Raw genomic sequence first — 144,179 nt, forward strand, 5'->3', positions numbered from 1 at the left:
TGAAAACAACTACAAAGTGCATAATAATACATCTATAGAAATTTATTTCTGAAAAATTTACTAGAAATTTTCTCAGATAAATTTATTAGAAATTTCTATTTGCCTATCTCTAAATATAAGTGCATTATATTATACTTTATAAAGTATATCGTAATGTTAATTATCGACAATAATAAAACAAATTACATAAAATCAAAATTTTATTACAATCAAATCATTGTTGATAAAAAATTTTAGATTTTTGGTTTGCGTGCAATTATACTGTATGTACACTACAGTACATATCATCATAAAAATTTCAAACAAATAGTGAAATTTGACAAATTTAATTGGTTTTGAAATCATTTTTTAAATGAAAAAATTATTTTTAAATGTAAACTCAATTATTAAAAATGGTTTATCAATCTAATTGTTTTCGATTAACTTTATATACATTTAGTGTTTTATCACTTATTATAACAATTATGACAACTTCTCTATTAGTAATAAGTCTAAGATATGAACATTTCATTATTCATATGTATAGCAGATCTTATTTTGTAAGTTTTGTGTATATGTGTCATAATTTTGCTACTTTTAATACAACAGTATATTTTAAGTATTCATTTAATTTAAMAAATTTATTAATACATTTTATATTTATTATTATTTTCTGAAAAATAATTTTCTAGTGTTTAACATAAATTATTAATTAAATATTGAAACAGGAGAAATATCAAACGGGAACTCTAGTAATTGGTATTGACTTTTCAGTGATGATATTATTGGGCATTTGGTGTATTTATCATCAGTCAGTTGGCGGAACAGTTGGTTATAGTATACTAATTATATTGGCCGGACTGGTCTGTTTGATTGCCGGTTTTATATTTCATTGGTTAATAATAATAATAGCTGTACTGTATATTATTTCGGGATCATTAGCAGCAGTTTATATCCGAGAACTAATAATTTTAAACAAACTAAATAATTATCAAATTTCAATACATGACCTGGGTCAACATAACATTGCAAACCAATCTGACATACAGTCTTTACCAATGGTGCCAATTAATCATCCAATTAGTCAAATAAGTACACCAACATCTGTAACATTAATAAATCCTACCTATGATTCATATCCGACACAATTATCTGTAAGGAATGTTAGTAATGGGACGGCTTATTGTAATCAAATATATGCCAATCCAACTGAACAAACCCAACAACAATTGACTCAACCATTTATAAGACCCACACCGACAATAACAACGACATAATTCACATCTAATGCTAAAATAATTGAATTTTATCAATAATTTTACTTTATATTATTATTTTGTTGTTATTTAGATGTGGTATGATTATATATATATATATATATATAATTGACTAAAGTGTACATTTTTTATTCAATTATTTAAGTTTCTAACTTCTAAAATATGAGTACAATTTTTAAAGATTTTTAAATTTTATTAATATATTGCTAGTATACCTAATTATGCTACTAAAATTAAATTATCTAAATGAAAATAATCTAAGTTTATTGAAATAAAATATTAATGATAATAAAAAGTATACACGTGTTTTATACYGGTATATAATTAATTTTATTTGCTKTAATAATTAGTACATAAATGTTTTTTTAACAGTAATTGAAATATTGTTTACTTTAACAATTTATAACAATTAAATTTGATAAAATTTATTTTATTTAAGTCGATATATACGCAAGTAATATACAATGTTGTCATCTATTATACAAACTCTTCAAAAACAAACTCATCTATTTATATACGATATCTTAAAATCATCCCCACATCAGACTCTCGATTAGTGATTTATATTGAATATCTAGTAAACCATATTTCATAGATTAAAATGATAAATAATGGCAAAGTTATAGACAATTTTATGCACAATATATTTAAAATTTGTCATTTTTTAGTTACTTGTATAATTGATAACTTGATAATTGCAACCTCTTTTAAGTGGTTGGATGCAATTATTTGATTAACATTATAATTAAATAAAAAATAAATCAAATATAAAATAATACAGTATAAAATTGTATATAACATTGCCATTATTGGTCAGTTTTATATGTAAAATATGGTTTACTAGATATACAAATAAATGATGAGTCGAGAGACTAATGCGGGTCTGATATTAAGATAAACCTCTATTTATAATCTTTAAAGACTTTAGAGACTCATTATATTGTATTTAACAATTTAATCAAATGCTAATACAATATAAATATTATATTTTTGAACTCAGATATAAAAACAATGCATTGCAAAATTTTTATGTTTTATTTAAATATATCAAATCATTAGCAAAATATCTTATATTTATAATATATAAAATTTTAATTAAATATTTTAAATCATAAAAGTTTAATTAAAAAATTATTTTTATTATTAAATTGGATTAATTATATATAATTAGAAATTAAAAACATTATAAAATATTAATTTATACCAAAAAAAAGATTAATTAATTTATTGATAATCATCTGGTGGTTGTTCTTCATAATCATCGAGTGGTTCGTCAACTATTTGTTGTGTGACAACAACCGGTTCAACATTTTGTTTGACCACAGGTCTGGTCAATAGCACCGGACTGTCTCTGTTAACCAGAAATTGCTTTTGCGGTGCTTTTGTAGTAAATATCGTCACTTTTAGCGGCAATGGTTTGGGTGGAGGACTCTTATTGTTTGGCAAATCATTATCTTCTTCTTCATCATTAACCGTATCTTCATTATCATCGGTCGTGTCATTTGTTTTAACATTTTGTTTATATAAATTAGAGTTAAGAGAATAATACTTTCGTGAATCACTGCATGTTGTGTTATACCTAATGAATCAATTAAGTGATTAATGATTATACTATAAAATATGTTATAAATACTGTATATTACCACCAATTGCAAGTAAACAGCTTCTGGTTAAAGATGGTTCCGTTGCCGCACATGAACGATGTCTTCATGTTGTTTACGCACAGATGAAACACTTGACACTCGGTCTCCATATCGGCGTAAAATCCTTTCAAGAGATCAATTTGTTAAGCTTTAGTGCAAATATTAAGAGCAATTGTTTTTATCAAACCAGACAACTGTCCACTGCATGTAAACGATGTCCTGGGAATCGAGCTATAGATGGGATAATCTTTGCCTCCAATGCCACGAATGTTATCCCTATCGGTGTCCATAAACTCACTTTCAACTGATTTTGGTGGCCATTGTTGAGTAGATTTACTTGGATTTTGACAAATTGTTATATCAATTAACATTACACTTACTAAAAGTATAAGTTTTAATATTAATATATAGAGATAATGATAACTCATTTTGTTTGTCAAAAATGTGTTACCTTTTACTTCACTTTCATTCAAATAGTTATTTTCAACTAAAAATGTAAATATTTTATAAGTCTATTAAATAGACTGTATTTACAAAAGTCATGATGAGATGATTGTGCGACACATTATTTAACCGATTGTTTCCTGTATTTAATAAATTAATTTCATAAAAAATTGTCCACTATTTGTAACCTTTTTATTGTTTTATTGATGAGTTTGCATTTTAATAAAATAGTTTATTTTTACAGATATTTTTATAAATAGATATATTGTAATATTGTAAATAATATATAATAATACTATATGTTGAAATTAAGTATTAATATAATTTTTTTAAATCCTAATTTTCTTAATAAAATTAATACAATATTTTAAATAATTCTAATATYTTAATATATAATTTTTTTATGAATATTATACATATTATYATTAGATATTAAAGCATTACAAAACAAATTATAAATATGTTATAGTTTTTTAATTATTATAAGCGCTCGCCAAATGATAATTTTAAATATTAATGGAAATATATTCATTTATTTCTATTAATTTCAGATGACAATGAATTCAGTTAACTTTTACCACATTTATCTCTTAGTATCACTACTAGTGAAAGACAAAGCGGTGGTCCGTCGGAAATATGGCCACAATTTTGGTTATAATTATTARTTTYATAGTTTTACATAATTATTATGAGTATTGTTCTGTTTGTATTAATGATATAATAATCTTTTTTATAGTATTTAGTTATAAGTTTTTCAACCTAAAACTAATAATAATTAGTATATTATTACTGAAAATTAAGCAAAACTAAAGYATAAAATAAAATYCTTAATAACCAAATACTAATATATACTATAATTATATAAACAGATTTATACTCATAATAATTATGTGAAACTATGAAACTAAATATTGTCGTAAATTYTGGCCATATTTCCGTGTGACCACCKCTTTGTCTTTCACTAATATTRAGTGTCAGTACAGATAGAAATRAGTGTCAATTATTTGKATTCAACGATACTTATGAAGGCATTGGTGTTTACAGAGATATCGACAATAATCAGCTAATTATGTATAACAAGCATAAAGAGTGGGAATTTGTATTGAATAACACTATTAAGGAATTGGAGTCCAATGTTATCATTAGATTTAAAGCTTTGTGTAATTTAAAGAAACCGATTCTCTTTTGATTGCAGTGTTGTATCTAATGTAAGAAAACAGAAAAATTGAATTTATATTTTAAAAGAATGTATTATTATATATAACAGATATTTATCGTATAAATAAATGTTATATATATTTAATTAGAAATCTATGGAAAATATCTATAGTTTATAATATTTTCGGTATAAAAAAAAGGTTTGAAGAAATAGTTTAAAAGAGATATTAAAGAATATATTACAAAAATAAAACGGTTTTATAACCGATTCATATGAATCAATACAATAGCTTTGTATTGAATACAAGTAACCAAAAGATTATAATATTTAATCAAATAAATAAAAGTCACAAATTTTATATTATATTATGAAATACAAAGATTGTGTTGAATATTCAGTTCAAACATTTATTCATTATTTAAAAAACATGAATACTTCAGATACAGTATGACTTGATTTCAATCATATCAAACAATATATATATATCTATTGGTATTCAATGTGTCGGGAAAACCAAAATTCTGTACAATTGGTGACAAACAATAACTTAATACTTCGGTTAATAATATATTGATTAATATATTAATGAAATTCAATTGTTTTTATTGGTTAGAAAGTAATCTCCGGCCCATTGCTTATCATTGTTTTAATAATTAATAATAATTAATAATAATTAATAATAATTAATAATAATTAATAATAATTAATAATAATTAATAATAATTAATAATAATTAATAATAATTAATAATAATTAATAATAATTAATAATAATTAATAATAATTAATAATAATTAATAATATGATTGTTTTGATTACAAATGTGTTAAAAATTATAATATTTATATTTACTTTTTTGTGTTGTTTTTATAATCGCTTTATTGAAACAACAATCAAAAAGTCCAAAACTTCAACCAATCGATTGAATGACAATCAAAACAATAAACTGATCCAAACCTAAACCGATTCAATTGATTGACAACAAGTCATACACTTAAACCATCTGTYAATTCATTCAAATTAATATCAAATCAAACATTTGTCTCATCTGTTGTTTTAAATCGTAAAAAATAAAACCAAAAAAATTAAATAATTTGTTATCAATTTGTTTATCGCAAACATTTAATCCATAAATTTTTATAACAATTCAATTAATATTTCTTTATTTTTTATATTAATACTTATTAATACTGTTTATAAAAAATACATTGAATTTACTTTATTAAAGTGATGATCAAAATTKATATAATTCAATGTATATATAGTAAGTAATATGTTATACAGTATGTCATTGTGTTTATATTATATATGTTTAAACTTTGTCTATTAAATTTAAGTAATTTGATTATTAGATAACTAATTAATAATTAGTAATTATATTTCATATTATCTTTAATTTTGTATTATTTTGTAATATTAAAATATATTGTTTAACTTAGTTTATACTGTATTTGATAATTATAATTATAAATATGTTAATTTAATTATTATTATGTATATTATCGACGTTCCCATTAAAACATCAATAAATTTGGAGACCTGGCTGACAATGGCTGGTCTAATAGGACATCCAAAGGTTCAATAATAGTTATCTCATTAATTAAGCGCAAAGTTTGAATAACCGGTAAGTAAAAAATATAATTTTATAAAACTAATATATTTATCAAAAAAATATTAATTGCTAACATTTTTATATATTTTGTTCATAAAATTATATAAAACTTTATTTATTAGTTATTTTTTGTCTTATATATCATACAGTATAATACAATACAAAATATAAATTACTAATCTGTTAATTGTTAATATTTTTTAATTATTATAAGCGCGCGATAAATGATTGGTTTAAATATTAATAGAAAAATATTCATTTATTTCTATTGATTTACATTTCAGATGACAATGAGTTCAGTTAGCTTTTACTACATTTGTCTTTTAATATCACTATTTGTTTTGAGTGTCAGTAATGATAGAAATGAGTGTCAATTATTTGGATCTAACGGTACATATGAAGGCGTTGGTGTTTATAGAAATCTCGACAATAATCGGCTAATGATGTATAACAAGCATAAAGAGTGGGAATTTGTATTGAATAACAATACAATTGAATTCAATACAAATATTATCAATGAATTGGATTCAAATGCAATCATTAGATTTACAGCTGTGGTTGAAGTAAAAAATAGTAATATTAACAATTATGATTGCAGTGTTGTAACAAATGTATGAAAACACTATAATTTATTTTTTAACAAAATGTATAGATATTTAACGACTATATAAATGTTATTTATTTAATTAGAAATCGACGACAAATGACTGCATATTAAAATGTTTTCTGTGTATTAAAAATACATTTAAAAAGTTTAAAAGAAATTCAGCTGAAAGTTGTGATCAATATAAACCAACTAATGATAGCATTCATATCGATCCATACAATAGTTTTATATTTAATACTAGTTTGAATGGGAGTAATGCGGGAAAAGTTTTGATTTATAATCAAATGAATAAAAGTCATAAATTCTATGATTTACGAAATATGAATTACGAAGAATGTAAGAACTGTTTAGTTCCAACATTTATTGAAGACTTGAAAAACATGAATAATTCAGATATGATTATCAATGGTATGACTGACTTCAATGATATCAGACAATATCTATTGGTATTCAATGTGTCGGGAAAACCAAAATTCTGTACAATTGATGGCAAACAACAACTAAATACTTCGGTCAGTAATATATTGATTAATAAATTGTAATTCAATTCAATTTATTGCTCTTTTAGTGCTCCGAAAGTAATCTCCAGTCCATTGCTTCTCATTGTTTTGATAGCAATGAAGACAACACTACGACTACACCGGACAACACTAACATTATTCTTGCTTTGAGTTTGATTTTGATGATTGTTATCATATTTGGAGTCATTATTATTACAATTATTTCCTTATATATATACAATCGATGGTTTAAAACCCCAAAACCTCAAGAGAAAAATCTAAAACGAATTGAGGTTTGTTTGCATTTTACAAATATTTTTGTAATATTATTAACAAAACAATTGTTTCTAAATGACAACTACTGTATAGTCGACATCAAACAGTAATATGATTGGACGTATTGACTCAAATCTTCAGTGGAATATGAAAGTGTCTTCAATGACCACATCTGATCCCAATAGCATCTCAAGTCAACCAAAGACAACAAAGTCATCGGTTCCCGAACTTAAACGTCGTTCGACTAGTGTTTAACTTATCGTCAATTTCTTTAATCGCAAACATTTGTTTTTATTTCACTTTTCAAAAAAATAATTGTTTTCTCAATATTTTTTAGATATTTATAACTATTTTTCATTTGTTTTTATTAATATTTATTAATATATAATGTTTTAACATTAATTTTATTTATTTATTGAAACACTTTATAACTTATTTAAAACTACATAAATATTGTTAGTCGAGTTTCTTTAACAAATATTTCTATTTTTGCTATTTCTAAAAAAGTTATTTTGAATTTTTTAAATTTAATTTTATGAAACTTCAATATATTATTTATTATCATTATTTTTAGATATTTCTTTCAAATTTTGTTCATTTGTTTTCATTAATATTTATTTATTTGTAATGTATTTAAAAATATGTTTTACATTTTGTACGAAAAAACATTAATTTTATTTATTAAAATACTTAATAACTCATTTAAAACTATAATATAAATCCATAAAAATATATAATTAATATCAAAATAAATATGCTAAAATATTATACTATATTTCCAAATGTCTACAGTAATCAAAATTTAATAAAATATTCAATTTGAATTAACACATTCAATGGTTTATAAATTAAGATAATATAACAAAATTTATGTTAATACACTGACTTTATTGAATGTCCTTGATGATACAAATGGTGCTGGCAACAATATATATTTTTAAATATTTTAAATTATATTACAAAGAGGATTACTATTAAAAATAGTATTTTAATTATTTTAGTGAAATACATCATCTTTTGAAATTAATTTTAATATCAAAAATATCAAAATATCACGTATTTGTTTGGAAAATTAAATTATAAATGATTAAACATGTTTATCTGATACTACTAGCATATAATTGATGTTAATTGAATAATTTGATTAAACATTTCACAATCTGTACAAATATTTTGGTATAAATCCAACTGAAAAAAACTCAACAGTTTATAATAGCAATCATTTGATTGTATTTTGTTTTGATAGATAAGGTTTTTCACTACAATATAAAACAACAAACTATGCAAACAATTAACTTAAAGAAAGTTAATTATTTTAATTAAATATTCGCTGTAAATATTTGAAGGCTTTCGTTGATATATTTATTGTAACGAAATAATAATAAAATAAATAATTACATGAAAACTTTTAGCAAATTAAATAGTTAATTTAAATCCTAAATTATAGTGATATAAAAAACTTGAAGATTAATAAAAATTGTTTTTTTAATATAAATTGTAATAAATTAAGTAAATTAAATGTAGTGCCTTTAATATATTATTAAAAACTATATAATATGCCAAAAATTTAGTGCTTAATTAATACATCTTAAGATCATTACAATCACATCAATGATATTTAATGGCACATTGTTTTAGCAGAAAACATATAACTAAACATAATTTACTATCAAATAAATAATATATTTTGTCGCTTAAATATTTTTCTAATTTATATTTAAACACAAAACGTGAATAATATTTAAATAATGCAATTTTTATTTTATTACTAAATAATATGCTCTTTTWCTAAATAAAAAAATAAAATATTTTCTAGAAAAAACATTATTTATTTAATTAATTTTAAATTATACATTGAATAAAAATAATTTGAAAAAAATTACTAAAAATTTAATGTAATTTTTTACTGCATCTGAATTGACGTTATTTTACATGTACAAATATTTTAAAATAATTTTATCATTAAATTATATTTGCAAACAAATTAAAATATATCAAATATATATTTAATAAAAGTAATGTTATTAACTAGAAATAATTTAAATATAATATTCATATCATATAATAATATAAATCCTATGAAAACATATAACAAAACAGTAAAAACAAATTATTAGTCATAAAAACAAATGTTTTTAAATGGTATGTCATAAAATTATAATAATAAAATTATTATTATTTATAATATTTATAATTATAATGATTATACATAATAATAATATTACTAATATTACAATGAGAAATGAATTTTTATGCATTGATTCACTTTCACAATAGATGTTTAGTAAATATAATAATAATTATATTTTTTATATACTGTATAAAAACAAATTGAAAATAACAATAAATGTAATTCTAGTGCAATAATATGGCAATTAAGTAATGGTAAACAATTATATTATTAATATTTGTTTTATTTATTATAATTAATTATGAATATTAAGTTTAAGTATTATACAGTATCTTTATGTATGTATATATATATACTCTATGTTTATGTATGATATTCAGTTCAAAATGTATTAATATAATTACAAATTAATAATAGAAATGATTGAAATTATTTAAATAATTATTTCTTATTGTTTGTGTTATTATTATCGAGTTTGTCGTCCTTTTCGGGCAATTTATACAAGTCTTGGTTGAGGGCATAAAATCGCGGGGCATTCGCACAACTGACCTGTTATTGGGATAATAATAATAATGTAAAACAACTTTAGTATTGAATACCTGTTATAGTTTTATAATAATAATATAAATTAATACAATGGCAATAACAATATTAATAAAATTATAATTAATTCTAGTAATTGAATTCAATCACATTTATATAATTATTATAATGATATTAATCTCTCTGTTTTCAAAAATTATTTTTATAATATGATTATAAATTATGACTAATAATAAATTCGTTTTATTTGAGTAATATTATAAATAATTTTTGAAAAATTAAATTTAATATAAAATAAATGTAAAAAAAAGTTAGAAATGCATACCTCATACCACCACTGACAGGAAAACTTTTCCTGATTCCAAATGGTTCCGTTTGGACACAGAAACGAGTCCTGAACGCCACCGAATTGGCACAAATGGACGACCTGACAGGCGGCCTCCGTATCCGCGTAATAACCTATTTGCCAATTAAACACATTATATAATAGAATATATAGAAAAATAAATTGTATGAAATAATATAGAAATTAGCAGAAAAAATAGTGTCAATAATTACCGCTTAGTGGCTGTCGGGCGCACGAAAAGGATGTTTGAGGAATGGTATCTAATGTCGGRTAATCTCTTCCGGCTTCACCAGGAATTCCATCGGCGTCTGAAATATTGAATTAATTTTTACAATTTGTTACAATAGTCAACTTAGTATTAATTTTTTTTATTATTAAACAAACCAGTGTCCGCGGGTAAAGCAGCCAATCCTAGATTTGCCGGCTTATGATTATTGTTTGATTGTTGCGGTGCTGGTGTTGTACGGGGAACGGCCGCCGCATAATTTCTGGGGGCCGGTGTAGTCGGTGGTGCTCTTCTTCTTGCATTATCAGGAACTCTAACGTTGTTATAACTAACCGGAACCGGACGTACCTCTGGTTGTCTTTCTTCCGGTTGACGCAATTCATTAGGTTGTGGCGCGTACTCAACGCCTGCCTGAATATTGGCCTCCGATTGTGGTCTAAGATATGGCAACGATTGTAGTTGTGGTGCTACCTGTGCTCTGGTCTCTGGTCTTAACATTTGTGAGATTTGCATTTGCATTAGTTTTTCCCTTTCAATTCTCTCTCTATATTCTCTTTCTCGTAAAGATCTTTCTTGCGCTGCATTATGTGCTTCGAGTTGAGCTCTTTGAATGGCTAGTCTTTGATTAAGCTCTTCTTGACTTACGGCCGGTGCTCTAACAGGTGCAGGAGCTGGTGCTGGTGGTGCTTGTGCTTGTCTAGCTCTTGCTGCTGGACCTGCTTGTGGTGCTCTCGCTGCTGCATTTGCTTCTTGTTGTCTCTGATGAAGGTATGCCTGAACTCGCCTATTGTGTTCCTCAATCAATCGTAAGTCATCTTCAGTAAGACTATCTTTATTAGAAATCTGAAGAGTAGGCAATCCGGACGGCGCTGAACCTAACAAAACACTCGGTGATGAGTTCACCTGTTGCTGGGGTCGGGGCTGTGGTTGTGGTTGTGGTTGATGTTGAGGATTATAACGAGGATTTTGTGCTAATGTCTGACGAGCTGGAGTTGAACGGGAAGAATCAGGTTGTGACTGAGCCCTAACAAAATTTTGTAATAATTCAAAGCTTTGGTCCTGTGGTGTAGATTCCAGTGATGGCACCGGTTGTTGTGCTCTCGGGACTATAGTTCTGAGCACTGGATTCAAGTGTGCCGTTTGGTGTGGTTGTAATTGTTGGAAACTTTGTGGCGCTGGTTGTGCTACCGGAGCTGAAGTTTGAGGCTGTGCCTGATAATTAATGGGCAATGCTTGCGGTGCCGGTTGTAATTGGTTTAACTCATGTCTCAACAGTGCTTGTCTACTGTCCTGTTGCGGAGCTCTTACCACAAATTGTCGCGGACTCTGTGCTGCACTACTTAATGGACGAATTCGTCTTACCGGCTGTTCTTCAGGCGGATCCTCTCGTCTGGCTATCGCTGGTTGAGATGGTTGTGGTTCGACCGGTGCCGGTCGTGCGGGTCGTGAACTTCGCGGTAATTGTGACGGAGGAATAAACTTATATTGCGATAAATCACCAAAAAGTTCAGAATTTGGTCCCCGGTTTTCGTCCTGGACTTCAAAAATATATGTGAATTGAGCTGATGTTAGGGTGAGAGCACTCAACAGTGCAGACAACACACTTAACCACAACATTGTCGATACTATACTTTATGAAAGATTAGTATCTTAACGACAACTGATATAAATAAAATAAAATAAAATAATTTGTAATCAATAATTTAATTTTCAATTGTGGGAAACAAAATATAAATAACAAAAATAATTTTTAAAATATTTGTATTAAAATCTTACATTTACTTTCAACAAAAGATGACAAAAAAAAGTTTTATATGAAATCAATTACTTATTATAGTTTTGAACACAGACTTCAATAGGAAGTATTAGTGTCTTTGCATATGAATTATCACTATTTTTAAGATCAAAGAACTGCTGTTTCCAATAGTTTCAGATATCAAGAGACAAATCAAATCAAAAAACTAAATTAAAATATTTTTAATATTAAATATAGTCATTAAAAAGCGAGTTTTTCCTGTCGATCGATAACTATTTAATAATATTAAATATAACTAATCGCTAATATTAAGAAAAAATAGATTAATACATATATTTTTTAAAAAGTAAAAATTCAAATAATCTATAAATAGATTTACTGATCACCACTTTAGGGCACTTGTTATTAATAAGACAACTCTCATAAAAACAACAACAAAACAACAGAAAAATAAGCAAATATTAAATTAATCGTCGATTGACTGCAATTTGACTTCAAAAATATACTTATTATAAAATTTTGTTCTCTTTTTGTTTTCTCTCTATTTTTTCAAATAGTTTTAAGAGAAACGAGAGAAAACTTTTTTGAGTAATAATAATAATATTAGAAACTTTTTTTTTACTTTAAGCGACTTTTGTATTATGTTTTGGGCCATAAAACAGAAGTGGATTTTTCCTGGTTCTGACAAATGCTGTTATAGTCTCCCTATCCCTCTCTCTATATATGTCGACCCACCCTCGGCCTGACCCATCCCTTAAGGCACTGCCACACAACTCAAGCCACTATTATATTATATACCCATTCTTCAAGGTTTATATTATAAGTATTAATATGAGATATAATGCCAAAATGTAATGTTTTTTGGTGATTAAAAACATTTTTTTTAATGATTAACTTTTGCTATTCAAATTGAAAGATGTTTAATTCAAACACACGTATAGCACTCACTGGCCATCACTCAGTCATACAGACAATCAATCARTTAGTTAGTCAGTCAGTCAGTCAGTTCTCCTCCAGAATTTTTCCACAATTGATCTCATTTTTAATGGCAGTCAAAAAATCAATGTTTGTTTCCAATGGTTTATTGACAAAGATAGTCATTAAATCTTTTTTTATGATTATTACTTTCTTTCAATTTAGTTATTTATTTAAAATATTATAACAAATTTCTCCACTATTATCTAATATAATTTATTTAAAGAGTGTGTTTAATAATAATAATAAGTAGTGTGTCTGTGGTCTTTTCAAATCGGGTCACCATTTGAATCAATAAAACTAACGGTGCTCTCTCTCTCTCTCTCTCTCTCTCTCTCTCTCTCTCTYTCTCTCTCTCATAGATTATGCATTTATACAATTATTTACAATATATATATTTTTCAGAAGCAATCATTAGATAATAATAATAATCGATTTATAATTTGCAATAAATAATAGCAATTTTCTGTTGAATAGTAACTATCAAAATGATAACAAAGAGAGTCTACAATTCAGTTAATTGAAAGTTAAAAAGTGTTTTAGTTTAACAAAAAAAACTTCTTTGAAATGCTTTATAATAATAGTCTGATGTCTATCTCTATTATTCAATATATATATATATATATATCAATATACCATTGATTCATCTCTCAAAGCACATCAAACTTTTTTTTATTGTTATATAATACTGACAACAAATTTTATAATTGCACAAAAAAAGTCAAGAATTTATCTCACATTTTGTTAAACATTTGACACTAGATTGAGGTCAATGTGGAAAACGTTTTGGATATTTTATTTAGTGTTTCGGAGAAAAAAAACTAAAAAGATAATACAATCATAATAGTAAAACAAAACTAAATAAATAATTAAATAAAAATAATAACTATAAAATTTACATTCAGTAATGATATATTAAAATTTTAAAAATTTTACTAAAACTTTTTACATTTGACTCTAACTTTTTGTTTAACCTTGAATTGAGAGTTTCAATTCATTTGTTTTTTGATAATACGTTAATTAAATTGAATTAAATTATGTGTCCACCGAAAAATCATTTACAGGCAAAACATTAGCCAAAAAACCACTTTTAATTTTCTTATTTAATTTAATAACACAATTACTATACATATTTTGGTTATATTTTCTACTAAAAGATTTCTTGAAAAATCACTTTCTCTTTAATACACTAAATGACTATTGTTTTATTCAATATAATAAATATTTTTTTTGCTTTTGTTATTAATATTAATACAGTATTATCATATTATATATTATTATATACTATATTTATTATACTAAACTAATATTACTAGTGTATAATGTATAGTAAGAAACAATAAGAAAAATAAAGGAAATTTACTTAAACTTATAATTTTGTGATAAATAACAATAAAATGTATTTTTTAATACATACATTGAAAACACCTTTAAGGACAGGCTCTAAATAATACTATTTTATTAATAATGATATTTCTAGAAGTAGTGTTTAACTTTTTAATAATTGTTTATACTTTATTATTTTACTTATAATTTCTATTGAAAATTTAGTTTATACTTATATTAATTTTATAACAGTATGTATAATATAAGTATTATACATTAAATTCAAGTATTGACAAATGCTAAACATTTGTTAAAAATATTATGAAATTATGAGAAATTTACTAAAAAGTAAAACTTTGACTAAATTAAGGCAATAACTTATTGTTAATCTTTTCTTTTACCATAGTTTACATAATAATCGTCTTAATGTATTGAACTATATTATCACCAAATATGTATAGTTTATTAGCCTATAGAGCATTAACTTTTCAAATACTGTACTGTACTGTACTGTATATATTGTATATGTTTTACATTAGATTATCTCATTTGAATAATTTCAAAGTGGGCAGTATTATTCAATTCATATTTTTTTATTTTATGTGATTTTTATTTAAATACATGTTAAATGCTGTATATTGAATTAAATGTTTTTTTGAGAAATTGATACAATCTAGTGACTTGTATGATGGAGAGAGAGAGAGAGAGAGAGAGAGAGAGAGAGAGAGAGAGAGAGAGAGAGATTGTCGGGCGTATTATAAAAATTAAAACTTTGGCACTAATTGTAATTATTATTAAATATATGCTGAATTTATAATTCAAATTGTTTGGTCAAAATAATGGTTTATGTCGTTAATTATTCAGACAGTGAATTGTTTTGTTGGTTTAAGTGAATCAATCACAACACCAAACAAAACAAAATATTTAAATAATGAATGAAACCGAAAGTTTTAGTTATTAGGGTTTGCATGATATTAGTGCCAATAAATTTGAAATATGAATTTTATTAATCATATACCCAAACATATTATAAATTATATTTAAATTATATGCCAAAATTTAATGCATATACATATAAAGACTTGAGAAAAAATTAATTTTTAATGAGTAATAGGTATTTAAATGAGAAAAAAAATATTTGTGAAAATATTTACGACAATCTCAAAAATCATTTCGTATTTGATTTGATTGTAATTAAAATTACAAAAAAAAATTTATTATTATTATGAAAAAAATGAAAAGAAAAGTCATTCATTATAAGAAATTGCAACATAAATATTAATACAATACAAAAGTACAACACATGAGGGAATTGAATAAATGAGAGAAAGAGAGAGAGAGAGAGAGAGAGAGAGAGAGAGAGAGAGAGAGAGAGAGAGAGAGAGAGAGAGATTGTTTTATTATATTATAATTTAAACTAATTTCTCAAAACATGAAATTAATTCTCGTTTCCAAATCAAGAGAGTAAAGTCCTAAATGAAAACCTCAATTCATGTTATTTCTCTTTGTATTTGTTTATTGAGAGACTTAACAGAAAAAATTTGTTTTTGTTTAAAAAGTAAGCTATTGTGACAATAATGTTACGATTGCTCCAAATGTCAAAAAAATCATATCATATTATTAGGCAATTGTAATAATAATAATATTGCATGTTTGTCTCATTTTTGATGTACACCAATATTTGACATATCTATATAAAGTTATATATATTTATCTTTATATTGATATAATTTACAATTATTATTACTAATACTTGAGTTTATGTAAAGTTAGTCCGAAAACTTGAATTTCAAAATTGTTAACAAATACAAAAACATACATAACTTGTGGAGTATTTGCTAAATATATAACTTCACGTCTCTGTTCTAATTACGTGACCCATGGCTTACATAATAATAATAGTAAATAAATATATCGTAAGCTTTATCTACTTTTTACAAAAAATGTTGTTTACTTATTTGAAACGCTTTTCATAGTTTATAATAAACGCCAAACTCATAATCAGTACTAATATTATTATTATATTATTAAATATTAATATATATCTATAAAAATACAGTATATTTACAAACATTTTAAAATGTTGTTTTACGTGTTTTTTTGTGAATACTATTTACTACTAAATATTTTTCCATGAATATATATATATATATATTATTTTTTGTTTAATATTTTTAAGTATATTAATCGGAAAAAGCTATTAAATAGTTTTCCATTCATTGTTATTAATATATTCATTGTTATATACAGTACATTAATGAAACAAATGTATTATTTTATATAAAATAATTTAAGTTTAATGTTTAATATTATTTTTTTAAACAAATCTAATAAATAATTAACAGACCAAAAAAACATTTTTTACTAAACAAAAATAAGATTTATTGTTTTCTATACTTTTATTTTACTCTAAATATTACTGTAATACTTTATATAATTTATATATTTTTTTTGTTTTATACAACAATATTATTAATATTTATACAAACAACTACTGTGAAAGTAATGCATTTTCTCTCTCATTCAGCCAAACATACAAATCAAATATTGCATTAGTAATCAACTATATTATTATTGTTAGTGTTAGGCAATGTTTTATTAAATAAAAATAAAAAACTAAACTACATTTTTTTGTTAAATTTATTAAAATTACTGATAAGTTGTAAAAAACGTTTATAAAATAAATTTTTAAAATGTTATTTATTYATATTCATGTGTACAGAAAAAATAATTTCATTTCCCTAAAAGGCAGTTAATTATTCAGCGATTAAAATCTAAATTAATTTATCGATAAATGTTTTATTAGAGGAGTGTTATAGGTTTGAGATAAAATTTAAAATAATTGCTCCGGTTATATATATATARCATACGTTACATAATTTGCAATTACATTTATTTTATTTTTTAAAAATTTAAACAATTTATTTGTTAATTTATTATCACATTAATATCATTAGACAAAAAACATTCAAATCGGTTTTTAAGTTATTTGCCAATACAATAGTTTAATTAATAATAATATGTTTTAAAAATTATATAATATTTTGCAATCCTAATATAATTTAATTATATTTTAAATTTAATTTTCTTATTTATATTTTCATATATTTTTTTTAATAAATTTAATAGCGTTAATGAGAAATGTAATCAATGAACAGATAATATTAATAATACCGGTAAAACTAAATATGATATGAAAAAAGTAATATTATGTTAAATATGTGATAAATTTGAACTAAAAAAAGTTCATTTATGTTGCCATCGCTTGTATTGATTGTGTGTGAAATGTATGGGAACTTTGATTGGATTCAAACATTCGCTAATCTTTCTAAGTTTTGGATAGTTTTGAATAATGCTTACAATGCGTTCACGACTGGTATTGCCCGATGAAGTCAATGGACTTGAGATCACTTCGTGGTCAACATTTGGATGAATACCGTTCATCACTTGACTAGTTGTTCCATGAGATGTAGTGGCAACCGGTTCTTCATTACTATCCTGAATAACATTTTCTTGTTGTCTTCTCATATAAATATCACTAAAAATGTCTTCACTTGATTTATTGTCTATTAGTTGCCACCACTTACCAGATGCTAAAAATTCAGACTCTTTGCTATAATCATCATTTCTAATCAATTCTTTGAGCTCTTCAATCATCTGAACCAAAACAAAGGCATCAATTGACTTCAATTGTGGTGCATATCTATTATTCAAAGAGTCGCGAATACAGGCGTATATGTGACCATAATTGGGGGCTAATTCCGGATCTTGAGATTCATAAACGCAATCGGAATGTTTGGCACTTAATTCGCTGAATATATCGACTAATATACCGGACATATCGTCTTTTCGCATTGAAATGGGAACAGTTAAGTGCAAGACATCAAACCACTTCTCAATGGGTTGTTTGTTGGTATTTGCATCCACACAATCACTCTCTTCACTCAAACGATTCAAATCCTTCGCTTTTCGGCTAAAGCTATCAATGAATGCACTGAAAATAAAAAACAATATTTAAAAAAACAAGATATCACTTAACATGCAAATCAATTGTAAAAAACAATAGAAATTAAACAAAATAAAAATTTCCCATAACATTGAAATTCAATGAAAAAACCACAAAAATCAATAGAAAAAAATATAAAAAATAATTTTCTAAACCAACAAATAAAATTCCTGATAATTAAATTAAAAACTGTTCAAATTTCTACTATCCAATAATTATAAATAAATAAAATAAAAATCAATTAATCAAATAACCTAATAAATCATTGCATTATTCAGGAAACAAATATTAAATTAAAGGTTTAACTACAGTATAAACAATATATAATACAAAGTTAWAATATTCAATAATAAATAATAATAATCTAATCAATTATATTATATATTATACCGTAGTATAAATACTGTACTTTGTATTATAATAAATAAAAATAAAATAAAGTAATTTTTAAAAATAATAAATGAAATTAAATAGAAACTAATTTATAAAAAAWTAAATAATTAATTAATTAAAAACTATTTATAAAATAAAACAAATACTTGATATTAGATTATAATTATTAAAAAGCAATTAAAATCAATAATAATTACTTAATCTCATTCATAGATCGATTGGGAAATATTTGTTGCAATACTTCTTCATTGTTAATACAACTGAATCCCTTTGAAATAAGACATTCATAGAAAGCCTTCTTTTCTCTGCAAGAGATCAATCAATCAATCAATTAATTCATGAATAGCTATAAATTCAATGACAAAACTATTTTCGGTACAAACTTGATTGTAAACAATCGCCTCTCAGTGTCGGCCACTTTTCGGTTTTGCTTTTTACGGCCACCGGACAGTTGGAAATTGGCCAACGGGTTCTTCGGTGGTCGACCTGGTTTACGACCACTTGATTTTGCTTTGGAAGGGCTGGAAGTCGACATTTTATTCGGCAATTTATTGGTCGCAGACTTGTCTGTATTGACAATCTTTTTCTTTCTTCCCACTTGTTTTCTCTTCGGTTTGTCATCGATTGAGACCACAGACGCGCCATCAGTTGACTCAACTTCTGCCGTCACAATAGTCGTTGTCCGTCTTTTCTTTCCTCGTTGTTGTCCAACACTTGTGTTGTCAATACTTGACATTATTTCTTTGGCCTTTCGTTTGGCCGAAGCCTTTGTTCGGGCCATCGATTGGCAAAAATAAGAAAATAGTGGTCACAGAAATTATTTGGTAATATATTGTGTCCAACAAAACGGCAATCAAATTGACAGCAAAATCAATGACCAAAAGTGATGTCAAATGTTGTGTCAATTGTTTGCACTTTTAATTCATTCAACTCTTCATTTCTATTGGTTTCTGACTTCACATCCAATGAAGGATTATATGTGTGAGACATCTGTCGGAAAAATATATTATCACTATTACAGACATCCATTGACTTTGACAGACATATAACTTATATGATATAAGGATAGTGTGTGTCCTCTTCAGTGGTTTACCGCTTAAAGACTTGTTTAGCACACATCACATCACATTTGAAGACATGCCGTCTGTGAACGCCATCAGTGATATACCCGAAGCACATTCGGCCAAATATAAGGACTCATTCGCTTACATCACAATAGCCGATAGACTGCCTATAATAGTGACCAAAGCCATCGACAGTAGTTGTCGTAGTGTCAAGAGTTTGGTGTCTTTTGGAATGGTATCGGAAGACAACCGAATAGCCGCCGAACAAGAAATGAAAGACACGATCGGAGAGTTGGCTAAACTCCGTAACGAATTACAAACTGACAAACCTTTTATTGAATTGGAGACCAAAGCTGTCAACTCTGACGTATGGAACCAATGCTTAAGCGATTATAAGACTGAGTTCGGGTGCGAACCGAAATGGTTTAGCGCTSAGTGGCTCTACGCTGAGTGTTATCTTTACCGACGAATTCGTCAGGCCTTTGAATTGACTMAATTTATTCAAACSTTTGATCCGTTTGCCGAAAGCAAAGAAGAAGCACTTAAGTCGTCTATCGGAGCGGTAGAAGTGTTGGCCGATCTGATAGAGTCGATGGTCATCGATGGCGATGARAGCATAAAAAGTAAATTTATACARTTTTCCGAACTATCTCTTTGGGGCAACAAATGTGATCTTTCATTATCTGCCGGCAAACAAGTGATCAATAGTTCAAATCCTATCGAAGATTTGGCTAAATTCAGAGATTTTATTATTGATAAYCAATTGGAAAATTTATGGACACACGTGAAGACCTGTTCTGCCAGCGATTCGTTTCAATTAAGTYTAGTTTTAGATAATTCCGGTTACGAATTGTTTACCGATCTGTGTTTCATCGAATTCTTAGACTTGAGTCACTTATTGGGTGACAAAAGTGTTGTCAAATTTTACGTGAAATCTATGCCATGGTTTGTGTCGGATGTGATGACCAAAGACTTTCATTGGCTGTTGAATTATTTAGCCGTTGATTGTAACAGTCGTTCGCCAAATGTRAAGAAGTTGGCCAACAAATGGTTGAAAAACTTGGAATCGGGAAAATGGGTTATTGTTGACCATCCGTTCTGGACATTTGCACAAGAYTTCAGTCATATGAGAACAATGGCCAGTGATCTGTATCAGAGTCTCAGTGAATCCCAGTTAATACTTTTAAAGGTGACCTCAACTATAGGAAACTAACCGGTGATCTTCTATGGGATCTAATGGTGCCATTTGAGAGAKCATTGAGAGGTTTTCTACCGACAACTTTGTGTACGTTTAGGACAATCAAAGCCGATGTTGTGGTCGGTATTGAAAATAAAGAGATGTTAGATATGATTAAGACATTTGATKCAAACTGGAGGGSAACCGGTGATTATGCTGTCATACAATTGGCATATAAAACATAATTATCTAATTAWTGTAATWAATACCGTATTATCCRTTATATTATGATTTATTCAATTATATTTTAAATGTAATTTTGTTTTCATTRYTTAWTAAATTTGTTAAYAAAAAAWTCATATWAATATAAATGTTTGTATTTATTATTAATTATATAATAATAATTGAWATTAAGTTTAAATTTCAGAGATWTTCAATTCATTTAATGATTASATTATATRATTGCCTTTTAAATGTAAATAACATGTAATGCAATGCAATGAGAGGGCGACACTTAATASAMTCATTGAAATGCAATGCAATTATTGTTATGATTTTAAACCAATCAATGATTTGATTGCAATTATTAGAAATAATTTTTAATAAAAACTTTATAAAATTGTTTCAACTTTTGACTAAACTATGAGTTCAATCAATARTGAGTCAAATGTTAGCACTAATAGTAGTGATAGTACTGTMAGTGAAGAGTYAATGATTGACAAACTTAAGACTCAATACAAAGACTTCGCTATTCWAAGAAAACAACGGAAGAAAATGGATATAATTAAGGGATTKATTGGMGAWAATATTGAWTGGTCTATACARTGGTCAAAGAAATGCATTGAAAATGAAGACAARTTTCCCGATGAWTATGTSTTTGAGGATATCATGAGTGGTGTTCAACATAGGGTCACAAAGATWACAGTCATCAGGTTTGGCATATATTTAATATATGTATGTATAGTCAATATKATTAACATTTTTRTTTGTCAGACATTTGCAGACCTTTGTCGATGGCCTGACTCGTAGTGTCGATCGAGGCATTCAAATAGGTTTATTAAATGCCATCACTTGTCAGCATAGGTTTACACCGGAATCCATTCAAAATCTGTGTTCAATGAAAACTGCTTTCACTGCCATTGCAACCAACGCTGTCTTTCGCATACAGAGTTGKYTTAATCTATTAAAGTAAGTGATTGACAATACCTTAAAGAGTGGATAATAATTGTTTTCTTAGTCTTCAATCGCAAGAAAGACAATTATTAATAGATTTGATGACATGTTATGAGACATTCTCGCGAAACGCTTTCAATTATGTGTTAGAAATTCATGTCCAGAGTTCTCCAGACACTGATAGCGACGACTCAACTCAAGAGTCACTTAAAGAAGATGATCCGTTGGTTCAGTAATAATGTTTATAATATTGGATTTCAAAATATTTTTGTTTATAATTTAATTCATTTGATTTTTTGTAATATTAAAAAATAAATTATAAAAATAMTTTTATGATAAATGAAAGACTCTGTGATATATACTTGTATTAGATATTAATGCCTTCAACGATAAAATTAATTCCCGGCTGAGAGTCGGTCGGCAATTGTGAGACATAAGCTTTGGGCTTAACATCRGTTGTAGACATATACCCGACACACATGGAGTGTGTGCTGTGACCCCATAACAACTCGGTTTTATTGGACTCCCGATCATGACTTAGASCTAAAACACCGGCCAATCGGTCAACTTTGTCAATGTTTTGAAGGAATGGAGATTCTGGACATTAATAGCAAATAAATTTATCATTTTATAAGATAATTAAAGTTATAATTATTTGAATCTCTCACCAATGAATCCATTARTGAATGCTTTATTCAGAGCTAACATATTATTTTGGTCACAATTGCCGAGTAATTGATTGGCACACTCTCTGGCAAACATTGTTTTCGTTAAGTACTCTCCGGCACCGGTAGTAGTGACAGCAATATTGTTTTGCGCCCAAACACCACATCCCATCATTGCTGCCTTTAGTTAATTAAAAATCAAATAATATTTACTACAAATAATGACTTAATACATATCTGACACATACCTGACCTATTCTTCCCGATGACTTGAGATGAATGCCACCACTGGAAGCACCGGCAGCAACATTGCCCTCCCAGTCCACACAAATGGCACCGACAGTGTCYAGACGTCTATGTTTGGTATTAATCAAACTATTATTGTCCACAGTTTCCGATTCGAGTTGTCGTTTGTATTTGTTATACAAATTCTTAGATTTTTCTGATAATTTCAACAAATATTGGTTTAAAATATTAAATTTGTGCAAAAATTAGCGGTAATTACAAGTACTGCACCAGTCGTTAGATCCGATGTCACGCAACCATTATTTAGAGCGTAATCTCGGGCGCCGTCACCGACCAGAAAATTGGGTGCAATCAAACCGCACGGCTGTCGCTTGTTTTGGCCATTTAATACACATTCGGCCACTTTTATTGGATTTTTGATGCCTTGTAGAGCACCGACTGCCGCCCAATTGAGTCTATGKCCATCCATTAGACTCGCATCACATTCAACACAACCGTTCAAATTAAGATTAGATCCCAAACCAGCATTTGTTACGTCGTTATCTTCGAGCGAAGAGATAGCTTCTACCACACCATCTATGGCCGAACACTTGTCGTTCAGACGTTTTATTGCCTATTAATGAATATTAATACTAATTTTGTTATCGATTGACATTACCTCAAGACATGCCATCCGACAAGCTTTCAGATATAGTTCCCGTCGGCTACAACTCCCGTATTGACCGGCGCCTTAAGACATCCAAAAATATCATAATTACAAAACTTGTTATAACAACTCTATTTATGAATACAGACCGACGTGTAATGCAATGAATGGCATTGTATTTGAGACCAACTTAAGTGATGTATTGATTGTCACTTTTTGATTAAATCCAATATTATTCATACATTAATAAAATTTACCGGTAATTAAAAATTTATTTCAAATGAAACAATACATGCATTACATAAACATCACAACAAATAACGACAAACACATGTTGTTGTGATTGTTGATCAACAAAACAAATCCTMTCTTTACTGTCGGCCCTTTCAAGACAATGGATCGGTTAAGTGGTGATAATGATAGYAACAACTTTGTCACCAAATACTGTAAATATTTGAACCGTAAAGTGATCTTAAAGACAGTAAAAGCCACACATATTGGTTCACTTAAATGCATCGATCCGTTGACACAAACTGTGGCACTAGTAGTGACCAAACAATCGGCTAACAGGTCATCGGCTAAGCCATCGAAATTGATTTTGGCGATGAGTCACGCAATCACATCCATAGATTTGGTTGATCAGACAGATGACAGCGATAACGACTATATGTCACTTGATTTAAATGATTTGTTGTGCGGATCGGTGTCCACACGAGACAGTGGTCAATATCAGCTAAGTGTCGACCAATTGATAGCTCGTAAACAATCAGTGATGAGTTGGTTACACAAGAATCGCATCCCTTGTGAGGCATCAGAAGACGGGTCKCTGTGTATCGCATACGCACTGACTCTAAGAGCTCCCTATACTAGCAATGAATGCGTTTGCGGTAATGAAATGGTTTTACATCAGATCCAAGTGATGCTCGACTCGATGCCAACCAATTGAACACAATTTGTATATTAAATTTCAATGCCATTGAGTATAATATAATGTTAAATCAAATTATTACATATAAAAATAGATATAACTTATCATTTACTATAAATTTACATTGTTGTTATCAATGTTTTTATTGTACATTTGTCGACATTATAAGAAACTACCGGTAAATAAATTTCGGTAAATTATTAATTTTATATAAAAATTTTTATTTATATACTAATTATTACTGATTTCAAATATTCTTGAAAATATTCTAAAACTTATTTATTATTAGAAAACAAAATATACAATAATAATAATAATACGATAAAATCAAATAAAGACATTTGATTGCAAACAATTTTGAAATATTACAAATATACCGATAATAACTGATAATATGTCAAATATATAAAATTATAAAAATATTTACCGGTAATTATCAAAATATTTGCTAAAATATAAAATAGCTAAACAATGATAAAGTAGAGGTAAAATTAAATAAGAGATTTATTAAATAGACATAAATAGCAAACATATTGTATGGCAGGAAAGTGTGGGAATGACGGGAAATGTGTTGTTGAAAGGCTGGTAACTATTTGCTCCAGACTTTGATGAACTGATCGCAATTTCATACGTTTATCGACCACTGATTCCCCGCAATGACAACATTTCTCGGCATTAATTTGCAACTCTTTATATAGAGTATGTGGTAAAATCTGGTGACAATTATTGAGCAGACAATTAGTGGACACAATATTAGCCAAACATAGACTTTTAAGTGTTGGAAACGGTTTATTAATGATTATAGAAGTGGTAAATAACCGCTCTCTCAACGGATTGCCAGAAGTGTCTAAATTATTGAGTCGAACGTAACGTAAAAGTTCTTTAATTAAAGAATAAGACAATGAATTGATTTGGTTGTGACTTATGTCCAGATCGTTAAGAGATGATATGCTTCCCACTGAGTGCACCACAGATGACAGTTCATTGTGGCTTACATTCAATTTCTCAAGACTTTGCATAGATTTTAACTCCAGAGGAATATATTGCAGTTGATTATGACTCAAGTTCAATGTTTTCAAATGTTTCATCGCCACCACAAATGATCCGTCGATGCATTTGATGTGATTCTTAGAGAGATCTAAAATGCGAAGATTTGTCTTCAAGTCTTGTAATTTGTGAGGAATATCCACTAAATCGCAGTTATTTAGTATAAGTTCACATAAATTGTTTAGTTTCCAAACGAGTCGAGGAATTGTCCGAAAGGTTTCGATCGACAACTTTTGCAGACATTTGTTGGATAAATCAGAGGCACTGAAAGCGTTGTCTTTGATGGTCAGTGTTGTAGGCTTTGGCTTCATTTTCTCAACAGTGGACACATTAGCCAACTTTGGTATCGTTTGATGTGTTGTGATCTTATTAATCAAAGACATGAATGCTTTTAATAGCAATTGATCACAATTTCTAATATAGAGATCCTTTTTGGGTAAATTAAAACTGATTGTTGTCTTGTGTAGAGTACAGTTGTTGACAATCTTGAACTTCTCTTTACATTGACTTGTGATCACAATGACCACCGCTGATGACGAGTGATCGTTGGCCAGACCAACTTTGGCCCGACTATAGCGCGGCCGATCATTGTGTTTGGGATTGACAAGTGCTGCTTCACAGTCGATGATCATTGTCGGTGATAATGAACCAAATGTTGTGATAAGTGAAGACAATCGTTGGCTAATTTCATGTAATGTATGGATCAGTTAATCAATTGTTGTGTCAAATATTTGGCGCTTTTCATCACTTGTTGTGTATTTAATGTCAATTCATATATAAATACAAGTCATGCGCTCTAAACATGTGTGACATCACTGTTGTGTCACTCAATGTGTCTATAATTGGGAGTCAATTGTGTTTTGTGTTGTGTTTTCATTGAATCATACGTTCAACGAGTGATTCACTCCATTGACTGCCAATTAGTTGCTAAACATCTGATCCGTTGTCCTTACAGTCAAAACAAGGATACGTTGCGGTGATGTCGCATCAGACAGGCATCCAATGCACTGACCAATTGCTGGCATTTATATCTCAATGCAAGAATCAGTCAAACAATGGTGCCGTACGTGTACTCAAAGTGCTGATCCGTAATGAAGAACTAGTTCTCGATCAACACTTTCCTCCTGAAGATGATTGGAAACAAGATTATCGCCGATATGTTGATGGTCTTGTCCACAAAGGAGAACCGGCGTATATATTGTTTCGATTGGACTCGAAAGACACGATCGGTACATACGAATGGCTTTTCATTTCGTGGACACCAGAAGATAGTAGTGTCAGACAGAAGATGGTCTACGCGTCAACTAAAGCCACTTTTAAGCAACAATTTGGTGGCGGAAACATTACTCAAGACTATCACGCGACCGCTTTAGACGAGATCTCATTTGATAGCTTCGAGAAATGGCTTAATGGTAAAACTGATGGCCTTCCTCTCTCTCGTAAAGAACAGGAATTATTGGAAGTCCGTCGCGACGAAGCATTATCTTCATGTATAACAAAGACACAGAAAATGACTCTTTCGGGACTCGAATTTCCCATTGATTCGGAAGCCATTAATGCATTGTTTGATCTAAAAGATGATAATTTAAGTTACGTTCAGTTGAGTATTGATATGAAGAGCGAAGAGATAAGATTGAACATAAAGAAGACAAGCAGTGAGTTTAATATACACTCAATCGAGTCATTGATGCCGACCGACGGCGCCCGATATCATCTGTTTGTGTTTCCGCATACATTTGACGGCCAATTCAACAAAAGCATAATATTTGTCTATTCAATACCAACCAGTTTTATATCAGTAAAGGAGCGCATGTTATACTCTTCGTGTAAAAATGCTTTACTAAATGCTATCACTAACCGCATCGGTATTCATATCGATAAGAAATTGGAAACCGATAATCCACGAGAACTGTCACATAGTTATCTTATCGACGAACTTCATCCCAAACAGGATATTGTGAAGACTATGTTTGATAAGCCTAAAGGACCGGCCGGTAAACGGGGCGCCCGACGGCTCATCAATAATTCAAATGGAGAAGATTGATGTCTTCGTTAGAGTTTATTAATTAATTTTATTATAATTAAGTCTATATTTATTTATGCAAAGAATCAATTAATATATATACTATTTTCAAAAATATAATTTATTGATTCAAATAAGGTATTAACTAAAAGTGAATCGTAATTTTAAAAATTATATTGATTTTATGTGTTGTTTTTAAACAATATTTTACTCATTTTTAATGTGTTTGTTTGAAAAAAGTGATTTAAATTTTTATTTTATTTAACTAATAATTTCTGTCCAATACTTGGTTTGTGGATACGTTTGTAACCAATTTTTTGTCAATTGTGAAACATTTAAATTAAATTAAAAATCTATTAGAAAAATAATTTAATAATATACAAACTTTTATTTATTTATTTTACGGTATTTAGTTTTTATTTACCGGTACTTAAAAAATATTTATCAAAGTATAAAATCAATATAATGTACAATAAAATGATTGATTATTCATAATTTTGCCAAAATATATCAATGGATTGAAGACATGATTATAAATTATGTTTTATTTATTATAATAAAAAATATTTTGTTAATATTAAGTGATATCCTAATCAAAATAATTTAATTGAAATATATAATCAATTTCTAAACTTAATGCTAGAAATAATATTTGTCAATAATTTTATATTAAAGAAGTTTTAAAAAATTATATGATATAATGATTATTGTATTAATAATTTGTTGGTCTTATCATTAATAAAATCAATTTCTTGATTAATAGTATTATTGTATTTATCACTTATGATTTGGTCATTAGTAGTCTGTAATTCACTCTTGAGTTGAGTCTTATACTTAACATACGGTGAATAGATGTCAAAACCCAATGATATAATGTTATCAAATAGTATACGATATCTGAGTGGCAATACAAAGAAGTTGAAGAACTGCATCGGTGGCCATACAATCCATTCGACGACATAGATCTGTTCGAAGCCCTTCTCCATCAGTTCCTCTTTGAATCTTTTAACTCCCGATTGTTCGCAGAGACCCAACGTTGAGAAATAGACAAACAAATTGATAGGACTGAACACAATTTGATCCAACAGTACTTTTTTGGTGATTACATACATCTTCTTTCGGGTTCCCAAAAACCGATCCAAATATATATACCAATAATGACTGACCAGACCTGTGGTAAATCCGGCACAAGTCATGTGCGCCGAACGCACAGAATTGAAGCCTTTGGTCGYTGAAGACTCTTCGGCACTCTTGTCGTCCGTCAACAGGTCGTACTGTTGTTGAATAGCGTCACCTACTGTTCCCATCAATGCTGATATCAATGAATTGGTCAGCAATAGATTGGACCGACCGAACAGTCGCGAGTGGACAAAGTTGCCGATTCTGGCCATACGCGACACCACTGCTAATGACATTATTAACACTGAGTTTGCAAAACATATGATTATTTWATATAATATTTGTATCAATTAAATGATTATCTCATTATAATAATCATTAAATGTTTTAATTAATTAAATATAATAATTGAAATAAATTTAAAATAACATTCAATGTGTGCATAGATTTCATCATTCAATCACATGTTGTTATAATAATACTCATTACTAGTGACACCTATTGTTAATACAAATGACAATACAATACAAACAATAATTAGTTAATAAATATTGTCATTGAAATGTCACTACTGTTGTCTCATATTATAAAATTCAAACATTAATTATAACACTATTTATGAATACAATACACAGTTTAATGTGTTGTTTGTGAGTCAATCACAAACAATATTACATTAAATCGATTGTTAATAATTGTTATGATTTGTTAACAATCGGTGTTAACATTGCTATCAATAGTTATGTAATGAAATGATATATTAATCAATGAAATGTCAATACAATGGCATTCATTGAACTGTTGTTCAATGCATTCAACGTTTACGTCGATTACATATTAGTTACGCTMCGATTGCGGCCATCAGTGGTCACCAATGCTTACGATAATAAAATGCATTTAAACATCAGATACGGCAAACAAAACAAAACATTTGGCCTTAATTTGACACCTGATATGTGCGTTGAAGATATTAAGCGACAGCTGAAAGACAAAATTGATGTCAATCTCTGGTCAGATATTGTGATCATATTTTCGGGCAAAGAGTTGCCAAATGAACTCAAACTAAGTGATTGTGATTTCGGACAGAATTCGGTGATTCACGCCATCAATGCTATCAATATTAAGACGAAGACTAATCTGATACCATTCACTCAGTCGACCATCAATGAGAAGCTGACAAATCTGAGTATCAATGATACCAGCGATGAGACCAGAGATGAACTGAGAGAACGTCGTCTGCTGTCTTCAGTTACCAGTGATGACCACAATAAAGATCGACACAAATATTTCTTTGTATTTTGCAATACATGTAAACAATTGACAAACGGAAAGTTAAGAGTTGTTTGTGATAAATGCAAAAACGGCACAATTATTGTGGACAGAGATCCGCATGAGTGGGACGATGTGCTAATTGATGGTCGTATTAGAGGTGTCTGTCAGTCAGAGGACTGTAACGGAAGTATAGCCAGGTTTTACTTTAAATGTGCCTCAAATTCACACAACACTACCGATGACCAGACGGCATACGAAGCCTTCGAGAGTAACCGTACGGCTGTCCTCTACTTAGTTCGTCACAATATCATCGATGTTTCATGTCTTGCCTGTACTGACATTAAAGATACTGTTTTAGTGTTTACTTGTGTATCAAAACATGCCATTTGTTTAGACTGTTTTAGAGATTATTGTCTTTCGCGACTTAATGACAGACGTTTTATAACGGATCCGATAGTAGGTTATACTCTCAACTGTGCCGTTGGTTGTAGTGATTCACTTATACGAGAGACACATCACTTTAAATTAATGGGCGAACAGGCGTATGAAAAGTACCAAAGATTTGGTGCCGAAGAATTTGTGCTGAACTTTGGCGGAGTTCTGTGTCCACAACCGGGCTGTGGCGCCGGTATTATGTTGGATGAAACAGATCCCGATATATGTACGCGAATTACTTGTGGTGAATGTGGATTTGTTTTTTGTCGTAAATGTCTTCAGGGATCTCATGTGGACGATTGTCTTATCGAGTCCGACAATTCACTATATGAGCCAAATACCAGTTCCTTTAAAAATATGAATACTGAAAATGCAGACCAATCTAAATGGGATGAGATTATGAGCCGAACGGCCATTAAATTGTCGACTAAGCCGTGTCCTAAATGTCGGACACCTACTGAACGTAACGGTGGTTGTATGCATATAGTGTGTACCAGAGCTCAATGCGGTTTTAATTGGTGTTGGATTTGTCAAACAGAGTGGAACAGGGATTGTATGGGAAATCATTGGTTTGGTTGAAATCAGAGTGTTTACTAACTTACGGTAACTATAATATAATAAAACTTATCATTTATTGTAATGATATTTAAGGTCTTTTAGTTAAATTGTTTGTTAAATAGTATTTTATTAAATGTTAATAAAAATGATTATTAAATATAAATTTAAATCAACTAAACTTATCTTTCTATCAAATGTAATGAAAATCTATGACTTTTTGCTGGTCTGTTGAACCAATTTCTTGCGCCTCTCGATAGCCCTGACCTCTGCTACTTTATCCTTATGTTCTTGAATTTCCTTTAATATGTCTAACTGTTCCTCTTCAGGAATGGTCTCTCTATACTCTTTCATGAGATCATACTTAGCGTAAGCAGACTTTACGCGCCATTTGTTTATATATTCAAAGTCAGGCAATTCTGTTAACTGTTGTATGCCCTGTAGGTCTACGGCCTCCCACTTGCGAGTCCAGGGATGCTTTTTCATTACTACTTTAATTGCATTTAACGGAACGGGTGTACCCGATGGTAGTGGCGGGTCAGGTGTCATATCAAATGGTACTTCACTATATTCAGGCAATGCATCTCTCAAATATAACAAATGCGGATCAAGTCGTTTCTCAAGTCGAAGTACTTGTATCTCACGTATAGTCGGATTATATAAATCATATCTTATCTCCACTCCCTGTCCATCGGCTCGATTACGTAAAGTAAAATTGGCATCAGTTCCCTGACCGGCTCTTTCGATACAAATACCCACAAACTTAGATATCTTTCCCGGTGCGTATGGGTCGCTAATAGTGACCGCTAATATAGATCCCACGTAAAACTCAGGGATTTCAATGACATTACGCCGTCGGATCAGATCTTTTCGCATCAATTGTTCACAGAGTTTGTCTCTGTGATCGACCACCGGTTTGGGCAGGAATTCCGGGTAAGCGAATCGTAGTTCAGCCAAATCGGTCGGTATTGCCGATTGTGCATTAGATGGCCTCTGACTGACCTCATTGGGATCCAATGGCAACTCTTTAGGTGTCGACCGAATCGCTATATATTTGAGACCTCTTCTCTTTCCCGGAGCTTTTATAGTGCGGATCTGTTGCCATAAATTGTCTGCAATTCAATATAAATGATATTTAATTCAATTGATTAATCATTAGATATTTTAATTAATTAATTAATTATTTGTCAAAATAGTGAAACCAATTGAAACATCAATAATTAATTATTTCAATACTTAATATAATGGTTATTATCATTACTATTAAATATAATGGTAAATGTCTTCAAATTTAAATATCATATTTTTTATCGATACAAACCTCTTAAGTTGAAATCATTTCTGAAGATTGAAATGGAGTGCGGTTTAAGACATGGATGAGTTGTTGTCTTGAGTAGACCACTAAACACTTTAATAGTGGCCATAATTGAGGTGATAATCACTGAATGAAGACTTTTATAAAAAAAATCAATTACTAATCATATGTTTATTATGCTATTGAAGGCATGCTTTGACACAAACAAACAGCACTGAGTTTGCGTGCAATTGGGTTAACCCATAGATAATTGTCTAACGGGTAAGTCATGAATGTCTTAGACATTGAGGGAACAGTTAGCCCCGAGACAGTGATTAATTGAGTAAATATATTGAATAAACAGCTCATATAATGATTGTGTGCCCGACTTTTGATGTGACCATCATTTTAAAATTAATCTAACTTTTTGTATTATATTATATATCATATAATATAAAAAAACTATTGAAATAAAAAATTGTATGAAAAAAATAGTTTTATTACTATTATATCCATTAATTCCTATAAATATATCTGAGATTCTGAGCTGTTGTTAGAGCTCACAGACAGCTATAATGACTTTCCATTTGGTGTACAATATATATATTGTAGACAATTGTTGTATTGATTCAAATATCTGAAAGTTTTTTTCCCTTTACTTTTCATTGTCTGACTCTTATATTTTTTCTCCTTCTTCTTCTTCTTCATTGTAATGCCGTTGGAGTCCATAAACTCATTGATGAAAGAAATAGTAGTTTTCTCTCTTTCTTTCRTGTATTTGTATGACAAAGACAGTCATCCCTGTATGTGAATGTGTATTGACTAGTGATTCAAATTGATTTGTCATACAATCCCCTCCACAAAAAAACATTGTATACCACTTTTTATATTACATCCATAGTCAGCAATATTACAGTATTATTATTATTATTATTATTATTATTAATGTTATACAAAAACATGGAAAACAAGATTTCTTGTTAAACAATATTTTGGACATCGATTTGGGTCTTCATTTGGTTAAAGAATGAGAGTAAACATCACTTGTTTTGTGTGTTGTTTACTACAGAAATATTATGATATTTCTGTAAATAGAAAAAAGAGAGAATTTTCTTTCTTTTTTTTTAAATACAATATTTGAGATAATTTTTTTGCTAAAAACAGAATTTCTATTTTACAATATATCCTCAAATAATAGCTCAAAAAAATCTATTATTTTTTATGTTATTTGTATAAAATTGTATATCATTTGCCGCATAAGTTTTAAATTTGTAAGAAAATTATTTTCCTTATTAAAGTATTGTATGATTTATATGTTCAATTTTTATACTTTACTTTTATATTTTTTTTATCAAATATATTTTTTGGTAGCCGAGCATAAAAATTCATTATTTATAGCAAACATTTGCCAAAAACACTTATACCGTAAATATATATTTTTATATTTTCTTGAATAAAGAATAGCTTTATTTTTGTATAATATATAAAACTTTTATATATATATATAAAGTGTATATCAAACTGAGTGTGTGTTTACTGAGTTTTACAAAAAAATAACAAAATCAATATCCATAGTATAACATACGAGTAAAAATTTTAAAGTATATATAATATAGTTTTTACATATAAAACTAGTGTATCACTCTATTTGTGGGACATTTCAATATATTCAGCAATAGTTTAATCTGGCTATTAGTCAGTCAATAACATTTTTGTATTGACTTTTAAGTAGTCTATATGTATGCTACAATTTATGTCATATATTTTCAAAATAACATTATACAGTATAATTTAAAAATTAAATGCTTATCATTAACCATATGTACAGTAAAATTGATTTTTTACTTTTCCGTTTCTACAGTTATAATAGTATAATAAATTATTATATAATATATAAAGTTTCTCAATKATATACATGTATATATAAATATAAACGAGAATATTTGTTGGTACCATATTATAATATGATACCATTAATATAAAGGCAATATCTTTAGGAAACTACTATCGATTTTATTTCATTATATGGTTTATTATCATTTCTCTTTCTCTCTCTCTCTCTCTCTCTCTCTCTCTCTCTCACACACACACACACACACACACACACACACACACACATACATGTTATTATGTCTATTTCTTATAATTGCTATCAAATTAAAACTCGCATTTTTGTTTAATTAATATCAGTTAAAATTGAGATTTTGGTGAGAAAGTAAATAATTAAATTGTAATTTACAATTATTGTGATATTTGAATATATTGTKATTATTTACACTCTACCCAATCCAAATACACTACCAGTAATTGTTATATAAATTGAAATTTTTGATAAAAATCAATAAAAACAATTCTCAAATAAAGTTGTTTTATCTCTGGTTTTGACTTTATATATGTATAATACAGTATAAATTATATATACAGTAAATTATAATAACAACATACTGTATACTGTATTGAGTTACACATAAACATAAGGATATATAAAATATTTAGTAGTTATGCTCTAAAATGAAGTCAACCTTAAAATTAAGATTTAATTTGCATTTTTGGCACTTATTTAAATAAACTCATTATAATTACTTATTGTCTCATACCAGTGATGTTTAGCACAAGTATGTATGTGTTAACTATTATAATAACTAAGCATTGAATTTATTTGGAAAAGAAAGCATATATTACTATATCAAACAAAACTACACCCAAATTATTAGCAAATTTTTCTAAACTTATAGGAAAATGAGTACAACTTTGCCATAGAAATTGTGTATTAAATTTAATACCAGATCAAACAACACTGGCTGCCCCCCCCCCCAAACACCGAGTGCTGATTAATTATACAGTTGTTTCAAATGCCGCATATTTTTAAATCTATTTAGTTTTTTTTTGAAGAGAATAATGAAAATCTCAAATACAAGAATCTTTTTATTTACTTCAAATAGGATCACCATTTTTGCTATAATAATACATAATACTGTAATAATAGATGTAATATTTGCAATTTTTTACATTTACTTGATTTTATAAAAAATAATATGTTTTTTATATCTTGTAATTTATTTAAAATGTAATATAAATTTTATTTTTTTATTATTAAAAATATTATTTACTTAAGTGTAAGATATAAATTTATCCCAAAAATTACAGGTCTAACCAAATTAACAATGGTTATTCTAATTCACATGTATATAATATTCAATAGTATATTTAGTTTTAGTAAAGGCTTGCCTTTTATTCCTAACTTTTTTTATGCACTAATTATAAATAATGATATAAAAAGAGTAAAATTAATGAATACTTGACATGCGATACACACACCAAATACACGTTTGAAACGTTTAGCCGCAAAATATAAAGCAAAACAAATGCTTTGGCTATTTATTTGAACGCTTTTTTAAATGAATTTATAACTCATATATGAGTTATAAACCATTTTTAATGTTTCTTTATATTCGCATTTTATTTCATTAAATTAAGAAATTAGCAAATCTTTTCTCAAAGACATATCACAAATATAAATCTTTTTCTACTTTTAGAATAATTGTTTAAATAATTTATTTTAAAAATGGTTTATTGAAAAAAATATTAGTTTTTATTTTTATTTCTATTATTTTTTGTATTATAAACAACAAAATGAAATAAATAATTACAAATAATTACATTTATATATTTTTATATGAGATTTATACGTTTAAGTAAAATACCAGAATATTCTGGTTTTATTTTATTTCATTTTAATTCCATACTGTCTTAAACTGCATTAACCAACAAAAAATGAGAGCATAATAAACATTTATTTTAAAATTCAAAAATATATAAATTATAGATTTAAGTAGTCGTTAGTTTTTTGCTAAAGTTATGCTAATGTACTGTCAATGTGTATACACGTAAAGAATATTTTACATTTTTAGACTATTTTATGTTATTATTATTATTATTTTTATGATTGTATTGTATCCATAAAATAAAAGCGAAATAAATGACTAATATAGCTATCATTACATAAAACAATTATAATTAGTGTAATAATCATTTATTTAAATATTATAATTTACTTTAAATGTAAAGATTCTCTTATAAAACATAATTTTAATTTTTTTCAAAAATTGTTTCAAAATGTGAATTATATAAATTACATAATTTATAAACATATAGTATATACTCCTTGGGCAGTAAATTTATGCATTTTGCAGATTAAAAATTAATATTTTKGAAATATAAATAAAATAAAAATACATTTTCAAATATACATTATTTATATATATATATATATTTCATACACTTTCTCTCACAATATCATTAAGAATCATACAAAATAACTGTTATATAATATTAATATAATTTATATATACTTATATACATTTGATATAATAAAGTAAAGTATTATATAAAATAATAACATTACTAATTTATTAGATGTCATAAATTATTTTTATCCAAAAAAATTGTATATAACTTATCTAATTGTATACTATTTAAACTATATATCCATTTCCATCAGTCACTCATCAATTATAAGATATTTCTGGTGTTTTTAATTTATATATTGAAATGTGTGTGTGTTTTGTGTCAACTGTTTTTTTGTCTACAATAAATATTTATGCTATAAATAATAAAAATTACGGTATAATAATAATATCTTTGAGACTATTTTTAATTTATACAATTAGTGTTTATAATAATGATGACAAATAACAATGGAAAAATAGTAAAATAAAATTAATGATAATAATAGAAAAAAGTCATATACACTAAGTTATATGTGTAATAAAAAACAAATTTTTACGATTTTTTATACATTAATGTCTCACATAATCCCAGTTAAAACATAATAATACTTTTTTGCACTAATTCTTTGGCCAAAATTTGATAATAGATATTAAAAGTACATCCAATTGTAATAAGGGCTGACATGACATAGTATATTGTGTTTGACAGTCAGGTGCTCAAACAGTCATCTCATTTTTGCTGGCAGTCATTGCTTGTATTAGATGACAATGAATGATGACAAGTGTTTCGTATAGTTTATACTATAGTTGTGTCCAAATAAATACCAGTCCATTGGGCTCATGACTTAGTGCTGGAGTCTATAGATATGGTGGTCTCAGGCAGTCTATTGTCTTTTGGCGACTCGTTGTCTATTGATTTGTCATCACTCATGAGCTCATCTTTCCTACTAATGTCTACTTGCGATGCAATCATCTCATCGTCCTTTGACTTGATCTCTTCGCCCATTTCTTCAATAGTCTGTAATTTTTCATTAAACTTATGTTGATTTAGTACCAATTGTTTGTCTAAATTATTACAATTAATACTAATCTCTTTACTGCCACAAATCACTTCATCAGTTCTTGGCTTACATTTACCAAACTTATTGAGACACGGTTTGAGTGTCAAGAATATGATAGCAATGGGAATGACAGTCAATAAAAATATTTCAAACGTTTTGTCGCCTTTGGTCTCATCGAGACTTCCCGCACTTCTACTGATATCATTTAAATTGTTATTTTGCTGACAATTAGGTGTCTTATCGCTATCGTAGTGATAATTGGCCGCACAATCACACGTACTATTGCTACAAATGGTTGGATGATTGCAGTCATCTCTACCAACACAAGGCTTTCCATAAGTCTCTCTGTAATAACAGTCATATGTTGTCTGATTGTAGATGTGATTAGCACTGCATTTGCACTCATTGTTGTCGCACTCATAGACATTGACCGATAGTTTTTTGTCGAGAGGACAGTCCCACGCATTTGAGCACCAGCTGCCCACTACACGCTTCACACAAGTATTTAGATTGGATTCAAATCGGTGACCAATTTTGCATCGACACACTCCCGATGGCCACATTTTTTGCAATGAACCGAAAAAGTTACTCGGATTTTGGTTAAACTCTTCGCGATAGTTATAACAGCCAGAGTTTGGTATGTGATTGCATTGTTGTGTCACAAAACAGTCTTCACCCATGTATTTGGGCTGAAGACAGTACTCACCCAAACGTATGGTGAAGTCAGGCTTACAGATACATTCCTTTTTGTCGCACAGGGAGCCCACCCGATCGGCACAACCACTTTGAAACTTGTTGAAATTACACCTTACATTTATGGTAATACATTCAATCCTATGACATATACTAAGACATAGAAAAATAATGTAATATTTCATAAAGATATCAATGGCATCCATGGCTCAGCATCTCATAGTATAACTGTGTTGTGTATGTGACAGAGATAGAGCACAGTTAGCACATAGAGACGCTTGTCTCTCACTATTATTATTAAGCATTAATGGCAATATAGTAATGTGTCGGTGAATCGCCATTAACTGTATTGTAAAGCCAAATGACTAAAGACTTTGTACACTTKTGTGCACTGGTATTATTTGATGTCTGTGCTCTGTTAGCATACACTCAATGTGTATGTGTGTGTGTGTGTTAACGATGCCTGCGATGGCAGCGACTGTTTCGGTGTTTGAATCGGAGAGACAACAGCACCACAACAGCCAACAAAAGTCTTCACGTCTTATAATATGAGAGTTAGTCGTTATGGATAGATATCGATTCAGCAGCCCTGCGCTCAAAACCAAACACAACACTAACTCATATACAGTATATTCTGGTATATGACTCTCCCTTTTGTATAATACTTTATATATATTGAACAGTATATACAGTATACACCAGCACTATATGTATTAAATCACATTGAAAACTGCGAAAATCGTGAGAGAAATGCTTTTAGAGCACAGGGAGATATAAGGGAGAGAGTGACGGGAGTTATTGGCAAAAGGAGAGTAACACATCTCTAAGTGCACACAACGAACTGTTCAATAAATTAAATGCATTTCACTATACATTATGACAACCAATTTTTTCACTCTGGTTGGTCCCTCATCTATGACATTCCTCTCAAACAGTTGGCCACAGAGCTTATTATACAACAAAAACATGAACAACACATTTGTTTCTTATATATATATATTATTTTATATCAAAAATATATATCAGTATATACTTATCATATATATAGTACAGTACTGTATATTCAATATACAATATACTGTACATCTTATATAAACACAATATATAATATATATATGAGTTTTAGTCTTTTATGTGCTGATGGCATGCGATGATGTTATGCTATATGAATTGCAATCCATTTTTAGTCACTTAAAATGATATCAAAATATATTATATATCACATCTAAAAAATCCTAAATCCAATGTTTGAATTACTGAAGTGTACGCAAAAATTTAGAGATTTTTATATAATATAATATAATATTTTCGTTTCCTTTACTTTACTTAACTAGTGATTGCATAACCTTCTCTCTCTCTCTCTCTCTCTCTCTCTCTCTCTCTCTCTCTCTCTCTCACACACACACACACACACACACACACACACACACACACATACACACATCTCTACACACTACACACATACACACATACACACATACACACATACACACATACACACATACACACATACACACATACACACATACACACATACACACATACACACATACACACATACACACATACACACATACACACATACACACATACACACATACACACATACACACATACACACATACACACATACACACATACACACATACACACATACACACACATACACACATACACACATACACACATACACACATACACACATACACACATACACACATACACACATACACACATACACACATACACACATACACACATACACACATACACACATACACACATACACACATACACACATACACACATACACACACACACACACACATACACATACACATCACTATTGCCAATACTTTAATAAAGTATAGCCTCTAACCAGCATTTAATATAAGGCTGACTCCCTATCATCTCTTTTTCGTTGATTATTTTTATTGAACTCTAAGAAACTAAGTCCTTAACAAACCCCATATTTACTTGAAACGACTTATATATATATTGTATATATTTATATACTGTATATAACTTTTTATATATAGTAAATATATATTATACAACCTTATTATTATATATATATAAATACTTAGTTTTTATATTCATTTGATAGCCCAAACCTAACCGTTTATTTGATGGCAACAACCATTTAATATGTTTTAATTTCCTGTCATTTAAAGTCAATTTTGTTATAATTTGACTTCAATTCATTAATAACATTGTTTTTATTGAATCAATAGTTGAAATGGCTTTCAATTTAAGATATTAATAAAATATTTTATATTATAACAAAATTGGTGTCACTTTTATAAGATATAGTTGTCGACCGCTCAATAAAACTAAATATACCAATAAATGGTAATACAATAATATTTATTATATAATTTAATGCTTAAGGGATAACAAAAACAACTACAACAACAACAATGACAACAATAATAATAACAGTATTTTGTATTAAATAACTGAAAAAGTGTTTCATTTCAATGAATTAGTGTTTCACAAGAGTTTGGAAACAATTTTTCTTAGGACTCATTTAGTTGCCGTGTCTTCAATACATTAATGGTTTAAAGAGGACATCACTGGTTCACTTCAATTGGTGTTCAGCAGCTGTTCTTCTCTTTTCTATCTTTCGAAAGAGTCTCTCTCTCTCTCTCTCTCTCACTCACTCACTCACTCACTCTCACTCACTCACTCACTCACTCACTCACCCACTCAAACACATTTAATATACGATACAAATGAATAAACTTGGCTTAGAAATAGTCAGTAATTGCTTTAAATTATAGCTAATCGTAAATTGTTTGCCATTATATTATATATAGAACTGACTGCCAATCGATTCTCTACTGAGTATATAATGTCTATATTTTCTATATATTCTGTATTTTGTGTATTATATTCAACATAACAACAAAAATAGTATTCAATGAATGAATGAATTCATTACAATTCATTTTGCTATTGCTTATGGTATTTATGCCAACCAGTGCTCATCATATCAATGAACTTAATGTATTGCTATAGTATTTTACATCACTGTCTCTCTCCCCATATCTTTCTGTCTCTTACTTCAATGCCTTCATATATAACTATTTTGATCGATGAATAAAAAAATAACAATAAGTATCGTTAACATGAATCTCATTAAACTAATAAATTAATGCATTTACTGTTTTTTGCCAAAACAACCAAATGAAAGACAATATTTAACAAACAATGTGATACTGTTTAACATATACTACTGTATATTAAGTATATTAGAGTTAGAAGCATATTATAATATTGTCAAATATTGTCACAAAAATGTAGTGTAGATTTGCAAACAAAATACAACTTATGTAAACAAAATTAAAATCATATGATATCTTAACAATAAGTACTGTATATACAACATACTTATACTGTAGATATATAATGTTTTGAATCTTATACCGAAACTAATAATTATTAATAATATGATATATTTTTAAATACTTATCAATTATATACACAATAATTATTAAATTTATTGCTCTGAACCATTTATAATATTAAGATTTATAATTTAAAATATTTGCATAAATATGAAAAAATGTCTTTTTGTAATTTTATAAAATTAATACTAAATTGTTATACTTATGTATATGTTTTACTTCAGTATATTTACTTCAATTTTTATTTTGATTATTATATAATTATTTATAATAATGACTTAATAATAATGTTATTCGCTAATTATACTTATTTCTCTCAATCTGTCATATCGTATAGTATTAAAATTAATAAATGTTTTAATAAAAACATGATAATTACATTTTTATAATTATTTGCTATTTATAGGTTTTAGTGAATACTAAAATTTCACAGTTATAATCAAATAAATTGAAGTTATTTATTACACAATATATAAATTATCAAAATTATTTTATATTTATTAAAATTGATAAATATTGAAACAAATCATTAGTTTAAAAAAAATTATAATATAAATTGATTGATTGAAAAAATGATAATTATTACATCGATTAAATGATATAAAAACATTATACATTGGTGCCATACAAGTGCACCATACTATACACTATATACAGATACAATACAATAATAAAAAAATACTGTATATGATTTATATAACTTCATTCAAATAACGTTTATAAAAGATTTATATTTTTATTATGAAAAAATAAAGTCTTTAAAAATGAAAATTCATTAATATTTTAGATGACATTCAAGAAAATTGAAATTTTAAAAGTAATGTCTAATCGGATTTACTCTAAATAATATGTTGTTTTTATATTAAGCTTAACTTACGACACACACACACACACATACATACATACATATATATACACTTGAATTTCACTTAAACAATATTTTACTTTTATGTTAGGCTCACGTTTGCCATTGAAGTGCTATATACAATATATATCTGAGTGTATAAATTGTATATAAAGCTATAATATGATATATAAGTTATTACAGTATAGTAGTACAGTATATATAAAATCTATTATTTAGTAAAATAGATATAGTGTTGTTATAAAAGAAATTGTCACTAAAAATGTAAAAATTCATCAGAAAGTTGTTTTAAAATTTATTTTTAAATTAAAAAAATATATACGATTATGAAATCTACTAACTCCCTAGATAAAACTGTTAATATCTCTAAAATCTTTTAAACAATTTTAATGTTGTTTGTTTTAAATTGACTAAATAGTAAAAAATATTTTAATAAAAATTATTTTTTAAATTAGATTTTTGTCAAAATTATGTATATTTGAAGTTATATCAAAAATATAAAGTTTTAAAAACAAGTATCGGTATTTATTAACATTAAATAAATATTGGCAGCAAAATAACTATTACAATTTTATCAAATTATAGTTTTTAAATAAATTATTTTTTGAGGATGTCAATTTGATTATTTTTGCTTTAAAATAATTCAAATTAAATGTAATCAATATGAATAAGTTGTATATTTTTAAAATTAATTTTGTATCTTAATTATAATTTTATAAATTCTAAATTTTACTAGTTTTTAAAAATAATTAGGAAATTTTTGATAAACTCTTTTTTATAATTAATAAATCGGGGATAATAATTAGTAATAGTATTTATATTTTTCTATAATATTAAAAACAATTATACAGTATTTAAATTAAAGACAATATAATTATTCGTCAATAGATTTTATTATAATAATTAATGTAATAATATATTAGTTAGGTAATTAATAAAAATAATTAATTTTTTATTGATATTTATTACTAATTTTATATCTCTAATATTATTTAGTTTATTAATAATTGATAACTTAATTTATGATTACTAATATTTTGTTTTATCTCATAGTTAGTATATGTTTAAACTTGTCGGTAAATAAAATTGTCAAATTAGATATATTATTGATTTTTAAAAGAGAAAATTTCAAAAAAATATCTTTAAAAACACATAATATTTACATATCATTTCCTATTTTACTTTAAGGCTTAAAGTTTAAGTTATACTCTACTGTACTTTAATGACATAAATAATTTAATCATAAATGACTTAATGTTGAAAGTAGTGTAAACTTATAGTCAGAGAATCAGTATATAAAGTAAAGAAAAAATTAATTGATTTTTTTATAAATTACTTAATCACTGCAATACATATAGTGTGAGATAATACACGAATCTTGGATTAAATTTGTCACTCAATATATTGTGTACTAAATATTTTAGACTAACTAACTATCACTTATAACATTTCCTCTCTCTCTCTCTYTCTCTCTCTCTCTCTCTCTCTCTCTCTCTCTCTCTCTCTCTCTCTCTCTCTCTCTCTCTCTTTAACACACACACACATATATATATATACATACAACACTCTGTAACTGAAATTTCAATCTTAGCTTTTTTGTTTGTATGTCATTTAACTTTTCATTGTTATACCAAATAAATAAAAATTTAATCATATGATATGCAGTCCGACAAATAATGCAATCAGATATTCTGTGTGTATATGTGTTAGAAAGAGAGAGAGAGAGAGAGAGAGAGAGAGAGAGAGAGAGAGAGAGAGAGAGAGAGAGAGAGAGAGAGAGAGAGAGAGAGAGAGTTTGTGTATGTATTTCTTAAGACTCATAAAATAGACAACTTTTAATGGGAAGTCATATAAAATTCTTTTAKCTCTACTTTTCACTTATTTCATCTCTAACTTACAGTATAGCATAAAATCTCCTTATTTTTTGTCAATAAAACTAATGACATGTTTTGCCTATTTTTCTTAAACTATAAGTACATGTATTTGTTTGACAAACATATCAATGCTTTTTATGTGTGTGAATAGTCATTGAAATAATTGTTGTTTTTGTTTATGTGTAATAAAAATTACTAAAACAATGTTCAGTAAATAAAATTATTTAATATATTCTATAATATATTGTTATATTATGTAACTTTTATTTTAAGAAAATTATTTTTAGAAAAAATAGTATCTAAAAATGTTTTAAAACAATTATATTGTTAATCAACTTTAGCTATTTTTTATTGTATTTGTAACTATAAAAGCTCTCTCTCTCTCTCTCTCTCTCTCTCTCTCTCTCTTTCTCTTGTGTTTTTGCTAATATCAAATCAACAAATTAAAAAGTTTTATACAGTATAATAAACATTTATACATTTATATTAAAACATAATATTTTATTTTAATAACAATTTTTAAAAATTCAATTATAAAATTCTTGTTTTTGTTGTTTTCATCGCCCTATGGCATCAAATATTATTAATTTTTTTTGTTAAGACTAAGTACTAAAATAAAATCAATTAATGTTCCCATTATTTTTATAAATGTTTTGAAGCATTAAATTTTATTTAATATATTCTATATATTAGTTACATGACTTTCCACTTGTTTGTAATAATATGTTATATAGGTTTTTATATATTTTACATATTTTTATATATTATTTAAAATTATTTAAGTATATGTAATATGAATTGTATAATATAACTTATATTAATAAATTTATTATTAAATATAATATATTTTTTAAAATTTTTGTTCCTCTTGAGTCTTAACTAAAATTTTATTTATATTATCAATCTCTTCATGTTTTTAGTGGAAAATTATTTAAAATGCAATTCACTGTAACAACAATATTAATGTCTATATAAGAAAAATTTAATTCTCTGATTAAATTTCTAAAGGATTTAAAAGAAGATTAAATCTTTTCATATATTTACTATAGAGAAGTGTGTATATAATATATATATATATATATATATATATGTTTACTTATGTTTTTAAAAAGTTTTTTTTATTATAAAATCCACTAAAATATAAATAAAAAGAGACATATTTTGGACGTAAGTTTTTAAAGGTATAATATTATATATTTAATGGCCATATAAACTTGCAATAAAAACATTTGCGATACCCTTATGTTTAGTGAATTACTAACCATTTTTATTTTAAAGGGCACGTCAGGACTCCCGGTGTGACAATATTTACTATTATTAATCAAAATTTATAGCTTTTAGTATTGCTATTGAAGATAAAAGATAAAAAATAAAGTCATTTTTTAGTTTAAAATCGGAAGTAAAGCATCACTCCTTACGACACTGTTTTGGCAAACAATATAATGCCAAACATATATATAATTTTATATACATTGTATTTTTTAATATAAACATTTATAAATTTACTACTAACATATCCTCAAGTCTAAACTAGTTGAGAATGCTATAAAGCATTGCCTACAAACAAACTTTAATGGTGTAAATTATTTTGTATAAATATTATACTATAATACTCCATAAATTTATATGCATTACTAAAAATTTTATTGTCTGTATATTTAATATGTTTAGAATATTTAAATAGAATACCCGTATATTTCGTAAAAGTTAATATAAATAAATTATTTATTTAGATAATCATTAGTCCATATGAGTCATAATATAATTAAAATATGAATTAATTTATATTTAGTCATATTATATATATATCTTATACAATACCACAAATGCATAATTAAATTGATATTCAACCAAAATTTTAAAAATAATTTTGTCGGCCATTTTGACAATGTTTATGATATGATGAGTGCAATACTTCTTAATACTTTCTATTTTACATTTTAAATCTTTATATGAATTTCAAGTAAAAATTTTTATATTACAGAAAACAAAACTTTTTCAAAGTTTGTTTGAAAATTCAATTGTATCTACTATTTAAATAAATTGAAATAAATATATTTGTAGGCGTTGTGGATGTTGTAAACTTAAATTGCTTTACATTATTCACATTTAGATAAACTGATTCTTGCATTTTTTTGTAACTTCAAATGTCTCATAAAACCCGTATATTTATTACATAGTGTTATCTCATTTATATTAACAAACAATTGTTGTGTTTTTGTAAAAGAATATTCTGTAGAATTTCAATAAGTTTCTAACATTTCAGAATAAATGAAATTTAAATTTAAAATAATTTTAAAAATTTATTTGAATGCAAATAAAAAATATAAAAATATATAAGTAGAGTGTGAATAAAATTATTTTTTTAGTTATTGTTTTYATATGCAAAATTTATATTGATTTTGTGTATAACATTAAGCGCGTTAAAATATAAAAACACAATGTATTTTTTGTTTGTTAACATATTTGCATCTAATTAGTGCATCCAATAAATTAAAATAAGTAGTTTTAATAAAAGATTATTAGTTGTATATATTATACAACAACAAAAATACTAAACAAAACATAAATTTAAAAAATAGTTTTTATTTATTTTTTCAAAACTATAATAAAACAATTTAAAAATGTTTGAATTTTAAATATTAGTTATTTGTTTCAGTAGATATTGATAAACAACATTATATAATTAAACGACATTTTGAATTGATGTCTATTGTTGATATAAACGGCTATTTTTTTCACTTACAAAGTTTGAGATTAAACCTATATATTTTCATTATAAACAAATGGTTTTTGGTATATAATATGAATCTTTTGGGTTCAATTGAGTTGCCATTTAAATATGTTGTGGCAATCAATTTCTATGACGACTAATTAATTATATTAAATAATATATTTCCCAATTAAAACATTTTTTAAAACCTTATAATTAATTGATATATTATTAATCTTTTTAGCAAATAAATTATAAAACTATTATTGTGTGATAATTAATTTACCAGGGTAAACGCAATTCATAAAATATAATATTATTTTTTAATTTATAGATAAACATTTAAACATTTACGTATAATTTTTATGATGTTTATGTTTAACATTAATAGTTGGTTATAATAAATGCACTAAATTTTATTATATCAGATATTATCAAAATTATGCATTATTTAACATAAATAATTACAATAATATTGTAATATGAATTTATTTAATGTATTTATTTTTATCTGATGAAAAATAATAAATATCTAACACATAATACAATTTATTCAATATATGTAATAAATACTATTTATTATAACATATTGTGTGTGAAATATAGGTGTTTAAATATACAAAATATATCTATACATTAATAATATTAGTATAATTAAAGTATAATTAATATTTATACACTTATTATAAATCATTAAAGATATATAGATATGACATTTAAGATAAGAGCAACCGTGATATACAATATTAGAAGAATAGTAATAATAGTAATAATAATAATAATAATTATTATTATTATTATCGCAATAAGACCTATCATACTATATTATAATGATTATTATTTAATATTTAAGCAAAATAAACCTTAAAGATATAAAATAAATATTTATAAATATATCAACATATATGTACTGTATATAGGGATACGTTATATATTATTAAATATTTAATAAAGCTAAATGTTTGATTCATAAAAAGGCTATACAATTATGTATTATTAAGTACTGTATTATATTAAATAAAATATTTATAACAAACATTTTCTGTGTGACATTTATCAGTATATATATATATATATATATATATATATAATATGGTATATTCAACTAAAATTTACAAATTAGCATATTTGTTGTCAACGGTAATTTATTTATTACTTAACAAAAAAATTTAGTAAAAATAAACAAAAATCGATATAACTTTACTGCACTGAACTATTGTATAACATTATGATATTGTATGACATACTGCATGTTTAATACTTTATTGTAAAATAATTTTAATACTTTTTTGTATAAAATGTTCAGTTTATTTATATAAAGGTATACTGTATTGTGTAATTTAAATGTACTGTAATAATACATATTAGTATTTTATTCTAAAAATTTCATAATTATGTAAAAATTTACAAAAGCAAACATATATTATATTATATTTTATAATCTTGACATATACTGTATATACCAGTACTGTTGCAGTAAAATAATTAGTAATGATTCAAATTTAATATTATAATAATTTTTAAAGAAAAACTTAAAAAGTAAATTATATGTGTTTAATATTTATTACATAATACATATACAATTTATCAAGCAACATGTCTATTAAATAGTGTCAATATTTGGATACATTCAATAACAATAATAATAATATTCATGACATACTTTAAATGTCAATACAATTTTTACAGAATTTTTATAAATATATATATATAATGATTATCAGTAGGAAACTAAAGTAAATGAAATCCAATCCGACAACTCATTACTTATTTTGATTACTTTGTATTTTATTGGTCAYTGGATTTCTAATCTCATAAATGATCATAATATACAGTATATATATATAAACAAATGTATTAGTATTTTCTTATATAAATTTATATAATAATATATATTCTATTTTTACGGTATATTAAACAAAAATAATTAATAAGAAACTGTATTATCCAAATGTATTAAAAAGTAATATACAAGTTGATTGTATATTGATTTTATATATTTGTTATATATTAACTAAATTGGTACAGTATTTGTAAATTATTAAAATGTTTGGTTGATTTGTTGTCTATATTTTACAAAATATATGACCTTTTCTTTTCGTGTCAATTATTATTTTGTTTGTTTACAACACAAACTCGACTTTTTCTGTAAGAAGCGATATATTTAACCACACGGTTTGGTCCCTAAACTTATACATAATTTATATATTGTATGAAATGTTTGGCGAAAAAATGAGAAACAGATAGACGATAGAAGAAAAAGAAGAAAAAAGCAGAAAAATTACATAAAAATAAATTAGATTTTGTGTGCAATGCCTAAAACATATGTATAATTGATATGACATTTCAGTGTTAGTTTTATGTATAAATATATATGTGTTTCTATTGGAGTGTAATTTGTTTTTTATATTTTGTTAACCGGGTTCTCAACTGATAGTCCATATGTGTGTATCTCCTGAAGCCTTAATAGACACAMATAATGGGCTAAATTTTTCCTCAATTTCATTGCACAATACTATACAATGAGATAAACATTTCATTAATAATCAACAATATGATGATATATTGATTAACAATTTTTAACAATAATTAAATTAAATTTTATATTTCTCTATTAAAGGCCTTAAGCGTTTATTAATGTTTTTATTGTGAGTAAATTATTTATATAACATTATATAATACCGTACTATAAGTTCTGTATCTGTCATATATTATTATTATTAGTTTTTTCATCTAATTTTCAATTTACTGTATAATTAATTAATCGCTGAATGTTTGAAAACCTGATACTCTCTAAATCTAAATATTTACCCTAATATTTATTTAATTTTTAATTAATTTGCTAATTATCCGGGCATTATAATAAAATTATATAAAAATAAAAATATTTTGTTAAAATAAATGTCAAAATATATTATATTAGTAATGATTCATTAAAATAAATAAGTTTWTACAAGTTTGGTAAACATATTGCATTTTAAATCAATTACTGAGTATTCAAACATTATATTTTATTTAGTTTACGTGTTTTTCATTTATATATTTTAAATTTTAAATTGAATTTCAATGTTTATAACTAGTGATGTTCAATATGTTGACATTTTAAATACTATAATTTTGTATTATATCATTGTTATATATCAAGTTTATACTACTGTATAATATAAACCTGTATTTTATAAAAACCAGTACATTGTAACCAAACTAAACATTCAATAACTGTTGCAAACCCTTTGTGTAATGCATTGATTCAAATAGTATACAATAGTTTATACAGTAATATAATATTTATTTTGTAAAATGTTAAAATATAATATTTTATAATTTTTCTACAAATATATTTATATTTGATTTGAAAAACTTGTCAATGTATTAAATAAATAATATTATATATAAATAATGATGTATTGCTTTTTCCAAAATATTAAGGTATATACAATATATTATATAATAAATATTTGTTTTATATTTGGCTTTATAGAAAGTGTGTAAAATATTTTTTTTTTGTAAAATGTTTAATAAATGAACTTAAATGAACTATACTGTATTGTATTGTAAATTAAATGAATTGATATCACTTTTTTAGACACATGGGATACAATATAACTACTATAATATAATAAATTTCAGAGACATATCCTTTAAATAAAACATTTGTTTCACTATTAATGTCTAACGTCTTTGACGACCTCCTCATAGGAAGGCGGGTCATCGATATCTGATTGCTGTGGGAATAGTGTATCGAATTGGTATGGATTGTACTCGACTTCATCAGAGGACGAGGACAGACTACTAACCAGTTGTGCGGGCGATGGCATAATAATTGTCTGACGTATGGGAACGGGCTCTTCAAAAGTTCGATAGGCAGAGGAACGGCTGGCGTTGGATGACGTTTGGGTTAGCGGTCGGTGAGAATTGATTGATGAACTTCGGTGACGACTCGCACGAGTCGATCGGCGCCTATGAGAACCATTGAGGACGTCGTTCTGCACTTCGGAGTCCTTTCGGGTGCAGAGGAAGAGCATAACAATGGCAAATATGACAAACCCACTGACTTTGGCCACATTATCCCAAATGGTGTCACTGTATGTCGGCGATGTTGTTTCGCTGGCCTCACTGCCCGATCGGTATAAACAAGTTCGGCTGTAGACGTCATAGAAGTAATTCTTACGGCATTTGCACACAAAGTTACGACAGTAGAGGTTTGATATGCATTGAGTATTGTCTGAGCAAAAGTCGTCGAGAGATTTCTTTTGAATACATGAGTCGTCTAAATGATAATAAGTGTCGTTACAAATGCAAACATTGTCTTTGCACTGACTATTAGTCACAAACTTAGCACAGTGTTCATCAACAGTACAATGCCGTCCAATAACCTTATAATTGCATTGCTGTCTATAGCCATCATTACTACCCCTATCACTGTTACCATCCCTTTCCTTATCGCACTCACAGAAACCTAAGATATTGTTTTTCTGTCGTTTAATAATAAAGTTAAGCAATGCTTTTCTAACAATGAGTTTGTTATAGGAGTTTCCATCAAAGTTGACTTCAATATCATTAGTGGCGGTACACTTGCCATCAATGCATGGCTTGTATATTATACATCTTGAGTTGACATTTGATCGTTGAAGACAAACACCGTTTGGCAATAAATATCTATAATTTGGTATACAATAGCATATATGGGTTATATTATCGCAGTGAAGCTCTTGGTCGCAGTCAGGTTGCAATTGACATGTATTGAAACAGTTGACACCAATTGAGATAATATAGACAGTGGTCACCATAAGATACAAAAGTGTAGAATAAAACATTTGTCTTTATTTTTTGTTAGATATTTTTGATAATTATTGGCACTAAATCTTAATCCTATTAAATAAAACATCGATGACCTAACATACTGTATTATAGTAATAAAATTGCAAAAATAAATACAAAATATATTATAATTTATAACTTATATAAATGTATATAAAGATTTTTATTAAACTACTGTTAACCAACTGTGAGGATAATAATAATAAAAGAATGGGAACGACACTCGAGTAGCGGTGGTTTGAGAGCACCGGCGGAATACATGCGCCGAGTCTTTCACCTTAAAGTTTAGTCTTTAACTAACTAAGCGTTTATATATGAAAATATATTAACTCTATGTTCATCGCCAAACACTCTTGCATTACATACATACATACAAACCATGTATTATCCAAAATATCCAATGCATACATACATAACATTCATCTCATTTAATCGGAAAACAAGTATTACTGCAAACAATACTATATATTATTTTATCGATTAATTAATGCTTTGATTGTTAGTCAAACAGATAATCACTTGTTGTGTGTATGTCTTTCTCCTACCGATCACTACTTGATATGCAAATCGTATATTAATTAGTTTTACAGTCATTGCTGCAGAAAAATAGTACATTTTTTATACAATAATCTAATGGATAGACAATAGATTTTTTTTGGTACTGTAGTTACGGTAATATATAGTATTATATGGTACTATGTTTTCACTATGTTTTAATGTATTATTTTACGTGAGAGATAACAGAGAGATAACAAAAGCATTGGTATGTTATAAAGTAAATGGCAATGAATATCGATTTTTACAATATATATATATATATAAAATAAATATATATCACATTGAATTCTGAACTCTACTCTCTCTCTCTCTAAAAATTTATATATCACATGTATAGTCGATATAGTTTATTGCAATTTTTTATTTGTAAAATTTTATATTTTGCTCAACTAAAACAATATTAGGAGAGAGAGAGAGAGAGAGAGAGAGAGAGAGAGAAATTGAAAAGATGAACAAACATTTATTTTTTAATGTTTTTCATCAGTTTATATATATTATATGTTAGTAAAGTTCACAAAATATCACAAATAATGAATTATAAGAACAATTCTTAATACTTGAGAAATAAATATAAAAAAGTATTAAGAATTAGTGGGGAATTGTATAACAAATTATTTTTTGGTTTTAATATTTTTATAAATATTATTAAATATAATACTTTATTGCCATTGTTTGCCATTAACAATACAAATAAATCATCTGATGTTGTTTGCAACGTGAGTCTGCATTATATAAATATTATGTAACGATTAAGTGAAACACACTAAACAAATACATTGTGTAGTGTGTGTTGTATTTGTCAGTCTATTTCCGAGAAAATGAAAACATTTACCGGCTTTTTATATAACCAAATAAGAGCTCAATTTAAACGAGTTTTTATTATCACTCTATTATTATTATTATCTATCATTTGTCTCTCATCTAATTCATTGTCAAATAAAGGTCAGCCAATAGTTGATGTGAAATTGACCGAAAAGTTTTGTCACTAAAACCAATCATTAATTATCCGTCGATGACATTAATATTACAGCACTTTTAGCACATAATATAATATTATACCTCAGATGACAATCACCAGATCCTAAACCCAGAGATTCCTATTCCTAAAACTACACATCATTTTTAAGGATAAATCTTCAGATTTCACTGAATTTCCTTATAATATTGAAATAGTTTCTAACGAAAAAAAACTATTTTTACTGTAACTCTAAATAAATGATTACCAGTCCATTATTTATAAAGTACAATACAATACATTATTTTAATTGATATTAGTTGTCGTAATGATTAATATTTTTATTTTTAATCATTTTCATCAACAACAACAAAATTATTAAAAAATTTAATTATTTTTAAATAGCATTTTATAACCAAGTGTTTAGTATGTAGACAAAAAAAATGCATTGTCAGCATTGAAAATTAATTATAGTTTATTCAAAATTAAGTTAATTTTATTGTGATTGTGTGTCAGTTAATATAAAAGAAAAAGTATTATACTTTAGTAATATGCTATATAACAGAATATATTTTTGTTTATATGTACAGTATGTGTGAGTTTGTGCGTATATATACTGTATATATATATATATATATATATATAGTGTGTATGTGTTTGTGTCATGAAATCTAATTTAAATCACGTACTGAACATCCACTCCATTATCTAAGTCTATGTTAGAGCTCATCAACCATTAAACCTGAAAACAAATCACTTATTTTAAATGAAATGCATTTGTACTGTATTTTTAATGAACGCATATATAAAACCTGTAATCACTGAAAACTCAACGAAAACAACTGCACTATATTTATACTGTACTCTTGAAAAWATAATCGTTGGACTTAACAAATATCTACAATTCTTTATATATATAATATAAGAATKTCTTTATATATACGATATATTTTTAGATTAATAAACTGAATAATTATTTATATACTTATATATGAATATTCCTTAGAGATAATCATTTGCTGTACACTTAAGTTGATTATAGAAATTAAACTTATTTAGTAAATAAATCTTTTAAATCATTAACTAATAAAACAAAAACAAAAACAAAAATAAAATAACACAAACACGTATCACATCTTCATTTATGTTTAGCAATAAGTAAATTGTTTGCAATGAAATTACAGTCAAAAGATTGACGCAAATTAGTGGAAAAAATAAAAGTAAAAAAAATAAAAAACAATTACAGGAATTGTTACCGATTTCTCTTCCCTTTTATTATATAAATAAATAAAGTAAATCAAGACTTAAACAATAATAAATAATAAAATAAAATATACAGATTTGAATTGAAAAAAACCAAAATAAAAAATACTAAAAAGAAACTGTTATTATAAGTAACAATAACTTTATGCAAAATATTTTTTATTGACAAATGCTAAACAATTTCTTAAAATGTTATTTGAATTTTTTTGTCTATTTTGATCATTAATTTTGTTATTATATTATATTTACTCTTTTATTTGATGTTAAGATTATGTAAAACTATTTATATTTCATTCAATTATAATTCTACGAAATCCCAGCAAAATAGTTATATTTATTTATTTTTAATGTCACTTAAGATAACAAGTATTTAAAAAATCAAAAGTTTTTTCATTCAATGACGACATTAGTTAGATAAATGTTTTTTATTTGTCTATAGATTCAAAATGTTATAAATATTTGTTTAATATCAACACATTTGCAACGTTAGCTAACAGCTCATGTATTTCGCAATCATAATAAACAGATAGTTGTGTACAACTAAATGACAAATACCTTACAGATGACTATCACTATAATAGTGGTCATAGAAATGAATCTCATGATTATTATTTTAGTCATACAACTGATGATTACTTATTTTTATCACTCTCTCGATGCCTGTCCTAAAATAACAGACCAAATCCGGTCAAATAATTGACTTGACTTTGACTGTACAGAAAAGTGGTCAACAAATAAATGACAAAATATAAGATCTCTTAATGTATAAACTTATCTAATCGTAGAAAATGATTGTCATTTATATTTAATATTATATACAGTATATAAACTTTATTTGTGTCTATATTTATAATATCATAATATTACTGCCATTTGCTTATTACAAAAAAGCATTGCTTATGAATTAAGGTTTGAATCTCAAATGACAAAAATTAATATGTAATTTATTCAATATTTAAATTACAATAAAATATCATTTTATTGAAAATATTTCGATTATATCTCTAATGACACACCAAATGAATTTAGATATTATTAAAGAATATTTTATGATTTTTTGTTGCAATTGATTGCTTTGCAGTGACACTCAAATTTTACATAAATTTATTTTTTTTATTTCAAACATGTTTCCATATATGATATAATATTATTCAAATAATATATATAATATAATATATCATACAAAAGACATCATTAACTTTGTGTGTATGTATGTATGTATGTATGTATGTRTGTGTGTGTGTGTGTGTGTGTGTGTGTGTGTGTGTGTGTGTGTGTGTGTGTGTGTGTGTGTGTGTGTGTGTGTGTGTGTGTGTGTGTGTGTGTGTGTGTGTGTGTGTGTGTGTGTGACAAAAAAACAGAAAATAAATTTATTATAACACAAATCAGTCGAATTATTTTTTATAAGCAGATCTTATAGGTTCAGCTGAAAAGTATTGTTATGTTGTATCAAACGATTCATTATATCAATATATTTGAAAAATATTAAAGATTGAGATATTTTCTGCTAACAAATGGTATTATTTTAGTATTTTCTTAGTAACAAATATTGTGTGTATATATATACCGGTATATATATATATATATATATATATATATATAGATATTTGAGTGATATAAAATATAAATATATATTAATCATAACAATGTATGATATGACTGATATTGTATAAATCAAAGTATTTTTAGCACTAAGTGCTAGAAATCGATTGAATTATAACTTTTCAGCAAATTTTTATTTACAAATTGCAAAAATTTCATAATATTTTCCTCTGGGGATAAATATAGATTAAAAATAAATTCATGAATGTCTGTATACTGTAGACATAACTAATAATTTGTGCGAATATTTACATTAAAAAAAGTTTTTCATTATTCAAATTGAAATATATTACTATAAATTTGTTGAATGTTTGAAATGATTGTCAATTGTGTGATAATTCTGTATATATAATATATTATACAAAGAGTTATTTTTATAGCAAATTTATGTCTACTATAAATAGTGTGAGTAAATAAAAAATATTAATTTTTAGAAACCAAAAATTGATTATAAGTACACATACTTTATATAATATAAAAATATGATATATTTTTAATGATTCATAAAACTATCAAATGCTAACATATTTTTTTATTTCTTTTTCTTTTTTATTGTGATTTATATCACTATTGTATATAAAGGCGAGACTTATTGATTTTGGTGTCAATGAAGTCATTTACCGAAAACAATGGTCTGAATAATATTGATATTGATTTTTGCTATTAAGATCTAACAAACAAACTAATTATAACCATTTTTAATGTATGTATGTATTGTATTAATGATAATAACAAATGTTAAAAGTTAAACATTAATATTTGTAGTAAATCTAATCACAATCAAACTATATTTTTAGATATGAAATAATTTTTGAATATTATTATAATTTTATTTTTATATTGTATATACAAATATTTACATAACCGATAAAAATAAATAATAATTCTTATAATATAACTTATATACTGTATCTTATTATTTATGTAATGTATTATTTATGATCAAATTATAAAAAATAAAAAATATATATGATATATAAAAAATATAATTTAAATTTTATGCTAGAATTTTTAATCAATAAACTTTAATCTAAATTTATATAACATTTATTTTTTTTTATATTATTGTATAATAACATATATTTTAAGTAACAAAAAATTCATATTAATAAAAGTTTAAACAATTGAATATTAAAAAAATAATATTAAATTGATTTTAAAAACAATAAATGTTATAATTTATTGCTCCAAATAGTATTCAAACAAATATTCTAATGTATTTACATTTAAAATGATAAATTGAATGTTTTATTTTTTAACAATTATTTATTATGTGATAAATTATAAGTCACTAACCATTAACCATTTGTTTGCAAATTGCAATGAAATTATAAAACTAAAAATATTATAAATATTATATTTGCTTATAAAATAATGTTAAGGTTTTAGTAAAATGTCATTTATTGAATATTTACTGTTTTTTACCTAACATTTGAAGAAAATCTTTGATACCATTTGTCAAAATCAGACAACAAATGTCTTGTGTTTATCTAATTGGATGACTTCCTCATAGGTCGGTGGGTCGTCACTATAAACATGACTATCGTTAGGGTAGATCTCGTCAAACGTCGGCGGAGGATAGCTTTGATTGATGGCAACGTTTATTTCGATGTCAGACTCTAACGATAGCCGAGAGTCAGGCAGATCTGTACCGTCCGAATCCTCGGTAATCGATGCAATGGCATAATCAGTATCGCATTGTCTGTATTGCGACGCCTGATCCATATACTCTCGACGGACAGCCTGTTCGACGAGTCTAAGACCGCGTTTGGCGTTTCCCAGAATAAACAGCAGACATAACCAAAGGGCCAAAATTACAAATATAGTGTACACTCGCGGCGGATCTATTAGCTCATAGTCTTCCATATGGTTCATATCAGTCGACAAATGAATGTAATTTCGTTTCATACAGTCTACCAGTGCCTCATTGTCTGAACAATTGTGAGTATCGAGTGGTTCACATTTATTGGTCTTATATTTATCATAATAAAAGCCAGTTTCACATTTGCATCGATTCTTTATACATACCAGACTGGGATGACCACAGGTTTGGCCAATCAAACAGTGATCGTCGTAATTGAGCTGAGCTTTACAGGAGAAGGTGTATGAATCATAAGAATAGCTATCTCTGCACTGACAGCGATTGAAAACATTGCAAATACTGTTTGATAGTGTATTATAACAATCCAATCCTTTTATACATTTACTACCGATTATTGTATTTCTTATACAGGCTTTCAGCTTCTGRTTGTATTTAAAGCCATTATTTTGGTCACAACCACATCGACCCGGGTTTGTGAAACCAAATCGATTCCACAGCAGTATCCAGAAGTCATCCCGAAATTCAGTGTCCAATCCATAACATCCGGCATTTGGTATATGACTGCATTCGGCTGAACCCATACACGACTCGTTGATGGCTCGGCTCTTCAAACATATACCACTCAAATAATTGATTGTATAGTTTGGACCACATTTACAGAGTTGACTCGTTTGGTCGCACACTTGACTCTCTGAGTTACGGCACCCACTGGTCGGGTATCGTTGGAAATCACATTTCGCTAATTTCTGGCATATTATAGACGATGTCAGATAAATTAAATAAAATATCAAACATTTGAAAGCATAGTAATTATATTGACAAATATATGTCATGATTTATCATCAATTTTACATAACTTTATTTCAATAATAATAATTAAATCATTACAAAAAGCAATGTTTGCCTTTTAAATGGAAACCAATGTCTAGTAAGATATCAACAAATATAATGTATAACTGCTGTAAAGCGCTGTATTATGATGTGATGTTCAAATAAAATATCGATTTATAATATTTTTATTTAAAATATGTATAGAATATTCTTATATTTAGCGGTAATATAAAAACTATATACAGTACAGAATAAAGTATAAATAAATATAATTAAATAATTAATTTGCATAAATAAATGAATTAATTAATTTAAGCAATCGTTGAATCAATTTGTATTGTTGTTTCAGTTGAATGGTTAGTTGTATTTAACTTTTTAATATGTATTTTCTTATGTCTAATCATATGTCCCTTATCGACAAATGCCTTTCCGCACCCTTTATAAGGACATACATAATCTTTTTGTCCATTGTGTCGCTTCATATGTAACTTCAAATTGGTAAGCGTTAGAAACTTTTGTCCGCAATCTGGCCAATCACATGCTTGCTGTTTATCGTTGATATGCGTCTTCTCATGGCTAATCATTTTTGTAAATAAACCAATAATTAAAATATTAAGTAAATTAATTAGTTTATAATTACTGTATAATAAAACAGTAAGTCTACCTTTTTAAACTGTAACTCAATTTGAATGATTTGTCACAACCGGGCCATTGGCACGGGTAGAGTCTGTCATCGCAGTGGACAACCGAATGTAGTTTCAAACTTTGCTCTGAAATCAAACACAAAATATGTTAAAATCAATTTATATTCTTCAATGCATTAATAGGTATACTTGTGGCCGCTTTGTAATCACAGTCAGGATGTGGACACTCATATCTTTCTTTATTTTCGTGAACTTTTTCCATATGACTTATAAGTATCGATTGAGTGGCCAATATGTTGCCACATCCGGGCCATAAACACTGAAAAGTAGTGTCGCCTTTATGTCGCATAATATGACCTAACATTTTAATATATCAATAAAATAATTATTAGCGCTAAGTGTGTAACAATTACCGTAATAACAAAAACAAATAAATTGTAAACAACCTTCAAATGTATCTTTATATTTGGTCTTAAATGAACAGTTACTCCAAATGCATGTATAATATGTATCTTCTGATGTGTGAACATTCTTCATGTGTTCATCTAATGTCTTCTGAGTCAGCAATCTTTTGCCACAAATAGTACATTCAAATGGTCTGATATTTAGGTGATGATAGTTAATGTGATTTGTTAGTCGAGATCTCTTATTAGTCGTGTAAATGCAAAACTCGCAACAAATTGTTTTCTTAACTATTATTAAAAAACAATAAAAATTATATTAAATTATCAAAACTAAGATAACTTATAGATATTGAAAGAGTTGACAAATGTGTGAAACCATTAGACTTACTATGTTTGGTACTTCTGGATCTGTTATTTCTCTTTATTTGTTTAGAGTCTTCTTCAAAATCGTAATCCGAGTCATCGTTTGACTTCTTTTTGCGTTTCTTTACTTCTATGTCTTCTTCTACTTCTTCATCACAATTAATATCAATTGATTTCTTCAAACTATTTCTTTTTTGTCTTTTTGTTTGTTTAATCTCTACATTAAAGTCTAAGTCAACGTGTGATTCAATGTTTTGACCAATTGTTTTCAAATCACATTCACTGTTGCCATCGATATGATTAAACACAAGACGATCTAAATTTACAAAATTATCTTTTTTTCTGATGCTTTTGTCACCACTTTGTTGTTGACCACCAAATGTTTGACATTTGCCAGAAATGGCAATCAACTTATTACATGTCTTCACATCATTCACTATATTGTCGTATTGATGGATCAGTTGTCCGATGCGTTCATTTGTTTGGCATTCGTGGCACTGATTGACGCAATCAATGATTTGACACTTGAACTGATCCAACAATTTAAAGACATWGACATATCTTTTCACTAATTCATAAAGTCTTGTATTATTATCTTTGAGTTCTTCTAGAATGTCATTAATCTCGATGACAGACATGACTTAAGATAATTCAAAACTAGTGATTGTTATCAGCGAAACATTACATCAATTGTAATACAACTTAAACATTGATTGATAACAACCTCATGAGTCAAAACCAATAAATATCTGTAGTGTTGACGAAAAGTGATAACTTATCTCTTAATAATTAAACCAAACTTTTGTTTGAAATGATGGCAACAATTGATGCAATCAATCAAATAATATCATTAATATCTCTCAACTTTGATGTCAATTATGTAAAACTTGAGTCCATYCAAGTTTGTCTGTGCTATGATTAACCACTTGATTGTCTTCKTTGATCACTAATTGTTGTCCAAAATAAGTCTTGAAGTCCACAATCAGCTGATAATACAAAACAAGTGATGAATTGTGTGTACAGTATATGTGGTGACCTCTAGACCTGTCAGTGTGTTATGCATTATGTGATGCAATCAATGACTCATTGTTTGCAAATGTATGGCAAACACWCACACAGTGTTAGTGAACGTCAACTTAAGGCACACATCAGTCATATAATAGACATATAAATACTGCAATTCATTGTTAACTATATTGTCATCACATTTGGTTTAGTAGTTTGTGTCAACTGATCCCCATTTTCATCGATTGTCAACAATGTCAGTCCAATGGACACTCGTTGCCTGTTTTTTGTACGCAGAGATTGCTTTAGTCGTACTTTTAATATTGCCGTTCATCAGTGCAAAGACGTAAGAGACCATTGATTCTTATATAACCATCGATGAGATAATTGCTTTACCATATGTTGATTATAATTGTATGAATAGATGGCAAAAGTTTTTCAAGAGTCGCTTCTTAAGGAGTATTGAGAGTCAGGCAAACCTTTATTTTATGGTTTTTATTGTGATTCTCGTCTTATTGTTTATCGGTATGTCTGATGTTTTCATATTTGATATCATTTTTAACAGTCATTACCTAATAATGTTTTTTGTGGTCAGACTCGGTCCGTGAGATGTCTAAATACACATCGGATAAGATACAGGACTCAGGTCACGGACATTTGGACGCAGAAATGCAACACTCAATGAAACTGTTCAGAGCTCAGCGCAACTTCTATATCGCTGGATTCGCTCTCTTTCTTTGCCTGTAAGTGACCACAATTGTGACCATTGATTGACTGTATCTTAAATAATATGCTTAATGTGTATGTCATGCGGTTTTCAATAGCGTGTGTCTCATATGTTAAGTATTATCCATAACCGGTACTATATATTCAATATTTAGTACTCATTAAGCCATTCATTCATATGTGACAAACATTGGACTCTGTCTGAGATTATAACTGACGATAATGTCTGACATTTGATAAGAAAATAAATGGAGTGTTTGTCTCGCCTTAAAAATTGCTTAAAAAACAATGAAATGCATTGTCATAATTGCAAATATTAATGAAATGGAAAAATATTATTGATTTGTATTTAACATTATATTAATATTATTGCATTTTAATTGTCATTTTCTATGACTTCCATAAGGAAAATGGGAAATGATTTTTCAATTTATTTGCTATTTATTGTTGTATACATTTATCTAACATTTATTATACAATAATTAAGTGCCGATAATTTGATTTAAAAATTTGTTGTTTATAGAGTTGTCCGACGATTGGTTGTATTGATCGGAACTCAGGCACAACTGGAAGCTCAGGCCGAGGCTTCAATCAAACAGGCAAAAGGCGCGTCACAGCATTCAAGACAATTGTTGGAACAGTTGTCGACCAGTCAGAGCCGAGACAATCTGAATAATGAAAATGAAGGCAACAAAAAAATTGAGAAACAGGAAAACGAATTGCGTAAACTGCGCGAAGATTTGGCCACCGCTAAGGAGGACGCCGTTAAATATCGGGTTAATTGTGATGCTATGAGAAAACAGGCGGAATCGGTGTCAGAGGAATATGACAGACTTCGGGTCGAACACGAGAGGCTACAGGTGTGTAATGACAATTTTGACGACACATTTTGAAATTATATCTTTGAAGTAATTTAACATTTGTTTGTATTTTTTCATTTATAGCGGGATTTCGAGAGACAGTCCAATAGTGGCGACCATAAGAAAGATAAATAACAGCATATTATTAAACAGTTTTGCTTTAGTTTAGTAATGTATCCATAAATATGTTACCATTATTTTCCTCTTTTATTAAATTACTTGGTTTTGTATACACACTAAGGTTTTATATTTACTGTTAAATATTTATCAGTAATTATTGGTTTAGAATAGTTTTATTTTGAATTAGTAATATTTAAAATATCAGCAATACTTTTACAAGTGTTATTTTGGTTAATATTTAATTTAAAATTTAATTTTTTTAAAAAGCACTTATACACACAATTAATGATAAATATTTCAAGTTTACAGTCAATACATGTAACGTAAATGTATATACATATGATAAATTTAAATTAAAATTAATATTAATTTTTGTTGACATGATATTAGATAAATCACCTAAAATTGATATCCAAAAAATTTACTGGTTGTTTTTAATACTGATCCCAATGGGATGTTTGGTTTAAACTTAAGAGTATAGATAGTGACTGTGCCAATAGATATGACACCAAAGATTAAACTTTTCAAAAGTTTTGACGACTTTCGGTTAACATTACTGACCATTTCGTCCTCAATATTAGCCGGAAGAGAGAGTATTTCTGGTGTTTGCGGTTCACTAATGTCTTCAATAGAAGTGATGAGCCGTCGAAATGCCTGTACGTCTTCATAAAGCTGTCGGCAATTGATAAGCGTTTGAAGTGTTTCATTGAACACTTGACGACTTGTGGTCACATCATTCTTGAGACTCATTAGTTCGGGTTTTGCTTCAATTTTCTTCTTCATGAATGTTATGGTTTGATCGATACGAACCAAATGACTACTTATATTAGACATAATGCACATAACATCCGGACATCTAATAAAAAAATAGTGGTATTTAATATATCGTAATATCAATAAAGTGTGTCAAATGCATACGTAATGATGACATCGGGTGGCAATTCTTTAATACTTTCTCTTTTCCACTCCTGTTTGTGCATCAAATTGATGTTTGTCATCATTTTTCGTCTGACATATACATTATCGACGCCTATTTTATCCAACACTTGTTCCGTATTTGTGACCAAATCGTGATAACTTAAGCCCTTTTTGTCAAACTCAGGCAAAAGATAATGAAGATCCGAATTGACTAAGAAATCTTCGAGATCAGTGTTACTGTCAAATAATATAGAAAACAATTCACAAATTAAAATTAAATATCTTTCAGAAACTATTAAATATTGATTTACACTATCTTTGTTTCAATCGGTTTATTCCTTTCTCTGCACTTGATTTCAACAACAGGTCTCATATAGTTTTCTAAAGTCTCCAATTCCTCGGGAGTTAATCTTTTATCAGTGCTTTCATTAATTTCATTCTCACTTTCTCTTTGGCTAATGTTATCTAAAATTTCTTTTATCTTAAAATTGAAAACACTTTCCAATAAAATATACCGTATTATCAAATATTAAATAAACAAAAAAACAGTACTTTATAATGTCCTCTTGAATCAGCTATTTGTGCGACAGTTTTATTTAAATTAGTCAATAAATTGATGTCACAGTTACTGTCCAATAGTCTGGCGATTACTTTTCCGTGACCCTCGCGTACTGACCAATGCAAGGCCTATCCATTAAAAGAAATTAAAAGAAATTGAAATTAAATTTAAACCATTTGTTATTACATTCCAGCCGTCATTGTTTCGGTGATTAGCATCTGCTTTACTATCAATAAATTTTTGTGTGAGACCAGCCATTCCCGATTTGGCCGCATAAATAAGTGCCGTATTTCCACTATTATCAGTCATATTGACATCACCACCAGATTCAATGATATAATTAGCGCAATCTATTAAATTATCTTCATTGATATCATTGGCCGCACAGATAGCCATCAATGGTGTGGTTTTGTCTAAAAAATGACACATCAATTGCTTTTTAAGTTTTTTAATTTAAATAATTCAATCAATGATTTACTCAAATTATGGTTAGGATTGGCTCCTCTTTCCAGTAAATAAGTGACAATTTCTTTGCGACCATATTTTGCTGCAATCATTAGTGGTGTCCAATCAGCAGACAGAGGGATATCAATCGGTAGTTCACTGTCTCCTTCAATCAATTGTCTTAAATGGTCAAAGTTGTTGTTGATAATTGCCATACGGACATCATTTACCGCAAGAGTTGAATTAGATTCGAGTGATGCCAACAAAACATTACGCTATCATTTCAACAATATTATCACCAAATGGATCCACGATTTACAATGTCTGAACATACCTTTGGTTTTGTCTTAATCTCTATTTTCTCTGAAACAGCAGATGTATTGATGACATTATTGTTTTTACCGTAGAAATAGTCGTCTGTGTCATCCAAATAGTAGTCATCTTCTTCATCACTCAACTCAGCGCCGCCGGGAAGGTATGCCATGTCTTCAAGTGATGAGAAGTAATGTATTAATAATCAAAGTTTAGTCAATGAAAAAGCCGTTAAAAAAATAAAATAAATAAATAAATAAACTGTTAGTTTGTTATGTAATTAAGTTATAGATTATATCAAACATAGAGTCATTCATATTTAACGTAATATTATTATATTTTTATTAAATATATCATTAGTTTGTTATAGAAAGGGAACCAATAAATGGCAAAAAAAGTAACACATTTTGTGTACAATATTGTTATGTTTAACACGTGTTTGTGTTGACAAACATTATATTATATAATATCCRATGAAATATCAACTAAAGTGTGGATCAATTGGTGATCAAATTTACAATCTTTGTGTAATAATTATATATTTTTTTGCAATAAATTTATTAATTTTGTGATAAATTAAATGACAGACAAATTAAACAACGAATTGTCAGACCATTTGTCTGGTCTATCTCTAAACGGATCGACACCAAAGTCTTCATTGATTACTGATAGCGATGGACACAAGTCTGGATCAGCTCAACGAAACAGAAGTCGTAAGAAGAAAGTACAACAAGAGGTTAAAGAGAGACCAATTCTGGTGTCGGATGTCGTCGGATATGAGAAACAAATCAACGCATTAAGAGATTTAATTGAATTACCGCTGAGGAAGAGCGCATCCATACGCAAAATGTGTGCACTATTACCGAAAACTGTGATGATTTTTGGACCGACGGGAACCGGGAAAACAATGACAGTTAAGGCCTTCTGTCATGAATTGAATCAACAGATGTTTTGTCTTCACATCAATTGCGCCACAATTATAGCCAAGAGTTTTGCCATTTCAGAGGACAACTTACAGACGATATTTACGAACGCTATTGAAATGAGTCCAAGTCTTGTGGTTTTAGACAATATTGAAATGATTTGTTCCAATAGAAAGTCGGCCGCAGATCAAGAAAAACGATTGACAGCTATCTTGTGCTCAATTCTTGATGATCTTCCTAAAGATAAACACATTGTTATTGTTTGTGTAACCAATAAACCAGATCTTATTGATACCAGTCTTCGACGTCCCGGACGAGTGGACAGAGAAATTGAATTTCCAGTTCCCGTTTCGACCGAACGGAAAGTCATTTTGAGAAAATTTTTAACCGAAAATAATAGTAATATCAGTGATAATGTATTAACTGATTTGGCTCAAAGTGCCCATAGTTTTACCGGCGCTGACTTAGCTCTCACCTGTCGTGAAGCGACGCTAATTACTCTTAAAGATAACCGACATATTGTTAGTGAAAATGATTTAAAACAAGCATTTAAACTGATCCGACCATCAGCTATGAGAGAAATCACTTTAGAAGTTCCCAATGTATTTTGGACAGACATCGGTGGTATGCATTCTGTGCGCAATAAATTAACTCAAAGTGTTGTTTGGCCGCTCACTAATCCCGAAGCATTTGAAAGACTGGGAATTGAATCGCCTAAAGGAGTGTTAATGTATGGACCGCCCGGTTGTTGCAAAACAATGATTGGCAAAGCATTAGCCACCGAAAGTGATCTCAATTTTCTGTCAATAAAAGGTCCGGAATTGTTCAACAAATGGGTCGGTGAGTCTGAAAGAGCCGTTCGTGAAGTATTCCGCAAAGCGAAGGCTGCTTCGCCATCAATATTATTCTTCGATGAAATCGACGCTTTAGCTGCCGAACGAGGAGTCGGTCAGAGCACTGTTGGTGACCGAGTATTAGCTCAACTATTGACTGAAATTGATGGCATTGAAAAACTGAATGGTGTGATCATTGTTGCGGCCACTAATCGGCCCGATATGATTGATAAGGCGCTGCTGAGACCCGGACGACTCGATTCAATACTATACGTGCCATTACCTGATCTGCAGACCAGACATGAAATATTGAGAATAAGAACCAGAAAAATGCCGCTAAAATTTGAACAATCAATTGATGACACACTTAAACTTTTATCACAAAAAACTGATGGATATACCGGAGCCGAAATCACTGGTGTCTGTCAAGAAGCTGGTCTTTTAGCACTTGAAGAAGATATCAATTGTAAATTTGTTGAATTAAAACACTTTTTATCGGCTTTAGAGTCAATAAAGCCGAGAATATCTCACGAAACGATTGTGTTTTACGAGAAATATAAAAATGAAATCAATAAGACTATCAATAATAACAAATAAATTAATGATTTAATAAATTTTATTTTTTAATTCTTAAATTTTATACATTATTACTGGTAATCATCAAAATAACAATTTATTTAATGACTGATATATAATAGAGATCATAGCGATTGACAATTTATAATATTATACATTCATTGACGGAATCTAATGTCATTCTTGGGATAAATTTCGGGAATCCTTAGATTCCGCATTTGAACTGAAGATGGATTTATTTCCAATTGATGACCAAATGAATCAAATCCCGGACTTTTGGTGAACAACTTGTCGGGAAAATAATTCAAGATTTGCAATAATTCATTGAATAGTGAATACTTTTCGGGCTCATCTTCTTTGCTAAAATTAAATATACCGTAAGTTATAATTTATTTATTAGTTTACGATAAGTTATAAATTAAAAAATAAATGCTTTACTAGATTCTGGTCAATGTGTCGCAATTAATCCTTGAGTTGACTTTGAGTTATTCAGTAAAATACTGAAGATATCGCTAAAATTCATCGTAATTGTATCATTTGGCTGTTCTTCATATAGTTGGACATTAGGCCAGAGACCATAACTGTTTCTGGCAGTGATGAGCGCTTCCGATATCTTTTTGTTGATAAATTTGAAACATCTGGACATCAATTTAGAAAAGGTTAATAATATACCGGTTAGATTTAACGCTAATTTTTATGAGTACCGGTAATCATATCTTACTTAATAATCCTGTCTTTAGTTATAATACGTATACATCCATCATTAGTATCGTATAAGATATGCTTATCGGGTATAGAGTTGGGAACAGCCAGACAACGACCGGTCCACATAACAATCGATGAAAGATATTGTGCCAACAGATCCATTGCCACCAATTTAGCTTTTCTCTTGAGAAGACACATATTTTTATATTTATTATCAGTAGTCTTAAGTTTATCTTCAATATATCTCATGAATACTTTGTTCATTTGCTTCTTCTGGATCAAGTCTTGTGACTTATTCTGTTCTTCAACAATTGCCAATAAGTTCTTCGCAATCCATGGATAATTGTCATCTTTGAATAATATATACATAAATGTATTGAACGCAAAGTCTTTGGTGGTCTCCAACTTTTTAATCAATTCATTCATAAATGTGTTGTTTTGTAGTTCAAGAATCTCATTCCTGACCATCACGTCATTAACATTACCGATCTCTTGACCAGTTTGTCGTATATCATCGGCTTCCTCTGCGGTAAACACATTGGTGTCGACAAAGTGGTCGATAATATAGTCGACAATAAGATCTTTGCAGATCTCCTTCCGATAGATCTTCAGTGCATTCACTGAATGTCTTTGTGTTTGCATTGATTTGATTTTATAATAAGCATTCATTACTGAAACCAATTAATAAAATTGTAATCACTTTAAAATATCTAATAGTTTTGTTTATTGTAAATCACTTTTTGTATAAATAAAACTATATATTAAACTGAATTTATCTGATAATAAATTAGACTAATAATCAATAATATTAAAAATATGATAAATTATCAAAAATATTGTTACAACACTTTGTAAATAATAAAATCAAACATTGATTGAAAATATATTAATAACTTAAATATAAATATTGAAATAATTTAACCAAGATGAAATATAGTTGATGCAATATATTATTATAACAATATATTATGGTTTATGCAATTAAATTMATTTATTATAATAAATTATAAAATCATTATTTTGCAAAAAAAATTATATAAATCTTGTTATAAAAACATTGAAAAAAATGATGAAACTTTTTATAACATTTTAATATATTGTAGTAATAATATTAGTTATAAAATATAAGTAAATGTCAATTAATATTGAATATTATTTTATAATATCATAACTTATTTGCGGTTAATATTCAGTCGATTGTATGATTGGACACTAATCTTATAAATATATCAAATATAATAATTATTGCTTCAATTCATTGATTATCAATAAATGATTAAAAATTTTTGTTTATTTATGTAAATATGTATTTTAAATACAAAAAACAGTTTAAACAACAAAAAAGTGTCGTTTGAGTCAACAAATTGACACTTATTTTTGTGCTGATGTTTATCAAGTGATTTAAATAAATAAATATTTATATTATTATTATTGTTATAATGATTATGTGGTACACATTGTACACAATATTTATATAATTGTCTTTGCAATCATCATCAATGGTGTGAATGGATATCTTTATTATTATTATTATTATTAACAATAAACTTCAAAAAGTATTGACTAAATCAATGAGTGATACGATTGTAATGTAATAGCGATAGTATTACTGTAAATAACAGCACAAATCGTAAGTCAAACGTTTAGCACTTATTGTTGACATTAATAGTGAAGTCAATCGATTGTGTGAATCAAAGTGTGGCACACATTATGGCACACAAAACATAACCAAATAATCATTTTCTTGTTATACTATATTGTTATACAAAAATAATACAATATTTTATTGTCATGTAATTAATAATTAAAAAATTAGTCCACAAATTAGTATTAATAGGTCTGTCTCATCAAATGTAAACAAACAAATCAATTGATGTTTTATTTGTAGATTTTTTGTTTGTTTGTCGACAATAACAGACAGTATTTTCAATACATTAAACAGTATTTACAGTCAAATGAGTCATTCAATAAATATGTTCAACAAATGTGTTGACTATTAGATTCCCATTGAAAAACATTTGACAAAAGTTTGCAAACTTTTTTTTAAGCACATTATTAGCCGATATTTGATATTTGAACGGAAAATCTGAGATTAAAATTATTTATTTAACCAATTTATTATAATAAAGATAAATAGTTTTAATTGTATAATTAACAACAAGCTTATTGATTAAGTAATCTAGATTTTTACATTATATTGTTTTTATTTCTACATTATATTATCTATGGTTAAAATATTGAATATAAAAATAAATAAATATTTAATTGCAAACTTAACGATGCAAATGCATTATTGTTGACAATCAAAGGCGATGTCAATTGATTTGATTTCAATGTTAATTTGAAAAAGTCTTAGTAATAATTGTATATTTTTGTCATAATTATTACTTATTATTGTTTTTTCATGAATTCAATTTAATAGCTGTATAATGAATAAACTTTGTATATAAACATAAAAAAATTATGCCTTAAAAATGATTCGTAAAATAAAAATTCAATAATTTAATAACAGTATTATCATTATTATTATCCTTCACTGTATTATTTTTGCATAAATAATTTATTAGTTAAAAAATATTTATTATTCAAGCGTTAATTAGTTATATGTATTTTGCTATTTTATTTTATTTATTTTTTTATAAATACTTAATAATAATGACTAAATTATTTATTCCCTATATTTTTGATGAATAAATAGTTATTTTTGAACTTTATAAAACAATTACACTGTAGTATGATTACAGAGTCAATATTATTTAATCATAAAAGCTATTAAAATTACTGGCAAAAAAAATTTTGATAATGTATATAAATTAAATTTATATTAAATTTATATTAAATTTATATTATTAAATAAATTATACTATCATAAACTTGTTGATACAATATAATTATTATGTTATAATAATATAAATTGATAATTGTAATTTTTTAGATTGTTGCCAATTGTCAATGTTTTTTTTAGTATTGCATTATAATTTATTTGATGGGTTGGACTATTAAATTTATACCAAATTATTATCAATGCATCCATCAGTTTCAGTGCTATAATATTGAATTTGATAGATCTGGACATCACTTTCGAAAACCAATTATTTTTAAACGATATATATTTAAATAAGATGTAAATAATTTCAAAACCAATTATTTATTTGTCTGAAAAAAATCCTCTTTAAAAATAAGGCCAAATGAGATAATTGCTAATTAATTTTTGTTGTCTGTTATAAGTATAAAATAAAACATAAAAAATTATTGAATAAAACATAAACATTTAAAAAATCCGGATAATTGTATAGAAAATATTATTAAAATGTGATATTTTTACTTCATTGTCGTCATCTGACATTTTATTATTATTATTATAGTATTGTCTGTATTGTTATATACAGTATATGAAAATACATGTATTGTATTTGATTATAAGATAAATCATTTTTTTATGTTTCATGTTATTAGTATATAAAATAAAATATAAAAAATTGATAACTATTTGATAACTTTGAGAATAAAGAAATGGATGTTTAAACAAATCTTATTAATAAATATTATATTAATATTTGTTATTTAATATATAAAAAATGAGATCAATATCTGTTTTTGAATTTATTGCTATTTAATATTTATAATAATTGTAATACAATATAATAAATGTTGAAATTGAAGTCATTATATTATTTATTCAATTAGTCACTCGAAATGGTTGAAAAAGTTTCTAATCTATAAAACATAAAAATATTATGAATTATTTGTTACATTCAAATGGTTTTTTGTATGAAAAATATTTATATATTTTAAATTTTGAATTAAATCTATTATTATATTTATATTTATACTGTAAGTTATTAAAAGCACTGAATAGCAGAATAATGAATGAATAAATGTTGTTTCAAATATTAATATTTTAAATAATAATATTAATCTAATAATTAATAGTAAAAATATTACAATAATAATAAGTTATATATATGTAAAATATGATAGTTTTAGCTTTGTTTCAGTGAACATATATAATGTATAGCAAATTATAATAACATTTTTTCTATTGTTATTTTTATTAATGTTTTATGAACTTTAAATACATGAATAAAATAATCAATTTTATGGTACACTATATACAGTATATACAGTAAATAATATAAATTATATAAAGGATTTAATTTAACAAATATATCTCTAATGTTATTCTGACAACTCTTTTGAATCTTAATAGGCGTTGATTTGTTTTATGTAAACTTTTTTTTTGTATTTTCTTTAACATATAAAATACTATTTTTCCTAATTTAAGCCCACATTAGCCCCAATTTTGTTGTTGTGTGTGTCTTAAGATTTTTTACATATAAATATGCATTCACTCCTAAATAAGGTTTCTTTTATTAAGGATAACATATATTTTTAACGTCCAGATTAATCTACGTGTTATGTGTGTGTGTGTGTGTGTGTGTGTGTGTGTGTGTGTGAGTGAGAGAGAGAGAGAGAGAGAGAGAGAGAGAGAGAGAGCGAAAAAACACCTTATAAAACATACATAATTTTTTTAAACATTTTTATACCCTGTATTTTAAATTATCATTCAAAAGTGAGATAGGATTTTATTAATAGATAACTTATTATATATTGTATTATTTCTGTGGCTTTTACTTTGTTTACTATTAATGCCGTATCCATTTGTTATATTGAATACAGTATAAGTTATAATAGTATTAGCATAATTTATGATTATCATAATAAATTATAATGGTATTATTATTATTATTAAGTTATCATAAAATAAACATCAATGTTTTTTAATAGTTTATTATATTTTTTTTGAATTATTCACAAAAAAACTACTTGACTTATAAATTGCATACTAGAGTTACATAACTTATATTGACTATAATGAATGCTATGAATATTTATCCCATAAGTCAATTGAAGCAAACAAAATGTTGTAAATCTAAAATTAAGTTAAATATTATTATGTTTTATTTGTAGCTATAAAAGTCAAACAAACATTAATCGACTTATTATGTAATCTTCAACTCAAAAAGATCGTGTTTTTGGTCATTGATATGCTTTTTATTTGTCTATTTTTTCTAATAGTATTATAAATTTAATGGGAAAATAATGTTTTATTGATAAGATATATATATATATATATAATCACGTCATTAAATTTAGTGTCCGTCTTATTAAATGTGATTATTATGTTTTATAATTTGTTATAATTGAAGAGTAAACAAAATTTAATTAGATTTTTTCGCGGATTATAATTAATAATTAGTATTTTCTCTTTTTATTAAACAACAATTATATAATAATAGACAATAATAAAGAAAGAAAGCCAGTCCCATGTTTTTTGATTAAGTTGTATATAATTTTTTYAATTCACTTAATTTTGCAGATAATTAGCCACCACTTGTTTTTTATATGAAATTATTAAAAAGTTATAATTATTTTGAGAGCAAAGAAATTATTTGTACAGAAAGAGATTTAATCATTAATTTGTTTTTTGTTTGTATGTAATACACAATGAAAGGCACTCATAATTAAGGGGCAAAGATATGCATCGAAATCATATTATAATTGTATTCATTATTTGTTATTAACTATATTTATAAATTATTATAAAATATTATTTAGACGTTTCAAATCGTCTAAAAAAGTCAATTAATAGTTTGATGTTTAGTATAGTTATATGCAGACAAACTAGTTTTGTGAACTACTCTATACATTAACCGTTTGTTTTATTAAGTCTCGCTCTCTCTCTCCTAAAGTCTACTTTTTTTGAGGAACAGTATCTAAAACTCAAGATACCAGTGCTGTCTGATTGTCTAACAGTGCGTGTATAATGTTAAACTCAAATATTTTTTCTTTTCATAAAAGCTTAGGTATATGTGATTAGCTTTATTTTAAGCTTCATTTTTTGTTATTTATAAAACAGCATAAATTTATCAATAAATTTAATCAACACGTTTTTATTTAACAAAAAATATTTTTCACTTAATTATCCATATTTTGTGCTAAAATTTTGTTTTGTTTACGTATGAAAACAAAGTTTTTTTTCGCTAATTATATTAAGATTTGACCAAAATATTTAATTATATTTAAAAAAATATTTTATGATAAATTAAAAAGTTATTTTTAATGTTTTATGTTTTTTTGTATTGAAGCCAATTTGTAACTATTAGGTATGTTGTTATTTATTTATTTTATTTTACAATTTCATATCGTTTATTAACCGCATAAACTTTTATAACATATTTATTATACAATATATTATAGTAATAATGTAAATATCCTATCATTAAAATGTGTCTCTTTTCAAAAGCACACAAAACATAGACGATTAGTCGTCACGGAAATGATTAATGTTATAATAATAAAAAAAACAATAATCAATATCTCTATAGGAAATTACTTATAATTTTATATAATTTATCGTTGATTATTAAATATATGAGAGATTATGTACTTATATTATAAATTATTATCATAAAACACATGACATTTTAAAAAATAATAATAATAAGAATAAAGTCTTTTTATGTCGAAAAATGTTATTAAAATATTTATGAAGTCTTTCTCTATTATACTTTATAAAAAATACATTATAATAAATGTTTATTGATTTTTTAGGCGGTATATAATTTACTAACATAATACTATATTTGGTAGAAATGTGATTAATATGTTAATAGATAAAAACACCTTGATCATTATTTTGTTTGCTTATAATGATGAGGAAACACACACTTTCGACACTTAAATAAAATCACTTTCACAATGTATATCCTCAATACAAACATACATATTATTATGCTATACGACCACCACTTCAACCTAAATACAGTGATTTGTTTGTTGTTTAACTAAACAATTTATTATGTGTTTGTAAGATACTGTGTATAATTTAAAAAAAACTATTTGTTTAGTTTTGGATTATGTTTATCACTGATGACTTTTATAGGTTTGTGTATTTGTATTTATTGTACAATACATACTATAATATATCCTCATTTTTAATGCAATCTATTATATTTATGACAACTGTTTTATCGGTTAAAATGAATGAAATACTGAATGAGAGGAAAATAATTTTCAATTTTCATTTGACTGATTAAAGTGAATATCAATTTCTTAAAAGACTAGTTATTAACTTTTAAATATCATATTATTTTATATCAATAGAGAGGGTATTACGCTATAAAACAACAGCTTTCTTGTAGAGTATTATTTAACTTATCATTTATGGAAAAAATTGTATTTGTATTTAATATTCTGTATATATATATATATATATGCATTTTCAAACAATGATTAATATGTAGGAATGTTTCATTAACAGTCATATAAAATTATATATATATATATTAAATATTTAAATGTCTTCAATGTTATGATAGTTTGTAGGCATAACATTTACAATTAAAAATGAGCTCATATATTATAATAGTATTTTTTGTATATTAAATTTTTATTGCTTTTAATGAGGATATATCATAATACAAAAATATTTTGAAAGTCAAAAAATAAAAAATTTTCTCATATTGTATTTAATCATCCATTGAATATTCAAAAAAAGACAATATAAATATTTTTTATTTATGAAAGAGAATTTATATATAATTTAAGATAACATCAATGTCTTTATTGAATTAATAAATCACTAAAAATATCTTAATATAATAATATAAATAACAATAATAATAATAATAATAATAAAATATTTAAGTATTCAAAAGAGTTTGACTACTCATTCACATGTAATGCACGAAAGCGTTTGAAATTAATAAGCATTTCATTACATTATATCATAATGTATTATATATTCAATTTTTTATTCAAACTATTATTATATTATATTTATATATATAATGTTTATACAGTAACTTTCATATTGCGTTACAAACAGTGATTTATTTATTAGAAAATTGTGTGGCATATATTAAAAATAAGTTTTTTTAAATTAAAAAACTATTTGACACTATTATTATTTCATTATTAATATTGCTAAGTAATATTATTTTTTATAAAAGAAAACATTATATATTATAATTAACAATTTTAATTTTATACAAAAATTTGTTATGTATTTTAAGTGTAGATTTAAAGAGAAACATTTTAAAACATTATATTATTATTAATTATTTTTTTGAAAAAATTTGATACTACCATTATTTTTGATATAAAAAGAAAAAATTTATAACAGAAACCTTATTATTAGTAGGAATAATAATAATAATAATAATAAATTTTAGGTCTTAATTTGAGTATATTTTTATTAACACATTTATTAAAAAGCTAAATATAAATATTTTTAAAAAATGCATGATTTTAAACAATTATATGATTGTAAAATGTTTTTTTAGAAAGAATTTTATTTATTATAAGCAATTTGATACAACTATACGGTATATAACTTAGATTAACAAAATGTTATATACATATATCATATAAAAATGTCTATTTATTCAATATATTATAGTATTATTTTCAAGGATTTTTAAATTAAACACATTTTTTATAATTCAATGAAAAGAGACCATTGCTTGTGAAGGTTACTAATACTGTATCTGTCAATTGACTCACATTTTTGTTTGGAAAACAATTTTTATTATCATTTTATACTATTATTAATATAATATGTTTTATTAATTATATTTATCATTATTGCATGTTTCATAACAGCGATAATACAATTAGATTAAAAATAGCTAAACATGTTTTTAATATTATATTTGGTTGTTTGTGTACTAAATAAAAAAATTAATAATTAAAAAAAGCCACATTATTAACTTCACTAAATAATAATTTTATAAATTTAATATATTAATGCAATCAATGAGAAATCAATATAATTGTTTAAACGTTTTTAATATGGCTTTTATAATGAAACCCAATCCTAACTGTTTGTGCAATCAAAAGCAATAATCAATTGTGGGATTATATAACCAAATAAATTGATTGAATATGATATCTAATTAGGGTAATAATTAAATTTGATTTTTTATAGCTAATTGCAAACCTACGGTAAACTATTTATTTATTATTAATATATAGACCCATAGCCTGGGGCATAGAAACAAACATTTAACTTAATAGTAACGGTAATAATATAAATATAAATAATGTTAATACTAATAATAATACAGTATTATATATATATGAGAAGATTGTTATTTGTATCGGACGTTAAAATACATTTAATGAAAGCCTTTAGTCTCCTTTTTTTCCTATTAATGATTGATTTTATTATTTTAATTTTATTTTTAGCCATTTTATTACAAAAGAAAATAATACTACTCTACCTTTTGATAGTCCAAACTGTTTTTAATATATATAATTTAATTTAAAGTAATACACTAAATAATAATTGGTTGCATGTATGCAATGCCAGTTGATGTTTTTAAAAAAACTAATTATTTAGTTGCAGACAACACAACAATAATAACAAACTACTATTACTAGTCATTTTGCATCACTACTGGCCAGTAATTCAAAAGTAATTTATTTTTTTATGACCGTAAATATCGGGAACAAATCAATTGAGTTTATACTCTAACAAATATTTTTATTATTATATTTAGTTTGTTATACTTTAACTGCAAATGCAATAATAAAAGAGTTGAACAGAGAAAGAGAGAAAAACTTATATATATTTTTAAGTCAAAAAAATTCGGTTAATATATAGATTGATATATTAATGGATTTATTATCATTATTATTATCGTTTATTTTTTGTTATTAACTTATTATTAGAAACTTTTATTACTTATTTTAAAGCGAAAATTTTTATTTCTTATTAAATTTTTAAAAAAGAGAGAAAAATATTATTTTCCTGACATCAAAATTATGATAAATTTACTGCAAAATTATGTTTATTTTTTCTTATTTTTCTTGTGTGTAAATATTTTTTGAAACAATAAGTACATGAAATATGCCTTAAATTAGTGGATATAATGGTTATAATGAGACAAACACTTTTATATGTTATTAACTTTAATTTTTTGGTTCCCATATATTACATACAGTGTATACTTATTGTGTACTTTATTTCCTAATAAATAAAACATGTGGACTGACTATAATAATAATAATAATAATAAGATTAGTTAATAACTTTAACTTTATATTTCAAGTGACAGCCCATTGAAATATCTCAACAGAAAAGTTTCTTTTGTTGAACTCATGAAATCTCAAAATAATAATAAAAAATAATTTTCAAAGTCATTGTAGAGATTTTTTTCAAAAGGAAAATGAAAAATACCACTCATTTGAAAGATATTGAGATCTTTATTAAGACAAACTATTAGCACTAACAACGAGTTTTTATGGCCAATGAATGGAAACGTTGTGTTAGAAAATTTGTTGAACTTTTTGTTTAATGATATCTACACTACTATATAATGAAATTATTATTATAGTGTATATTATTTTTATTATATATATATTTTTTAAGGAATTATGTTTTTTGTTGTGCTTTTGTGGGACATTTGTGTGGACTCGTCCCGTAGGATATACACAATACAAACCATAATATAAGGTGAAAAATATAAGTATATCTATCTATAAGTGTGTGAATGTGAACAACAATACAAACTTCTCTCTCAGTCTTGTTATTGCAAAACAGTTTGATATTTACTTCACAATCATCTTCCGCTTTGTTTGTATTACATAATAACGATTGGATTTTAAAAACAGACAAACAATTCATTATAAAAATTACTGTTTAGAAAAACAATTGAAATGAAAATTTTATGATTATTTAATATAAGAAAATTTTGTATATATTTTACAATTAATGCCTTAAATGTAAGTCCGATAGAAAATTAGGATATTTTCCTAATTTAACAAAACATTTATTACAAATAAGTCCTTAATTTTTTTTATTTGTTGTTTGCCATCAATAATAATAAGTTACTCCACAGACACACACAAACACCACTGTGTTTGTGATTTACACAATTTATTTTATTTTATTTAATCTATTCATATGAACTCAATTTATAACCGACAAAAGCTCTCTCCCTCACAAACAGAGAGAGAGAGAGAGAGAGAGAGAGAGAGAGAGAGAGAGAGAGAGAGAGCCATTTCTCTGCTATTTTTATACCCAATTAATTACGAAAAACATATTTTCATCAAAATATCATTAATATTGGACATAACTTGACTTAAATTGAAAGCATCCCGTAATTGAAAACTTAGTTATAATTAAATATATTGTTAACGTATACTATATTTGTTCCAAAACTTTTGTTATTGTATTAAATTTATTATAAATTATTATAAAATACATTAGAAATTCTGTTTCAACAAAATTTTCTCTCATTATATTTAAAATATAATTTTTTATAGGATATCTATTTTTTATTTTTATTATTATTATTACTGTACATTATAATAAAAAAATATTTTTATTGCCTAATGTATTGATGCGAATATTTTATATGATATAAAAATAACATTACGTTACTTCATAAATATAAAAATAGTTTTTATTACAAAAATAAATTTTTAGGAAATTGTTTAATAGAATAAATACTAAGTTTTTTTTGTCTGTGTTTTATTGTATTAAAAATTTGTTAAATTTATTATTTTGAATCCACACAAAAGTCAAATTTTTAATTATAATTTTTTTTAAAGCCATAACAAACCACATACAGTATATCACAAAACTAATCAAAATGTTTTATAACATTAATACGTTATTATTATTCATTGGAAAGTTATTTAATTCAATATTGAAATACAAACAAAACAAAAAGCATTTTATTTGTAATAATGAATAAAACATTATTTACAAAACAAAAATCTATTTTATTAATTAAATATACAAGAAAACAGTTTTTTATTAAAATAATAAAAAAAAAGTTTTTATTTTGTTTTGTTTTATTGTAATAATTATTCGCAAACTTTTTTCTAATTATTTAAACAACAGTTTTATTCACAAATAAATATTTGCTTTCTTTGAGTATAAGTATAGGATATATACTGTAATATATAATATACACTATAAAAATGTTTGTTAAAAAAAGTAATTTTCAATTTAAGCTTTAAGTGTGAAAAAAGTTTTTAGACAAAACTTTTTTTTGTGACTTATATTGTTTTGTATTGTGTTTTTTGACTGTAAATTATAGACTATTTGAGAGTTTAAATAACTGTTGTTTGAAACTATTATTTGACAACAACTGTATATTTAATGGCATTTAATGGGATTATAGAGACTGTAATAATAATAATAATAATACATTGAATATCGTATTATTGGGACGATTGCACTAAATTACTAAAAATCAATAGTTATGTAATACTATACTACAGGTGGGGTTTAGTTAAAAATATGGGGGCTTTCCTATGATTTTCAATGAAAAAGGGTTCARTAAATTGAATGGTTTAGTGTAACGACATTTGTTTACATTATAGTACTCCTAAAAACAATAAACATTGTTTGGAGTCATTCATACTATAGATAACATTATTTGTTTGTATTTTAGAATCCCTGTTGACTATGGAAATGAATGGATGGATTGTTAACTGATGTTATGTATTACACAACCACTTGTATTAGTTGGTCACGTATTATATGAATAGATTTTGTTGTCTGATATCCTGAGTCTGAAAAGTCGGTCAATTGGAACGTCAAATGATTACTACGTATTGAATGAATGCACTGTAATATTGTATTACTGTATGACTACTACTATGACTACTATTACTACTATTACTGTATTATTTAGTAGTCATAGTATTATTACTTACTGTGTGTTTGGATTGCATTGAGATTAGTGTTGACTAAACACAAGACAAAACAACATTAAATGAGTGCATATTTGGCGACATTTTCACTGAATTTTTTGATTACAAATCGAATGAAATTATAAATAAATGAATGAATCAATTGTTTGATTGGTTTTCAATGCAAAGTGTTATCTAATATATGAATGAATTGTTTGTTTGTTTGATATAATGTTATTCAGTGATAGACTTTACCGATGATTACAGCCATAAATGAATCGGTTGTGTACTACGGGTTGACCACCACATGAACGACGGGAAATGTCGTGTCATAAGTGTGTACTCCAAGAGTTCGACCGAGACTTGGATTTACTCGGATTAAGTGATTGGTCGCCGAAGAGTACATTACAACTCTCACAACAACAACAACAGTGCGACCACTCGCTGGTCAGCCATCGCGACCACAAACACCACACGAGTAGTAATCAATGCTCACACTCGCCGCAGACCAATACATACGCGCCGTCGCTGACCAACAGTCGAACATCACTGCAAACAGTGACCAATCAATCGCAGACCAGTCAGTCATCGAAGCCATCAATACATGTATCCTCTTCTCGAAGTGTGTCGCGAAACACAAGACGTGACAATAGTTTATCAACAAATGACACAAAGATTGAAACAAATAGTAGTTCAATGTTAAGGAATTTAACTCAACGGTCGCCCACAACTCGGTCTCAGACCGTCCGAAGTGTGCGAACCAATAGTGGCCTTCAATCGCGGACATCAACAACAACCACAACAACACCGACACATTCTCCGACATCGCGACTGCAGACACGTCTTCCGGCACAAAGTCTTACACCTAATGGCAACTCTCACAGCAAACAAAGTTTGTCACCAAATAGTCGTAACAGTGATAACAGTGTCAGACAAAGGATAACAGTTAAGACTACAAACTCAGATAATCAGACTCAACATAAATCATTGTCGATGACGTCGCCGCCAACCACTACAAGTGCGACCACAACAGCGATACTACCGGAGGCTAGTATTAGTCCCGAGATTTTGTTTTTAGTCAAAGAACAGGCAAAGTCTATCGCGACGATCAATGCTCTCCAGAAACGTGTGGAACAATTGGAAAGGATTGTTAAACTCCAGAACTTGAATCTCAATCTTTTAACAAATAATAACTTTAATCATAACTGTAATCATAATAAGATATCGCCGGAAGTGTCGGCATCGTCGTCGTCATCGCCGACGTCTAAGCAACAGTTGGGAGTTGTAAACAAACAAACGCTTAACACATGTAAAGAAGGAACGCATGTCTCTGACGACTCGGGCGGGGAATACAGTCGCGCGACGACCACTTCCGATGAGGACGAGTTGTCGCTACTGTTGGACCAAATCGTGAGACGAGCAAAACAATTGAATATCACTAACATTGGTAGTCAACAACAAACCGTCAATTGGTTTGCCAATCCATGCATCGGCTGTGATATAAGTACTCATACAAACACTTAATTACGATTAAATCACATAACAATACTATTCAACGTAATGTATATAATGACAAAAATATATATTGATATATCTCCAGAAAATTTTAGTGTAAAGTATATAATTATTTAATATTTACTACAAAAAAAAGAGAAATATTATTATTACTATTAATAACATTGTTTTTGTTCTCCCATTTTAAATATGGATATATGAAAAAACTTTATTATTTGAGATTTAATTAAATAATAAATATTTTATAAGTCATTCATTTTGTGTCATTTGCGAGTTTCCGTTCAATTTTTGTTTATTTATTTTTATGAGATATTTATGGGTTTATGTTTATTAACGGGAGGGCAATGACGGCTAAACCAGATATTTGATTTGTTTGTCTACTTTAAGTGTTTCAACAAAAACCATATCATAGATGTTAAGACAGCAATTAATGGTGTGTTTGTGTTATCTAATAATCAAATCATTAAATAGTCTAATGTTATGAAATGTCTTAACTCAACATTGAATGGTTTATATAGATATACAAAATGTATATAAAAAATAATGTGAAATAATGTGTAGAAAATGTTATATCGATTTATATGTTCACATCATTTATAAATCATTTGCTATACTAAAACTTTTGACTATTTATTTATTATTACTTTGTATTACAGTATTAGTTATAGTTTTGTCGCATTGATCGATGTGTTGGCGTTTATAGTTGTGTTAATCCGCTTAATATCACACATAATGTCACATATGGCGTGTATTTAACATATTATGGTTTATAGATTAGAGGCTAGACTTATATTTTGTGTCAAATGCTATTAAAATCAAATACATTTAAAACACATTGCTTTCATAAATGAATAATTAATTTTTACAAACTATTTATTTATATTTCATGTATTAGTTATATAAAAACAATTTTTTCTAACTAAACTAAATCATTTTTGCAATATTATATATTTATACAGTTAAATATACGGTAAATAATATATATGCAGTATTTTTATTGTATTAGTATTTTTGTATTGTTTAAAAATGTAAATTAGGTTAAATATCTATTTTTATTGATATAAACCCCAATACTAGAAGACCATTGATATATTTGATTAATATTTTCAATGAAAACATGAGATATATTTATCCGAAAAAATTAACAGAAAATTACAGTTTAGTCATATTTAATGGTAAAGTATAGATAGTATAGTAAAAGTGAAATAGTTTTTTTTAACAAACAAGTCATTGTATTCAATGGTTTACACGTTTTATTACTTATTGTTAAAATTTTTGGGTATTTAAATGTCATATAAGTTTTTTTAGGTAATAAAATAAATAATAGACTTATTGTAATCATATAAGTAAGTGACAGATTTGTTGTAATGGCAATAATAATAATAATAATATAACGAAAAATAAGTTAAAAGAAAAAAGTTATTGAACTCTAAAAAATGAGTCTAAAAATAATTACACAATTATTATCGCTTCAATGATATTATTAATACAGTAAAAAATGATAGACAACTGTAAATACCGTATATAACTATATTTTTTTAACAGTACTATCGGTTATAAGTTTATTATTATTATCATATTAATAGCAATAGTTTAACACCAAATTATTACACATTTTTCAAGTTTGGCTTCAATTGATTGTATAGTACATCAAACGTCATTTATGTACAAATAGTTATATAAATTATTGTCGAGACAATAGTGGCGCCAATTTTACAGTCATAGCGTTAACTAATAGAATAACGTATAGTATTAATACAATACACTATTGAATACAGTATTATATATTATATTGAATATTGAATAACATGTTTGTATTATTTGATGAACACTAGAGTGCAGTCAATAGTGTTTTTAATGATTTGTATGTCAAACACGTGACACACATATTGTATACTTAAATATGTAAACAAATGTTTTTTTTATCGTAAAAACGTTTTGTTACAATCATTGGTGGAACCGATGCGGTAATAGTTATGGACTTCAAGAGTGACCAATTAATGTGTGATTTGTAAGTATATTACCGATGATGTCAACAAAAAATGAGATATAATTATATTTGTCATTCATATGTTTGACAGTTGTTTGTCACAAAAATCGCGATATTGTTGTTCCCGATGTCACCGACGTTACTGTTCATCGATTTGCTTCCGCAGTGAACAACACATTGAATGCTCGGAACAGTTCTTTAAAGAATGTGTTACTCAAGAGCTTATTAGTCAACGATTTAAGTAATTTATATATATTTTTAAATTTTAATCTTTTGTTGTTTTTTTCATTTATAATATGATTTGTTTTCAATTGAAGTGATTCATCAAAACAGAAGTTTCTTGAAATTCTTAAACGCAACGGTCAACAGATTTTTGATAAAGAAATTATCACTAATAATGATAATAATAATATCGATAACGAAGATGTTTTGATTGATGAACGGTTTAAAGATCTTGATTTAAATGATTCGCATCAACTCTGGAACTGTTTGAATGATAGTGAAAGACAAGAGTTTGAGCAGCTATTGAAAAGTGGAGAAATCGGTACTTTAATTGATGTTTGGCAGCCGTGGTGGCTGACAGATGACACTAACATATCTATCAAACCTTTAGTTACACCGATTGATGAAACCTCTGTTAAAGATATTTCAAACAATATTTCAAAATTACCTCAAATATTGTCAAACATAACAAATTTGAAAGAATTAATATCAGTAAATATTTTTAATTATTTTTTTTAATTGATTTTTATGTAATAATGATTTGTGTTTATAATTATCCAGAAACCTGTTTCGCCCGCTGTCTGTCCAGCGGTGATCAACACACTTATAAGCTATTGTTATACATGTCGTCTATTTAATGGTGACTACGATACTATTGATTCAATTGAAGTGTTTATACGAAATTGTCCCCAATTGTCACAAGAAATAAATTGCGATGATCTCAATAAATCGCTAGAAATGACAGTACAGCAGATAATGACCGAACAACCCTCAAATATGGCCCTACAAGTGCTCAATGATTGCAAACATATGATTGATGGACCAAAATTTAGATTGAAATCTTGTGAAACATCAGAATATGTTATGAGAGCATTAAGTGATATGATTTATACCGTAAAAAATGTTAAGAAAAAGTGTTCAAAACAAAAACGTAAAGATTTAAAATTGGATGCATTGGTGAAGAAACTCGAATTCTACCTGAGCTGGACTCTCGACAATGCAGTTATGCTAACTGAGTCTGTCTTTCAAATTAAATTTACGATTGGTTTGTTAATTGCATACTTTGATTAATATCACTTTAATAATTTCACAATAATAACTTTATGATTTATAATGATTTGTAATTAAACAGATAGTTTGCGTTTAATGAATAATCCTAATGAAGCGCAAGATATTGGCCAAGAGTTGAGGAGAAAACTATGTCCAAAGACATTGATTGARGAGATCAATTAATAACGACTTACCGGTAATTATCAAATTTTATTGTTTGTATATATTTATGAATTTAAATTGATTGACAATTTAAGTCATTTTAGCCTATAATACAATTGTAAATCTACAAATACACTTTTGTAAATAAAACATTTTTAATTTAATTGTGTTTGGGAATTGATTTATATAAATTGCATTTTACCATTCATAGAATTTTTTTAATAATTGCACTTTACTTATTTCTACAGTAAATTTAAATTTTACCGGTACTGTAACTAAATAATAATTTTATTATTTAAAAGTGTATTTGTTATGGTAATAAATTTAATAGTAGATGTCATCAATATTAATGAATTATTGATAATTATTTATATTTTATTTTTACCGTAAGTAAGTAATAATATTTTTACAAATTGCGGACTTATTTACATAAATTAAAACAATATAATTAATAGTTATCGGAAATAATTAGGCATTTTTTCTCTTAATCTGCCGTTTTTGGACTTTTTGTTGTCGGCTTTTTCGATGTCTGTCCCGATTAACTCTTATTGAAGTTCTTTTACTTTTTCTGAAATATGGAGCTCTTAATAGTCTTCGTCTGTCAATTGACTTTCGACTCGATCTCTGGTATCGGCCAAATGTTCCGAACTGTCCGTACTGACCATACTGTCCACCATTGCGTCCAAAACGATTACTTCCAAACCTATTGAGACCTCCTCCGGTACCATATGTGCCATAACCTGCCACAGCTCCACCTCCATAAGGATTTGGGTATGGGATGCCTAATATTGTGACAGATATATTATGAGACAATTGTAAGAAATTCATTTAAAATTATGATTTTAGAGACCATAAGGAATGTAACCATTATATCCATTAATTGGAGGAAATCTATTTGTAAGGCGATTACAACCACAAGTGTTACCCAAACTAACGACTGAAAGAGAAGACGGAAATAAAAACCGTTTCGTCCGCTTCTTTACCATTGAATTCATTCGGTGATGAAATAGTTGATCACTTGAGTGGCGACAATCGGATCTTTTAGGTGATGATGTGATTGGGACCATAATCACAGCGAATAATATAATTAGAAAATATTCATTTAAAATAGCATTAGATTTCATTACTGAAAATACATAACTTGTTTCAAATTTAATTGAATTATCATTAATATTAATAAAATATAAGTGAAGTGAATAGCATTAAAATATTATTTATTATAATAAACAATTGTTTTTCCTATTTTCTATTATTGACTTAATTTAACATTTTATCGCTTAATGAATTAATTTTATTAGTTTTTATTAAACAATAAATTATTATTTACTACTATTTTACATAAAATTTTTTTGAGTTCAATCTCTCACTACATTCACTATCGTCACTCTATTTGTGTCCCAAAAAACTGTTTTTTTTGTTTTGTTATTAAATGTTAATTAATATATAAATAATTTATGAAGTATTTAAACAGCTTTTTTTGGGTAAAAACTCCACCGAAAATAATTGGTTCAAAAGCTATAATAATTTATTATATATGATATTTTTGTTTAGTTTTTTTGTTTGTATATATTATACATAAATGATTTAAAGCTTAGGATTTAATTTTTGATGATCATTTTAATTTATAAAATGTATAATAAAAATGTAAAAATATGTTTGTTTTTATTGTTTGACATACAAAACAAATAAAATGCATTTAAGATATAACTTTATTGAGATATTTTTAGCACAAATCAGATTTTAGTTAAGATGCCCAATGTAAAATCAATATACTGTACGTATATTTATTATATTTTTAATTAAATTTTTTAAAAATTAAGTTTTATAATTTAAAATAAATTTAGTTTTTCTACATTATAAATCATTTTATAATATATTTAAAAATTAGATAGTATAGATAGATTCGCAAAATTGAAGTTTAATTATATATTATTATAAAATACATTGAAAATGTTATATTTTTGAAAATAGTAATAAAATATTATTTTTCTACTCAAAAAAATATTTTATTATTAGTCTAAATATTTGACAAAAATTAAATCTTTATTGTAATATTACTATTAAATATATAATATTATTAATACAATAATGAGTCTAATTTTAATGTATAGTATAGTTATAAAAGTTAACAAATAATTATGAAACAAATATAATTATCAACAAAATTTGAATAAATAAAAAAAAGTCTGTATTTTATATTTGCTATTTTTAAAATACACACTTTATTTACATACAGTATAATACAGTATATAAATTACAATACAGTAGTACAGTATAAATAAAATTTTGTAAATTAAGTTTTACCCGCAAACACAAATCATTAATTTTATTTTCAAAATACTTAGCAGACATTTAGATAAATCCTAATTAATATCACATTATACGGTAATTATAATACTAAAAAAAACATAAGATTACATTATAAAATACATAATAACATTAATAATCATTAATAACATCAATGAAAATATTATCATTAATTGTTAGATAGATTTGTATCACTTAATAAATTGCTTAAAAACATTGCTGGAGGTAAATGTGTTACTATTGAATAATATATACTGTATTGCTATCAAAAATATCTATTGTAAAAATTAGTTATTGTTATTTTCAGATCATTTATGCCTTAAGTATACATAAAACTAAACTAATGATAGTTATGTATTAGAATAACTTATAATTTTTACTAATATGATAATAAAATGTACATTAATTATAAATTTAAATATAAATTGTTTGCCATTTATTAAACAATTAAATTTAAATAAAAAAGAGATAAAAAATAATGACAAAAATAATTGCAACCAATTGTATGCCGAAATGATTGCATCAGTTTTCCAACCACTTTATAATACCAATTGATTACTAATATATTGTCATTGTTTTGCAGACTTGTATCAGACAAGTAATTATGTTTTGCAATCACTGGTTATACAGTACTTGTGTTGACAATAATGCTGTTGTTCTCCATCTATGTCTTCATCAGTCAAATTGAAGAGTAAACCATTCATTATATTATCAATTATTTATTAATACGGTATATACTGTTTCGGTATTTCTTATTTGCCTAAATTTTATTTTTATTTTTAAGTAATAAATTATTAATCATACCGGTATACACAAAAAGTTTTTTTTAATATCTAATTAAATCAATTAGTTATTATTTTTTAGATCAAATTTAAGATGTATTATTATTATTAAKAGTTATTATTTTTCAAACAAAGAATATATTATTTATTTAATCAAATATTTGTAAAAATAAATATTATAATTGGTTTGTTAAAAAAATATTTGACAATTATTTTCATTATTTTTAATGTTTATTACTAATATATTTAAAAAATAAATAAAATGTTATCTGCAATTTCGATAACTTATGTTTATCTTATATTTCATATCTTAACATATAATCAAAAAATATAAATCTTTTTTCCATGTGATTCAAATATATGACAGTATTAATTTAATTTTACAGTAAATTTATTATTGGATTATTTTTTATCACATTTTTCAATTAGTATTTCAATGATACAAATAATATACTCCAACACTTTTCATAACATTTTATTATCCAAAAAACCCAGCAATTTATGAACATTTGAATAAATATTTTTATATCATTATTTTTTATATCATTATTTTTTGTATAACACGTTTATTTAGTAAATTCTGTTACAGACAACAAACATAACATTTTAATTCACTAAAATGAGTGTCTCTTCTGTATAAAGTATATAACAATATTAAAAGTACAGTAATTTATTTAATATATTTATATTATAAAAGACAAATGTCTTATTAATTCAAATGTGATTTGCATTCAAAATGTTATATTTGAAAAAGCATTTATTTATTCTGTATATTTGATAGTATAAGATAACAAAAACACTATATTATTATGTTTGTGATACTTGAAAAATGTTATTCACTATTAGTGGTCTTTTATTTACAAGTTTTGATGAAACTCGAGGCCAACAAAAAATATTTTCATTTTTTCTTAAGAGATACGACAAACATATGAGTTGAGAAAATATCTTGTGATTCTCACAATTTTTTTTTAATTTTTTTTTAATTGTAAAAACAAATAACTTATTAAATACATTCAATATTATTGATTGTACAAAAAAAGTTTTTGAAAACACTGTTAACATAAAATAAAGTTAAGTTTTTTTTATTGTCTCCGATTTTGGCTAAATTTATAGAAAACATATTTATATTCTAATAAATTATAAAAATATTATCATCATCAATTATATTTATTTAATGATAGCTTTTGAATAACAAATAATCTAAAAGTTTAATCCATTTCTCTTTAATTTTCAAAAATGTTTTTTAAAAAATAAAATACAGTAGCAATATGTTTAAAAATCATAATATTTTTTTTAAATCAAGGGGTAATACATTAAAAAATAGATTATTTATATAATTAACTGTAATAGTATGTATTAACGAATATTTGCAATAATTGCCATAATAATTATTATTACACTACACAACAAATTGAAATCATAAGTAGAAATATGTTATCATCTTATTTATGATAAAAAATTATCGGAAATAAATAAATTATACATATGTTGTGCTTCATGTGTTGCCATTAAATCTATGATTAAAAGCTTAATAAACGTCAAAAACATTCCTAACCTTTTCAACTAAATATAACTAACTATAGAATAAAAAATAATATTCAATATATTTTGATTGATATTATTATTATTATTATTATTGCTGTAAATTTCTAAAGATTTATAGGATACAAGTTTTAACAACGTTTGAAATTATAATAATCAAATCGTCACACATATAGCAAACTCATACTATTTAAAGTATTAGACTAAATGTCAAAATCGATACGCTTTYATAACTCTGCATACTTTTAGTGGTCATTACCACCGATGGTCTCTTCAATTGCTAATAAATATGACATGGATTGCATGACTCGAGTTTCATAAACTCTTCTATACATTTAATACTTAATAATTAAGTGAAAGCAAAAATATAATTCATAAACCTTTAATAATAATAATAATAATGTAAATGTAATAATAATCATMAAAACTTGTTTTTACAACATGTAAGTCCTCACAACATTAATAAAAAAGTAGAAAAAATTAGCCATACATTCGGCAAATTAAAAGCGATTCACAAAAAATTATTGTTTCAAAAGACATTACTATATTAATAGTATTATAATGAAAAAAATGACGAAAGAAAAGTTCAATTTATGCATTTGTTWGGAAAAAATTGTTATTCAATATATATATATATATATTGATAACTTTTTTCATCACTTATTTAACGGACATTTGAGTTCAGTGCACCAAAAACCCGGAGCCCAGCGCACAGGTATTTAGTAGTTAAACACACTGGACCTGAGCTGCCATTGATTGATCTGTCTTATTGCTCATTAGAGACAAACCTGAAAAACAGGAATATTTTTTAGTTTGATATCTAATAAAAAATAATAATAAAACAAACATATATACCTTTAAATACAATTTTAAATTATTTTTTAATTTATTAATTAATTTTATTACAATCATATATCATAATTTAAGACTATATTACCAATACTGTTATACTGTATATTATTGTATTGTAAAATTTTAAAAATTATAAATAGTTTATCAGGTTATCAGTTTTATTAAATTTTTCTATAATAGTAAGTGTACTAATTTTTATAGTATTACTTAAAGACAATTGCAATTTTTTTTGGCAACACAATGTGAGTTATAAATTATAACTTTTTAATATAGAAATTGTTTTAAAAAACATCGGTATAAGTTATAAAATTATTTTTTTATTAAAAATTATATTACTGTAGTAAATCACAATAACATACATACACACTCACACATATATAAAAACAATGATTGAATTGAGTAATGATGAATGAAAATTAAATATTATGTAAATTTAAATTACATTTAAATTAAAAATAAATTTATGTGTAACAATTTTGTGCTATTTTTGCATTAAAAAATTCAAATTAATTTTAAAAACAAAATGAATGTCCACTAAAATGGATAATTAAAAAAAATGATAAAACTATTGTTTGGAAGATATTATTTGTCAACTTTAATAACATTATAGTTATAGAAATCGTTGTCATCATTGAAATACACTATAGGTTTCTTCTGTTTGATGGGTTTGCCGACAACCGGTTTGCTATCATTTGGCATAAACTCTACCGATGAGACCAATGTGGACGGCATCTGCCAATGACGACCACTAACACCACGCATACCACCCAAGAAAAAACTGGTCAAACCTACGGGCAGTTTAGTCTTCAAAACATTGTTATCATTGATGCCATTATTATTTTTGTCTGAATTGATTTTGTTTTTGTTGATTATGTTTTTGATTGTATTTGTTGGGACATCAGTTGTCTCTTTGACAACACTATGTGCTTCATAGGTGGGGAACGACATCATCCATTTCGGTTGATCCAATTGTTCAGGAGTTTTCTTTAGATAAATTACAACGGGTTTGTTTGATATATTTTTGACAACTGGCTTATGAAGTGCCAGATCTGATCCCAATCTTTCCCAGTAATTACCCCTTTGGGTGCCATACAGACCACCAAAAATCCAAGAACTCATGCCGTGTGGAAAAGTGTATGGAATTTGACGCTTTAATACTATGCCTTCGTGTCCATTGAATTTGGCTTCAGGAGCGACACCGTCTGATCGGGAAATCGGATATACAATTGGCTGAAAGTTGGGCGGAGGCAACACATAAATGGGATGCAAATCACTCGAGTCATCAATTGGTAAGTCTGTGATATGTCTTTGTTCAATGTATTGGTCACCAGAAAACATGTTTTCAAATTTGTTGGACGAATCGTAAAACGATTGCGGAATCGGTATTGGTTTTGGTGTAACAGCTTTTCGTCGCTGAAAATGACTATTCATTGGAAGAGATGGTAATCTTCTAATAGTTGTCAACGTTCTGCCCGTTCTTACTAATGGCAAACTATAGTGTTTGACAATTGATTTGGTGCCTCCTTTCACCCAAAAAGGTGCACTATATGTGAGGCTTATGTATAAACTAATTAATAAATAAACTGATTGTAAAAACTGCATTTTGGATGTCAACACACAATATTTGTTTCAGTTTTTTTAAATTAATACAAAAAACACACAAAACGAAAGTTTTTCAATTAGTTGTCATTAGAAAAAAATGTTCACAAATTTTGATAACAACTTTTTGTGTTTGGATGTAATGACCAAAAAAAAGACAGATATAATGTATGTTTTGCTTGTTTTCTGTGTGAAAGTCAAATACAAGAAATTATTTGAAGCACTTCTATCTTCTTTTGAATTGTTGCTTCTTTTTGATGCTCTCTCTCTCTCTCTTTCTATAAAAGTTGAAGTTTAGTAGAGATGATGTCTTTAATGGGCACCGATAGAGAGGCAATGTGTATGTGCACAGAGAGATAGAGGGATAGAGGTAGGTATGATCTTGAACTTGGAATGAATAATTAGTTCCTGTTTTTCAGGTTTGCCTCCAATGAGCAATAAGACAGATCAATCAATGGCAACTCAGGTCCAGTGTGTTTAACTACTAAATACCTGTGCGCTGGGCTCCGGGTTTTTGGTGCACTGAACTCAAATGTCCGTTACATAAGTGATGAAAAAAGTTATCAATACATACAAACAATATACGATTTTTTGCAAACAAATGTAAAAATTAGACTTTTCTTTCGCCAAATTTTTTTCATTATCGTTAAACAGTAATGTCTTTTGTGACAATGATTTTTGTGAATTGCTTTTAATTTGCCGACTGTATGGTTAGTTTTATCAACTTTTTATTATTATTATTAATGTAAGCTTGCAAATAGTAAAAACAAGTTTTGATAATCATTACTTATTACATGTATTATTATTATTATAAAATGTTTATGAATTATATTTTTGCTTTCACTTAATTATTAACTATTAAAAGTGTAGAAGAGTTTATGAAACTCGAGTCATGCAATCCATGTCTTATTTAATAGCAATTGAAGAGAACATCAGTGGTAATGACCACTAAAAGAATGTATAGTTTTGTATTAAGTTATAAAAACATCGATTTTGACATTTAGTTCAAAACACTATAAATGGCAAGAGTTTTGGTATATGTGTGACGATTTGATTATTATATTTATAATTTCAAACGATGCCATAAAAACTATGTCTATAAGACTTCCACTATTAATAATAATAATATCAATCAATATATATATTTTTAAAAACTATATTTAGTTATATTTTGTTAAAAATATTAGGTAGGCTTCAGTTACTTATTAAGATTTTTTTAAATAGATTGAATAGTCTAATAACACATGAAACACGACAATCAATGTTAMAAACATATACTGTATATTAATTATTCTCAATAAATACTGTATTTTCAAATACTAAAAGTTTATTTGTAATAATTGCAAATATTAAACAATAAGTATAAGTTAATACTAATACACTTTAATATATACTTTTAGTTTACAGTGTTTTCATTAACAAACTTTTAATGTTTCAATAATATTGATCAAATGTAATTATTTGTTTTTATACAAATAACAGATGATATTATTTTTAAAAATATAATGAGATTCATAAGATATTCACAAAAAAACTCATAAATGTTTGTCATGTCTTATGAAAAATGAAAATATTTTTTGTTGGCCTCGAGTTTCATCAAAACTTGTAAATAAAAGACCACTAATAGTGAATAACATTTTTCAAGTATCACAAACATAATAATATAGTGTTTTTGTTATCTTATACTATCAAATATACAGAATAAATAAATGCTTTTTCAAATATAACATTTTGAATGCAAATCACATTTGAATTAATAAGACATTTGTCTTTTATAATATAAATATATTAAATAAATTACTGTACTTTTAATATTGTTATATACTTTATACAGAAGAGACACTCATTTTTAGTGAAATAAAATGTTATGTTTGTTGTCTGTAACAGAATTTACTAAATAAACGTGTTATACAAAAATAAAGATTTAACAAAATATTAATTTAAATGTTTATAAATTATTGGGTTTTTTTTWAATAATAAAATGTTATAAAAAAGTGTTTGAGTTATTATTTTTATCATTAAAAATCTGATTGATAAAAGTGATAAAAAATTAATCCAATAATATTATTATAATATTAAATTAATAATATATTGTATTATATTATACTGTACACATAAAAAAGATTTATAATTTTTGATGATAATTTCTAGATATAAAATATACATAGATGATAAAATGAAATTATTAAAATTGTAAATATCATTTTATTTAGAAAATAACTTATATTATTACTTAACTTTTAAAATAATAAGTTGTCCATAATCTTTAAACAAACCAATAATAAGAAATATATTTTTACAAATATTTGATTAACTAAAAAACATATTTTTTGTATGAAAAAAATATTGAGTTCGAGTAATACATCTTAAATGACGGAATAATASTAAATTGAAAAAAGCTAACAAATTTCATAAACAATAAATTTAAATCTAATTAAATTTAAAAAAAAATATTTTTTTAGATATAAATTTAATAAAAATACTTTAGTATTAAAAATAACACATATAATTGTTAAAGGAATTGGGGTTAAAAAATGATAGTATTTTAATAAATAATTGATATTATAATAAATAGTTGTGAAAACTATTCTGAATCTTCAATTGAATTAATGAAAGCATAGATAGAGAACAGCATTATTGTCAACACAATCATAACCAGTGATCGCAACACATAATCAATGGTCTGACACGAGTCTGCAAAGTAATGATAATATATTAGTAATCAATTGGTATTATAAAGTGRTCGGAAAACTGATGCAATCATTTCGGTATACAAATTGATTGCAATCATTTATTTATGTATTTCATTCAACACATTAGAAATTAAATTAAATTAATTTCAATCTAATCTAATCCGGTATAAGATATTATTTTTAAAAATAAATATTACAATTATTATTGTGTTTTTATAGCAATATATAAAATGATAAAAACTATTGCAACAACTCTTAGCCCAAAATTATACCGAACTGATACATACCGTAATAATCGGACTTCGAATTCAGGAAACACTTGACAAGAGTCCAGATGGAGGACAACAACATAATGAAACAAAATGCAACAGATATGCTGTTTAGACACGAGTTCTCTATTAAGGCACCGATGAATGCCAACACAGATAATACAAAACCTAACAAAATAAGGATGAACTGAATGATTGAAAACTTGTCGCTAAACGGCTTATCATCGCCGGTAAAGTATGCGATTAATTCAATGAAATATATGAATGCCAAGACTGCTGAGACACCCATCAAAATGAATTTGACAATTGTGTTAAACAGTGGTTTCGATGCCATTTTAGTTTATCCGTGGTCTCACTGATGATAATAATAGAAAACAAAAAATAATTAATTATTAAATACCAAATAAAATCGACAAATTTTTGCAAATAAAAACTGCTTTTTAAATAAAATTAATTGAACGTGACTTTCAATTGAGATATTAAAACTAATTTTGTTTTATTAAATTACAACTTATATGAATATATTATACATAACTTTATATTATATTTTACTGAAGTAATAATAATAGTGTTTTATATTGTCATCTGAAGTGTATAGTTCAGCAAAAAATATGGACAAAACACTTGTGATAAATCAAGTGTTTGTCTTAAATATCAATGAATAATACATTTTAAATAACAGGAAAAACAAATACAAATAAATTAAATAAAAAATGTAAAAAAACTCAAAAAAATAAATACATTAATAATGAATAATAATATTACAAATAATACATTAAATTATAAGAGAATTTAGGCGAAGAAATGGTATATTAATAAACAAATGATAATATGATAAATGGTTTTTAGCCTTCAATTGAACTGATGAACGCACAGATGGCGAACAGCATTATCGTCAGCGCAAAGATGATCAGCGATCGGATCACATAGTTCTGGGTCTCGCAGTGATCGGCGTATTCAGAGTCGGCATTCAGAAAGCATTTGATTAGTAACCAAATGGCATACAATAACATAATAAAACAGAAGGATAATGATATGTTGTTCAGACAGGCGTTCTCTATTATGGCACCGATGAAGGCCAACGCAGACAATATAAAACCCATCAAAATAAGAATGAATTTAATGGTAGACGCGATGTCTACAAATGGTTTCGAAGATTCATCGGTAAAGTATAAAATCAGTTGAACCAAATGCATGGCAGCCAAGAATGATGAACAGACCATTAAAATGATTTTGACAATTGTGTTGAAAAAAGAATTTGCCATTTGGTCTGATCAATGGTCAAAGTGATGGTCAAAGTGATGGTCAAAGTGATGGTCAAAGTGATGGTCAAAGGTTTTTACAGATTATGAAAAAATAATAAAAGAGACGACAAATTAAAATCAATTATTAGACACAAATTAACCGACAAATGAAAACAGATTTTCAAATGATTTGACAATTCTTTCGTCAAATTCATTGCAATTGTTGTCCGAACGAGACGTCAGTTTCATTGACTCAATAGTCAGTGTTTTATACATTTTTTTGGATCAAATTCTTTTCTTTTCTATAATTTATGGTATAATTTGTAACAAAAAATTTAATTAATTGTTTTTATATAATTTAAATTAAAACTAATTTTGTTTTTTTATGCAATTAAAAACTTTTATATATTTTATATATAAATATATTTCATATAATGCTATACTTTACAGAAGTGACAAAAATGTTTCAAATTGTCATTCAAAGTGTACTCTTCAGGAAAGGTGTGAACAACACTGTAAGTCAAGTCTTTGTCTTTTTTTTTTAAAAAAAAAAATCTTAAATTTGGTGATAATTTGATTGAAATAATAGTTTATTAAAATTGTTAATCAAATCAATGAATGCAATGTTTGGCGCTTTCAATGAATTCAAACATTTTTTTTGAGCGCCAGTTGTCTGACAACACATGACTGACAACAACACCACTGAAGTGACGACATCTTCATTGACGACAAACCACTGATTGTTGTCATTGTGTTATTACAATCACTCAATCATTTCATCACTAGATTTAATAACAATTAATTTAATTATTAAATCACTTATTATTTGAAAAGATTAGTTGTTTTGTTTGAATCACTTAATCATGACTTCTCAATACTTTCAGTCGACGACAACCAATGATAACGACGACGATATTCAGGTCATTGAAACTTCGACTGCAGTTAAACAAGAGACCAAAACTGAAGAGGACATCATTGAGATAACGGAATCACCAGAAGTAGTCCGAAATCGGAAACAAATTAAATGCGATACAATTGAATCGCCAATTAATATACCGAAGAATCGCGTTAAGAGACGACTCGATGACAGTGACGACGAGGAGTTGAGTCGTAAACAAATAAAGACAACGACAACAACCAATGATAAGAATGGATCCGCAGATAAACGTATTGAAGACGACATCGGAAAAATGGCTTTTGAAGAAATGTGCGAAAACACTATCAAAGAGTTACAGTCATTGTTTCCAGAGATTGATATCTGCGAAATACAGGACGCACTCATCCAAAGTGATTGGTCAGTCTTTAATGCGTCCATACTTTTGGGAAATCTTTATGAACCACCTGAACGGGAAACTAAACCMATTGTCACCGAAACTAAGCCACAGATCTGTACGAACAACGAAAAGATGAAGAATTTGGACGCTTATCGTAAATGGCGACCGGGTGTCTCAAATAGTGGACACAATGTGGCCTCGGATGATGAAGTGACAGCTGAACCGAGTCATAGTTATAATTCTATTAAAAATAATCGACAAAAATTTGTCAAAAATTATAACAATAAAAAGTTGGAAGTGTTAAGTGATGACAGCGATGCAGATGACGATGAAGAGGAGTTCACTAAGACATCTGAGGGTTTTGTTTGCGAAGATAGCAGTGATGCCGATAGTGATCGAAGTGATAACGATTTGCAGCGAAAATTCAAAGAAAAGAGTTCCAATAAATTGTATATTAGGACTCAGGACTTAAAGAACAAAGTGGTCGACTTCTTACAGACTTCATATACCTTTGAATTGGAAGTGGTTCCGGGTGTTAGCAAAAAGAAAATTGATCTCATTGTAAATATGCGACCATTTCATGACTGGAATGACGCCATTTGGAAGTTTCGTAACTCCAATCTATCCGAAGAAATTTTGGACAATTGTGCCGAAGTTATGCGCGCCAGAGAAGTGGTCAATAGATTGATGAACTCATGTGAAGATATTGCAAAAAATTTGTCCGATACTGTAGACCGACTGACCGCTTTGGATCAGCCAAAAGTGTTGAACAATGAGATGAAATTATCTCACTATCAGATGATTGGTCTCAATTGGTTAGCATTGATGTACAGGAAAGGTATTAACAGTATTTTGGCGGATGAGATGGGTTTGGGAAAGACTATTCAAGTGATCGCATTTTTAGCCTATTTAAGAGAAACCAAGAACTTGACAGGTATTCATCTGGTGATAGTTCCGGCCTCGACATTAGAGAATTGGAGTCGTGAATTCCAGACGTGGTGTCCTGACATCAAATTATTGCTTTATTATGGCTCTCAAGAGGAAAGGGCTATGATTAGGGAACAGATTAGTCGTAAAGAAATTGATTTTGATGTCATTCTTACCACATATACTATCGCCCAAAGTCCTGGTGATAGGGGTCTGTTCAAGAAAAATAAGTTTTCTTATTGTGTCTTTGATGAGGCACACTATCTGAAGAACATTAAGAGTATTAGATACGAGTCACTTATGAAGATTAAAGTAATCTTTGAATGTCTTATTTTATTTGAAATGTAGTATTTATTGTTGAAAATTGATTTATTAGGCTAAACATCGACTCTTATTGACCGGAACTCCATTACAGAACAATTTGGTGGAACTCATGTCGTTATTGATCTTTACAATGCCAAACATGTTTAATGGCAAAGTGGATCAGATTAAGAAATTGTTTACTTATAGCAACGTTTGTATTAAAGTTGATAATAGAAATTTACCATAAATTTTGATGAAATTTTTTTTATTGATATCATTATCACAGAATGATTCGAGTGATCGCATAAAATATATCAACGATCGCATAGAACAGGCAAAGAAAATAATGAAACCATTTGTCTTAAGACGCCTCAAGTCTGAGGTATTATTCTTTGTTAATAATTATGAAATTTTTAAAACAAAAACGTGTTTTCGTTTACTTAGGTCCTCAAAGAGTTGCCACTAAAGATAGATCACGTGTTAAATGTACCGATGAGTATAACTCAAGAACAGATCTATCACGAGCTGATAGAAAACTATACGCGAGAAATCAAATACAGAAAAATAACATTTGAAGACAGCGAACAAAATGAAGACAATAATGAAGAGAAGTATAAGAAGGGCAACGGAATGTTGATGAATCTTCGCAAAGTAGCCAATCATCCGCTTCTTATACGACATCATTATAATGACAATAAACTTAAACAAATGTCACGACTGGTAATTAAAGAACCGAAATATAGAGATTCAAATGTCGACTATGTGTTTGAAGACATGCAAGTGATGCACGACTTTGAACTKTACAGACTTTGTAATGATTGTGAATCATTGAAAACGTTTCGATTAGATCACAGTTTTATTGAAGATTCGGGTAAATTCAAAGAGTTGGACAGTTTACTCACCAAATACAGACTGGAAGGCAAACGAGTTTTATTGTTCAGTCAGTTTGTCATTATGTTGGATATAATTGAAGAGTTCGTTAAATTGCGATCTTATCGATATTTAAGACTTGACGGAAGCACTAAAGTGGCCGATCGGTTGGATCTGATAGATAACTATAATAATGATTCGGACATTTTTGTCTTTTTGTTGTCGACACGCGCTGGTGGACTGGGAATCAATTTAACGGCAGCCAATGTTGTCATCATTCATGACATTGACTTTAATCCATATAATGACAAACAAGCAGAAGATAGATGTCATCGTATCGGACAAACACAAGAAGTCACTGTTTATCGTTTTATAAGTCAGGGAACAGTTGAAGAGGGAATACACAAGATTGCAGAAGAGAAACTCAAATTAGGAAATGATATATCGGAATCAAATCAAGGTTTGAATTTTAATTATAAATTTAGTGCAATTTTATCAAAATTGTTATTAAAATATCTATTTTATAGGCAAAGATGATAAAGAAGAAAGAATTGATAAGTCAGACGTCAAGACATTGTTGAGAGCGGCTCTCAAGTTATGACCAAATGTTTATTAATATGAGTTATAAATACATAAATGGATAGAAATTAATTAATTTATAATTGTAAGCACATTACAGGTATCTAATAAAATAAAATAAAATAATTCGGTAATATTTTATATAAAGTATTATTATTATTATTTTTACTTTTAGTATTTTATTCAATTTAATTATTTTTTGGTTTGTTTTTTAKCTTTATATACAATATACTGTATTTCTTATGAAATAAATATTTTTAAAATAACAAATAACTTTATCTTAAATTCTTATCATAATTACCACTAGTTTTTTGGCTCTTATTAGAAACTCTTATTGCAAACATTTACCGATAATATTATTATTTTGATACAGTATTGATAATTACGGTACTGTAAACCAAATAAAAAATTATTACCTGAATTCAAATAATGAAAAAATAATGATATGGTAAGCAATTAGAGATAATTTAACAAAAAAAATATTTATTAACAACTCGTGTAAATAACTTGTTGGTTATAATCGTTAACATTATTAGACAATCCATTACCGGTAATTAATTATTAACGCAATGAAAAATGAGATTTTACATTATATTAAATACTATAATTAAGAGTAATACAGTATAGCTGGTATCATATTTAAAAAAATCATTAATAACATTGTTTTAAAAATCACGACAATAGGTAATAGTTGTATAAAACATTATATAATAAAAAGTTATTACCATAAATAATAATACAATAATACTGTATATTATCTTAATTTAGTAAAAAATCATATTTTTGCAGAAGTGGTAGCTCTCTTAGGGAACAAACTCGAGTACGTATTGCTTGATAGCCGCTGGAAGCTGTAGTTTATTGATATTCTGAGCTAATTGTCGGCCCATTGAGTGGTAAATGGTATTTCTGGCGATACTCTTGAGTGGTCGCGGATTTGTCGATAAATTTCTTACAAGTGAAGACAATTGCTGTGAATTGCACCGAATAGTACCGTTTATGAGTTCCCGATTGAGTCGTTGCAGACATGAGAACAATGGTTTGTGTGACATCGCGTGATAGTATAACGATACTGGTTTTGTGAAGTACTGTTCAGACGATTGGTCGTCAATCAGCACCTCTTCTTTGCGCAACAAGTAATGAATGTAATAGAAGAGTACCTAAACAAAGATATATATGAAAAGTCAAGACATTATCAGTAATCAAATAATAGTTTCATTACATGATCTGCGCTTTTCTGTGACAAAGAAGAACTTTGCGAATAACAAGTGGTCGACTCAGTTGAGCACTTGATATCAGGATTGGCCCCAAATTTGATTAGTGTTAGCGACAAGTCGTGGACATAATCCAAATCGGAAGGCATTCTAGCGTTTTGTACTAAATCAAGAAGAGCTAATAGTATGTGTTGATTGCGCTGAGAAAAGTCAACATTTGGGTCGAGTTTGTGCTGTAATAAAACGGTCAGCACTTGTCGTATGAATGCAAAAGCGGCCGGTTTGTCACAGTTGGTCAGTGACATGTATTCACTCGCACTAAACACCAGTACATGTAGTGGTGTCAGTGTGTTTCGATAGTACGAACAGTTAGGATTTGCACCGTATTTACACAAAATGCGGACACAATTCAAATACGAGACTTTTTTCGAGTGACTCAATAAATGCAATAAACCCTTATTAAGGAGTGGTGTGAAGCACAATATCAATGGCACTGAGCCATCCCTACCAACACAATTGGGATCAGCTCCGTATTGTAAAAGCATATACAGTAGTTCAAAGCGGAACTCCCAATCTTTAACATGTCTCAATACACAGCACAGGGCGCTATTGCCCTTACGATTGATGCTTTGCAAAACTCCCTGTTGTAGTATAAATCTAAAAACTGAAAATATATGACAATATCTTAGAATATGAAAGTCCTAATTATGGTGTAAAGTGCTTACTGTGTAACATATCCCAAGTTGTCCACCGAAGCTGTTGTTCAGTGCCGTTATGTGAGGGACTGTTATATTGCGACTCTTCTAATGAATATCTGACTATAAGTGCGTGTAATGGAGTATTGCCGAGACTGTCCGGTTCGTTGACAAGTAGTTTGCATCCCATTTCAAACAGAAGCTTAAGTGTGGCTAATGTGTCATTTGATGACTTCTTGCCCAACAATAATAGTACGTGAAGTACAGTCAGCTGTTGTGTTGATGTACGCTGAGTGAGATCGGCGTTACACTAATTGATAGCAAAACAACAACAAAAATACACTTCAAAATGATTTAGTTATAACTTTGTTGTTAAAAACCTGTATTAAAAGCTCTAAGAATTTGATGTCCTGGAGGACTGCCTGATGTATTGGAAAATACTCGTCGTATAACTGGTTTATCTCATCAGGTCTTTCGGAAATAAGATAATTGACACAATTCCAGGCGCCTCTCTCGAAGGCCGAGTGTAATAATGGTTTCTTCTGRCAGTGCCACGGAAGCCAATTGTCTTCTGACCGAAGCATCACATACTCCAAAATGGACGCCTGATCGCCGTCTATTGCATAATAGTCAGCTGATTGTAGTCTATCGCTGGTCGAGTTGTGTTGTGACCCACCGTTCCATAAAAGACCAGATTTTCGGCCCAACTCACAGTTAGGCGAATGAGGTCCCGGATAACACATACGGGCCTCGCAATCAACTCGCGCCCCGAATTTGACCAATAGTTCAACAATTTCAATGGGTCCGTTAAGAGTAGCGATATGTAATGGTAGACTACAAGTGCCGCGATTGCAATCACATCCATAGTTAAGCAACCATTTAGTTAGTTCTACACTCTTCAGACTGACTGCTCGCTGAAGAATGTTATAACCATTACAATCGATTACCAATAATAGGTTCTCACCCTTTAAAAGCAATACAAAAAAAGATTAATTATCACTGACTGATCTATTTTTTTTAATGACAATCCATCAAAACTGACTGACCTTCGGAATCGGTGACAAATAAGTCTCGTGAATGTAATTCCAGTTGATATGATTGGCGTCATTGGAGTAGTTGTTGTTGAGCTCAACCAGAAGTGCTGACACAATCTGTTTGGTCGACTCCGAGATATATCCCGTCGGATACGAGTTAAACAAATGGCTAATTGTCTTAATGTTGCTGTTATTCCCAAACAAATTGCTGATAAATGAGCCCATCGTTGAGCACATCCGCGACCAAAGACTCATTGAAAATGCATCGATTGACTCRCTAAACCAGTTGTTAAAAGATCTGATCGTTTCAACAGCTGTTGTCTGACCACCACCTGGTAGTGGTCATCATCGACCAGATTATACAAATGCAAACTTTACGACAAAAAGCCCTTTAAATGCAATACAGTGTCAAACAGTTAAGCTTTTGGYTAAAATMTGGTCATAAATCTTGTGTTGCAATCGGTGGCCAAATCGGTGGTCAATTTGATTGCACACCTCGTCGTAGTCTTTCTAATAATACTTCACTTCATCTGTCATTACAGTGACTGCTCTGTACTTCACATGACATGACATCACTTGACTGTCACTACTATTGTGTATAAACTCAATGGATATTAACATTGAATGCAATCATGACTTTTGACATTTAAAAAGCAAATCAATGCCAACATTGGGTTTGTGTCGACATATACTGTATATACTGTATGTATGTCTTGAATATAACAATTATTTGACAATTTTATTCAATTTGTTTATTGTTTCTTATTTTTTTTCAATTGTGTGCCACAAATGTCTTATAATTTATTTAAAAAACAATTTAATGTGTAATTAATGTCTAACTAATTATTTGAAGCTTTAATTAATTGATAAATATTTGTATTAATASTGTAATAACAAACTTGTATTACTTGTAATAAACTATTATATCATTAAATACTATCAATGCAATAGACTGTTGCAATTTAGATAGCGTTGCAATTATTGAAATTTTCAATCCAAAAACTTCCCAATAATTTTTCAATATTAGTTTAATTATTTACCATTTGATTTTATTTTGTGCTAATTACTAAAACAGTTATATTAATTTAATTGATGAAAATTTATATTGATTTTAATTACATTGAATCTAAATCTCAATTTTGTTAATTAAAAAGAAACCTATTATATAGTTACTGTATATTGTAATAGGTATAAGAAATTAGGAAAACTATAAATAGGAGAGAATTTATTGAATTGAGTGAAAATTATATATTTCTATACATATTAGTAGTGAATTCTAGCGTTCAAACAGTTTATCAAATATTTTCGTAAATTATTTTGCAGTTTTTACTATGAGTTCATACATAAAGTTATAATAAAATGACTGTATATTTAGTRTAAAAGTGTTTGACAAGTGATGGCCAACACATAGACTTAACATTGAATGTCATTGAATTGTATACACAAAACACCGGTCAATGATTGGTAACGTTGTATGTGTAGTGAGTGTCGGTTATGTTCATCAATGCCAACGTGTAATAGACTTAACAAACAATTGAGACAATCATTGATTGCATTGACTGTAATCACCAAATCATCACTTGATTTGTTCACATCATCACCGATAAGATGTACATCAAATCACCGCAAATACATTTATGGACAATAGTGTCGGTGTTGTTATACCTTTGCCACAGACTTGACGCTTATTTTCTGGTAATCGACGCTCACGCAGAAGAGTGTTTCTTTGACAAAGTGGTGACCGGAACCAAACTCGGCCTTACCTTTGAGGTCGTGGAGGGAGGCTTTCTGGACATCGATGTCAAGATTACAGGTAAGAATAGCGTGTAATGTTTGCCATTATTTTTTGTTATAATTATTATTCTTTTTAAATATTGATGATATAAAACTTTAATTTATTTTTATTATCACTCAATTAGGTCCCGACAGCAAAGTGATTCACTCGGAAGAGAGAGCGTCGAGCGGTAAATACACGTTTGCCGCTCATATGGACGGCAATTATGTGTACTGTTTTGGCAATAAAATGTCTACAATGACACCTAAAGTGGTAATGTTTTCGATGGACATCGGAGACGCACCGAAAACAGAGGAACAACTGAAAGCACAGGACGCCAATCACAACAAACTGGAGGAACAGATTAAAGAGTTGTCCGGTGCTCTAACAGCTGTCAAACACGAACAGGAATATATGGCAGTTCGTGACCGCATTCATCGGTCAATTAACGAGAGTACTAACTCTCGAGTAGTGTTGTGGGCCTTCTTTGAGGCACTGGTTCTCGTGGCCATGACTTTAGGTCAGGTCTATTATCTCAAGAGATTTTTCGAAGTCAGACGAGTCGTTTAGTCCTTAAGTTATAGTTTTTATAATAACTCAAATTATAAATTAAATTAATTAATAATTATATAATTATAACTATAATTTTCTCTCAATATTTTGTAATTTATTATTTACAAGATTTATTAATATTGCTATAAAGTGTCACCAATTTTTTTATGTAAATATTTGATTAAATTATTAAAATTATGGATTGTTTTTTAAAAATTATTAAATAATTGTTTATATGTTAATTAACTATAAATATATAAACAATTGAAACATTTGCTAATATAATAATTTAAAATAACTAATGATTTTGTTAATTGTAATCAAAACTATTAACTATTGATTAGATGAGAATATATTGTAATATTAATAGAAATATTTGCAAACATAACGTAATTTATGTATAGTTTGAGTGCTTTATTGACTACAAATTGTTTCCATTGTTTTCATCGATTGTCTCATAAATTGAATGTCAATTCTGGCGACTGCTATGACCTCACATGTGGTGACCGCCGAACCCGTGGCCGAAGAGAAACCAATAGACAGGGAGAAGGTATGTCCAAATGAAATGACAATAATAGTATCAAATGACTTAAATATGTTTGTTTTGYCGACAGAAATGTCCATTACTTCTTCGTGTGTTTCTCTCGATGAACGGCAGACACAACAACTGCAATGAGTTCTCGCGTAACGAATGTCCACCGAATGAGCTTCAGGTGTACACTTGGACTGACGCCACACTCAAAGAGATAACCGGTTTGGTCAAAGAAGTGAATCCAGATGCCCGACGAAAGGGAACATTCTTTGACTTTGCTTTGGTATATCCCGACCCTCGCGGACCTATTTATAGGATGCGAGACATTGGCACAACTTGTAGTGGTGTCAAAAATCCCGACGATATTAAGACTCTGGCCGATTGTCGCTTTCAAATCGGCGATTATTTAGATATCGCTATTCAAACGCCAACAGATCGACGGCCAGTCAACAGACGTGACGGCGGCGGCGGAGGATATATGGGTCGACAACACGATCGTCGCGACCGACCGTATTAGACGTTTATACAACAAGTCATTCAAATCACATGAGTTGCGCTTCATTTAACACTTTTTTAATATTTAAAAATTAGTGATAAAAATAAATTACATTTTAATTTTAAATGTCTATATAATTAATGTATCATTTATTTAACAAATGAATGGCAAGTGTTTCGCAATCCATTAAATCTAAATCTTTTGTTAACTTTTGTCTTTTGCTTTTAACTATTCGTTTATTTAATTTTCGTTTTAATATATTTTTGTTAACTTCTTCTCTTTTATTATCATTTTGATCTTCAATTACACTTTCATTCAACTCTTTATTGTTTTTCTCTTCAAATTCATTATCAAATGATTGGTCACTTTCCGACTTATCTTCATTGTGCTCATCATTGTCACTATAATCTTCATCATCATTATCACTAACATCTTCATCATTTGTGTTATCATTATCCGATTGATTGTTATAATAAAGCTCAGGATCAGGCAATGCATCTATTAGTTGATTCAATTGATTATATGACTCATCACCGCTATCCCCAGTGGCCAATACAGCTGTTCCTCCATTAGACTCCCTTTCCTTTCTCTTTTGATCCTTTAGTTTTTGTTTCTTTTCTTTGTGTCTAACCTTCACTAAGTCTTTATATAATTTTTTATCGATTACATCTTCATCTTTCATAATTTCTTTGGCCAATTCTATATCAATTCCACTGATATTTTTCTCATCTAATTGTTTAGTTTTTTCAGACACTTGTCGTGTTGGGAAATCCTCAACAGGAGTTCCGTCTTCATTGAAAATAATTCTTGTGTTTGGTTTAAACTTCTTTTTCAACAACTTCTTGGCCATCGCTGCTTTGGTCAGCGCTTTCTTTTCTTTTTCTTTTGGTTTAATATTAGGTTGTTCTCCGTCTTCATTCAAATCAAACCTCCAGACCTTCTTCACAGAAAACAATTCGTCGTCACTTTCGTCATCATTATTCAAGTCATTAAAATTAATTTTATCAGTTGTTTTGTTTTCAACAGTTTTGTKGTTTTCTGAAAGATTTTTTTGTTTCATAGCTTTCTCAACAAACCGAACTCTTGGAGTTATAGCTAATCCAAAAGAAAAGGCGAACTGATCTAAATTGAGTTGTTTGACATCAAACACTGTCTTGTCTTTCATCATAAATGTGTTTTTAATGTATGATTTGAAAGCTCTTTGAGCCGTTTCCTTAAGTGTATGATCTCTGGCACAAAGAGCCTCAGCTTTTCTTTGAATTGAAAATAGTTTTTTAGGATTTACTTCTATTTTATCGATCGGAATCTTTTTTTCTATCAATTGTCTTATCATTGATTTGTCTTCTGATGGTAAYAAACAAAGCAGAGATTCGCCGCCTTTTTGATAACGAGCTGTACGTCCGACGCGATGGATATACGTATTAACATCTTCAGGACAGTCCAACTGTAAGACCCAATTAATGGCGGGAAAGTCGAGACCTCGAGAGGCGATATCAGTTGCAAAAAGTATAGCATTTTGTTTGCGACAAAACTCATCGTAAATAGCCATTCGTCTCATTTGATGAAGAGTACCATAAAGTGCTAAAAGTGTTACACCGGGTTTGAGTCGACAAAACAGATCGTAACAGTACTTCACTTGTTTACAACTCGACATAAATACTAATGTCTTTTGCTTTTTATGGTTTTTGATGAAAGACCACAACATATTCAGTTTGTCCTCTAAATCGCATACAATGTAATTCTGTGTCAAAGTATCGGGTGTCGAGTGTTCAGCCTTTTCGTGAACCCAAACATATACGGGATCTTTAAGACTGAGTCGCGCCAAGTCTTTCACTGATTTTGTTTGTGTCGCCGAAAACAAAAGTGTTTGTCGTTTTTGCGGTAAATTTTCAATAATAGCGTTCATAGTCTGTGCAAAACCCATATCAAGACATCTGTCGGCCTCATCTAAGACCAATATCTTCAGGTTATCGCAGTTAAAGATAGGGTTCTCATCCATGTGTTGAAGTAGTCGTCCCGGAGTACAGATAACAACATTACACTTATCCATCCTTTTCTTCTCAAATTTTAAGTCTTTACCACCGATAATAAGTCCGGCAGAGAAGTCGTGATATTTGCCTACTTTTCTCAGGACTTCAAAAATCTGATACGAGAGCTCTCGTGTCGGTGTTATAACAAGTGCTCCGATTCCGTCCATTTGTGTCCACTTATTCGTGTAAAGGACTTCAAGGATTGGCACCAAAAAGGCCAGCGTTTTGCCCGAACCAGTCTTGGCTGAGGCCAACACATCTTTACCTCTAAGCGCTGGTCCGATRGCCTGTCTCTGGATATCTGTGGGTTCGGTAAATCCGTTTTGATCGAGTCCTTCACGTGTTTTGTTGGACACGGGAACAGTGCGGTAGTCATTAAATTGTGACCAATCGTACGACTCGTAAGTTGAGACCAATTGTTGTATTTTTTGGGTTTCGACGTCTGATTTCTTTACTTTGATTGGTTTCGAGTCATCATTAGATTCTGTGGCAGTCTTTTCCTTCTTCTTCTTCATTTTGTCAATCATTTCATAAAATCTTCAAACACTTGATTGATATTATGATATAACGTAAGCAATGGTTTAAAATGTTTTTATAAACAYATATGACATTAGAAAACGTGTTTTTGAATACCATTTAAATCAATATATAAATCAAAATCATTCATTAATTACGTCTACAATATTTGGATTCAATTGAAATTTAGTAATAAATAATATAATTTATAAAATTTATTTAAAAATAATTTAATTTATTTAATAATCAAAAAAAGCAATGATATCAACAAAATATGACAAAAACAGATAATATATTATCGTTTTCGCTCTGATTTCCACTTGAATTGCGGCGCTTTAGTGGTCGACCCCTTGGAAACCGATTTTGGTTTTTCCTCTTTTTTATTCTGTTTAATAAAATGCAAATAAAAACATAATTTTAATTAATATTAAAATTAATAAAATAAATCATTAGCTATTAATTACCAGTAATTTCTTCTTAATGTCCATCTTTTGATATAAAAGATCTAAAAATTTTAATCTTTCGATTCGTCTCTCCAATTGTTGGTACGATTTGTTTCTCAAGTGTGCAATATTTTTGATATCTTTTTCATCAATTTTATCCATTAATTGGTCCGAATTGGAGATATTATAACCCATTTTCAGCAACTCTTCACTTGTATTCAAACGTTTGGCAAAATCAAAGTTTTTCTTTTCTTTTTTGTTGTCGACAAAGAAATAGTGTTTATTTTTTGATGGTTTTTCGCAATCAATTAAATGCAAGTTTTGTCTTAATTTCTCGATTTTCTTCAATTCAATAATACGTTTCTGTTGAATATAATTAATATCTTGTGTTTGCATCAGTTGTTTCTCCTCTGCGGTCAACTCTTTGTCGTCATCTCTCATCTCGTAATGGACACCATCTTTCAGTTGCGATCGAATCATATGAAAGTGAAATTCTTCGGAATTCTTGTCCAATACCTTCTGTCGCATCAATTTATATGCCTTTTCCTTCTTCTGGAAATCACTTTAATTGTTCAAAAAGATGTGATTATTGTTATGAAAATAAAAACAAAGTAATGAATGCAATAATTAATGAATTAGTAATAACTCATTACTTAGCCCTTTGTTTGTAGTCCTTCTTCTTTTCCAAATATCCCAAATGTTTCCGAAAGTCAGGCTTTAAATCAATGAACAAGTAATCCATACAATCAATGGTTAAGTATATTGTCATCCAATTGATCCATAAACACATACCTGATGTCTCTCTTTATGTAATCTCTGTCGAGACTTTATCGCCCTTTTTAATGAAGACATTGTGATCTTTAAGCAATAATATCGAAGTTTATATCAATCAAACAAAAATGGGATCAAATAAAGTGACAATTAGTGAATGAATACAAACACGTGTTCAACAAAACAAATCAAACATTTTTATTACAATATAAACATTGCATACAATTTACAAACACTAACCCATAGGTGGCATACATGACATCATTATATACTGTATAAAGATATTTAGTATTTTATTAAATTATACAGTATTTTATTAAAATTATAATAACATTAAATGTATTATTAATATCACAATTTTATTAAATCAATATAATATTATATTACTTATAACTTATACAAATAGTACAAGTGTAAGTTATACATGTTTATATAACTTATACAGGTAAAAATTTTAAAATTTTAATTATATCTTATTTTTATAATTATCGAAAATTATTAAGCTATTATAAATAAAACTATCAATAAAAAATCATGATTGTCAATAATATATTGTAATAATTAAAATATAAACTAATAAAAAATACACATTACTGCATAAAATTATTTATATAAAAAATGTTTTTAATTTAGTTTATATTTTATAGTTTAATTTAGTTAAGTTTAGTTAATATAGTATTATATAAAATATTTAATTTAATACTTTTTTGTAGAAAAATAACAGTTTTAGCGTCAAATTGATTACAGTATTCTTTATAACTAATCTTTTGAATTATTCATTACGTTTAACTAAATTGTTATTAAAAAATCAACACAAAAGTGTTGTATATTCCGTATATATATATCACTACTATTGATGCTATTTATAAAGTTTTATAAGTATATTAAGATATTGAGACTATAATCTAATTAATTACATAATATTGTTTAACAATTTAATTTTTAATGTTTTACTTGATGGCTAATTATGATATATCTAAAAACAATTATTTTGTTAATTTATGTGTGTTAATAAAACCGGAATAATAATTTTCACACGTAATTTTATCACTTAAATTATTTTGCAATTATAATTTGAATATAAATTTGTCACAATGTATAATACATCAGTTAATTTAATATTAAATATAATAACATAATAAAATAAAAATAAGATTTTTGTTTTTTAAATATTATTATTAAATATGATTTTTAATATAACTCATTTATACAATATAACTTATATGCTGTATATGTGTATATGTATATTTTATATTAAATTTAATATAATGTAATGTTAAATTATTTAGTAAATGAAAATATAATTTAAAACATATAATACAGTAATTACTATTAATATCTTTAATTAAACTCTTATGAAATATTTTGTCAAAATTTGTTGCTAATTTAACTAATGATAAATTTTATTTTTAATATTTAATTTATTTATAATGCAAAACAAAAATAAAATAAATTAAAAAAAAATTATAAATAAATTAAAAATTTTGATTTATAATTTGTACTAAGTATCAAATTTAGTATCTAATTATTCAATAATTATTTGAATCTTAAAAACTATTAGTGAAAGTTAATATAAAAATTACTCATAAAATTAAGAAATTATCATATTTTATTTTATTTATATCAAGTGTATATATAAAAAAATAAATATAAATTTTTTATAAAAATTATTTAAAATTAATTTAAGAACAATTATTAACTAAATTCAGTTCATTTGAAATTTAAAAATTTATATAAAAAATATTAACTAAATCAACATTAATTGTTCTATCAATTAAGTTTAATAAATATAACATAAAAATATTATTAACTGTAAATTGTTGATATTAATATMTTGCTTTAAATTATTGTTGAAATAAATTAATATAAATATTGCTTTAAATTTTGAACATAAGGTATACTATAGTTTTCAATGTTTGCATTTGAGAATAGGATTGACGATTGTTTTGATTGACTGTTTGTTGGAAATAAAGTAATTGAAAGAAATAGTCCTAAAAACTATTTTGCAAAACACATATAAAAATTGTATTATAAAAGAAAACTCATTTCAATATAGCTTTGTAAGAAAATTTTACAGAAATATAGAGAGATTTTATTATTAGGTGGTGTTATCAGTGATGCCGTCACCAGTTTTGTGAGTGATTTTCAAATAAATTGAGACTATTGTTGTAGTAATGCAAGTGTGAAGAATTGGATGCACTCATAGAAGAGATAGACATTCAAAGAGGAATTACAATAAATCTATAGAAATACGAAATATATTTGATTTATACAATGATATGGTTTATATCATATCATTTCCACTCCAGCTTCTCTCTCTCTCTCTCTCTCTCTCTCTCTCTCTCTCTCTCTCTCTCTCTCTCGACTTAAAAATTTTTAATATTATTTTAAATATATCATAAGTTATTTTTTGTTATATAGGATGTTTAAAAATTTTAAGATATATCTACATTTTATTAATAGAAAAATAATTTGACCGTAGATTTGATGGCAACAAAACATGTGAACTATTGATATAAAAATGTTTGAAAAAAAATATTTCAAATTCTTTTGTCAATCGACTGTTTGTATTAAAATGAAGTTTAGTTTATTATAAATGTGATGAATCAGACATTTATATTGCATTCAAACAAAACTTCTCTAATAATAATAATAATAAAATCATTGAAAACATATTACATTTAAACAATACTATTTTTAAACAACACAGTCATATACAACCATACAATTCATTATCGTAGAGTTAACCCTTGACTATCGCTATATAAATACTGTATATCTATCATATGTATTGTATGAGGAAAATACTTAAAGTACATAAAACTTAATGAGAGATTTTATATTGTACTATATATATGGCTTTAATAGAGATTATATTGAGATCGAGAGTCATACATAGTGATAGTATTGATGATAATAGTGCTATCATTGACTAACTGGGATATATAATATATATATAGATTTTGGGTTTCATTTTGAATACAGCGATAAATATATCAATCAAATCATCCACACGTTTGTGGGTTTGTTTTGCATCCATTCATATCATAAATTTATTATTATGCAGATGTTTGCCAATGACAACCTAGTCCTCCAGCATAACGGTGCAGTTTTGACTAAAAGTTATCGTTAATGATAGATATAATATTTGTGGGTTTTTATGAATCACATACAGGCGTTAACCGTTTGAAACAGTGCACCACTTGACGACAAATATGATTATTTCGTATTCAGCTATAAATACAGTGATATATATATATATAACTTACACGATATTATTGTATAGTTTATCATCAAATTCATTAAATGTCATTCAAAGAGAGGGGCAATAAAAACCTCAAAATGTGTTAGTGATGGACATCAATGTCCACATATAACACACATAAGTCATTGTTGTATTGTATTGTATTGACTCTATTCATAGGAAATACACAGAACGGGTAAACAAACGTATGGGAAGTTGGGGTTAGTAATGATGTCCACTATTAGAGAGTAAGTGAATCAGTTGGAAGAGAGAGAGAGAGAGAGAGAGAGAGAGAGAGAGAGAGAGAGAGAGAGAGAGAGAGAGAGCTAAGACCACCAAATAATTGAAATGTTATAATTGATATATTAACCATGATCATTTTTACATATTTGGGTATAGGGGTTGGTATGACTCACGATTGTGCCATTAAATATGATATCATTGATAATGATCTAAAAAAAACAAGAATAGGTCACTTATTTTATACACAGTATATATTAAATTAAAACAATATAATTGATTAATAATTGAAAATTAGATATTAAAAAGATTATTGAAAAATTATAAATACTATTATTTATTAAGTTTTTACCATAATGTATTATAACGTATACTGTACAATGTACATAGCTATGTATTTAAAATCTAAATGTTGACAAATATACACTATATTTTGCATGTACTATATTGTACACTGAATTAGGTTATTTCGAGTTTGAATTTTTTAAAAATATTATACATTAATATTTTATAATAACAATATTTATACAGTAGTAAAAAATATTAGATAAAAAACGACTACTAAGTGTTTTATTTGATAATAAACAATACAATATGTCTTATAATATACAATTTTGTATGTTTTATAATAGGTGTGATAAATAAATAGCAAACATATTATAATAAAAATCAATATTAATTTTATTTCACATTAAGACAAAAATAATAATAAAACTTTATTATTATAAATAATAATAATTTTTTATTTTGATATTTTGACACAAATTAAAGTACAGAAATATTAAATAATGAAAGGTTAGTAAAATCATTTGGTAATTTCATTTTATTTTTTCATTTTCATATATATATATATATATATATATATATATATATATATATATATATTAATGTCTAACGAATAAAAAATTGTTATTAAATACATATTAGTCTTTATTTGTCATTATTAGAGTTGCAAAATATTTGCATCAAAAACACAAATCAGTAAAACTTAATGCAATAATAATAACACGATTTGTAGTATTTATGCAAATCAAAGGTACATTTCGAGCTCCGGTATTGTTCAGGTATTATTTAGTATACCAATGCATACATTAATATCATTAAATTTATACAACCAAATTATTTCCCATTAGAGAGAGAGAGAGAGAGAGAGAGAGAGAGAGAGAGAGAGAGAGAGTTTTGCACGTTTTTTTGAGATGATATTTAATTAAAATTGTATTGCAATTGAAATAAATCTAACAGTATTTGAATATATATTATATATATTAGACATTAACTATAATTTTTACATTTTTTTTGTATAACCACTAGAGAAATGAGAACCACTACGCTATCAAACTTGTATAAAATCTATATGTCTAGTGATGTTCGATTGCAAAATGCGAAATTTCATTGAGAAATTGTAATTGTAACATAGCGCCATCTATAATTTTTTAAAAATTAACAAGGTTAAAATGGTAAAACAATATTTATTACAACATAAATTATTTATAAATTAAAAAAAATTATTTTAACAATAAATGTTACCATCTAAAAAATAAGTAAAAAGTATTAATCTATAATAAAACAATTTTTAGTATTCTTAAAGTTAATTTTTTATGTAATCCCTGATGCGCCCAATTTCACGCAATTTTCCGCAATTGCGGCAAACAAATACTGAATTGGAAAAATTGCAAACACTAACAAAACTAACAAAACTAACAACACTAACAACACTAACAAAACTAACAACACTATATACTGTATGTCCCATAACAACACCCAAAAGGTTTTTGTATGATTTATACTTAGGTTAACATTTACTATTAAAATAGTTAACATATAATTTAAATTTTGAATAAAATAATGCAAACTTACCTCAATATACTGTAATTCATTCTGCAATGAATTAAAGTAAACTGAATATTGAAATAATTAAAAAATAAAATTAGATATTACTGTAAATATATACTAAATTATAAATAAATAGTTTAATTTCAATTTCAATTTATATTTTATTAGATTTTATAAAACTAAAATAAAAAAAACTAAATTATTTTAATATTATTAGACTAAATAAATAAAGATTTTAATAACAAAATTAAAAATCAATAATAAACATAAAACGTTTGTTTTGTAAAAATTTAACAATAAAAAAGTTAAAAAAATTATTTTCTGTAACTAAAAAATTATTTTATAATAAAGCAATAATAATAATTAGTATATTAAACACATGTTACTCATAATATTACTGTTTGTAATTGTTATGCAAAGTTTGAACCAATAGACTATATTTTAAAAACACAATTTTTTTGTAATCTCATAAACAATTGTTACTTTTATAAGAGTATAAGTGTATACCATATGTATATAATTTTGTATAGAAATTATCAGTAAAATTGATGTTATCAATACTGGAAACTATATAAAATTGTATATCATTTATATGAAATTTCGATAGATTTAGTAGTAATTGTGTCTATAATTATACATATATTTATTTTTACAGACTTTTATGTTTAAAATGCAAGTACTAGATATATATATACCAATGCGGGCATAATTTTCAATGCTATTCAACTGAGTAGTTAAGGTGTGTTACAAAATTGTGAGCACTTATTTAAAGACTATAATCGCTGTTAGCTATGTTTGTAGCAATGATCTTAAAAAAACCAAATTATTATCCGACTTTCTCTGTCATTACCATCAATAGTAAACACATGTAGTCATACAAAAAAGTAACAAAACCGGAATAAACAGTCATTTTCTCTCAAATTCTTTATTATATTTACTTTTAAAGTATTTTACAAACATTTACTACTAATATAGAGTATAATAATAAAAAATATAATTACAAAAAATTGGTATTTAAAGAGTAATGTTTTATTTTAATTGCAATGTTTTGTTTATAAATAGTTATTTTTATATATTTAAATTAATGAATTTTGATTTTATATCAAATAAAGTTACTACAGTAAAATCTATACGATTATTGTTGTATTTATAATCTATATAATATACTAAATTTAGAAAATAATTTTAGTGACATAAACTAAATCTAATAAATTTTTTTTAAAGAAATCATTAACCGTTAAGATTACAAAATATGAATCAAATGATAGTAGAGATAGTTTTCAAATATATATCTCTTTCTTTATATATCTATCTGTTTGTCTGTCTGTCTATCTTTGAGTGATTTTGAGAGGCAATCATTTGTTATATTATTAAATCATATGAAATGTCATTCGCATGATTGACCCACACATGGGTTTGGCTACAGAAACTTGTGACAACACAATGCCATTTAAGATAATAATACTTTAATAATAATAATAATAATAATAAAGTATTATTAATAAAGGGAAAAACTGAGAAATTTATTTCAACATTTTTATAAAAATAGCGACAAAATCTAAAGATTTAATGGATAAATATAAATAAGGAGTCATATAATAATAATAATAATAATAATAATAAATGTATAAATGAACTAAAAGATCATTTGCAGTACTCGTGAATGGGATATAACTTATATGGTATGTATAGACTGGTTGTCAACTCAACATTGGTTTATTTATTAAGGAAAGAGTGAATATACAGTGTATACAGTATACTATAAGTTATATAACAAATGTTTTGTCATAATCTCAACATTAGTAAAGTTAATGATATAACCACCAAACATTAGGCATTGAGCTCCGGGACGCACACATATATTAGCACCAGTACTATGGCACTGAAACTCATCCCCTTGAAGAACACTATGCCGCTGAGCTCTCGACAACTAAGCGCTTATATGTATATCTTATTGTTATTAAATGACATCTAATACCGTTTTATAGCATAACATTCCTTACTATTGATAACAATACTATACTCTGACACTAAGCATTTTTGGTGGGTTATGTTATTTTTCAAGAAAATCAATTTTTCAAAGGAAATACTAAAAAATAAAGTAAAATTATAGCGAAACTGTAGCTAAACTCACTCCTATTGTGTGTGTGTTTAGCAATAATGTAAACTTAAATCAGTCTAAAATAAAAACTAACGATTATTTTGTAAGCATTTTATGAATGAGTTTTTGTATAAAATAGTCATCGCGTACTTCATTGCATAATATTTCCGATTTCCGGGATTTTACTCATAAAACTGTTTAATGTATAGCCGTTTACCAGGACTTGACATGAATTAAGTTTTTCTCTGTTTTCTCTCTCTCTCACACACATACACACACACACACACACACACACATATATATATATATATATATATATACATACACACGCATTCACTCACTCACTGATTCACTATGAAACTGGTCTTCGGCATCATATTTAATAACAATGTTATCGTTTCCTATCGCAGGAAAAAGAAATACTATTTTTGGTGCCCGTATTGAATGCATTATGAAATACAACGAAACATTAAAAATATGATTAGTTATGGAATAAGTGAGAGAAGTAGAGTCAAGTATTGAACAAACACTGGGATATGAGATCATCGATACTCACATACAAGCCTTTTGTGTCCATTTGGCTGATGCTGTCTCCCATAGATCCTAATGTGTCACTCATTTCACTTACAGTGTTGTGTGACTTATTATACAGTATATGCTGTATATTATCGATCAAACTTTATTTTGTGACCCAACAGAAAATCTGGAGCATAACTAAACTTACTATCCATTTGTCTTATTGATGCTATTAGTCTCAGATAATGGGATTATTACAAAACAAAAGAGACACGTATTATGGAGTCATTTATCTTAATTATAATCTATAGTTAAGCTGTGTATGTATTTGATTACTTTTAAACGGTAATCGATTTATTTCAAATATTATGGCACCCGTAGCTCTCATTAGCAATTTTTTTCTATTTACAAACCAATGATGCCATAAGTGTCTCTATGTTTAGAAAGTGTGTAGAATGAGGAAGAAATTGTAAATAAATAAAAGTATAAAAACTAATATTTTCTTTTTTCTATCACTCACTCACTCACTCACTCACTTACTCTCTCTCTCTCTCTCTCTCTCTCTCTCTCTCTCTCTCTCTCTCTCTCTCTCTCTCTCTCTCTCTCTCTTGGATTCAATTTCTGGATTGCATTTAATGTTTGCTTATCTATTTACAAAAGATCTAAAAAAAATCACAACAAAGTTTTGCTATTTGTGTTATAGAAGTAGTAGTAGTGTTAGTGAGAGAAATGAATAAAAAAGATGAGAAAAATAATAATGTAAAGAGGGATCAGAAAGAGAGAAAGAAAGAGAGAGAGAGAGAAGCATAGATGAACCATCACAACAGCTTTATAATAGTTGATAGACTATAGCTTTTATTTGAAGAAAGAATAGAGAGATGGGCTGAATCCATGTATCATCTCATTTGCATGTAATCATACTTCGGGCCATAGGCTCTATCACACACATACACACACTTTCTCTCTCTCTCTCTCTCTCTCTCTCTCTCTCTCTCTCTCTCTCTCTCTCTCTCTCTCTCTCACTCTCTCTCTCTCTCTCTCTCTCTCTCTCTCTCTTTCTCTCTGATTTTAATCAAAGCCTTTAGTAGTGTTGATTTGATTGCTAAGGGACCGGCAAATACACAGAAATGCTTTTTTATATCAAACACTTGACATACAATATACAACTTATACAAAGACAAAGTTTTTTGTTGTTGTTATAGTAGTAGTAGTATTGAAAGCATAACATTTGAAGCAAAGAAGTGCTAAGATGTCGATGCTTTTGACCAAATTATTTTCGCTTCTCTATTGTCTCCAATTTTTTCAGTTCATTCATTCACTTCCTATTTGAGTTGATATGAAGTATTATCTTTATATTATATCACAAACTATACTAAAGCAGTGCAAAAAAGTATGCTTTGTTTGCCATCATATAGTGATTGCCAACACATCATCACATTTGGTGTGAGCTTAAAGATTACACACAAATTTTATTCACTTTATATATGAAACTCAGGCAAAATTATAACGACATAAAAGTCCACTTCAAATGGCAAATCATCTCTACTTTTTCACATCATTTCACAAATTATTCTTATATTTTTATAGTACTAAAAAACTAGATTTGTTTGGTTTAGTAATGGCTTACAAAACACAATACTTTTTTACTTTACTAAAACAGAAAAAATAAAAAAAAAGTTTCGAAATATAATAGACTGTTTTTTTTATTAAAAAATAAAAATATATAAGTAAAAAAATGAACACTTAGATAATAAATTGTAATTTTTAATATTGTCGATAGTATGTCCAGGGCACATTTAAAAAGTGTAATAAAAATAATTATTAAATTAATTGCATTTATTTTTTTTAAATAATTTTATTGATGTCAATTAAAAGTGCATAAACTCACTAAACTTCAGACTTCAAAATTCTTAAATAAAAATTTATTTATTTAACTAAAATATTTTATATAATTTTAGTCAAAAACTAGTCTCAGAGTTTTAAAAATCGATTTTATAATATTATGTTATTATATCTTATAATACCGGTATATAAATATTTCTAAATGAAAATTTTAAATGTGTTTTAGTTTTCTATATTTCAGTTTCATTGTATTCAATATATAATATTAAGTCATAATTATTTTGTTTGTTATCTAACTTTTTTGTGAATATATGCCCCTATGTTTTAATACCTCAGATGGCTCTCTTGATTTAAGAAATAAAAATTATTGAATTACAAAATCCACTTTAAGATTGAATTTCTTTAATACTATTTAATATCTGAATAGTAGTAAAGTACTCGAAATAAATGTATAGAAATATTCAATATATTAGTATATTTGTTGCAAAAAAAGTTATAAAGAATTGCAAATCAAATATCTTTTCAATTTTTAAGACATAATATAACAAATAATAGAGTATTTATTATCAGATATTCCCTTTATGAATATTACCATAAAATGCAATTGTAAGCCTTAATATTGATGTACAGTATATACAGTAAAGTTTATATACTGTATGATATAATGTGAGTTATATTATATATATATATATATATAAATAAAAAAAATGTAATACTATATAACAAGAGATATGCAAATTAAGCTATATTTATAACAATCTGCATATGAATTGTTAGCAGGCATTCAGTTTAGTCCAACCATAAAAACTTAGACTCAATTCAACTTATTTTTTATAACTCTTGTTTTGTAACACTGAGTCAGATATAGTGTGTGTGAAATATATATCTGATAAACACTTTATAATAAATTGAATATTATTACATATTTTGGTTATATATAGTGTGTGTTTTGTATTATTTGTTTGTCACAACTGTATATCCCTTACAGCTTTAATTCAAATTATTTTGCATGACTTGAGCTCAAAAAAATATCCGCAGTTAAGACAAATTAATTTAAGACCTTTTCTATAGTATTGAAAATAAAATGTTAATAACAATAATAGTGTATACATTTGAGTACAACAACACAACTGCAAATAAACAACATAAACGAAATACAAATATTTAATATACAGTATATTATGTGTGTTGTTGTACAGTATTATTGTGAAGTTATTTCTATATATCCAGATGAATGAAAAATGATTGCAAAATATTTTAAATGAGAGATATATATAAACACAATACACTACATGCAAATGTGGCAAAAGGATTTCAAACAAAATATTTCGTTTTAAATATAATATAATAGAGAGAGAGAGAGAGAGAGAGAGAGAGAGAGAGAGAGAGAGAGAGAGAGAGAGAGAATAAATTTGAGTCAAAAATGCAGCTGTGATTTGACTTTAGTTTATTTCTGGTCAATGAAACACATTATTGTAATGTCTGATAGAGTTTTCTTCGGCACAGTTGAAGAGTGTTGTCACACAAACAATAGTTTTGACACCAAATAGTTTTTGGTCTCTTTGCACAACACCTCTCAGTATCACTAATAATAAGAATTTTGTTACCAATTGTAACCTACAGTAGGTCTATCCCCCCCAACAACTATACTAAACATACCAGTACTGCCTAAAACTATTTGTAATACTTTTATATCGTAAAAATATATAACAATAATAATAATCATATAATGAAGATCAAGTAAAAAGAGTACATTTTATGCTTTAATATACTGTCGGTTAGTGAGTATATAAATACAGTCAATAGTAGTGTTTGTTTCGGTCGGTCGGCATCGGCAGCGGTAATGCTTTTAAATCCTCGCCAATCATTTGGACAGTGAGAGTGAAAAGACTTCATTGAGCGCTTTTATGTGAAATTTCAGGACCAAACTCACCAATAATACCGATTCAATGGCACATATATATACTGTAGAGTGGAAAGACCTAAAGTTCTCTACTTTTTTTGTATTAAGGATTATAAGAGAGGTTTGAAATAGTTTTCTAATGACGTGTATAAAAGTAAAGCTTAAAGAATAGCGATATTAATAAAAAGTTTATTGAAAGAAAAATCAGAGCTAAAAGTTTATTATATTTTTGTGTATGTATTGGTATGGCATTGTTAGCCCGTGTTGTAGTTCACGCCTATGTTTTGGTGCAACAATACTTTTACACCATTGGCACTGGTATTGTATGAAGTGCTGGTGTGTGTAGACGTGCTGTGGACCTAACAATCGATCACATTGTGTGCATCACTGCACCCGTCAAAGCAAACGCTTTTAAATGAAAATTTTAAGTTAATATGTAAGCAAACACTCACTCAACTTACCAACACTTCTTAGGCATCCTCTCTATCACTCACTCACTCATCATTCACTTATTCATTTGACTCATTGACTCAGTCATCCACTTAAAAACATTATCATTAAAGATAATGTGATCAGAAATTGGCAAACAGTTATTTCTTTAGTATTGACAATCATCGGTCTACTTGTGCTCTATTGTGTCTCTTATATATATATATATATATATATATATATATATATATATATTGAATATATATATCTATTTCTAAAAGTTAGTCTCACTTCTCAATCATGTGTGACATTTGGTTATCTCTTACACGCTGTCTATCTATACGACGGGAGAAAACTTAATAATCGTCCAAAAAATGCATCAAATGTTAATCAAATGTGGTTTTCCTACTGACGGTTCTCACAACACATAAACTACTCCATCAGACATTGATTTTGATTCACCGCTCTCTCTCTCTCTCTCTCTCTCTCTCTCTCTCTCTCTCTCTCGAATTGAATGATTAGCTAGCATTACAAACACTGGTATTGATAGTAGTCTTAAGCCATGTTAAGCCTAACACTAAGTAGTGGCACAGATATGTAATGAACATACATTTGAGTGGACTTTTTTAGCGAAGAAAAATAATAAAAATAAAAAGAAGAAAAAGTAGACAATTTCGTTGTGCATTACAGTATATAATATGAAAGTTAGAGAAAAAACATTAATAGTTTGTGAAGCACTGGTGTGTCTGGTTTGGCCTACAATGCAATGGCGAGCCATCGATATATTGCTGGCAATTCTTTTTTCTTCGTTTGAACTAAACTTGCATTTGAAGCCAACACTGATTACCATTTCATCCATATTTATGAGCGAAGGGAAGCCAACACAAGTAAAATGCAGTTCCCCTTACAAACCGTATATATGTTTTACCCCCAAATATATATATATATATACTGGTATATATGCTTTACTACACATTGCAAACACACATGTATTGAGAGAACCTATACATTGTATTTAGAGTTAGTATTTTCCTACCGGATCTTTGGTGCACTTCTCCCGCGATTCAGTTGATGTCGACTTTCATACCAGTGCTTCCCAAATAGTACACACAAGGCATGCATCACATGAGTAGTGTATTAAAAAAGCTAAAAACTTAATTCAAAAAGCACTGGCTTTAAGGTCTGTCCCAAAGCACATGCCATACTCGTCCAGCCATACAAACTAACAAACACTAAACATCACTAAAAATCTATATAGACTTCCACTCAATACATAATAATAATACAATTTTTCTGTGAGTTTGTAATTTGCATTTTGTATTGACTGTCTCTTCACATCATATATTATATTTTACTTTATTATTTCAATGGACACTACATTTTGGTGACTAAAAGAAATATATCAAAAGAGGGTATATTTGATAGTAATTCATCTTTAAATGTGAGTCTATGCCTACAAAATACAATCAATTTTAAGCAAATTTATGCGTAACAAACATCTCAGATATGCAGCACTTGTTTGTATTGAGGTTTATGTCGAGTGAATCAAATAAAAAATATATACAACAAATCTAAAATATTTTTTATTTATAAAATATATTTATATTGATATAAAATATACAAAATATTTTACAATAGGTTACACAGTTTAAAATACTATCAATAAATACAATATAAAAAATTTACAATATATTTCTTGATAATACATAAATATCTTGAATAACATCTATTTGTGCGTCAAATAACTTAAACGTATTCTGTAATGTATTTTTGTTTAATTTTTAAACCAAACATACATACATACATACATACATACATACATACATACATACATACATACATACATACATACATACATACATACATACATACATACATACATACATACATACATACATACATACATACATACATACATACATACATACATACATACATACATACATACATACATACATACATACATACATACATACATACATACATACATACATACATACATACATACATACATACATACATACATACATACATACATACATACATACATACATACATACATACATACATACATACATACATACATACATACATACATACATACATACATACATACATACATACATACATACATACATACATACATACATACATACATACATACATACATACATACATACATACATACATACATACATACATATACACAGCCATATTAACTATATATATATATGCAAATAAATATATACAGTATATAAATATACAACAAAAAAGTTTTTGCGACATTTGACTAATAAAAAGTGTTTCTTCTCGTATATATAACTCTATGAATATATAACTCTATGAGTTTCCCTCTGGAGATAAGTAGTCCTATCATTTATGGCTTGTTTAGCACTATTTTGAAGAGCACTTCCAATAAGTCCTAATAAATATTCATTTATTCAAACTTAAGTGCTTTACATAAGAGAGAGAAAATTTTGTAGGTTATATGAGAGTGAAAAATATATATACAGTATATACTGTATATTAACAGAATATTTGGTTCACTTTTTTTCGAGACTTTTAATACGACAAATAAGATATTATATTTATATTGAATATATACAGTATATACATAACAAGGTTTGTATTGTATGATGATATGCACGACTAAAAAATAATTAACTAAAACTAGTATTATTTGTCAGGTCTTTTACCATTGTTTTTGTATTTTTATTTTAACTATAATAATAATAATAATGAATCTGCTTTCAGGTGTCTATTACTGTGAATATATTTCTCAATTTCACAATTCATAATTGCATCAAATATTAGATATAATTAGACAAACAATCAAAATAATGAGAGCTTTTCCCTTATGAATATATGATATTTTTGTTTTTATTATTATGATTATTAAAATAAGCTAACACACACACACATATATATATATATACACTATAGGTATAAAATATTATTCACATTTGTTTGTATACACTGTAAATGTCGATTTCAGGTATATCACACAACTGATAGCTTAGAAATAAAAAATATTTATACTACTATATATATATATATAGTATATTAATATGTTTCTGCAATAAATTTATAATATATATATAAATTTATATATAGAAAGAATAACCAAATGTCATAAAAATAATGAGTAGGAAAAGAGTCGTTCATATGAATGCCAATTATTGCCGACTTATAATATATTGTATATAATGCTTAAACTTTATTATTATCATCTGTGTAACTATGTAACTAAACAATAGATATGATAAATATATTGTAATATAATGTAAAAATAATGTAATATCAAGAATATTCTTGTATTGTTGCAATTGATTAAATAGATTGGAATTTGAATGATAAATTCATATATATATATATATATATATATATATATATATATATATATATATATATATAGTTAACCAGTTGTGTATTAGAGAACAGTATGCTATTGAATTCTGGTGGTAGTGTGGTATGAGGTTTGGTATGGAAATGACTGAGCTTCGGGTGAATTTTTAATCGGCTCACTTTGCATAACTCATATGCATAGCATTGTCAATGTGTGTAAAGTTATGCCAATGAGAGAGACATACAAACTAAATACAAATTGAATGGTTAGTGTTTTACATGTTTACACATTGCATTACAAAACACTTATTGCATAAATTTATTTACTCGGATTCACAATCAAAAAGCTAAACATATTATGCATATATACTATATGTATATTTGAGTGACTGTGTTAACAGGTGAGCACCCGTTAGCACTTCATTTGTATTACTAATTCAATTTCTCATTATGTTTGTCTCTGTCTGTCTATTATCAACACATTTATTAAGACATTGAATAAAATGTAAAGTGTTTGCCTTGAATTAAATCAATTTAATTATAACATTAACTGCATTATTATAATTTTAAATGTGATACCTAATGAATACAAATGTCACAATACTAATGTTTTATATACTGTATTATACAGTCTGTATATATTTATTTTGTTTATCAAAAAAGTCAATGACCTTAAATAGATGTATATAAATATGGATTATAGAGAGACAATTGAATAGTTGATTATTATTAATAGGAATGATAGGCACCTATAGCTCTCCAGATGGAGACATAGGCCACAGTGACTGAAGGAGAGCATCGGTTAGTTAGTTAGCTCTATCATACAGATGTGCTGGTGTTTGGCAATCAAATTAAAAAATAAATGCTTTAAAAATATATTTAATTTCAATGTATGATAATATTACTGATGGTTGTGATGATTGTCATCATAAAAGCCAAATGCTATCAACAATATAATAGTGTTTTGCTTGACTTATAATAGCAAATAGAGAAGTAGTTGTATTTCAATATAATTCTCCTGATATACAATTCAATTCAATACAACTAATATAAATAGCATTATATTGTAGTGTATGTGTGTGTGTATGTGAGGCCRGGTATATGTAAGGATAGGGAGCACAGGGATAAAAGAGACAGAATTGGTTGTATTGTATATAATAATATAAGCTATTGTTTTATGGCTTCGAGGCGTTTATTTAGCTAATTCTTATTCATGATTTGGCTCTGTTTTGACAATGTTGTCCCCAACATAAACAATAAGATTGTATGGGAACAGTAGCTGATTTTGATGGTCGCATCCAAATACTATGGCGCTGTTATTGTCAACACTACTACTACTACTACTACTTCAACTATTTCTCTTATATAACATTATTGTGTTATTTGTAAAATCTGTGCCAAGAATATTGAGGAAGTGATCACCAATTGTTCTCAATAAACACACGGCATATCATATTTGGTCTAAAAATAACAATAGATTTACTAGATTTTTACAATATATTTATGTAATACTTTTTACACAATAATATTATAACAATAAAAAAGTATATAAATCTATGAGTAATACATATTGTATACAATTTTTCTAATGCAATGCCAATTGCCTTTTGAATGGTTCGCATGAAATATACATTAGAAAGTAATAAAAAATCTTAAAAATAGAAATTGACATAATATTGATGTGAACAATGTTGGCATATATGACAGACCCTATCAGGACAGGCAATGGACCTCCTGTTGTCTGTTATAATACTTTTATTTTCTATATGTGTCACACAAAATACAATTTTTCATTACAATAGTATATTATTTCGGTTACATTAGAGCGGACATAGACACTGGAATTAAACCTAAAATCTTATAATATTATAAGACATTTTTGAAATATAATAGTTATTTTCATAATAAAAATGCATGAAATTGTTTCCCTATTTTAATATCAAAAACTGAAAATTTAATGTCATGTCATATCAAGTAAAAGGTAAAGCACTAGAAATTGGTATATATCTCAACACACCTGTCAATAAGACGGGTCATATTTATGATTACACTATGGTTCAACATATAGTGCTGTACTGTATATTAAACTAAAAGTAAAAGTAGTGCATATAAAAATGTTGTTACACTAATCATATACTTGACACACAATAAATATAATCATAAGTATATGTTTTCATTATTGTTAGAATAATATTTTATAATAATAATAATAATATGAAAATTGTTAGAGGATTTACACTAAGATTTATATATGTTTAAGAATTTATATATCTATCGGTGCTTACAATAACTCATAAAATATGTATTTTTACAATCGTTTATATTCCGCCCATATTTTTAACTGAATATATACATCAAAAAATCTAATACTTTGATAGAAAATTTATTGTATTTAATACTTATAGGTTGTCACAGTTATGGGCTATAGTTATCTATTAAATGCAAATACATGTTAAACATTTAAGATTTACTGCAACACAATACTGTACTGTATGWACCACTGGTTATGGCCCTAACACACACACACACACACACAATGGTGTTTAACATAAGTTTGTTGAGGTATTGCTGAGCGGATTACCCTAAATAACGTTATCAATACATCCTAAAAGAGTAAGTATGAGTTTCTCAAACTATCGATACCAATGACTCTCCCATAAGGTTTCGGATGAACTGATATTTGAGTCCATAACATGACTCCCACTTGAAAGATGGCCTGTCTTTTCCAATTCACGCCATACCTCTCTAGCGCTCTCAGTTTAACCATATATTTCCTGTATTATCGTGAGTCGAGACTATTATTTAAAAGAAAAGGAGAAAATTTTGGCATTAGTTATGTACCGATTCTTTTGGGACAATCCTTAAAATAAAAAATCATTGAAAACAATATATAACATGAATTGAATGTAACGTTTAGTTTTGGACTTTTATAAGTATGTTACAATATACTGTAGTTTCATATGCTATTCATTGTGCGCTAAATTAATTTGAAAAATGATTGTATTGTTTGTATAACATATACAGTAATATATATATATAYACACAATATATAAAAATACGAAATTAAATTTTTATTTTCAATATATTAAAAAATTTCAGAGTATAGTAAATATAACATAACCACACACATAGGGAATCATAAATTTTGTAAAGACTTTACTAACAAAAACAGGTAATGTTTTAGTCAGGAAACGTAAAGTAACAAAAAATATTGTTTAAATAATATATACTGTATATAAAAATCTAAAACTTACCGAAAGAGAGGCTAAAAATAATTAAACATAAAAAATATTTAATACTAATTTTCTATGTAACGTTAAATTAGCTAATAATTAAATATTAAACCTCCACCTACTATAAGGCCAGATATTGTTGTTGTTTTTGTTGTTGTGTACAGACATTATATATGATATATGCAACACACTTATAGTAAATATAATATTTATTAAATATTATATTAAGTTCCTATATATTAATAGAAAAATATATATAAGAAATAAATTTCAATTATATTTCTTTTATGGGCAAAGCATAGCATCAATTAAACCCAATCCCAAAATTTTCTTTATATTTCATGCATTCACTCAAATGCATATAAAAAATGGTATTTCTCTTTCATATTATTATTATTATTATTGAAATATAAAAATATAAGACATAAAACAATTACACTTCTTTTATAACTTTTTCATGAAATCTTATACGATATAAAAACATATAATAAAACATTTAACAGAAACCCCTTTGCTTTGTTGTTGAAGTGATTATTGTATTATATTTATTAAAAAAATAAATAAAAATAAAATTATTTATTAGAACACAACTATAATAAAGCAATTGTTTGGACAGCAAGTGTGGCAAAACATGGAGTATTGTATAATAATATTAATACTATAAACTAAAACAGTGTTTGTTTCAAATAATAGAGGATTAAAAAATTAATTTTATTTTTAATAAGAGGCGTTAATCAAAAAATATAATACATTTAACAATACAATTAAATTTATAATAAATACAAACAACAAATAAAATTTATATAGAATTTAATTTAATAAATTGTTATATTTATGTTAAATTATTAAAATATATTTTATTAATTTTGTTTTCAACCTATTGTTTGTTTAAAAGAAATATTAATTTAAATTTTTGTTTTTTGTAATTTATTGGCAACAATTTATTACAACTATCATTATAAAAAAATTAAATATATTTGCTTACTTTTTAACTAAAAGTAAAGTATTAAATGATAAATTATTTATTTAGTTTGTTGTTGTAAAACATGGTCTCTTAGTAGCAAAAAAAAAATAAAGTAGTGATCAAATTTGACATTTTTGTTGTCTATTGTTATTATGATTTTAGTTCAGCAAACATATGACGATATGAATCTCGTTTCCATAATTTAAGTCTATTTTTCAAAATTCAAGAAAAATATAAAGAAATAGAGGACTTAGTTCGCTAATGACTAGTTTTCTCATCAATAGAGGAAGGGTATGATAGGACAGACAGTATATGTGTTTGTAAAAACTGAGTTTAATGGTGATGCCATTTTCCAACTTTCCATTTGAGTTTGTATTTTGTAAAGTAAATGCATCGTCTTTCTAATAAAATAGCTTTTGGATGACATATATACTATATATATATATATACTTAATCTGTATATACAGTACATGTAGTCTCATATAGTATTGGGTTGTATGTGAATGAGACAACTATTTTGCATATCTATAAACTCGTCTCTCTTTTATTTAGTTTGAAGAGAGAGAGAGTTGCTATAGAAATGGTAAGTCTCTCTTCACATAAATCAATCCGTGAAGTAAGTCTCCAATGTATATATATATATATATATACGTAAATAAATATATACCATATATATTATATCTACTATATATATAAGAGTCAACAACATTACACAAACAACAATAACAACAACATAATCATACAATAACATGATAGACAATTTTAGAGCAGTTTTAATATACGTAAAATTGGATGCTATGGCACAGGGATATAATCAAGACAGACATGTTTCTGTCTAACTATACTATATTTCTACTATATATATTTACTGTGTATATATACTGTATACTATATATATATGACACATCTATGCACTCATATGTAACATATTTTTAAAACCACTGTCCCTTTTTGTTTTATTGCCATATCATCCATTATTGCTATATATCTACTTAATATCTTACTGACTATATCTATCCCAAACAATAATATTATTTATTTTATTATGAGATTTAGGTCGAGTAACGACACATTTTGAAACAATGTTTGTATTAAATTTAATATATTTACAGCAATTATATGACAGTAAATGTAGTCTATAAATGAATTAAAAATTTTAGGTAATTTTTCAAATTGTATTTATGCCATAAAATTTGCCATTACAATTTTGCTTGGTCATTAGGTCATTAATTTTTCACTATATTTGCTTTAAACATACAATATATATATATTATATATATATATGATACATAATATATCATAAAAGGGTTGATCTAATTATATATATATATATATATATATATATATATGATTTTATTTAACTATATTAGTCTAACTTTTTTAGTAGTTGAAATTAATTATATAACATTACAATTGTTTTGCTTTCATTTTTATTAGTTATATTATTATAATACCTAAAATACAGTATATATTCAATATAAAAATTTTTTAAAACATATAATTTTTTTATATAATTATTTATATATTTAATTTAAATTTTAAATATTGATAATTGTAATAGACTTTTTTTACTTGTAATTTAGACTTGTAATAGTTTTTGAATCTAAAATTATTGAAAGATACATAAATACATTTTAATTTTAAAATATTTTTAAATTAAAATTTATAGTGTTGTTGCATACATGAGACAAAAATTAAATAAATCATGTTTAATACAATATAAAAACTTATGATTTCTAGTCATTTTTGATAAAAACTGTTTAATTATATTTTTATGAAATATAATTTTAGTAAAATTAATATCAACTATATATAATCGATAGCATATTAAACTAATAAATGATTATTTTTATAAATAATTTTAACTAAAATTACATTTATATAAATATTATTAAACTGTTTTTATTAAATGGCTAAAACAATAATAAGATTATATGTCAAATAAGCTTAGATCAAATAAATTTAACTGAATTTGATGTATTGGTTGTTAAAATTGTGGAAATTTTCAGTGAGTTTCCATGAATTTTGGTAATTTTAAATTTAGGTCTTATGAGACATTTTATAGTTTGTTTAAATGAGAGAAAAGTAAAAGTCACGTACTATTAGAGTACAGAGTTTTCCAGTGACAAGAAATGGATGTGTGGTTGGGAAGGGTAGGCAATTGACACCAACACACGTATTGCACCAATTTTTCAACGCTATCAGCCGTAAACTTATTATATACAACAATATATTTAAAGTATTGCAAAGTGTATAATACTGTATATACCTTCACAAACGTATAATACTATATATRTATATATATATATATATATATATATATATTATATTTTATATGAGTAAAGTATAGTTGTGAACGCATTAAAAAAATATTGCTTTTATTGTACTATTTATTAATAGGTACTGCACTACACAAATATTATAAAATATATAAATATATTTTATATTATATAATGTACACCTAAACGGTATCATCATTTTTTTTTGTTGACTCCTATGTTTTAATAACCATAGAGTAATAACAAATACATTGTATGGGCGCACAAAATAAAAGAAAATTAAAGTGAAGTTTAGGTATAATTTGATATTTTATGTGTTATGACTATTTGGTCATTACTATTGTATTTTTATTATTACAATATGGATAAAGTATGGATAAAAGCATTGGTATATTAGAGTTGAATAAAAACGTGATTTGAATAAGTAGTGTAATTTTAGAGTTATTATTAAAAGTTTGTTCAAAATATCAAGTATAATGTGTAAATACACTATTTGTATATTACTATACAGTATAGAATTTATACTGTAGATAAATATACCCATTTAGAAATTGAACTGCATATATTTAAAAAATAAATAGTTAATACAATGATTGTCTATTTTTTACTTTTCTTTAAAAAAGACGATAAACTAATACTGAAAACAATATTATATTTATATATATAAAAAAAGTTTTTGTGGCATTATATATATAACAAAATTTGGTTATATTATAATATAATAGACTAGTGCTAAATTAGATAGACATAACACAATTTTGGTGTTATACTGTATTGGTGTTCATATATCGTACTGTAAATGTAATCTCTAGTTATGCAATAATAGGAGGCAGATAGCGGTTTAAGTGGAGTGCTATAGCTTTAAATCTAAGCCCTGATAGAGGAGATATTGGATAAGGATATATAGCTAAAAGTGTGTGTATGTCTGTGTGTGTGTATAAGTGATGGCTGATGGACTCATATCAAGTACTTTATTAATATACAGTAGTGTTTGGCTGATACACGTGAATCAAATGGATGTGATGTCTCATCATTTGAAATGTTTCAGTACTGTTGATATGAAGGCTCATCCATCAGACTTAGAGCACCTCCATTGGCAGTCCGTAAAATTGGTGCCGCAATTGAGTGCATAGATCAGAGACTACCGCACACATCACAAGTGATGCTTTACTATCTCTCTCTCGACAGTTATTTTAAGTATACATTGACTTTGAAATAAACGTTAAAATTTTTAGGAAAGAGAGAGACTCTCATTGCAAACCACAAGTGAATGTTATCGATGAAAATATTTGTTATAAAAGTTGGGCCGCATTTCAAGTCCCAAACTCCCACATCCATCACTAACTGTACTGCCATTACTTAAAAACTGTATATTATTTACAATATATACTGTATATCTATACTGATTATATCGCAAGATATAATCATTATATCATATAATACTAAAACAAAAATTTATTTACAGTTTGTGCCGAAAAACTTTCCTATTTTCGAAAATTGAGTGAAAAGTTTTTTAGGAAAAGAAAACAAATAAATATATACTGTATGTATAAATCTATGGCTAATATATGATCTAAAATTGAAATCCAAGTGATACTCATAACTAGTCATAAGCCAAACATTGAGTGGACAGACATATAAAAAAAATTATTGATATTATTTAGAAATCAATGCCATTAGTGAAGAAATTTGAAGTATTTTTTACTCTTCGATGTTTAATATTGATGTCATATAACTTATTAAGAGAGATGGGTATTACATTCACAACAACAACAAAAAAGTTATAGTATATAAAAAAAGTAAGAAATTTTCTGACATCAAGAAAAAATCGATTACAACAACATTTTGGATGAAAACAAATATTTGGAAAAAAAACTTGTTTTATTTGAGAGACGCGATTGAAATAATTCATAACATAGTCTCACTATAGTCTTCATTGTCATCGCAAACACATCCTAATCATTGTTTAGGTCACAGTCTCTCTCTCTCTCTCTCTTTCTCTCAAATAAATTAATATTTTTAAGAAGTTAAGGCACGAATTCATATAAAAACTGAGATTTCACTTAACATTTTTTCTCTGTGTTTATGTGTTGTATTGTTTACTAACTAAATGATAAAACTAATTATTAATATCAAGCAAACACACAATACTTTGATATATCATTTTTCTATAGAAAAAAAACATTAATTGTATTTTAATTGATTTATTGAAAAATATTCGTAAAAAAGATAGACACTATTTAAAGTGCAATAACTTCTATCAATATATACAACAAAGAAAAACACGACAACAAAATCATTAAAATTAAAATAATATATAAAATGTTCAAACATTCAATGTTCACAACTCGTAAACAATTAGCAGATAATAGTAAACAAACAGAAGTCTGACTAAAAAATAATACAAATATTAAAGAAAGTAATAATAATAATAATAGCAATTATTCTCATATTATAATCTATGAAAACGCTGAATAATTTTCACGAATATATTCTTTAATTTTTAAAACATATAAAATAATAACAGAAGTGAAAACAATTTAATAAAAATAATTTATTTATATTATCAAAATAGTAAATCAATTTATTCATCGCTGAAATATAAATAATAAATTACTTATTTGTAAATATATTGTAATTTGTTTTTATTCATGCATTAAATTTTAAAAATTAATATTACATTATAAGAAAAACATAAATAATTTTAAATTTAAATAAATAAATACATGTAATAAAATATTAAATATACATCTTATCCAATAAATTTTGATAATATAAATAACTCATAGATTTCTATGAATGAAAAATAAAAACTAAATATTATATATTTATTATATAATTGAATGCCTTTTGTTTGATATTCTAATAAATATTTAATGAATATATTATTATAATATACTGTTAACTATATTAATAAAATACTACAATACAGTACATACACTATATATATATATATATATATATTAATATATATATATGTATTTAAATAAATAAGTTATGTAATTCAAATCAGTTTTGCATAGATGTTTTTAAAAATCATATTGTATTTTAATAATAATAAAATTATATTAATATATTTGAATACAATTTACATCTCAATTGAATTATATATTTAGTAAAAGCTAAATATATGAATATAAAGACAAAGAAAAAGTAACCAAACGTTTAACTAAATATAATGTTATTTTAAACGGTTTTTGCATAAATTTATTAAATTTCTTTACCGATTTCATAATTAATTATCTATTAATATGATGCCATATATATACATAATATTACCATCACTTAAAAACATAAATAAATATTGAAAATTTATACAATTATTTGTGTGTCAATTATATTCTCAAGGCCATTTGTGTTTGTTTAATTATTTTTACATTATGTATAAATTTTAAATTAAAAAATAAATAATTTTTAAACATTACTATTATAATTTAATAATAAAAATAATTTAATTGTCTAAAATATAGATGTTAATAATTTTTAAAAATAGTTATTTATTTAATTAAAAAAAACAAAATTAGAGTTCATTTAAAAAACAAGATATAAATAGTAGATGATTTAAAGTTAATTTCAAAATTAAAAAAAACAACAAAAATGCATTTATAACTAATAATAGAGTATGTATTTTGTAATTATTAATACTATTATATTTATAAAAAAAATAGTAATGAGATGTACTATTCCCATAAAATGAGATACAATTGTAAACAGTAAAAAACAATGACTTCATATTGGTTTATATATATAATATTAGAAATACTCTCATAAATTAGCTTATATGCTAATTTAAGTCAAAATAAAATATAAAAATAATAAGAGAAAACTTGTGATTAAATGATTATTTATTTTAATTTAGTTGTATATAACAATAGATGACAAATTACACGGCACCGGGAGATATTCTTATAGCACTCGTAATTATGCCATCAAAGGAGAAATTATATATATATTAAGACAGACATTACAAATGTTTAGTTTTTTGTATTTATATTTGAATATCATTTTACTTTTCTTTTCTCTCATTTTCTGTTTTCAAGTGTTTCGTTGAGAAACTTTCATTGGGTATCGTCTCATATGAAATTAGTCATATAATTGAGCAGAAAATTATATTTTTTATAATTTATTATTTTTTTGGTTGTTGTATGAGTTGTTGTAAATTTAGGCGTTATGTTAGAGTACGATATAATAACTAAAAAAAACTAGAGACACACCAATGAAGTAAAATCAATTGAAAATTATTTTTAATAATACATTTTTCTGTGTAAGTACTGTATATGTAATGTATATGTGTTTGAAACAATTAGTGAGAAAACATCATTATTATAATTTCAATAATAATACTTTCGCTTTGAATATGCATAATGTGTTTCACAGTCCGATAATTAACTAATAACCAAATACTCATAACCAATAAAAGAGCGTAACGTTTATACAGTATATAATATGGAGTATAGAGATAATAATAAAATATATGTATCACAAAAAAACAATGAAATATAGAAACAAAATATTATACCAATGAGAGTATAGTAATGTTAAATATTTAACAAATGCCGAAACGTTTGCGATATATAGTATTATTATATAATATTTATATGTATATATTTAAAAGTAAAGTAGATATCATTTAAAAAGCCATAAAACAAAAGCTTTAGCAAAATAACGACAAAAAAACAAATCAAAAATAAATTTATATTTTAAAAAAAACAACTTACATATTCTGGTGTTTTTAACTTACAGTGCTCTCTCTCTCTCTCTCTCTCTCTCTCTCTCTCTCTCTATATATATATATATATATATATATATATATATATATATATATATATATATATATATATATATATATATATATGTATGTATCGGATATATATATTTCATCAAAATATCATTTATCATCATTTAGTTTGACACAAAAGAAAGCACACTATTATGCAACACCAATACTAAGTGATACCTCTTTGGCATAAAAATCATAACAAAATTTTTATACAGAAAAAAAACTTCATTTCTTACGATATGACACATCAAACACAGGCAACAAATATAGTGCAGATTGTGTTTAGACATTTCACAACCAAACAAAATGAATGTATTTTTAATGAGAAATATGTGATCACTTCAACACAAGTCTCACTTTTAATATATGATATATAATATCACAACATTTATCATAAATGTTTTTCTTCCTAAATGTTTACATTTAGATTCATATTAAAATTACTTATTATTCAATAAATGACATATAAATCGATACACAATACAAAATAAATCATTTAAAATATCAATAGAATAGTTAGCAAAAAAAGATAAATTTCTAGAAAGTTCCTAAAAGAAATTTCTGTCTATGGGTTACCCATGTTAATTTTGTAATCTAATAACAAGATATTATAAATACAAATAGTAAGTAAATATTATTAATATAAATATTTAAATTAATATTCAAAATAAAAATAATCAATTTAATTACATTAAAATAATATCATAAGTTTATTAATGAATAAAAAATTTTAAAAACTATAATTATAATTAGATAAATATATTAATTTCATATATAAGAACCCCATTTGTAAATTAGTGTAGTGCACAGTATATTATACAGTAGTAAATACAATAGCTATTGATATGGAGATCCCATAGTATAGTATTAAAGTAAAATTTATAAAGAAATTTTTTCAGGTATATTTATTAGAAACTTCTAGTTGCCCATCTCTAAATTTGCCTATCATTAAACAAACTATATAATGTATATACGGTATGTATACTATATATATAAGTATTTAACTATATCAATTGTAGTTTCATATATTAAACATAAAATATATAAATTTATTTTTTTTATAATAACTATAAATAATGTAAACATAAAATAATTTATATGATATTAAAAAATCGAATATATGCTAATTTATTTATATTTGCATTATTAATTTTATATTGCACTAACTTTAATCAATTATCTCTTTTTATTTAAAGGTATATTTAAATTTAATATTTTCATAATAAGTTGAAAAACAATAGCTTATTAATATCTTATTACTATACTATTAAAAACAGTAATTTAAAGGAACTATAAATATTTAAGAAATTTATTTGTGTAATAAAATCAATTATTGTAATTTTATTATAAATACATTGTTAAAAAAAACTATTGATTTACAAATAAAGTATCATAGATTAATAGTAAATTACTTTTTCCTATATATTCATATACTGTATATTGTATATCAATACATTAGAACCAACGTTTAAATGGCAAACACAGAAATTTAAATGTTATGCCATATATTTACATGAAAGTCAAGGCTTAACTGGGCTTCCCTTTAGGTGTTAAATAGATTAAAATATTATGAGAAGCCCTTTGAATAAAAATTGTAATTTAATTTAGTTTTGCATCAAATTCTAATGTTATATAAATTTATATAAATGTCTCTCAGTATGTCTGGTATTTTCCCGATTAATATGCTTATGTATGGGTGAGTGTGTTAAGTAATGGTATAGTAAGTTATGTTGTCTGATAGCAAAACACAGTAATATTATGTAAAAACAATTTGAATAAATGAATAAATTCATAAATGAGAGACACATTGCAATGATTGATCGGATTAAATGAATTTTTATTGATTAATTGGCCGCTTATGTTGTTTGTTGCAAACATTTTGTTCACCTTAAACATAGACAACAATTTTATGGACATTAGTGTCGGACATTTCGATATTTATATAAAAATAATATATTTATTTTCAAACACTTATTTTAATGCTATGGCTTAATGTTAAATGTTTTACATGTGATATCCAAATATAATATATCAGTATATATACTGTATATAGTGTTATAAATTCTGTTTTTTAGATATTTTGGTTTTGAAATTGTTATGCTATGTATGGCTAAATATACCGGCATTTAAACATAGGCAACAACATCGACACATAAAATACAGTGTATTTGCCAAATGATTAACATTAATGTCCTGAAGGTATGACTAAAGGAAAAGTGCTTTTTTGACTACAAATATAGTGCAGAGAAAAATCTCTTTAATTATCATATATGCAAAACAATCATATAATCATTGAATTAGTTGAATGTCTTGTAAATATCTCCTTAATGTAAGTGCTATGACTTTTAAAGGCATTGGGAGAAATGGAGATGGATTTGATCAACAAATTATGTAATTGAAGGCTAATATCATATATAATAATGAGTGCATTGAAATTGGGAGACAAGTAAATGAGTGAAACGGATAAATAAAAATAATGTCCATTTCGTATGTGAGCCCTATCTTAACAACAGTAACTCAGAGCGATGTTAGCATTGAATTGCCATTTGAAGAGTTGACTTTTGTTTTAAATGATTATATGATTGTATATTTCAATTTAAAATTTAGAGAAATAGAGAAAGAAAGAAAGAGAGAGAGAGAGAGAGAGAGAGAGAGAGAGAGAGAGCAAAAATAACACTAATTACTAGTTATGGTAATAAAAGCCAATTGCATTTTATGAATGCAGTTATTGTCAATTTTGCATAAATGCATACATTTATTATAAGCCGCTCTCAAAAACAGCAAAAAAGTTGTTGTTTTGTTTGAAGGCAATTATCATTAGAGACTGGATATGTATGGCCAACAAAAATCAGTAATAATTATTTGCTGGTGAGAACACGTACCAGTGCTCAGTTGCTCTTAAGTCACCAATGTGTTTGTGGCACTGGTGTTGTGTCAATGGTGTAACTCTAATATTAATGACATACATCCTCACGCATAGAGCAAATGGTTTTTAGTAGTATTATTAGTGATTAACTTTAACTCAATGTATGTGTCGTTTCACTACTTATAGACCCAAACGGAGTACAGAATAATAATCGTATAAATTGTATATAAAAAACTAAAGCCAAACATATATATAGACTGGACTGACATTAAATAACACAAAAAAGGAGAGTTAGATATGAATTACTGGTAGCGATGGACATACAGTGTATCAAATAATAAAGGCTACCATCAGTGGCCACAAATGCAATTTAAGGTCATCACCCACGTCAACAATAATCATCAATTTATGTTGTGGTCAGTTTGCTAGACATAAATGCCCTATTTATGGCATTAGGCCTTACATCACGATATAACCGCAAACATACAAAAAACTACTGCTACCAGTGCTATAGTCATCATTATCATCACCACTGTTCAGGGCTGACCGCATCCCCATCAATGCCATGCATATACACATATAACTTGTACTGAGAAATTCATGGACCAAAACATGATGTATACATGAAGTGCATCCATAAAAGAGTAGATACAAATGGGAAACCCATATATAGCTTATGTATGTACAATACTAAATGTGTGCACACAATGTATGTGCCATAGAATCCTAAATAATCTAATATTAGTAAAAATCATGTCTATCTCTCAGTGCTATGAAATTATACTGATTGGTGATTGACTCTAACGCATACATATACTAAATTATGGTTACAATACATATACTACTGTACACTACTCTTTTAGGTCTCAAACACACAATAATGATGAGACCCACTCTTTCAATTGCCTATTGTATCGATGCATTAGCATTATTGGCAATCAATATATGTATGTAACACATAAAAAATAGTTTTTCTAACTTTCCCTTATTTTTTATCTAATATAATATATAGGATGCTATTATGACATTTATATTCAATGGTAAAGTAATTCCTAAATATATATACAATATATAGAATGGGATGTTTGGCTTTACTGTAAGTGAAAAGCCTATTATGAGACACTTTGCAAACCCAGAAAAATTAATTCAATAAATAGTAAATTATTTGTGAGATTCATTTAAACTAAAATTTCAAACAAATTATATTATATTTTTGTAATTTAATCGATAAAAATAATGTTATTTTATATAAAAAAATTTCAATAAAAAAGAAATTATTTTTACAGATAATTTAACTAATTAAAATTATAACTATATAACTATATACTGTATATAATATTTAAATTATATATAAAATTTGTAAATTTAAAAAATAAATAAATATAAAAATATATTAATTTTAATAGTAAATATACATAAATAGCTAAAAGTGAGTGAGCGGGTGAGAGAGAGTGAGAGAGAGTGAATGAGAGAGAGAGAGAGAGAGAGAGAGAGAGAGAGAGAGATCACTGTGAGGTCTTGTCATGCGATGATTTGATGACAACTGTCGATCAAATTTAGTCGAGTATATTGATGTTAATAGGACTGGACTACTATTTATTAATACTATACATATATAAAGAACTGAATACCATATATACCATTAGTGTATATTGTGGTGCACCCGATAGTGTTGCCGTTGTCACTATCGCTGTCAATGTTGTGATCCACTGGCACTGACATTCATTGCAAAATCAACGCATTTGAGGGGATTTGTGTGTGTTTAACATTAAGCAAAAAAAATAGGAGAGAGCGAGAAGTTCGTACAAAAACATCAGAAGCGACACAAATGACACACATGTAGCCTAACTTTGCCCATTGTATTATCAAATTTAACGCCATACTAGCGGTTGACAATAAACACCATAGGGTGCCAACTGTTTGGATGGCAAATACAGAGCCAATTCTATGGTGTGTTATGTTAGCACCAAAAAAAAACTGTGACATATAGTAATGCAAGGAATGGGTCTCTCAATCGGACTGTACCTCTACGGCAAGGGACCGGTGATCTATAGTTTAGTTAAGTTTTTAGGGCTAACAATATATATATATACAACAATACTTAGGAGACACAGACTTTGCATTTGTAGCTCAACTTCACTGACATGTGTTCTCTTTCCGCGGAATTACATCCCAATAGCTAAACAACTATTTTATCTAAAGCTCACACTTTGAGACACACTTTCACTATCGGGCCTACGCTTAATGTGTTGGGCCTTATCTGTGCAGACATTGCCGATTGAGAGAGAGAGAGAGAGAGAGAGAGAGAAAGAGAGATTTTATTATATAAAGTTATTGCCGTTTGAAAATAGGAACTTCTATTGTGTCATATTTATAGCCATTTATTCAATACTATTGTAATTTTTATTTGAAGACATGCTTAGTATAATGCAAGAATTAATGACAAATAAATTTATTATTGAAATTTTCAACACTTTTATAATAACTATATATATATATAACAAATAGTTTTTCTCTATTTATTGTGTTAAACATTATTAATCTTATTTTGTTTAATACAAACGCCATTTACTAATCGATATTATGTGTATAATATATAATTGAAAAACGTTATACTGTATTACATAATAATATTCTCTTATTTGTATAATACACTAGTAGTGGACTTCTTTATGTTATACATATTGTATATCCAAACATATGGATAGGGCTTATAAACATTACA

General features: G+C 26.7%; 26 protein-coding genes across 27 annotated transcripts; 12 read left to right on the plus strand and 14 right to left on the minus strand.

Annotated features, from left to right (window-relative positions):
- The first annotated feature begins 5,730 nt into the window (after positions 1–5,730).
- Positions 5,731–7,770, plus strand: LOC128961326 (uncharacterized). The gene is made up of 6 exons (XM_054307550.1): positions 5,731–5,765; positions 6,039–6,125; positions 6,398–6,724; positions 6,804–7,232; positions 7,289–7,513; positions 7,590–7,770. Exons 3-6 carry the CDS (start codon positions 6,398–6,400, stop codon positions 7,749–7,751), a joined length of 1,143 nt encoding a protein of 380 aa, XP_054163525.1. The 5' UTR covers positions 5,731–5,765; positions 6,039–6,125; the 3' UTR covers positions 7,752–7,770.
- Positions 7,771–10,077: 2,307 nt separating this feature from the next.
- Positions 10,078–12,359, minus strand: LOC128961213 (uncharacterized; the record flags this gene model as incomplete). The annotated part of the gene is made up of 4 exons (XM_054307425.1): positions 10,901–12,359; positions 10,729–10,824; positions 10,496–10,629; positions 10,078–10,176 (listed from the first exon to the last, which is right to left on the minus strand). Coding segments are annotated over exons 1-4 (1,788 nt in total), but the record flags the coding sequence as incomplete, so codon positions are not given.
- A 5,574-nt stretch (positions 12,360–17,933) lies between these two features.
- On the minus strand, positions 17,934–19,981 carry LOC128961933 (uncharacterized). Its single transcript, XM_054308259.1, has 3 exons — positions 19,582–19,981; positions 19,396–19,503; positions 17,934–18,793 (listed from the first exon to the last, which is right to left on the minus strand). The coding sequence occupies exons 1-3, from the start codon at positions 19,977–19,979 to the stop codon at positions 18,046–18,048; spliced, it is 1,254 nt and encodes a 417-aa protein (XP_054164234.1). The 5' UTR covers positions 19,980–19,981; the 3' UTR covers positions 17,934–18,045.
- Positions 19,982–20,335: 354 nt separating this feature from the next.
- On the plus strand, positions 20,336–21,684 carry LOC128961932 (damage-control phosphatase ARMT1-like). Its single transcript, XM_054308258.1, is given in 2 exon segments — positions 20,336–21,443; positions 21,446–21,684. Coding segments are annotated over 2 exon segments (1,347 nt in total).
- Positions 21,685–22,963: 1,279 nt separating this feature from the next.
- LOC128960973 (threonine aspartase 1-like) lies at positions 22,964–24,413 on the minus strand. Its single transcript, XM_054307160.1, has 6 exons — positions 24,319–24,413; positions 24,182–24,252; positions 23,794–24,136; positions 23,526–23,719; positions 23,281–23,458; positions 22,964–23,209 (listed from the first exon to the last, which is right to left on the minus strand). Exons 1-6 carry the CDS (start codon positions 24,407–24,409, stop codon positions 22,980–22,982), a joined length of 1,107 nt encoding a protein of 368 aa, XP_054163135.1. The 5' UTR covers positions 24,410–24,413; the 3' UTR covers positions 22,964–22,979.
- A 132-nt stretch (positions 24,414–24,545) lies between these two features.
- LOC128960974 (uncharacterized) lies at positions 24,546–25,171 on the plus strand. The gene has a single exon (XM_054307161.1). It carries the CDS (start codon positions 24,564–24,566, stop codon positions 25,113–25,115), a length of 552 nt encoding a protein of 183 aa, XP_054163136.1. The 5' UTR covers positions 24,546–24,563; the 3' UTR covers positions 25,116–25,171.
- A 417-nt stretch (positions 25,172–25,588) lies between these two features.
- Positions 25,589–26,891, minus strand: LOC128961214 (leucine-rich repeat protein SHOC-2-like). Its single transcript, XM_054307427.1, has one exon. The coding sequence runs from the start codon at positions 26,774–26,776 to the stop codon at positions 25,589–25,591; it is 1,188 nt and encodes a 395-aa protein (XP_054163402.1). The 5' UTR covers positions 26,777–26,891.
- Positions 26,892–26,986: 95 nt separating this feature from the next.
- LOC128961969 (twinfilin-1-like) lies at positions 26,987–28,328 on the plus strand. The gene has a single exon (XM_054308313.1). It carries the CDS (start codon positions 27,124–27,126, stop codon positions 28,186–28,188), a length of 1,065 nt encoding a protein of 354 aa, XP_054164288.1. The 5' UTR covers positions 26,987–27,123; the 3' UTR covers positions 28,189–28,328.
- A 466-nt stretch (positions 28,329–28,794) lies between these two features.
- LOC128961232 (mpv17-like protein 2) lies at positions 28,795–29,583 on the minus strand. Its single transcript, XM_054307448.1, has 2 exons — positions 28,949–29,583; positions 28,795–28,799 (listed from the first exon to the last, which is right to left on the minus strand). Exons 1-2 carry the CDS (start codon positions 29,580–29,582, stop codon positions 28,795–28,797), a joined length of 639 nt encoding a protein of 212 aa, XP_054163423.1. The 5' UTR covers position 29,583.
- Positions 29,584–29,953: 370 nt separating this feature from the next.
- LOC128961764 (E3 ubiquitin-protein ligase parkin-like) lies at positions 29,954–31,586 on the plus strand. Its single transcript, XM_054308031.1, has one exon. The coding sequence runs from the start codon at positions 30,070–30,072 to the stop codon at positions 31,570–31,572; it is 1,503 nt and encodes a 500-aa protein (XP_054164006.1). The 5' UTR covers positions 29,954–30,069; the 3' UTR covers positions 31,573–31,586.
- A 112-nt stretch (positions 31,587–31,698) lies between these two features.
- On the minus strand, positions 31,699–33,080 carry LOC128961765 (39S ribosomal protein L19, mitochondrial-like). Its single transcript, XM_054308032.1, has 2 exons — positions 32,870–33,080; positions 31,699–32,660 (listed from the first exon to the last, which is right to left on the minus strand). Exons 1-2 carry the CDS (start codon positions 32,970–32,972, stop codon positions 31,759–31,761), a joined length of 1,005 nt encoding a protein of 334 aa, XP_054164007.1. The 5' UTR covers positions 32,973–33,080; the 3' UTR covers positions 31,699–31,758.
- An 18,270-nt stretch (positions 33,081–51,350) lies between these two features.
- On the minus strand, positions 51,351–52,477 carry LOC128961233 (uncharacterized). Its single transcript, XM_054307449.1, has one exon. It carries the CDS (start codon positions 52,475–52,477, stop codon positions 51,353–51,355), a length of 1,125 nt encoding a protein of 374 aa, XP_054163424.1. The 3' UTR covers positions 51,351–51,352.
- A 7,373-nt stretch (positions 52,478–59,850) lies between these two features.
- LOC128961234 (zinc finger protein 300-like) lies at positions 59,851–61,726 on the minus strand. Its single transcript, XM_054307451.1, has 5 exons — positions 60,976–61,726; positions 60,630–60,875; positions 60,373–60,540; positions 60,204–60,309; positions 59,851–60,115 (listed from the first exon to the last, which is right to left on the minus strand). The coding sequence occupies exons 1-5, from the start codon at positions 61,586–61,588 to the stop codon at positions 59,851–59,853; spliced, it is 1,398 nt and encodes a 465-aa protein (XP_054163426.1). The 5' UTR covers positions 61,589–61,726.
- A 302-nt stretch (positions 61,727–62,028) lies between these two features.
- LOC128960912 (B-cell receptor-associated protein 31-like) lies at positions 62,029–63,785 on the plus strand. The gene is made up of 5 exons (XM_054307078.1): positions 62,029–62,301; positions 62,380–62,480; positions 62,551–62,698; positions 63,205–63,541; positions 63,626–63,785. Exons 1-5 carry the CDS (start codon positions 62,210–62,212, stop codon positions 63,674–63,676), a joined length of 729 nt encoding a protein of 242 aa, XP_054163053.1. The 5' UTR covers positions 62,029–62,209; the 3' UTR covers positions 63,677–63,785.
- A 213-nt stretch (positions 63,786–63,998) lies between these two features.
- Positions 63,999–66,164, minus strand: LOC128960905 (ankyrin repeat, SAM and basic leucine zipper domain-containing protein 1-like). The gene is made up of 7 exons (XM_054307070.1): positions 65,917–66,164; positions 65,617–65,857; positions 65,325–65,551; positions 65,132–65,266; positions 64,891–65,060; positions 64,580–64,816; positions 63,999–64,517 (listed from the first exon to the last, which is right to left on the minus strand). Exons 1-7 carry the CDS (start codon positions 66,064–66,066, stop codon positions 64,061–64,063), a joined length of 1,617 nt encoding a protein of 538 aa, XP_054163045.1. The 5' UTR covers positions 66,067–66,164; the 3' UTR covers positions 63,999–64,060.
- Positions 66,165–66,377: 213 nt separating this feature from the next.
- On the plus strand, positions 66,378–68,223 carry LOC128960904 (ribosome biogenesis protein SPATA5-like; the record flags this gene model as incomplete). Its single annotated transcript, XM_054307069.1, has 1 exon — positions 66,378–68,223. A coding segment is annotated over exon 1 (1,749 nt), but the record flags the coding sequence as incomplete, so codon positions are not given.
- A 138-nt stretch (positions 68,224–68,361) lies between these two features.
- On the minus strand, positions 68,362–69,638 carry LOC128960910 (uncharacterized). 2 transcript variants are annotated; one of them, XM_054307075.1, is made up of 4 exons: positions 69,187–69,638; positions 68,948–69,114; positions 68,665–68,864; positions 68,362–68,586 (listed from the first exon to the last, which is right to left on the minus strand). In XM_054307075.1, the coding sequence occupies exons 1-3, from the start codon at positions 69,598–69,600 to the stop codon at positions 68,675–68,677; spliced, it is 771 nt and encodes a 256-aa protein (XP_054163050.1). In that variant the 5' UTR covers positions 69,601–69,638; the 3' UTR covers positions 68,362–68,586; positions 68,665–68,674. The 2 variants fall into 2 exon arrangements, with proteins under 2 accessions (XP_054163050.1, XP_054163049.1); XM_054307074.1 differs by having other exon boundaries at positions 68,948–69,638.
- A 12,328-nt stretch (positions 69,639–81,966) lies between these two features.
- Positions 81,967–83,169, plus strand: LOC128961235 (uncharacterized). The gene has a single exon (XM_054307452.1). It carries the CDS (start codon positions 81,967–81,969, stop codon positions 83,167–83,169), a length of 1,203 nt encoding a protein of 400 aa, XP_054163427.1.
- A 1,861-nt stretch (positions 83,170–85,030) lies between these two features.
- LOC128960909 (uncharacterized) lies at positions 85,031–86,615 on the plus strand. The gene is made up of 5 exons (XM_054307073.1): positions 85,031–85,171; positions 85,242–85,391; positions 85,468–85,864; positions 85,934–86,417; positions 86,505–86,615. The coding sequence occupies exons 1-5, from the start codon at positions 85,137–85,139 to the stop codon at positions 86,603–86,605; spliced, it is 1,167 nt and encodes a 388-aa protein (XP_054163048.1). The 5' UTR covers positions 85,031–85,136; the 3' UTR covers positions 86,606–86,615.
- A 9,635-nt stretch (positions 86,616–96,250) lies between these two features.
- LOC128961236 (uncharacterized) lies at positions 96,251–97,064 on the minus strand. Its single transcript, XM_054307453.1, has 2 exons — positions 96,647–97,064; positions 96,251–96,360 (listed from the first exon to the last, which is right to left on the minus strand). The coding sequence occupies exons 1-2, from the start codon at positions 96,960–96,962 to the stop codon at positions 96,251–96,253; spliced, it is 426 nt and encodes a 141-aa protein (XP_054163428.1). The 5' UTR covers positions 96,963–97,064.
- A 1,060-nt stretch (positions 97,065–98,124) lies between these two features.
- Positions 98,125–101,953, plus strand: LOC128960901 (SWI/SNF-related matrix-associated actin-dependent regulator of chromatin subfamily A containing DEAD/H box 1-like). Its single transcript, XM_054307066.1, has 7 exons — positions 98,125–98,186; positions 98,323–98,387; positions 98,757–100,385; positions 100,450–100,587; positions 100,663–100,758; positions 100,821–101,706; positions 101,774–101,953. The coding sequence occupies exons 2-7, from the start codon at positions 98,334–98,336 to the stop codon at positions 101,845–101,847; spliced, it is 2,877 nt and encodes a 958-aa protein (XP_054163041.1). The 5' UTR covers positions 98,125–98,186; positions 98,323–98,333; the 3' UTR covers positions 101,848–101,953.
- A 564-nt stretch (positions 101,954–102,517) lies between these two features.
- On the minus strand, positions 102,518–105,455 carry LOC128960903 (uncharacterized). The gene is made up of 5 exons (XM_054307068.1): positions 104,778–105,455; positions 104,112–104,696; positions 103,762–104,041; positions 103,045–103,700; positions 102,518–102,982 (listed from the first exon to the last, which is right to left on the minus strand). The coding sequence occupies exons 1-5, from the start codon at positions 105,018–105,020 to the stop codon at positions 102,629–102,631; spliced, it is 2,118 nt and encodes a 705-aa protein (XP_054163043.1). The 5' UTR covers positions 105,021–105,455; the 3' UTR covers positions 102,518–102,628.
- A 716-nt stretch (positions 105,456–106,171) lies between these two features.
- LOC128960914 (transmembrane emp24 domain-containing protein 2-like) lies at positions 106,172–107,244 on the plus strand. Its single transcript, XM_054307080.1, has 2 exons — positions 106,172–106,578; positions 106,685–107,244. Exons 1-2 carry the CDS (start codon positions 106,374–106,376, stop codon positions 107,107–107,109), a joined length of 630 nt encoding a protein of 209 aa, XP_054163055.1. The 5' UTR covers positions 106,172–106,373; the 3' UTR covers positions 107,110–107,244.
- Positions 107,245–107,477: 233 nt separating this feature from the next.
- LOC128960915 (histone deacetylase complex subunit SAP18-like) lies at positions 107,478–108,196 on the plus strand. Its single transcript, XM_054307081.1, has 2 exons — positions 107,478–107,641; positions 107,706–108,196. Exons 1-2 carry the CDS (start codon positions 107,558–107,560, stop codon positions 108,138–108,140), a joined length of 519 nt encoding a protein of 172 aa, XP_054163056.1. The 5' UTR covers positions 107,478–107,557; the 3' UTR covers positions 108,141–108,196.
- LOC128960902 (probable ATP-dependent RNA helicase DDX10) lies at positions 108,190–110,793 on the minus strand. Its single transcript, XM_054307067.1, has one exon. It carries the CDS (start codon positions 110,674–110,676, stop codon positions 108,265–108,267), a length of 2,412 nt encoding a protein of 803 aa, XP_054163042.1. The 5' UTR covers positions 110,677–110,793; the 3' UTR covers positions 108,190–108,264.
- A 159-nt stretch (positions 110,794–110,952) lies between these two features.
- LOC128960911 (probable U3 small nucleolar RNA-associated protein 11) lies at positions 110,953–112,139 on the minus strand. The gene is made up of 4 exons (XM_054307077.1): positions 111,901–112,139; positions 111,762–111,823; positions 111,130–111,670; positions 110,953–111,050 (listed from the first exon to the last, which is right to left on the minus strand). Exons 1-4 carry the CDS (start codon positions 111,958–111,960, stop codon positions 110,961–110,963), a joined length of 753 nt encoding a protein of 250 aa, XP_054163052.1. The 5' UTR covers positions 111,961–112,139; the 3' UTR covers positions 110,953–110,960.
- Positions 112,140–144,179: the final 32,040 nt, after the last annotated feature.

This window comes from Oppia nitens, unplaced genomic scaffold (genome assembly GCF_028296485.1).
Source record: "Oppia nitens isolate AA-2021 unplaced genomic scaffold, nextdenovo-longstitch-racon4-pilon3 scaffold5_pilon_pilon_pilon, whole genome shotgun sequence".
NCBI lineage: Eukaryota > Metazoa > Arthropoda > Arachnida > Sarcoptiformes > Oppiidae > Oppia > Oppia nitens.

Coding starts and splice junctions, on each gene's coding strand:
- LOC128961326 (XM_054307550.1), top strand. CDS start 6,398: ATGACAATGAGTTCAGTTAGCTTTTACTACATTTGTCTTTTAATATCA. Junction 6,725..6,803: donor ATTGCAGTGTTGTAACAAAT/GTATGAAAACAC, acceptor TTATTTAATTAG/AAATCGACGACAAATGACTG. Junction 7,233..7,288: donor AACAACAACTAAATACTTCG/GTCAGTAATATA, acceptor TTGCTCTTTTAG/TGCTCCGAAAGTAATCTCCA.
- LOC128960910 (XM_054307074.1), bottom strand. CDS start 69,600: ATGAATGCTTATTATAAAATCAAATCAATGCAAACACAAAGACATTCA. Junction 68,865..68,947: donor ACTAAAGACAGGATTATTAA/GTAAGATATGAT, acceptor ATTGATGTCCAG/ATGTTTCAAATTTATCAACA.
- LOC128961933 (XM_054308259.1), bottom strand. CDS start 19,979: ATGGCCCGAACAAAGGCTTCGGCCAAACGAAAGGCCAAAGAAATAATG. Junction 19,504..19,581: donor AGGCGATTGTTTACAATCAA/GTTTGTACCGAA, acceptor GATCTCTTGCAG/AGAAAAGAAGGCTTTCTATG. Junction 18,794..19,395: donor CGATCTATGAATGAGATTAA/GTAATTATTATT, acceptor TTTTATTTTCAG/TGCATTCATTGATAGCTTTA.
- LOC128960912 (XM_054307078.1), top strand. CDS start 62,210: ATGTCAGTCCAATGGACACTCGTTGCCTGTTTTTTGTACGCAGAGATT. Junction 62,481..62,550: donor TCTCGTCTTATTGTTTATCG/GTATGTCTGATG, acceptor TTTTGTGGTCAG/ACTCGGTCCGTGAGATGTCT. Junction 63,542..63,625: donor TCGAACACGAGAGGCTACAG/GTGTGTAATGAC, acceptor TTTCATTTATAG/CGGGATTTCGAGAGACAGTC.
- LOC128960914 (XM_054307080.1), top strand. CDS start 106,374: ATGTACATCAAATCACCGCAAATACATTTATGGACAATAGTGTCGGTG. Junction 106,579..106,684: donor CATCGATGTCAAGATTACAG/GTAAGAATAGCG, acceptor TCACTCAATTAG/GTCCCGACAGCAAAGTGATT.
- LOC128961765 (XM_054308032.1), bottom strand. CDS start 32,972: ATGGCCACTATTAAAGTGTTTAGTGGTCTACTCAAGACAACAACTCAT. Junction 32,661..32,869: donor AAATGATTTCAACTTAAGAG/GTTTGTATCGAT, acceptor ATTGAATTGCAG/ACAATTTATGGCAACAGATC.
- LOC128960911 (XM_054307077.1), bottom strand. CDS start 111,960: ATGTCTTCATTAAAAAGGGCGATAAAGTCTCGACAGAGATTACATAAA. Junction 111,671..111,761: donor GACTACAAACAAAGGGCTAA/GTAATGAGTTAT, acceptor GAACAATTAAAG/TGATTTCCAGAAGAAGGAAA. Junction 111,051..111,129: donor ACATTAAGAAGAAATTACTG/GTAATTAATAGC, acceptor TTTATTAAACAG/AATAAAAAAGAGGAAAAACC.
- LOC128960905 (XM_054307070.1), bottom strand. CDS start 66,066: ATGGCATACCTTCCCGGCGGCGCTGAGTTGAGTGATGAAGAAGATGAC. Junction 65,552..65,616: donor CAATCCTAACCATAATTTGA/GTAAATCATTGA, acceptor GTCATTTTTTAG/ACAAAACCACACCATTGATG. Junction 65,061..65,131: donor ATTCAAGAGGACATTATAAA/GTACTGTTTTTT, acceptor TTCAATTTTAAG/ATAAAAGAAATTTTAGATAA.
- LOC128961236 (XM_054307453.1), bottom strand. CDS start 96,962: ATGGCATCGAAACCACTGTTTAACACAATTGTCAAATTCATTTTGATG. Junction 96,361..96,646: donor TTCGAAGTCCGATTATTACG/GTATGTATCAGT, acceptor ATTACTTTGCAG/ACTCGTGTCAGACCATTGAT.
- LOC128961235 (XM_054307452.1), top strand. CDS start 81,967: ATGTCGTGTCATAAGTGTGTACTCCAAGAGTTCGACCGAGACTTGGAT.
- LOC128961969 (XM_054308313.1), top strand. CDS start 27,124: ATGTCGCATCAGACAGGCATCCAATGCACTGACCAATTGCTGGCATTT.
- LOC128960915 (XM_054307081.1), top strand. CDS start 107,558: ATGTCAATTCTGGCGACTGCTATGACCTCACATGTGGTGACCGCCGAA.
- LOC128961214 (XM_054307427.1), bottom strand. CDS start 26,776: ATGATCATCGACTGTGAAGCAGCACTTGTCAATCCCAAACACAATGAT.
- LOC128961233 (XM_054307449.1), bottom strand. CDS start 52,477: ATGGTGACCACTGTCTATATTATCTCAATTGGTGTCAACTGTTTCAAT.